The 112,854-nt window shown below is 33.3% G+C and overlaps 1 protein-coding gene across 5 annotated transcripts; it reads left to right on the top strand.

Moving 5' to 3' along the window:
* Positions 1-2,889: 2,889 nt before the first annotated feature.
* Positions 2,890-98,706, top strand: FSD1L (fibronectin type III and SPRY domain containing 1 like). 5 transcript variants are annotated; one of them, XM_074282973.1, is made up of 14 exons: positions 2,900-3,090; positions 18,490-18,585; positions 18,930-19,061; positions 30,594-30,695; positions 47,559-47,581; positions 59,365-59,486; positions 66,492-66,701; positions 69,996-70,094; positions 74,616-74,745; positions 75,505-75,537; positions 85,657-85,757; positions 86,320-86,571; positions 90,288-90,376; positions 95,562-98,706. In XM_074282973.1, the coding sequence occupies exons 1-14, from the start codon at positions 3,076-3,078 to the stop codon at positions 95,682-95,684; spliced, it is 1,527 nt and encodes a 508-aa protein (XP_074139074.1). In that variant the 5' UTR covers positions 2,900-3,075; the 3' UTR covers positions 95,685-98,706. The 5 variants fall into 5 exon arrangements, with proteins under 5 accessions (XP_074139076.1, XP_074139074.1, XP_074139075.1 ...); XM_074282974.1 differs by having other exon boundaries at positions 85,660-85,757; XM_074282977.1 differs by lacking the exon at positions 2,900-3,090 and adding an exon at positions 3,194-3,647.
* The last annotated feature ends 14,148 nt before the right edge of the window (positions 98,707-112,854 follow it).

Consider the following 112,854-nt stretch of genomic DNA (forward strand, 5'->3'; position numbering starts at 1 on the left):
ATTGCTGAATCATGTTAAATTTGCAGTTTATTAAAACCAACAAAATTTTTTTTTTCAGATGAACTGCTATCTAGCCTTGTTTCACCTGTTTTGTACTCATGAAGTTTTTAAAAATTCAAATATTTAAGACTTTATATTTATCATTTTTGCATTTCATCATATTACACTGGGCTCAAAATTGCCTGCAAAGACCTTTTTGCATCCTGACTGTCACCTAATATGTTAACACTCTTTCCCACTTTTGTGCAGATTTGATAAGCATACCATCTAGGTCTAATCACAAAAACCTGGTTCATTTCTTTTCATGTTGATCAGTCATGATTACTCTTAGAATATGGTCATTCAACTTGGTTACATGATTACTCTTAGAACTTGGTCATTCCAAAATCATTTAATTTTAATATCTAGATTTAGAGCGAAAAGGAACTTCAGGTTTCTCCTTCTTGTCCCTGGGGATAATGTGAGAAACTATGAAATGTATTGCTGAAATCTAGGTAAACTATAATCATGCATGCTACTGATTTATCAGTCTAGTAATGTTGTTAAAAAAAAAAATGAGGAGAAAATAGGATGACCTGTCACTGTTTGTACTTGATAAAATTGTGCTACCTCTGTTTTCATAGTTTTATTTTAATAACCATCCTTTTAATAATATTTTCTACAATTTGCCAAGAACTGAAGACTATGCTATGTTTGCCAACTCCATTCTCTTTAATTAAATTCCAATACTTTTTTTATTAAGTATTGTAATGTTATTCTTGGTTCAGTTTCTCTGGGGTCTCGGGGGAGCAGCCTTAGTTACAGTTTAGTAATCACCATATGAGTAGCCAGGGGTTAAAGTCCAAATCCTTTATTGTCTCCTTCAAAGTCTTATCTCCTTCACTTGGGGCTTGGCTAGTTTTCTGGCGGCCTTCCGGAGTCTTGGTTTCAATGGAGAAATGAAGGAGGAGAGCCTGCCACCAAGGTGGTATGAGATGGGATGAATCTGTCTGTGTCCAAGGGTTTGTGCTCCAGCCTTCAGCCTAAGGCCTTCTGTCCGCTTGTCTCTTTTTTGGCCCTGAGAGCTTCTTCCTTATGTGCTCTACACTGAGTATAAATCAATCACTATATGACTAGGAAACTATTATTTGTTGTAGGGTTAAATCAATGCAAAACTAGATTTAACCATTGTTTCCTCAATTCCACTTGTTTCAAGTTCTGGCCCATAGCAAAGTATCACTATCTGTAAAAGCCCCAAGAATAAAAAAATGACAGAACCTCCTGATATCAAAGAACTTACATCCTATGGGAACAAAGGGATATAACATGCATCTTGGGCCCTTTTGATGGGCTGCATGCTAGAACTCAACTGTCTGTTCAGGATACTGGTACTTTTTTTGGAAAATGATTGACAAATGAGCTAGAAAGAACTGCTCTCGCAGGCTCTATATAAAGGATCAAATTCCTCTCTAGAAGAAAAACTCCTCTCCCTTTTGAGCATATACCTTGGGGCTCTGTCAACATCTACTTTAGACATTCTGAATAGGGGTTCTCAAACTATGGCCATTGGGCCAGACGTTTATGCGGCTGCCAGGTTATGGCAAATGGGCTGAGGGGCAGAGACAGAGTGTGAGGGTTTGTTTTTTACTATAGTCCAGCCCTCCAACTGTCCCCCTATTTAAAAAGTTTGAGGACCACTGAGGCAGAAATCTGAACCATTGCCTTACTGCCTATTAAAAAACATTGCAACAAGTGTAGATAGGCTTGAGACTAGATTTCAAGTTTCTTTCCCTAAAGCACAAATGACCAAACAGCAATTCAGAGAGGTGGAGATTTCCAGGCTTTATGAGTAGGAAATAAATATCTGACATCTACTTTGCATATTGAATATCTTTTCCAGAAGTTAATTCCTAACTTCTGACCTCATCATTCAACTGAAATTTTGTTTCCAAAGATACCGATGATGTTTTGATTGAATCCTTGTCTATTTAAGCCCAGAGCCAGAATGACCTTTCTGGAAGTTAGGTCGTTTGTCCTTCTTTCTCAATTTCTCTAAATGTGCTATTTATACATTTAAAATCTTGAGTATAACTTTCAGTTTGTCCCATCTTTGCTTGTTGGCACTTCAATTATTCAGGCAAAAACCACTTTGTGCAAAACACCCAGACAGATGAGACAACCCCTGCTCTGTAAGAAATTACATTTAATAATTGTGCAGTTTTACAATTTTGAGCTTATGTCAACATCATCCTTTGCATTCCTCTCTTCCTCCTTTTGTTTCTTTTTCTTTCTTTTCCTTCCTTCCCTTCTCTTTCCTTTCTTTCTCCTATAAGTTTCTGAAGAACTGGCCTAATGAGGATGTCTCCTATTGCTTATTACACTGGAGTTTCAGTCATGCCATTTGAAGGTTGAGCTTGTGACATAAACTTTAATGAAGCCGGCTGACACTGGCATAGAGAAGAGAGTTCCAAGCGGCTCTGGACTTTGACACAACAATCTTGCGGAGACTCGGACACCTTGCTTGGATTTCCCGCACTTCTCACGAGCTACAGTAGTCCCTCTTGGCTTTGTTTTGTTTTGAATGTACATTTTGAACTCCAACAATTTCCTAGATAAGGTCCGCAGAACATCTATTTCCAGCGGGACACAAGGAGTCCCCGGGAGACTTCTTATCCTAAACCTTATCCCAATTTCTCTTCATTCCCCTCCTCTCTCTTCCCCTCCCCCTTTCTTGTCTATTTCAATTTTTCCTCAGTCACAGTCCGCTTTCCTCAATCTGCGACCCTCCTCCCCAGTCTACCCCCCCACCCCCTCCGCGTCTGTCTGGAGGCAGCGCGCAGGCGCCGAGGCCGCGCCCTCCCCCGCCCCTCCATCTTGAGGGAGGGGGACCTCCACACCCTGCTGCGAGGGGTGTGTGCGCAGGCGGGTTGGGGACCGGAGTTTTGGGTTACAGCGGGCGGAGACTGGCCAGGCAGCGGCTAAGACCCGCGGAGCATCAGTCTCCCGGGAGACGGCGGCGGCGGTGGCGGCGGCTAGGGAGCTGCAACCTCGTTCTCTCTCCAGTGGTCGCAGAGCTCGGCGGCACGAGGCCTCCCCATGGATTCCCAGAAAGTGAGTGATGGGAGCTGGGGGCGGGCGAGAGTCGCCCCATCCTCGCGCGCGGGGCTGGGCGGGGCGCGTGTCTGCGACCCGGAGTGGATGCGGGTGTGGGGTGGAGAGAGGAGAACCCCACCGCCTGGTCTCCCCACCTCTCCTTCGGGGGTGGGGCGAGCGGCTGCCTTCTCCTCCCCTCCCCATCCCGGGCCCCAGGCTCTGTAAGGGGCGCGGGGCCAAGGAAGGATGCGCCGGACGAGCGGGAGGAGGCGGCCCTGGCTCCTTCATCCTCCTCCCCCGACGATGGCGCTTTCCCCTCCCCCGACGAGCGAGAGCTCCGTTAGGACCGCGGCATCCCGGGGCCGGGGCTCGCCCAGCCCACGCCCTCCTCGCTCCCGCGGAACGGCGGGTCCTGTGCCGGGCACGGAGAGAGGCCGGACCCCGCAGCTGCCCCCCGGCGTGCGCTGAGGAGGGTTTGGTCTGAGAGGGAGGGGGTGCTGCTTGGTCTCGAGCTCGGGTTTACTCGGCGAGGAGCGTCCAGGCCTGTGAAGTGACGAGAAAGTCCCCGTTCTGAGGTAAAACTTGTGTAGGGCACGGCGGGGGCCGAGGCCCGAGGCCTGGGAATGGGCCCACCCGACCCCACCCCCGAACCTCCAGCGTTGTGAAAGACTCCACGTTTGCGGTAATCGGTGACATTTCACTGTTGACCTCCGCACTCGTAAGGTAGTCGGTGCTCCCTAGGAGGGCTGAACGAGTGATCCATATAGTGATGAGCATCCCTAAACCTCCCAACCCCCTCCCCCAATCGTGATAACGACGACGATTATGCTGACTGTGAAACCGTGCTGGGGTAGGTGCTCTACAGTTATCTCATTCCATCCTCCCTACAAACCTGGGAGGTGAATGTAATAACAACAAACTCGCATTTACACGCACTTGGCTTTGTGCCAGGCATTGTGCTCAGCATTTTACCCTTACTATATTTTAGGAGCCTCCTTACGAGCCTGGGAGGGAGGTGCATAAAAATAATTGTAATAATGATGATAGCTGACATTTATATAGAACTTCGACAGAGAAGGAAACGGGCCCGGGGGACCCCGTGACGTGCTGACAAAGTACTGGGAGCTGGACTGGCATGGTGGTCTTTTTGGTGATAGCTGCCTCTTGCATATATTTCTTGTTAACTTGTGGCTATAAGGAAAATCTAGAGTTTGAAGGGGTTTTCTAGAGTGTTTAACACCCTTAAATTTTTGATTTGAGGTCCAGAGAAGAAATAGGTCTTCTGGCTCCAAATTATGCACTTTTCCCTCTACAAGATATTGCCTCTCTTAGAATCTTGCATTTCTTGCATAGCTAACATTTTATTAAGCACCTGCTGAGTTCTGTAACAAACAAAGTAAGGCAAGGGAAAGTTGTTTAGAGCTTTGAGTTTAACCAGTTTAAGTTGTTATTCATGTTTCTATAAAAGCAAAGCAGCTTCTTAGGGGTAATAAATATACCAAATCCTAGAGCTAAGATTATAACCCTGGACTACAGTCTCTCTGCTCTTCCCTCTGCACTATTGTGTCTTTCTTTAAATAGAATTAAAAGGGCCCTAATTCATACTGGATCAGGAAATCTAAGTTCCCTGTTGTATTTTTTTCTGTCCCTAATTCTTTGCACTTGCTGTGCAATCATGGGAAATAAGCACTATTGATAAATGATTTTGACATTTGATAATTAGGTGATTTGTTTTTGCCTGAAATCTAGCTTATTCTAAAGTAAAAGTGTTTAGGGTCTTGTATTCTAAAAACGTATCTGAGGCCATTCTGTTGGAAGCTATGCATTGATGGAAAGACATGTTTAAATAATTTTTTTAATTTCAAATTTTTAAATTTAAAGAATAAATCAGGCATGTGAGAACGTAAACATGTTTAACTTCCACATTTACAACGTAGAATTAATGTATGCTTGCATTTAAAGTAAGAAAATAAGGGCACATTTCTGAGTTCTGATTTTTATGACTGACTGACATCCAAGTAGGTTTCTAAATATTCTAATTTTTGTGCTTTGTATGATTTTTATGTCTTTAATTTTTAATCAGTAGTTTTGTTTTTAAACATAACTTTATAGTGTTAAGTTACTGTAACTTTTTAGATAAGAAATGTTGTGACTTTAAATGATTGATTATTTTATGCCCGTTTTATGTCATTTTACCAATTTGGATTTAAACAAAGAGAGGTATATTTATAATAGTACTGGACTTAAACGTTAAAAAGACCTGGATTTGAATCCTGCCTCAGACAGCTATAGCTAGGTAACCCTGAGCAAGTCATTTAATCTTTGTAGACCTTATTTTCCTACTCTCTGAAAGAAGGAGTTTAGATTCAACCTCCAAGATCCCTTCCAACTCTAAATCTATGATTTTATAAACAGTAAAATGTTAGTAATTTTCATTTCAGCACTTTAATTGTGATTAGCCACAAGCACCAGTTTATCATCATATTTTAGTAAAGGAGGATTGAATTAAACTTTATGCATTAACAAATAAACTGTACTATTTAAAAGAATATTTTATATTGTGGCATTAAAATATTTAATATTACTGGAACCTTTTTTCATAGAAATTGTTATAAAATTATATTACATTCTAGAGTTGTTAGATACATTTTTCTCTTTATGATCAAACAGGAATGTTAACCTTTTCATGACAGATGCATGATAGAATGGCTATGAAGATATCTCTTCTACTCTAGAAAAGTGAGGATTGTCAATAGTCAAGCAATTCTTTTCAGTTAAATATTTATTTGGGAAGAAAAAGAATGGAAAGGCTGATATGCATTATAACAAGGATTTGATGTTAATATTCCTTTGGATTCTGCTTTCCTTTGGTGTGTGGCACAGTGTAGATAGACTGTTAGAGAGAAACTTTGCAATGGGGAGTTTTGTTCTTTTCTACAACCACTCCCCAAATGAAACCATGCCAAGTTCACCTTTGCTCTTAGGTTACAGAGCCTCCCTTATGTTTTTAACAATTGGTTTCCTCCTAATAGAGGCAAATGAGGACCATTAAATCCAAATTGAAAGAGGATTGGAAGCTCTGACTCATGTAACTCCACTGCTCTAGTTATAGGATCTGAGGCTTAACTAAAGACAGTCTTATAGTAACAGGATGGCTGCTGGTCAGCAAATAGATAAGTCTGACCAGCTGCTTTTCTATCCGAGGAAATAATTTGGACTATGGTGTTATGTTACAACAGATACTATTTGAACAGAGTGGGGGGGGAACTATCATTTTGGATATATATAGCATCATGGATACAGACAACTTCAGCCTTAGCTTCTATACATAGTAGGATTTTGTTGAGTTTCTGGAACACATTTTTCCAGAAGATATGTTAAATGTAGGTTGGTTTTGATATAAAAAAAAGTATTTTGAATATATCTTTAAGTAAATTTGAGAAATTCACAAAGGTTTATTTTCTTATGAAGATAGAATCAGAGAATATTGTGATACTTGAATGCATTTGAGGAATTACAGGGTTTAAAATTTGGGAACTAGGAAATATTATACTTTAATTTTATTCAGGAGACCCTCCACATGGGAAAATACAGTGCTCTACCTTAGTAAAGCTGTAGAAGCCTAAATTAGGGATCACTTGGAGGAAGGCCACTGAAAGTATTATATGTATCCCTATTTTTTTTTTCTCTTCTTTTCCCTTCTCATTTTAGAAGATATAGTAGTATAAATTGTAGCCTAAAAGAGAGAATGACTAATATAATAGTGTTTTTGAATGTTTTACTCAGTACATTTTTTACTTGAATCTCACAACAATCTTTTGAGGTAATAGCATTATTGTACAGCTTGAGGAAATTGAGGTTACAAAGGTATTGAAGGCAAGATTTCTGCAGAATTGCTCTAACCATGTATTCTCCTTCACTAAACTCCTTTTATTCTCTGTTGCCTCCAGAATCAAATACAAAAACCCTATTTGGTATTCAAAGTACTTAATAATCTAGCCCCCTCTCCTACATTTCTAGTCTTTTTTATAGTTATTCCTGCCATATACAGTCAAGTTGACTTTCTTCTGTTCCATAGATAAGACATTCCATTTCTTTGTTCTTGGCATTTTCTTACCTGTCCTCCAATCCGAGAATGATCTCCCTCCTTAATTTTGGTTTATTGAATTCCTTGACTACTACTTCTTCTTTTTTTTTAAATAGCCTTTTATTTACAAGATATATGCATGGGTAATTTTTCAGCATTGACAATTGCAAAACCTTTTGTTCCAATTTTTCCCTTCCCTCCTCCCCCCCATGGCAGGTTAACCAATACATGCTAAATATGTTAAAGTATAAGTTAAATATAATATATGTATACATTTGACTTCCTTTTAAGTTCTGGCTAAAATCCCATCTTCTATAGGAAATTTTTCTTTAATTCTAGTGCCTTCCTTCTGTTAATTATTTTCTATTTATAGCTTGTTTGTACATATTGGTTTGCTTATTGCCTCCCCTGTTTAGATAGTAGGCTCCTTGAGGGAAGGGGGTATCTATTTCCTCTTTTCTTTTTTAAAAAATTTAATTTAATAATAATTAATTAGTAATTTAATTTTAATATGCATAGTGCTTGGTATATAAAAGGATGCTTAATAAATGTCTGTTGATTGGCTTACTGACAGAATCTGAATCCAAATCTCTTGTCCAGATCTAGTGTGATAACACATTGGCTTTTTACCGAGGAGACTGAGATTTTTTGAATAAGCTTGAAGTTTACAGTTTTTTAGCTTTGTCTTGATATTTTTTCTTTAAGTTACTCATCTCTTGCAGATGTTTGAGAAGCAGCAGAGATTATGATTTGTCTGGCACTCATTCTGCCTTGAGAGCCATAAGCAAAATTGGGAATGGATAGGCAAAGTTTATTTTTGATCTATTGCAATTTGTTGTAACTTTCCTCATTTTTTCTTCTCCCTAAATCTTTTTTTTTTTTCTTATCTAGATGTTCAAGTAGCTTTTTGATGTTCAAGCTTATATAAGCATACCTATGGAAAGCTTATCTCTATCTTAAGCAGAATTCCTGTTCTTTGAATACTGATAATCTCTGCTGTGTATAACTGGTTACAGTTAATTCTTAGGAAGGTATGAATACTTGGTCTTACCAACTTAAAGTTAGTCCATTTTCCACAAAAATGAGAATAAGATTTGTTGGCCTCCAGGTATTATTTAATATTAATCCTTCATATCATGCTTTTTTTATCTTTCAAAATTTTCCATTATGTGAGTGGATACTTAGCAAAAAACTGTCGTATTTGGGAGTATTGGTGAAAAGCTTTATCCAAAGAAATGAAGTAAAACATTAGTTAGTTTAAAAAAAAAAAACACAAACCCACAAAAAATTTCCTAGTTAATGACAAATAAAGCTGCCTTCCCGAGATGATGAGTTATGATGATAGTAACTGATAGTTTTATAATCATTTATGGTTACAAAACTCCACATAAATACTCATTTGAGCCTCATCACAATCCTGTGAGGCAGGTGCTACAGATACTGTTAGCTCCATATACAAATGAAGAAACAGACCAAGAAATTGTGTCTTACCCATGATCAGAAAGTATTTGTCATAGGTGGGATTTGGATCTTAGTCTTCTTGTTCTTCAGTGTAGCAGTTTACTATACTAATTGATAATGAACAGTGTTATCTACAAAATTTTTTACCTTTTTCTTCTTCCCTTTTCACTTCTTAATAGTGACCTTTCTCAACTATTTCAACAACTTTAATTTTTTAAATATCCCCCCAATAAAATTGATAAAGATCTGATATCAGTTATTTATGTTTGTTGAGGATCTTGGATTACACTTTGAGGAAAACAGTTATATGAGTGATATTTTTAAAGCTTCAGTTTAATCATGTCCCTCTGCTCAGTAAATTCCATTGGTTCCCTATAGCCTCAAAAATATAATATAAATATAATATTCTCTTATCATTTAAAATCTCTCTGAATTTGTCTTCCTTATTTAAAATACACTATGACTTATGGGCCAATCTTATGTTACTCCCCTTCATATACTCTAGCCAGACCCCTTCCTTGCTGCTGTTCACATGACTTTTTTTTTTGTCTGTGCTTTTTCACAGGTTATTCTCACTGTCTGGACTGTATTTCCTTACCTTTGCCTCTTAGACCCTTAGTCTCCTTCAAAGCTCATTCAAGGACCACCTTCTATGTAAGGTCTCCCTGATCTCTTTGGTTGCTAGTGTTTTTCCAAGCATATTATATTACTTAGTTTTTACTTGGGGGTAGAGAGCTGGTCATGGAGTTAGGAAATCCTCTGTTTGTCTTACACCTAACATATACTATTTTATTTTATTTTTGCTATCCTGGACAAGTCATTTAACTTGTTAATGTTTTAGGCCAATTATATCAAACTTAAATTGAAATGGGAACCAAACCACCATATTTAAGGTTCTCTGTGGGTCACATATTGACTTAGTATACCACATATTTTTATAGATAGTGCATACATATATTATATATATATATTATTAGTACGTCAACACATTAAAATTAGAGAAGAATTACTTTTTAGTGTGGTTGAGGTTATACTCGAGAGTGTGTATGTATGTGTGTCTGGGGGAAATACATGTGGCAATGTTTTACACCTGTTCTAGGAAACTATAAGATTAAAAAATACTGAGAAAGAGGGTTTTCTTTATTTGGAAACTCTATCTATCAATGAAATCATAAGTTTGGTCTTAATTCCTATATTTTGTATCTACTTATCTGAATGTGTTGTGTTCCCTGCTACAATGTAAACTTATTGAATGCAAGGACTATATAATTTTTTTGTTTGTCTTCTGGATATATAAAATATCTTTAAATGTTTTCTGATTGGATTGCAATACCACTTTGTTAAAGTAGACAAAAAGAATGGTAAGCATATGTGGAGGGCAGCAAAGTAGTGATGAAAGAATATTGGATTAGCATGAAGAGATCTTTGTTCTAGTCCCAAATTTGTAACTAATTAATTGTATGACCTTCAAACTACCAATTAAATTGTTATAAAGGAATTCTTTTATAACTGGATTAGATGACTCTTAAGGTATTTTCCAACTCTTGAGATTGTAATTTAGAGAATTTATGATCTCATTGATGTAAGAATTTCTTCCAAAATGCAAAACATTACTCTGATAACACCTACATAGCCTTGAAATTCTCTTGAAATCTCAAGGACCAAAGAATGTCTTTGTCTTATTGATTCTTGCTGCTTGTCTAATCCATGTTGTTGTTGCCCTTTTTTTTTTAATCACAAGTTACAAATGACTGATGATATTCCTTATAGTTCGTATTTATAATGCAATGAGATTTGCTTACACCTGCCATATATTAGATATTGACTAGTGCTAACACATAAGTGGGAGAATGTTGGGAATAAAGAAAAACAGGTCTTTGAAGGAGAATCTTAGGGTCATTTTTAAAAAATGTGTTTCTTATAAAAAATCATAGAACTAGACCTAGAAGGGAATTCAGACTCTATCTAGTCCAGCTCCATAATTATACGGATGAAAAATAAAAGTATCTTGGAAATTCAATGATTTTCCCAGGGCCATAGAAGTAGTGTCAAAAGCAGAATTTGAATCTAGGTCCTGACTCCAAAATTAATGTCCTTTCCACTGTATCATACCTCCCAGGAGATCTTTGCAGGTATCTTCTATCTTTTGGATACTTCTGAGATTCTTTTCAGTTTTTTGCTTAGTTTGAAGGCTCTTAAGGACATACATTGAGAGTTAGAACCTAAGAAGTCATCTAATAAAACATCTTCATTTTAGAGAGTAGCAAATTTAGGATCCAGGAGGTGAAGTGAGTGGCCCAAAGTCACATGAGTAGTAAGTGACTCATCTGGGATTCAAACCATGACCTCTGACTCCAAAGTATGAATTCCTTCTGCTGCACCACCTGCCAATCAAGCATTCTTTATGCCAAATTTCCCTTACTCTGCTGCTTTTTATTATATAAATCTTCCACACTATTCTCTGTGAGTTTACAAATTCATATTCTAAACCAGTGTTGTCATTGGTTGTCATATCCTGTTTTTTGTCAATGAAGTCAAGCATTTATATGCTTTCTATGGTGGTTTAAGTTCTTTTGTTTTCATTGTTACAGCAATTAGTCTGCATCATTAAACTTTTATGTGAAATGCATAATTAGTGTTGGTGGTGGTGTTAATAAGGATTCACATCCTTCAGTAGTATGTTCACTGGATCATCTAACACTTAGAGTACCAGTAACTAATTTAAAATTAATAAATTAACAAAAATTTGATTCTTAGCACTCTTTCCCTCTTTTCTGGGAAAACTATCCCTGAAGAAGTGGAAAGGATATACACAAGACTAAGGGCTATTTTACATTTTTCTTTGTTCATGGGTTGCCATGGCCAAAAAATTCATTACCAAGGAGCCAGACTGCTGCTGATGAACTTCTCCTTATTTAATTCAGCCGTTTTTTTGGAAAGCACAGGCTGTCTGTTGCTTGGACTGTATTTGAAATCTTTCCAGCCTGATAAAATCTGCCAGAACTTGACCTCCTTTGGCAGAATCTTCAAGTCTCCAGAATCACCTCAGGGCATCAATAGGACTATGTACATGGCTCCAAGATTATGTGCTTCTAAATTGCTTAATTTACTAACTTTCCATTTTCCTAATTTGTAAAGTAAAGAGGGAAGCATTAAATTATCATCAGAATTCAGTTTTTAAAATGTTAATATATTTTTTAAATTCATTTTTCCAAATTATCCCCTCCCTCCCTCCACTCCCTCCCCCCATGGCAGGTAATCCCATACATTTTACATGTCTTACAATATAACCTAGATACAATATATGTGTGTAAATACCATTTTCTTGTTGCACATTAATTATTAGCTTCCGAAGGTATAAGTAACCTGGGTAGATAGACAGTAGTGCTAACAATTTACATTCGCTTCCCAGTGTTCCTTCTCTGGGTGTAGTTATTTCTGTCCATCATTGATCAACTGGAAGTGAAGATTTCCACTTCCATCAGAATACATCCTCATACAGTATTGTTGTTGAAGTGTATAGTGATCTTCTGGTTCTGCTCATTTCACTCAGCAACAGTTGATTTAAGTCTCTCCAAGCCTCTCTGTATTCCTCCTGCTGGTCATTTCTTACAGAGCAATAATATTCCATAACCTTCATATACCACAATTTACCCATCCATTCTCCAATTGATGGACATCCATTCAACTTCCAGTTTCTAGCTACAACAAAAAGAGCTGCCACAAACATTTTGGCACATACAGGTCCCTTTCCACTCTTTAGTATAAAATGTTAATATTTATGGGGCAAAGTAGATTTTTCGGAATAATAACTTGAATTTATATGCTACCTTAATGGTTACAAAACAATTGTGTTTACTCACAATACTGTGAATTCATGTATATTGGATTATTACTTGTCTTTTTTTTTTTTTTTTTTTTTTATCTTAGGCGATATGACTTGTCACTAGTCACATAGCTAATACAACTTTGATCCAGGATTTCAACCTAGGACTCTTCATTGCAAGTTCAGTGCTATGTCTGTTATGCTACATTAGAGGTATTTCTTCTTGTACCACTTTGGAGGAGAGCTGGGGATTGGCCCTGCAGAAACTATTGGAGTCCTTGTTTAAGGACTGAGGTGGTAGGAGAGGAATCCTGTGTGCCATTGTTTGCTTTTCCTAGGATTTTTCTTTGCTCTATCACAGATCTTGTGATAAGCTATAGACTTTCATTCCTTTGTTGAGCCTGCATCTTTCTTTCACTATATTTGGATCCCTGACACTCAACCCCCCCCCCCCAATACTTTCAAGTACATGTTTTGTGTTTGGCACATTTATTAAAAATTATCTTTTGATGTATTGTGCCCTTTTTATCTGGTGTCTTAGAAGTAGTTGCTCTCTTTGCCTCTAATGCTATTTCATCCTGTGATAATGAAATTTTTGTGCATTTCTCCTTAGAATTTCTCTTGCTCTGATAGAACCACTCTATATGTATTTGAAATGGAGAATGTATGCCTAGAAGGGCTCTCCTAAATAGGCATGGAAATGTCTAATTTTAAGACCTATTCTTAAATGCATAAGTATTTTTCTTCTCTGTAGCATATGTAGAAATCAAATAGAAGGATTTTCTGAAGAATCATTAGAGTGATTTCTATTTTTAATATGTGTTCTTTTTGTAGTCATTTATTGAAGTGTTAGCTGAAGGGAGGATATTTTGTATGGACATAGTTATATTTGTTAGGATTATTTGTAGTATTTATTTTTCCCCTGATAATATATTGTAAGCTTTCTAAATTTATTTAATTTTGACTCCTATTTATAAGTTTCTTGAGAGTAAATGACAGTTTTTGCTTTTTAGCTTTGTGCTTTGCGTCTTAATACAAGAACTCAATAAATAAATTTTGGTTGAATTATTTCTCAAATTTCTGGTACCCAAAAGATCCAGTAATTTGAAATCCCATTCTAAATGACAGTATGATTTAATTCCTTTTGGAAGAAGCTGAGTAAACTGTTAAAGAGACATGGCTAAAGATGTGACTAAACTTTCCTCCATATTAATTTTTTCTACTAAATTAAATCAGTGAAGAAAAAATGTCTTATTTTTTTCTTTGTTCAACAGAAGTTGAAGTGAAAATAGAGAATCTAAATACAGCAATATTTTAAAAATCATTGGTTTCACATAAATCTCAGAACAAAATAAATATTTCATTGATATTAGATTTAACATTTAAATATTTTTACAAGTCCTCTGATCTGATTTAATGTTCATTTTGGAATACCTAAAATAACTAGAGAAAGGATGATGTTGAATATTGTACATTGATGTCAAACCTAGATAGAAAAATATTCCACCAAACTGTATAGAAATATGGATCCCTGTAGGCTATATATGAGTGAGAAAACCACATTTTTAAAAAAATTAATACAACAGAACTGTAATCAGAAAGAAGCTATGATTTAGTTTGATTCAGGCTGCACTCAGAAATTTTGTGGACTTGTATTTAATCTGATATAGTGGATAGAGAGCTAGACTTGAAGCCAGGAAGATTAGGGTTCCACTTTAGCTTCTGACACATACTATACTTCTGACTCTGGATAAGTTGCCTAAAAGTGCTCAAGTCAATTCTTTTTATCCCTAAGTTGCTGGGAAGGTACTAGCCTACTTTGGTACTGAAAATCCCTGTAGTATTCCAGTGAAATCAAAGGTCCAAGTCTTCTTATTCTAAAAACAAACAAAAACTAGTAAGAACTAGAATACACTTCATAGCTTAAATTTTATATGTTTTACTTTGCCTTGTATTGCTTTTCCTAATTTTAAAGTGCATAGTATGTAAAGTTGTATTTGTACAGTTACTCTGGCAGTAGTTACCAACTATTTTAAGCTTCTTCCCAAAGTTAAGAAAGAAAGTCTCAAAATTGAAATGGACTTTGTGTTCACTTTCATTCATCTACAAATCTGTATTGCCCTAAAGTTAAAACAATTTGGCAGTTGTTTCAAAACCTCAGAGGTAACTTATCTGTGTAATAAAAGAGCAAGGTAAATTGAAAAGGAGTTTTTAAGATATAATAGGAAGGAATGTATGATTTACTAGATAATTATAGAAATGATCTAGAGATTACTGCCTATATGGTTTTTTTTTTTTGTATGATGCTCATATTAAAAAGGGATGTTTTCTGGTTTTCATATTAGTATTAGCTGTAATAAAATTTGTTGTACAAGTTATCCAGCTTGCTTTCTCTTCCAGCTTGGCAAAACTCTCCTGTAATTAGAAAAGCTCTTTTTGGCAAGAAGACAAAATCACCTGGATGGTTTAAATCTTCCAAGTGCTACTCTCTGTGCATTTGAATTCAGTTACTTAATTGTGGGTAGAATTAAGCTGGGTAGTTTCCTTTAGATTTTGTAGCTCTGAAATTAATTAAAATGTTTGTTGTTCAATTGTTTCAATCCTCTTGGATAGGGGTTTTCTTGGCAAACATAATGGAGTGGTTTGACATTTCTTTTTTCCAGCTCATCTTACTGATGAGGAACTGACACAAATAGGGTTAAGTGCCCAGGGTCACACAAGAAGTAAGTGTCTGACATCATATTTGAACTCAGGTCTTTCTACATCCAGAGGAAGTGTTCTCTACCCACTGTATCACCAAAATATTTACATATTTTTTCCTAGCGTCTGTTAATATTTAAAGGTGGTGTGTAAATTGTAGAAAATTTGAAGATTTGGAGTGGAGGAAATCTGAAAAAGAAAACTTTTTTTTTTTTTTACTAAGAGGTTCCATATATCAGTGAAATATATTAATTCTAGATCAGGGATGAAAAAAATCAGTTTGTGCTTTTCAAAACACATCCACATATTGTTTATTGTTCCATTTGATAGTTACCAATCCTGTGAGGCTTGTAGGGAAGATATTATAGTTCATTGGGTTCTTCTCCCAGCCCCCACTCACACTGGCAAGTCTGGTCCCCAGTGAGCAGCTGTTGATTCTGTTTGTCCCCTGAGAGTTTTAAGAGGAGTGAGGAGGTCTTAGATTTGCTGCTCACTAGTCTCTACTGCTTTCCCTTTTTTGATACCAGTTAGTCAGCAAGACTTTATTAAGTTTCAGAACAGGGCATTTGCTAAGGTCATAAAGTAAGAACAAGTAATATAAACATATTTCCTCGTTCTATTCCTCTTCCTCTCCCATTATCTGGAACTTATTGGAATTTTTAAAATTTTAGTTATGTAAAAGAAGGAGCCTTGGGAAAATTTATTTCCCTTCAAAATGAGAAAATACAATAAGAATTATGGTAAAATGAGAATCAAAAAGTGAAGTTGTTTGGATTTGATTTTGACTTTCCACAATGAATGTTATACAATAGTCCCAAATAAGTAATTTTCATTTTTGATACTGCTATTCATGGATATTTATTAAATCTTTTCCCCTTGGTGCTATCATTTTTATTGGATCATAGCTTTAGATCTGGAAGGAAGCATGCATTTGTTGGCTATTCTGAAGCCTAGGAAACTTTTAAAAAAGAAAAATAATTTTCTGGATTTCACTTTTATTTTGGCACTAGCAAATGCTCACTTTTTTTTTTTCTTGGAAAAGAAAATTGCAATTTTAAAAAAAATAGTTTTTTATCTTCAAAATACATGCAAAAATAACTTTCAAAAAATTGCTCCAAATTTTTCTCCCTTCCCCTTACCCCTTTCCCCTAGACAGTAATACAATATAGGTTAAACATGTGTAGTTCTTCTATACCTGTTTCCACATTTATCAGGTTGCATAAGAAAACAAAAAGGAAAAAGGGTGAGAAAGAAAAAACAAGCAAACAACAACAATAAAGTTGAAAATACTAGGTTGTGATCCATATTCACTCTCCATAGTCCTCTTTCTGGATGCAGATAGCTCTCTCCATCACAAGTCTATTGAAATTAGCCTGAATCACCTCATGGTTGAAAAGAGTCAAGTCCATCACAGTTAATCATCACGTAATCTTCTTATTGCTGTGTTAAATGTTCTCTTGGTTCTCATTTCACTTAGCATCAGTCTCTCCAAGTCTTTCTGAAATCATCCTGCTCATCATTTCTTATAGAAGAATAATATTCCATTACATTCATATATCATAACTTATTTTTCCATTCTCCAACTAGTGGACATCCACTTATTTTCCAGGTCCTTGCCACTACCAAAAGAGCTGCTACAAACATTTTTGCACATTTGGGTCTTTTTCTCTTTTTTATGATCTCTTTGGGCTGTAGACCCTGTAGACACTGCTGGATCAAAGGATGCATAGTTTGATAGCTCTTTGGGCATAGTTCCAAATTGTTCTTCAGAATACTTGACTCAGTTCACAATTCCACCAACAAAATATAAGTGTCCCAGTTTTCCCACATCCCCTCCAACATTTATCTTCACCTTTTCCTATCATCTTAGCTAATCTGAGATAAATGTAGTGGTACCTTAAAGTTGCCTTAATTTGCATTTCTCTGATCTATATTTATTTTTTGCTGAGGCAGTTAGGGTTAAGAGAGTTGTCCAGTCATACAGCTAGGAAGTGTTAAGTGTCTGAAGCCATATTTGAATTCAGGTCCTCCTGACTTCAGGGCTGGTGCTCTATCTAGCCATCTAACTGCCTCATCAATAGTGATTTAGAGCATTTTTTCCTATGATTAGAAATGGCTTTAATTTCTTCATCTGAAAATTATCTTCATATGCCTTGACCATTTATCAGTTGGAGAATGGTTGCATTCTTATAAATTTGAGTCATTCTCTCTATATGATAGAAATGAGGCCTTTAGCAGAACCCTTGGAAACATAAAAATTTTCCCAGTTTACTGCTTCCCCTTTAATATCAGCTATATTGGTTTTGTTTGTACAAGAAATTTTAAATTTAATATAATCAAAATTATCCATTTTGCATTTAATAATATTTTCTAGTACTTCTTTGGCCATAAATTCCTTCTTTTTCCACAGATCTGAGAGGTATACTATCTCTTGTTTTCCTAATTTGTTTATAATTTCACCCTTTATGTCTAAATCATTAACTTCATTTTGATCTTAGAGTTGTATGGGGTATTAGGTGTTGATCACTTTCTAGTTTCTGCTATACTGTTTTCCAATTTTCCCATAAAATTTTGCCAAATAATGAATTCTTATCTTAGTAGTTAGAATCTTTAGGTTTATCAAATACTAGATTGACTATAGTGTCTTGTGAACCTAATCTATTCTACTAATCAACTACTCTATTTCTTCGTCAGTAATGATTTTGATGATCCTGTTTTAGGCCCTATACAGCTAGGCAACCTTTATTAAAATTTTTTTTCCATTAATTCCCTTGAAATTCTGAAAACTGCAATCTTATCCTCAAATTTGTCTTTTCTCAAATGTTTTACACATATGTGTGTGTGTTTATATATTATACTTGATAATTTTCAGGATCCTACCACCTTCATTTTCATTTCCTCTTTGTTCCTTAATAGATTTGTCCTGATAGAGTGAGCATGGGGGGGTGGAGGTTTCCCAGTTGGGTTAATTGGGTATGTTTAATCCCATTAAGTATAAAATTAACTTCTAGTGGCTAAATCTGTGACATTTTTATTTAGTTTTAGTTGACTGTTAAAACTATACATGTTTGTTTTTAAAGATAAAAAGAGAATAAAACTGTGAATCTCTTTTGAAATTTAAGGATTTGGGTAGATTTCAAGCAACCACATATCTCAAGCAATGTTGCCACAGGAACTGAATGTTGGCTATATTTCAGTTTTGTTAGTTATATAGTTTACATAGAGGGTTCGTCTTCAGAAGATAGTTTTAAGGGTTTGATAACTTTTTTTAGTTAAAATATTATAAGGGTTACTTATGGTGACTGTCATTTTTATTCAGGGTATGTTTTTATTTTTGTTCTAGGAAGCTCTACAAAGAATTATCACAACTCTGGCAAGCAAAAATGATGAAATTCAGAATTTTATTGATACTCTAAATCATACACTAAAAGGAGTTCAGGTATGAATCTGTTAAAAACCACAAGTATGGCACAGAACGAATGATATTCAGATCAGATTTATAAACATGGTCAACTCTAGGTTTTATTTTTAAGACTATTGTTATATTTCTTATATTGTGTACTTCAGGTATGTGAAGAATACTGAGGATTATCTATATATATTATGAGATACACTATATCATAGTTTAAAATACATAGGATATTCATGCGATATATATTTCTTCATGGGATATACATTTTGTTTATTGATATAATATCTTTGTTCTTTGATAACTGTATTGTGACTGTATCGTTATTTTTACTTGTTTGTTTCCATCTAGTAAAGTTTATTACTTTTAAACAGGCCAATTCTTCTAGCATACTTTTAGAATTAGATGAGGAATTTGACGGTCTTTATTCTATATTGGATGAGATGAAAGAAAGTATGACAAATTCTATCAAGCAAGAACAAGCTCGTAAATCACAAGAACTACAGGTAAGTTCATATAATATTTGAAAGATATAAGAATATTTCATTCAGATAATTTTATAATCTATTTAATACTTTGAAAGCAAATGTGAATAAACTTAGGTAAAAGTATATAAGTATATGAAAAGTTTATTTTAAAATTTTCAAATTGCTTGGTATAATGTATAAATACTAATATGAAGATATGTGCTAATAAATTATTTTATTTCTGGTATAGTTACTAAAATCTGTATATCCCTTAATCTGCCAACTGGAAATTTGCATCAACCAAGCATTTTGGTATCTGTATAGATTCAGATTTTGGAAATCAGACCATAGGCTTTGTCTTTGTGTGAGCCTTAATGAAAATGGGAAGTTGAATCATCTCTGGGTTCAGTCAAACATAATAAATTCAGAGGAGAAACTAGAATATTTCTTTGTATAGTTAGTTACACAGTATAAAGAAGTACATGAGAAATGCAGTGTTTAAAAAGTCATGGTTGTTTAGATATGTGAGCTATCAGCCATTTATTGTATTATATCATCAGTACTATGTATTTCCTTTAGACAATAGTCCTGATCTGTGTCTAGTCACTGAACCCAGATGGGTGTGGAGGAGAAAGTGAGGCAGGTGACTTTGCATAGTCCACTCTCACTTAAATCCAACTTGCTTGTCATGGCATCACTTCCTTGATGTCAAGATTTTCTTTGAGAACAAAAGACAAACATCAACAACAGTTTAGTTCTATTAAGGAAAGAAGTCTTTGCTATACAGAGTATATAGCTCATTGGAAAATGAAAGGAAGAGTCAATTGACCTTGTTAAAGTAAGAAGCAAAAAGATTTAGTTTTTTTTTTCTCCGTAGAGTGAAATATAAAATATTAAAAATAATAATATAACATTAAATAAGAAATTTATTTCATTTCCTTTTTAAGTCCATTTAAAAATGAAAGAGAAGTCCAAAGGCAAGAGAAAGGAGATAAGAGAGAAAAAAGGCAACATTGCCTGCTTACACATGCATCCTATTTCTTTGGTTGTCCTCAGTGTGAGCATGGGTATTGGATGAGATAATCTCTGATATCCCTTTCAGCTCAAATATTTTATGATCTGCAAAAATTATCACCCCTTAGTCCTTTACCAGCTTAAATGCTCCAATCACCTCAGGTTTTGCCCTACCAAAACAGATTTATATACTCCCGTGTTCATTTGCATGTCCTCTCTGTTCTCCAAAATTCCTGTGTCTTGCTTATTGCAAAGACTTTTCCTCTCTGTACTCCCAGGGGACAAAAATTCCTTTCTAAAGCAGGTTATCCTTAGTAGTCATTAGGTCTAGCTTCTCTGTTAATCCCCAATAGCCTTACCTCACCTATCAAGCAGTCTAGTCCTCACTGTTGCTATTGCCAGTTCCTTCTCCTTTCTACTTCTAGTCCAAATTACCTATTGTCTGCTCCTTTGTCTGAGAAAGTAAGTTGCTTGAGGTGAAGTCACCTTTGAAAGAGGGTACAAACTGCTGGAACAGTTAGACAGAAAATTAAATTTAGTAATCTTATTTGCAGTAGTGTCTAGGGGTAAGCTAAAAGGCATTTAGTTTCAGCAAACCTGCCACGGGCCAGATGAAATAAAACTAATGACCTTGAGTCTGATTGAGAATCAATGGTCAATTGATTCTTCCTTCCATTCTCCAAATACCTCTAAATACCTGTTTAGAAAAATATTTTCCAGTTATCCTAGGGTAAATTATGTAACATTGTAATATGCCATTATTATGGCTGATTTTCAAGTGATTAATTTTTAACTATCTAGTACTCCTTAGTCCTTTGACATGTTTTTTTTTTTTTTTAATTGTTACCAGCTAAGTTTAGGTTGGTTTAGAATGAACTACACATTGTTTTCTGAAATACATACTGAAGATAGTTGAATCAGAAAGGGGAAGAAATTTGCTTCAAATTCAAATGTTATAGTCTCCATAAAGTCAGAGTCAGTGAGTGTAATGTTCTGATCGTCTCTCAGTTGTAATCCTTTTCTGGGAGGAGGTTTCTTTTCTGTATAATCTTTTCCTCTATGAGCAGGTTTCTTGGGAGGTTTCTGGAGCCTCCAGCCAGCCTCTTCTTCTTCCTGAATCCTGGCTCTGAATCTCCTCCAGCTCTTGTCCTTCCCCAGTCCAGACTGCTCTCCAGGCTCAATGTTGCCTCTTTTTATCCTCCCAGAGAATGGTCGTGGGATAATGCAAGGGCTTCTGGAAGAAGTACTCCAACCAATGAGCTTGCTCCTCCTAGAATTCCTAAGGTGTAAACTCCCTTTAAAGGCCCGAACCAAAGGTCTGAGCCAGAGAACTGTCAAGTCAACCTGAATTCTCATTTTGTCACTGTCCAAGACAATCTGAGTTCTCACCTTGTCATTCATTGTCCAGACAACCTGAGTTCTCACTTGGTAATCCTAACATCTCCCCCTTTCTTTTGATTTAGAACATAGGATAGTCATGACCTTGAAACATAAATCCATGGGAGGTATTACACATAATTACATAAATTACATAAGCACATAGGAACATAGTAACATAATACATGCTAGAAGTATATAACAAATAACATGATCAAATAATCATAAATTGAAAATTTATAAATGCCCATAAGTCCATTGTCCATTAGTCTCATCTTGTGTTAGAAAGTCCAATGATTCCTGCTGGTTTTAAAGTTCTTTAACAGTCTTTTTATTAGCCATGCTCTTTCAGTGTGAGATGTTTCTTAGATCTTCTCCTTTGTTTTGAGGTTTTTCTCTTTTTCTGTCTCTCTCTAGGTGCTTGTTGCCACCCATCTATTTCCTTCTTCATCTGTTTTCTTCTGTCTGTTAAAATACAAGCAAACCCTCTCTCCCAGGCAGTTAACCTATCTAATTTTTTTCTATTTACCACTTTCTAAATCTCTTCTCATCATCTGGCAATTACATTGGAGTTGTTTGCACTGGACACAGCCCTGTTGGTTTAAAAGGCCTGTATTCTCCCCAAGTATAATCCATTTTTGCAATCTGATTGCCTTTTGGCTGACTTATCAGGTAATCCCTTTCTGCCATGTGATTACTTTTCTGCTGGTTTATCAAATCAGAGTCCTGACCTTCTAAAGGCTCTTTGGGTGTAACATCAGCTGCCATCATTCCCCAAGTCTTTTTTGCCTGGGGCCCTGGACCTGGGCCCCTCATCCCGTTTCCCTGAATTATTCTACACTCTGATGCCCAATGGAGTCCTTTGTTGCATTTTGGACATGGGGTTTTAGGTCTTCTCTCACCCTGTCTTCTCACTGTATCTCCACACCTACACTGAGCTCTTAGATGTCCAATTTTTCCACACTGAAAACATTGCCTAGTTTCTCTAGAAGTCCCTTGCCAGGAGGGACCCTGTCTTTCCACGTTCATCATAGTCTGGGTGTAAAAAGCATTTGTTCCCACTGTGGAACATCGTCTTATGATCTCCTCTAAAGGAGCATCTTTGTCTAATCCCCATATAATTCTTTTGCAAATCTCATTGGCATTTTCCTTAGCCAGATGTCTGGTCATTATTTCTGTAGCTGCATTTTCTCCAATAGTTCTTTTGACAGCAGTTTGCAAACGTCCCACAAAATCTGCAAAAGGTTCATTGGGACCTTGCTGTATTTTAGTGAAAGCCTCTCTGCGATCTTTCTGTCCAGGGAGGACACCCCAACTTTTTATTGCAGCCTTAGCAATTTGTTCATATATTGTCATGGTATAATTAATCTGTTCTGAATTCTCTCCATACCGACCTTCACCAGCTAAGTGCTCAAAAGTGAATTGTGTGTTAATTCCTATTTTCAAATTGCATCTGACTTGAATTTTACATAATTCATGAAACTCCACAAGCCATAGCAAATTTTCTCCAGGTTCCAGGCATGTCCTTGCTATGGATTTCCAATCATTCGGGGTTAGGACTTCATAAGACAAACCATCTAGTAACATTTTAACATAAGTTGATGTAGCCCCATAAAGGGTACAACCTTTTTTCAAATCCTTAATTTTATTCAAATCTAAAGGTGCATATTTTCTCCTTTTATGACCTACAGAATCAATCTCTTCAATCACAGGATATGCATGTATAAAATCACTTATATCCTGTCCTTCTCTCTTAGCTTTAACCCAATGCTTTTTCTAATCTTGTCATAGGCTTAGGCTGCTTCACAGGCAATTCTGTTTGTGTTTCTGGCTCTTCCCCTCCTCCTTCTTGCTCCACCTCTGAAGGGTTAATTGAGGGAGGAGATGGGAGGTGCTCCTGTTGCTCAGAATTGTACTTAACTTCATTGTTATCTGATTCATCCTTTTCACCTAGTTTAGTTGACACCTCCCCATTTTGCTCCTTCATCTCTTCCTTTAGAATAACATTTTTTAAAGCCATTTGGATTAAATTGTAGGTATGAATTTTATCTTTGGAAACTGAGTTTGGTCTGGAACCAAAGGGTAAAATGTCACAAAGGCAATTGTAGTGTTCACCTAATTGCTTTCCTATTAATTCCCATTCATCTGGATCCAATTCTTTTTCCAGAGAAAAACAAGGACATATGACCTTCACAGTTTTTAAAAGTTCAGTAATCTCCAAAATTATAATCAATCCTTGGTTTTTCATAACCTTGATGATGCTCTATAAACATTTTCCTTGAACAGAAGGTGTTTGCCCCATTTCATTATAAGAGACTGCTGGTTTAGCCCTTAACAAGTTAAGTTCCTTATTTATCTATTAGCACGCACACTTAATCTTTAACAAGTTTCCTTGTTACTCACGGTTCTGGGTCAGAGAGACTGAGATCTGGATGGGAGGCCTTGTCACTGTCCAGACAACCTGAGTTCTCACCTGGTAATCCTAACAAGTGAGGACCAGGGTTAAAGTTCTACTTTTGACATTAACTGTGAGACTCAGGGCAAGTCACTTAATTTCTGATTGACCCTAAGCAATAGAAGATCCTAAGACCTGTTTTAAAACCTTAAATTATAAACTTGTGTCAGTCTGCATTGATAAAGGAAATATTCAATTATCTTTAGGTAGATGCTTCTCAGATCTGTTTTTCCTACATTAACCTTTCTTCTGATCTCTCCTCTCATCTTTAGCTATGTACTAAATATCTTTTAACTACATGTCTCACAGAAATCTTTAACTCAATATATCCCGAATTTAATTTTCTCTATATATATTTAATTTGTAGCCAAGATCTACAGCTTTTACTTTCACACCATCTCTTGAATATGCCTTCTCTCTTCTTACTGCCTCTGCTATGGAACATTCCCATTTTCTTACCTCTTGCAGTATCCTTCTGGTTGGTTTTCCTGCCTCAAGTCTCTTCCCACTCTACGCCATCTTCCACAAAGTTATCAAAGTAATCTTCCTAACATGCAGATTTGACCAAACTTTATAATCAGGCCTTCCCAACTTTTCCAGTTTTCTTACACCTTATTCTGGCCTTCTATTCCCTCACTTATACTCTGCTGTCCAGTGACACTAATCTTCTTTCTGTTCTTCATATAAGAGATTCCATCTAATACTTCTATGAATTTTCACATGCTTAGAATTTTCTCCCTTATATGTGCTTTCTGGCTTCCCTGTCTTTCTTCCCGTTATCCTTTTTAATTCTAGTGCCTTCTCTATTAGATTATTTTCAGTTTATCTTGTATTTATCTTGTTTATATATAGTTATTTACATGCTGTCTCCCTAAAAGATTGTGAGATCCTTGGGTGCAGAGAGTGTTTTTGCCTTTTTTTATGCAAATATTTATTTAACCAATATTTTTTGACAGGACTACACCAAACAAATCATAGATTTGGACTTCTCTCATTCCCCAAAATAAATGAGAAAATCTCTACTTGTTAGTTAATTCATTGGGATATCGGAAAATTACTGAATGACAGTTATGCATAAGGTATTACATTAGATATTGTGTAATTGATTGTTAGCTATGATAAAGATTTGTGTTTAAAAGGAAAAAAAATAAATTATTATTCCCATCATTAGCAGTTGTAGTCTCTGAATTTAGGAAAAAAGTAAAAAATACAATTCCTGCCATTAAAGAATTGAAATTTTGAAGATTACACTATATGTAGACACGAAAAATGCATATCTGTAAATAATTGCAGCTTAAAATAGTTATTCTGCATAGTGAAAAGTGATTCTGGGTTGGTAGGTTTATTTAGAGAAGACTTCCCAAAGAAAGTGATTTTTGAGAAGGCCTAAAAAAGGGAAGAACTTTGTTTGAAAGAGTAAAGAGAAAGGACATTCCAGGTGAAAGACAATTCAATATTGAAAATAAACAGGGACCAAATAAATTAGAATTTTATGAATCATCCTTGAAGCAAAATAGTAAGATAATGTTAATTCATTCTAACTCTAATGTAGTCTGTCATGATCTTGCCTTTGAGAATAATCCTTTTTAAAATATATCTATAAAGATTTATTTTTACAGAAGATCAGGGGTTAGTAAATTATATTAACTTGTGTTAGTGAGGTAATATGGTATAGTGGATAGAGTGTCAGAAAGTTCTGGGTTCAAGTTTTGCTTCTGACACATATTAGCTATATGGCCGCTGGGCAAGTTACAGATTTAGTACTTGAAGGGATCTTAATAAAACCATGGAGTCCAATTCCTTCATTTTGTAGTTGAGGAAATTGAGGCTAATTGAAATTAAGTGACTTGTCTAGAGTTGCACAACTATAAGTGCTTGGGGTAGAACTTCCTAAGTCTCAAGTTCAGTCCTTTGTCTGCTATGCACCATAACCTCTTAGTGCTCTGGGAAGTTCTCTAAGATTTGTAGAAAAGGTGTCAACCTGCATTAGTACAGGAAGGTTATTTATAAGGAATGCCCAGTAAAATAACAGATATAGTCTCAGTCCCTATATATAACATGGATATAAATAGATAATTTTAGATTTTTAACTGCTCTTTTAAGTGTTCTTGTGATTGAATATTAAGGTATTGAAACCTTCATAAATAGAAATCTTGAGTCCTTGCTTCATGTATTGAGTGTTATACATGTATCATCAGTCACATATAATTAAATTATCCAAAGTCTTGTGTTTTGGTTAGATTTTTGGTTGAATTTTGTTCAGGTTGATCTTATTTCTTTGAGAGTAAATTATAATGAGGAAATATGACTACTTCTTATATTAGTTAGTAAACATTAAGTGCCTACTATGTACCAGGCACTGTGCTAAATGATGATATAAAAATGAAGCAAAAGATACTCCTTGGACATAAGTTGCTTACAATCTAATAGGGGAGACAGTGTAAAAAAAAAAAAAAAAGCAAACTATACATGATAAATAGGAGATAAATACAGAAAGTATGACCTGATTTTTTCCTTTTTTTTTTTTTTTTTTTTGGTGAGGTATTTGGGGTTGTTACTTGCCCTGAGTCACACAAGTAAGAAGTGCTAAGTGTCTGAGGCTGGATTTGAACTCAGGTCCTTTTGACTCCAGAGCGCTGTCCCTATCATTGCAATTAAGAAGGGCTAGGGAAAGCTTTCTATAGAAATTTGACTTTAGTTGGGACTTAAAGGAAGCCAGGGAGGTCAGTAGCATGCCAGCAGGGGCCAGAGACAATGCTCAGAACTGAGAGATGGGTGTCTTATGGAACAACCAGGAAGCCAGTGTCACTGGATCAGAGAATATCGAGAAGTAATATGTAAGAAGAGTAAAAATGTAGGAGGGAACTAGGTTATAAAAGTCTTTGAATGTCCAACAGAGGATTTTGTTTTTAATCTTGGAGGCCATAGGAAGTCATTGGAGTCTATTGAATTAGGGGGTAGCATGATTGGACCTGTGGTTTAGGAAAATCATTTTAATGATTGAATGGAGAATGTATTGGAGTGGGATGAGACATGAGGCAGATAGAACCACCAGCAGACTGTTATTTCAATAGTGTGTATATACTAGGTGTATATAACAGGTAAGGTAATGAGAACTTGTACTAGAGTAGGGGCAGTGTCAGAGGTGAGGAGTTGTGTTCAAGAGATGTTATAAAGGTGAAATTGACAGGTATTGGCAACAAGTTACTAAAGGTAAAGCATAGTGAGGGATTCCATGATGGTATGTTGTATGTATCTTATGTTGCAGGCCCGAGAGACTGGGAGGATAATGCTCTTCTTTACAGTAAATGGGAAAGTTGAAGTTGAGGGAGGGTTTAGGGGAAAAGAAAATGAATTCTGTTTTGGACATACTGAGTTTAAGATGTCTGTCTATTGGATATCCAGTTCTAAATATCTAAAAAGGTAGCTGAAAATTTGAGATTGAAGGTCAGTAGAGAGATTGGGTCAGGAAAGGTAGATTTGAGAATCATCAATATAGACATGGTAATTAAATCTCTGGGAATTGATGAAGTCACTAAGTAAATTATATAAAGGAAGAAAAAAGAAGACATAATTTTGTGGGACAACTGTGGTTAGAGGCTATGATCTGAGGAAGGATCTAGCAAAGAATATAGAAATAGTGGTCACATAGGTAGAAGAAAAACCAGGAGAATATCTTGAAAATCTAGAGAGAAGAGAGAATCACGATAATTAACAATGTCAAAAGCTGCAGAGATAGAAGAGAAAAAGAATTGAGAAGTGACCATTGGATTTGACACTACTAAGAAATATTAGTAATTGGAGAGAGCCGTTTTGATGGAATGGTAAGGTGGAAAACTGGATTGTAAAGGGCTAAAGAGAGAGTGAAAGGAAAGAAAGTGGTATCACTTATTTGAGACAATCATTTCAAGGAGTTTATCTACAAAGGACAAAAGAGATATAGGACGTTAGTGGAAATGAAAGGATTAAATGAAGATTTTTTTTTTTCAGAATAAAAGAGACATAGACATGTTTATAGACAGTAAGAATTGGCCAGGTATGCATCAGGAAGAACAAGATCACTCATAATAGAGAGATCATGAGGAAAAACTTTATAATATGATCTGGACCCTGAAGCAAGGGAAAGATTTCAACAGGTGGAAACTTATAGATAGGGGGATAAAATTTGTAGATGCTTAGGGGTGGAAGAGATTAGGATGAAATTAGAAAATATTTAGTCATTTATTTTGGCCACTTTTTAGTAAAAAAAAAAACTGTACTCAAAAATTTTATTCCTTATACATTCTGAGTCTGCTATTTCTTTTACCAGGTAGTAGGTAGCATGTTTTATCTTAGTATCTGGAATCATGGTCATTGCATTGATTAGAATTCTTAAGGCTTTCAAGTTGTTTTATAATATTGTTATTGTATTAATTGTTCTTCTAATTCTTATCACTTTTCCTAAATAATTTTATATAAATCATACTGGGTTTCATTGAATAATTTTCTTTCAATAATTTTATGACACAATAGTGCCATTGAAATTTTATGGTGTGATTTGTTTAGCTCTTCCCCAATTCATGGATATCCTCTTAGTTTTCAATAATAAAAAGAGATGCTATAAATATTTTTATACATTTGGGTCTTTTCTGCTTTACTTGATCTCTCCTGGGATATAGGCCTTGTAGAGGTATCAGTGAGCCAAATAGTATACACAATTAAGTGGCTTTTTGCAACCTCCTTAATTTATAGATGAGGAAATTGATTCCCAAAGAAATGACTTGCCCAGTATAATAGAAGGGGTAGCCAGATTGTAGATCCTGAGTAAGTTGAGGATTTTTATACTTTAATTGAACATGGTGTAAAGATTTAAACCACAACAGGACGTAACCTAGTCAAGCCATTCCTTTCACTTCATTTGTTGTTCAGTCATTTTTTCAGTATTGTCTCATTCTTTGTGATCTCATTTGGGTATTTCTTAGCAGAGATACTGAAATGGTTGTGCCATTTCCTTATCCAGCTCATTTTATAGATGAAGAATTGAGGCAAACAAGGTTGGCTTTCTCAGGATCACATAGTAACTCTCTGAGGCTAGATTTGGACTCAGGAAGATGAGTCTTCTTGACTCCAGGCTGAACATTCTATCCACTATGTCACCCAGTTCTTTATTTTGTAGATGAGGAAATTGAGACCTAGAAAATGATTTACCCAACAATCACATAGGTAGCCTCAAAGTTGCAGGGAACTACTTTACTTTCTTAGCAGAGTGTAACCTGATCAAATCCCCTCTGTAATTAGTAGATTGCTTTGGTGTCAGTGTGAAAGATGAATTAGGAGGGAAGGACTGAAGATAGGGTGATCATTTAGATCATTACAGCAGTCAAAAGTTGTAATCAGGGTTTGAACTAGAGTGCTGATAGTGAGAATGGAAAGAGAAGATATATAAATCTTTTGGGGGTAGAATTTGCAGTATTTGGCAACTGATTGGATTTTAAAGGAATGAGAAGAAGAAAATGATTCTAAGACTTGAAGGGTAGTAGTAGGATTAATTTATTATAGGAGAAAAAGGGCAGGTTTTGGGTGAAAGCTGACAAATTCAGATACAAATATGTTGAGTTTTAACTTCTCATGAGATATCCAAGTAGAAAGGACTCTCAGGTAGTTGAAAATATGGGATTGGGCAAACAAGGGAGGGTAGAGCTGGAAATAAAGGTAATTGAATTCTTGTGAGTGGAGATTGACTAGGTAGATGTTATAGGGGAAAGAAAAGGCTCAAGAACAGAACCTCAAGGGATGTGAAGATTAGGAAATGGTAGGAAAAAGAGGAACAAAGTAACAGGAACTGAGAAGGAACCTTATATGAGAGGTAAAAGAATAACCAGAACAAAGCAGGGCTATAAAAACCATGAAAGGAGAGAATGTCAAAAAGGAAAGAGTATGTAAATAGTGTGAGATATTACAAAGGAGTCAGAGAAGATAAGAACTTTGAAAATGACCTTGAATTTGTCATTTAGTAGGTTATTAGTGGATAACCTTGAAAAAACAGTTTCAGAAGACTGATTGGAACTGAAACAAAATTTCAGAGGATTAGGAATCTTGAAGGCAGTGGAATTTTATAGGCTGCTGTTATGTGGACATCTGAAAGTTCTCATAATCCTTTATGGCTCCTAAATTGTTTTCATGTATGTTATTTAACTTAACCTTCACAGCATATTTATAGGGCAGGCAGGACCATTATTATTCAAGTTTTATAGATGCAAATAGACAAACTACTTCTCTGAGCCCTGTGTCATATAACTAGCAAATTTCAGAGCTGGTGCTCAAATTCAAGCTTTTGGTTTTGAGCCCAGAGTGTACACTCGCTCTCTCCCCTCTTCCTCCCCCCCCTCTCATTTTACTGTCTCAATAACTATCAACTGCATAATAATAACAATATTTTCTTTTGTAAGTATAATAAATGATGAAAAAAATTTGCATTTGTTTATATTGGGACAAAATGTTACTATACTCAGGTTGTAGACATTTTAGAGTTTAATTCTAAACAGTATCATAATTTCATTAAAACCTTCATTTTTTGTAATGATTAAGATGTTCCTGGATAATTTTTCTTGAATAAACCTCTAAAATGACAGAAAATGAACTATGTTGTTAACATTGGCTAGAGTTTTTTATTGCATGCAGTATGATGAATAATCACAATTCCATGTGATACTAGAAAAATTTCTTATTTTTCAATTTTTCCACAGAGTCAGCTTAGTCAATGTAATAATGCCCTGGAGAATTCTGAAGAGCTACTAGAATTTGCTTCCAGGTCACTAGACATAAAGGAACCAGAAGAATTCTCAAAAGTAAGAAAGAAAACAAAACCAAAACAACTTAAACCCTAATATAGAAAAATAATGTAGAAATTTGGTTCTTTCCCCACAAGTTTTGGACTGGACCCTTTATCACTAATATTTAAAAATAAATTAAAACCACTAACAAACTTGGGATTTCTTGATAAGTATAATGTTAATGTACTTTTCCCAAAGCAGAGTAAGTCTTTGGAACCATGGACAAATTATATAAAGTTTCATTTTACTTTGACTACTTAAAATTTCAGATGACTAATCAAATGTCTTTGTTAGTAGTTTATTTTAAGAGCACTTCTTGGGATAGCAGCACATTTTTTTTTTTTTGTGGTACATAAATAACATTACTACAAGTGGGAATAAAAATGAATGAAAGAAAATAGCTAAAAGCTTTGAAAATTTAATTTGGAATTCTTTGTAAGTTAAGAAAATGTTTGATATAATGTGCTTGATGTTTGTTAATGCTTTAGAACTATGAACTATTAGAATAATAATAATATAATTAAGTTTATATGCTTTATTAAAAATGTAGACCCTATTTAAAATGTTTTAATCAGTCTTTCAAATATAAAAAGATAATCATTCAGGTATATTTTGGTTCCTTAGTCTGATTTATAAATTTTTTTATTCCAAAATTCCAATTAGGATAATTTTAACATGATTAGTTTTTTTATATTATATTCAAAATTGAGTGATTAAAACAGTGAGCAATCTGTTAAATTGCTCAATTAGTAAAGTTCAGATCTGTAATTACATTATCTTGCTTATCAAGAACTCCCACATTCAACTTTGTTAATGTGTTCAGTAATTTTTCTTTGTATAGTAACATGTAGTGAGGAACATTAGATTAAAAAAATAACTTTTGAAATTGCACTAACATGACTATTCTTTAAAGTAAATTTTTGGTGACTTTTAGGGCTGATAAAACTTTCTGAGAAAGAGAAATATTTAAAATAGCCAATGTTTATTAATCCAGTGTGGCTACTCTAACAAAGAAGGAAAGCATGGAGAAGATCACAATTGCTTGAAACAAATGATCACTTGCTCTAACATGTATTGGCTTTACAATGCTGGAAAGAATTATGGGATATGAACATCATATTTAGAAGGATACATAATACCACATTTTATTATCTACTCCATTAATAAAATAACCTTTTAAAAATTATGACAGATTACTTCTGTTTTGAGCTTTCTTTTTCATCCTTTTGCTGTCCTTTAAAATTAAGATATGAAAAACAGATCCTATTTTTCAAGGCAGAGTAATAAAATATTTAATTTTTTTGTTGATTTAAGAGAATTATTTTTACTTATGCTATGCCATTAACTTCTTAAATAGGAGAAGAATTAGGCTCAAGTTTAGCTTTTTACTATTGTCAAATAAAGAACTTGTTAAACAAAGGCATTAAAAGAGGTTATTTAAAAAAAAAAAATCTGTGTAAAAAAAAACAAAAACAAACAAACAAACCCTTTTGTTTTGGAGGCACTTATCTGACTACCTCAATGAGTCCGGAAAGAAGTGTAAAAGGTCCCAGAGTAGCTAAAATAATTCAATTAAAACTCATATACTTTAATAGGAATTTTTAGTGCCTATTTACTATTCTTTGACACATAAAGTTAGTGATCTTGGTTGTTTGATTCCTAGACCTGACCAGATCAGAAACAACTAATTTAGGTGGAAGAAGGAAGAAAACTGAGTCTATTTACATTAGTAAAAAGTTATTGCAGATAGCTTGATGGGAAGGAGCAAACACTAGAAGTTATATTCAAAGCAGAGAAGAGAGCTTAAAAAAGTATAGGTTTCTATGACTTTTTGTATAGTGACAAGTATTGCTTCTGTAGCTTTGAGGGTCATAATTGTGTTGCATAAAAGTACAGTAATGTTCATGATGATATATCCTAGCCAAAGGAGATAAATATTTTTAAATATTCTAAAGTTAAGAGAACAAAGAAATATACAACATATTTTAGAAAAATTCTCTTCCATCTCTCATAGTTAAAAACTCTAACACCTTTAGTTTAAAATGAGTAGATTTCTCAGTAATCTTTTGAGTATTCTATGTAAATAAAGAAACCATCACTAAAATCTTATTGTGATGCTTTATCATGAGAAGTGTCTATAATCACATGAAACTTTGTATCTGTTTATGGTATAGACAAATAACAAAATCAGATAGAAATAACCAGACATTTAGTTTGTATTGTGATAGAATAAATATTATTTTCTTATATGTATTAAAACTAGATTGGACTTATTAGAAATAGTCAAAATTTTCTTTTTTATATATTTTACAATTTTGATTTGAATAATTCATACAAGCTTCTTCCCTTCCTTTTCTCCAAGTTGTTTTTAAGTTGGTCTTAATATAATTTAGTGTTTAGAATTAAAGTTAAAGTTTTGTTCTCTTGATTTTTCAAACTTATCCAAAGTATGAACAACTTATGTGACATAGAGTAGAACAAATTTCCATTTTATATTGAAGAAACAAATGAGATTTTTAATAGAGAGTTTCTAATTGCCCTTTGGCTCACACTATCAATAGGCCACTATATATAGGAATTGGACATAATTTGTTTGGATTGACCAAATTTTTTTTTCATTAGCTTTTCCTAAGATGACCAGTGTTATAATGCTCTAGTTAAGCTGGTAACATGGCATCAATCCTTTTTAGTTTTATTACAATTCCCAATTGCCTAAGTATGATTTTTATATACAATCTACATCTTTCAAGTTTTCACCCAGGAGAGAGTTTTTACCCAAGAATTTTGGAATTAGGAACTTGAGACTAGAATCTAGTAATAGTTCCTCCATAAACAAGAAGTGTAACTTGAACAAATAAAAACCACTTAAATTTGGGACCAAGATTTATCATATGTAAAATGAGGGCATTGGGCTATGTGTTTGAATTGCACCATCTTTTCTACTTGCCACATTTCACAACATTATTTTTTGCATTGTAGGAAAAAATTATTACAGTCATTTGGAATTTTCTTTTTCCTGCTAATATTCTTAAAAGAATAATATTGTACTCTGTAAAGTGGTCTTTAAGGTTCAGAACTCTACTGTCACTTGAATTATTCTTTTGTTTTTATCTGGGCAGACTTAGGACAGACTGGACTACATGAGACATCTCTAGTTTAAAATGAATAGATTTTTTCAGTAACCTTTTGAGTATTGTATGTAAATAAACAAACTATTACTAAAATATTACTGTGATGCTTCATCATGAGAGGTGACCAAAGGTTCTTGAAGTCTATAATCATATGCAGGCTCTAGCAGATTCTCTCAAGTGGGAAAGGCTTTAACACAATATTGGATTGTATGTTTGTATCCTGACCATATATAAGAAGAGGCTCATTAGCACATTGTTACATATGATGCATTTTTTTTTGAGTCTCAGTAACTTATAAATGTCAGTTATTGAACTAAAAAGGTTTTGAGTATGAATCTAATGACAGACTATTATGTTGACTGTCCAAAAACTAGCATAATTAAGAGCAGAGTATCATTATCAAAAGGTTGGTTACCACATAAAAATCTTGGGGATGGGAATAGCAAACAATGAAATAGATAAAAATATAAAATAGTTTTCATTTTTGTAAAGCTTCTCAGAAGCTTTGTCTGTAGTGATTATTGTAAAATGTGGGAAAAGATAGTAGAGAGTACTAAAAGATATATAAATTTTTTTTAAACTTTACTCATTTTAATTTAACTTTTGATAGTCTGCATTATACCTCTGTGCCAACAACAGAATTAAAACACTTTTGGAACAATTAACTCATTTTCATGTTAACATTCTTGCTGGAATAAGTGAAATAAAAAATAAAACCCAAAATAAATAGGAAATGAACACTGATGGATAAAGGAATTGTATGGATTTGTGGACATTGGTGGAAGGAATGTAGTTTAGGAATTTCCCTCTAGTAATGAAAGGTAGCATTTTTTCTGCATTTTTGAGTATTAGAAAATTACATAGGAGGCAGAGCAAAGATGATGAGTAAAGGCAGGAAGCCACTTGAGCTTTTTCAAATCCCCCTCTAAATAACTTTAAAATAATGCTTCAAAATGAATTTTAGAGTGGCAGAATCAACAAAAGGATGGAAAATGGAAAGAATTAGTCTTTTCCAGACTAAGATAATTTAGAAGATCAACAGGAAGTCAGTCTCTCTCTCTCCCTCTCTCTCTCTCTCTCTCTCTCTCTCTCTCTCTCTCTCTCTCTCTCTCTCTCTCTCTCTCTCTCTCTCTCTCTCTCTCCCCCTCCCTCCCTCCCTCCCTCCCTCCCTCCCTCTCCCTCTCTCTCTCTCCCTCTCTCTCCCTCTCTCTCTCTTTCCCTCTCTCTTTCCCTCTCCCTCCAATCTAGCACAGTCAGCATCTAGGTAAAACAGTGGTGAAACCCTGCTCCAGCAAGTCACTTCAGGCTTTGAAGATGACTGAATGAGCAACCATGATTTTAGGACTTTCAACCTACACATAGTAAGGAGACTAGACAGAGAAGTCTAGAAGGACTGGTCAGAAGGAGATTATAGGGGATACTTTGTTGGCATTGGGTATGGGACTTTTATTGCATTGTCCATATAAAGATTCAGGTGCCCTATGTCACACTTTCAAAGGGAGAAAGAGCCATTAGCACACTAGAATGTTTAGCTGAAGGGAGCAGGTATCCTGGTGACAATTTCGTTTATTCCTAAACTAGAGCACAGACCAGAACAGTAGTGACTAAACTGCTCCTTATATCATTCCATTTGAAATAATTGAAAGCTCTGTAAGATCTAGAAGCTTTCAATTGGAATATATCATTGGAAAAAAAAGAACTGACCTGGAAAATAGATTGAGGAGAGGAAATTTAAGAATTATTAGAGTAGGGATAGCTAGATAGTACATTGGATAGAGCATCATCCCTGGAGTCAAGAGGACCTGAGTTCAAATTTGGCCTGAGACACTGGCTTTGTGACCCTGGGCAAATTATTTAACCCCAATTTCCTCAAAAAGCTATTTAACTACCTCACAGCCATGGTCAAAAAAAGGAATCTAGACATCATATGTCAAAAAATTATCAAGGAAAACTAACCTTGATATCCTAGAACCAGAGAGTAAAATAGAAGGAATCTACCAATCACATCCAGAGAGATCCACAAATGAAAACTTCTAGGAATATTATAGCCAAATTCCACAGTTCCCAGATCAAGGAGAAAAAAGTTCAAATGTCATGAAGCCACATGATTAAAATTGGAAGGTTTAGAACTTAATATTCCAGAGGGCAGAGAAGCTGGGATTATAACCAAGAATCATTTACCAGAAAAATTGAGTGTTATCTTTCAGGGAAAATATTTAGTGAAATAGAGGACTTTCTGGCATTTCTAATGAAAAGAGTAGAGCTGAAAAAGAATCCATTCAAACCCAGGATTCAAGAGAAGCAAAAATGAAAGCAAAAGAGAAATCTTAAACTGTGTACATTCCACTGTGTAAAGAAAATACTTTTAATTCTTGAATCTTTATCATTATTGGGGCAATAAAAATAATCTTTTTAAAAGGTATGAGTGTGAGCTGATTGTGTTGGGATGATTTTCAAAAAAATTGAAGGACTGAAAAAGAGGGATACATTGGGAGAAAGAGAAAAGAAATGTGAAAGAGCTTTTACAGTGGAGGGGAAGATGTGGGGTTAGGGAGTTGTAGGCAATTCTTGAATCTTTTCTTTTCCTGGAATTGAATGAAAGAGAGAATAACAAACACTCAACAGGGTATAAAATTTTCTTACACTTCAGGAATTTGGAAAGGGAATAATAGAAGGTGTGGGACTGATAGAATAGGGATGTATTGGGGGAGACACTGGTTAGAAGCAAAACAATTATGAGGAGGGATAGGATAAACCGAGAAAAGGATAAATGGAGTTGGGGTATACAATAATACAATGCTGAATGTGAGTGGGATGAGCTCAGCCATAAAGTGGAAGCAGATAACACATTGAATTAAAAACCAGAATCTTACAAATATGGTGTTTATAAGAAACAGATTTGAAGCAAAGAGACACACCCAGAGTAAAGATAAAGGACTGGAGCAGGATCTGCTATACTTCTGCTGAATTAAAAAAAAAGAAAAAAAAAAAGTCAAGGATAGAGATAATGATTTCAGACAAAGCAAAAGCAAAAAATAAATCTAATCAGAAGATCTAATGGAAGGAAACTACACCTTAGTAAAAGTTACTGTATACTCAAGTTCCTTAAACTGTGCGTTGTTATCCATATGGAGTTACATAAATGAATGTTCTGGTCTTGAAATTATGACTTATCATCAGTAAATATTTGATTTGTATACCTATTTAATATAACTATATACCCAGGATAATATAAAAATTTCTTGGGTGAAAATGTAGTTGACAAGTAGAAAAAGTTCATTGCCACAGACAGTGAAGTAATAGTAATGCTAAATATATATGCATAAAATGATATAACATCCAAAATTTTAAAGAAGTTAAGTGAGTCACAGGAGGATATAGAGTAAAACTATTCTAATGGGAGATCTCATCTCTCTCCTAAAAGAACTAGATAAATGTAATTAAAAAAAATAAATTGGAAAGAATTTAAGGAGGTAAATCAAATTTTAGGAAAGTTGGATATTATAGATTTTGGGAGAAAACTGAATGGGAATAGAAAAGAAATAACTTTTTCTCAGCTGTATATGGATTCTACACAAAAAGTAACCATGTTTTAGGGCATAAAATCTCACAACCAGATGCAAGTGAGCAGGAATATTAAATACATTCTTTTAGGCCATAATGCCATAAAGGCTGTGAAAGCCTAATTAAAAATTAATTGGAAACTAAATAAACTAATAATAAACAAGGAGTGGGTCAAATAGCAAATTACTGAAGCAATCAATGACTTCATTAAAGAGAATGACAACAATGTGAGAACATACTAGAATTTATGAGATGAATCCAAAGCAGTACTTAGGGAGAAATTTATGTCTCTAAACACTTAAAACAATAAATAGAACATCAATGAATGGGAATGAAACAACAATAAAAATAAAACTTAAAAAAAAAGAACAAATTAAAAATCTCCAGTTAAATACCAAATTAGAAATCCTGAAAATCAAAGGAAAGATTAGTAGAGTTGAAAGCTAGGAAAAAACCATTGAACTCATAAATAAAACTAGAAGCTGATTTTATGAAAAAATAGTAAAATTAACATTTAACTTTTTTAAAATAGAAAGCTAAATTACCACTCTCAAAAATGAAAAGGGTAAATTTACCATCAATGAAGTTGCAATTAAAACAATTATTAGATGTTATTTTGCCCAATTATATGTTAATGAAATTGATCAATCTAAGTGAAATGAATGAATAATTACAAAAACAAAAATATCTCAGATTAATAGAAAGGGAAAATAGTATTCTTAAATTAATCTTATCTTAGAAAAAAATTGATAAGACATCGGTGAGCTCTATTAAGATTTACAAGTGGATGTATTATTGTATTATTAAATATTTACTATAGTATTATTACTTACATTGTTATATATTATACATTATAATAATTATATATTTATTATTATATATTATAATAATTTTATTATTATTATAAATATTATTAAATATTTAAAGAACAATTAATTCTAGTACAATATAAACTTTTTGCAGTAAAAAAAAAAAAATAAGCAAAAGAGTCCTTCCATATTCCTTTTACGGAACAAATTTAGAATTAATACCTAAACCAGAAAGAAAATTTTTGACCAATTTCTTTAATAAATATTAATGTAAACTTTTTTCCCCCTGAGGCAATTGGGATTAAATGACTTGCCCAGGGTCACACAACCAGGAAATATTAAATGTCTAAGGGCAGATTTGAACTCAGGTCCTCCTGACTTCAGGGCTGGTGCTCTATCCAACTACACCAACTAGCTGTCTCTTGATGTAAACTTTTAAAATGAAATACTAGTAAAGCGATTATAGCAATATATGCTAAAAAATACATACTGTGACCGGATGGAATTTATACAAGAAAGATAGCACTGATTCAGTACTAGGAAAACTTTATCAGCAAGATTGACAAATTGATATCAAAACCAACAGAAATCAACATTATCTTAATAGTTGTAGAAAAGTTTTTGACAAAGTACAATACCTATTCCTATTCCATGCTAGAGAGCATATGAATAAATGAAGCTTTCATTAAAATGAAAACAGTAATATCTGTTTAAAATAATCAGTAAGCATATGTAATGGAGATAGTGAGGAGGCTTCCCAATAAGTTCAGGGGTAAAGCAAAGATGCCCATTATCACCACTATTTTTATTCAGCATTGTTCTAGATATGCTCATTAGTTACTGTAGTGGGCAAAGAAAAAGAAATTGGAGGAATTAGAATAGGCAATGAGGAAACAAAAGAATCATTCTTTTGCAGATAATACAATACAATATTATACTTAGTGATGAATCCACTTAGAAACTATTTAAGAGTTAACAAAAGAGTTATCTTGATAGGATAAAAAATAGGGGTGCAAGCCCCCTTGTTTCTAGGATAATAGGACTCAAACCTATATTAAAGAACTCAAAACCCTTTGTGCTCCCATTACACATCTTAGTAAGGTCAGCTAAATAAGCTATTGGGCCCAAATAATTCAGAACTTTAGCAGAGTTGCAAGATATAAAATTAGTCCATGTAAAACATTGGGATTTCTATATATTACCAGCAGAGTCCAGTGGCAAAAGATAGAAAGAGAAATTCCACTTAAAATAATTGTAGACAATATAAAACACTCGGAACTCCTTGCTAAGACAAAGCCAGGAATTATATGAATACAATTACAAAATATTTTTCATATAAAGTCACATCTAAACAATTGGAAAAACATTAATTGTTCATGAGTAGACTCTGCTAATATAATAAAAATGACATTCTACCTAAATTTATTCAGTGCCATACCAAAGTATCAAGAAATTATTTTGTAGAGTTAGAAAAACTAAAAGAACAAAAGGTCAAAAATTAAAGAGAATTAATGACAAAATTGTGAAAGAAGGTGCATTAATTGTACCAGGTCTCAAACTGTATTACAAAGTAGTAATCATCAAAACAATCTGGAATTCACTAAGAAATAGAGTGATGGATCAGTGGAATAGATTATGCACACATCACAAAATAGTTAATGATCATAGTAATCTAGTGTTTGAAGAACTGAAAGATTTGATCTTTTAGAAAGAGAATGCAGTGCTCAAAAAATTTGCTGGGAAAACTAGCTAATTGTTTGGCAGAAATGAATTATAGACCAACATCTCACTTTGCATGCCAAGAAAAAATCAAAATGGGTACATGATTTAGACATAAAGGGTTATACCATAAACAAATTAGGAGAGCAAGGAATGCTTTATCTGTCATATTTGTGGGTATGGAAAGAATTTAGTACCAAATGAGATAAAGGGCTTTATGAAATGTGAATAATTTTGATTATGTCAAATTAAAAAGGTTTTGCATAAATAAAACCAATGCAATCAAAATTATGAGGAAAGCAGAAAACTAGGGAAATTTTTTTTCTTTTTACAATAAGCGTTTCATATAATAAAGGCCTCATTTCTCAAATATATAGAGAACTGAGTTAAATTTATAAGAATACAAGTCATATCCCAATTGACTTGTCAGTTGTCAAAGGATAAGAAATCAAAGAAATCAAAACTATTAATATTCACATGAAAAAGTGTTTTAACTCACTATTGATTAGAGAAATGCAAATTAAAACAATTCTGCAGTTCCACCTCACACCTATCAGATTGTCTGTTATGACAGAAAAGGAAAATGATAAGTGTTGGAGTGGATGTAGGAAAACTAGGAAATTACTGCACTATTGGTGAAATTGTGACTGTATCCAACCCATTCTGGAGAGCAACTTTGAATTATACCCAAAGGGCTTTAAACTTATACATACTGTTTGACCCATCGATTGCACTACTAGGCCTGTTTCCTATTATGGGCAAGAACTTAAAACAAGGTGCTAATGCTTATATACTTAGTTCACACCTTTAAAGGAGTTCACACTTTAGAGAGCATATATATAAGGAGGAGTTCACAAGCCCACTAAAGGACAAGCCCACTCTTGGACTTCCAGGAGATTCACAAGTCAGGAGTCCACAATCCCACTCTTGAAGGCGGAGAAGATTCATTCCAACTTCCACTTTTGTGCTGGCTGGAGACATTCAGAGAGAGCTCTCGGAACCAAGGAGAGAGATAGGCCTCTAAGAAAGCTAACCGGGCCCCAGGAAAAGATTCAAAACTTTGAAGGAGAAAATAAAGGATCTGGACTTCAACTCCTGGCTGCATTTGGGATTATTGAACTGAACTGAAACTAAGGCTGCCTTCAGAAGCCCTCTAAGAAACTTGCTCCCAGAGAATGATTATAATTTAGAGAAGAGAACATTACAGTTTCCCAAAGAGATTTTAAAAATGGGAGGATGAAGGACTTATTTGTATAACATATTTATAGTAGCTCTTTTTGTAATGGAAAAAAAATTCAAAATCCTCATCATTTGGGGAGTAGCAATCAAATTGTGTATGATTATAATGGAATAGTACTATGTTAAAGTAATGAAGAGCAGGATACTTTTTAAAAAAGCTATATGGGGGCAGCTAGGTGGCGCAGTGGATAGAGCACCAGCATTGAATTCAGGAGGACCCAAGTTCAAATCTGGTCTCAGACACTTAACACTTCCTAGCTGTGTGACCCTGGGCAAGTCACTTAACCCTAGCCTCAGTGGGGGAAAAAAAAAAAAAAAAGCTTTATGAAGCAGAATCAGGATAACATCTTACACAAAACAGCAGTATTGTATAATGATCAACTGTGATTGACTTAGCTGAGAACACAACAATACATTAATCTTAAGATAATTCCAAGGGACTTGTGATGAAAATGCTATCCCTCTCCAGAGAAGGAACTGATGGAGTTTGAAAACAGATTCCATACTGTTTTTCACTTTCTTTTTATTTTTTTGGGTGGAGCAGCCTGTGTTTTCTTTCACAACATGACTAATATGGAAATATATTTTATGTAATTGCACATGTATAAAATATATCAAATTGTTTATTATCTCAATGAAGGGAAAGAGAAGCTAGGTAGCTAGAATATTGGATACTCAAATTATTAAGAAAATCCAAGCATTAAAATTGTTTTTACATGAAAATTGGGCAAAATAAGTTATTTTAAAAAGTTAAATAAAAATAAAAATTAAAAATTGCTTAAATCATTGAAAAGTTAAATGATTCACTAAGTCACATAACAATTATGTTTCAGAAGTGAAACCTGAACTCAGATCTTCCTGAATGAGGACAGCTCTCTATCTGCAGGGTTGCTGTTCCCTGTAATGTCTAACTGTTAAAGCATTTTTTTTTCTCGGTCCGTCTGTCTGACTCTGTCTCTTTCTCTGACTTTCTGTCTCTCTCTGTCTCCCGCTGTCTCTCTCTGGCAAGCTAAATACAGTACTTACAGACTCTTATCTTGGGGGATGAATAAACAAAGTGGTTGAGTTGGTTTCATACTGGGTCCAATGGTAATAAGAAACATAATTTAATGACATACTTAGTTATCTAAATTTCAATTGTTTGTTGTGACCATCAGTAAACAGATGGCACAAAAGCTTTATCTTTATAGGTCAATATAAGTAACAGTAGAAAAATAGGGAGGTTATGTGAAGAATCTTTATGGCCCATCTCAGTTCTAAATTCTGTGATTTTATGAAAATGTGCATAAGGGAAGATGGTATACTTGGAAAATATGGATCAAATCAAAAAATGAAAGAGCCTCAAAACTGTGCAGATGAATAACTAAAATCTTGTTTTTCCATCATCTCCATTTCCTGTAATATTCCTCCCCAATACCTTTCAGATATCCATCCCTTAAAATACTTTAAAAGGGAAGAAAAAAGCTCAATAAAACTAGCATATTTAAAAAAAAAAAAAAAACAACTGACATTCATTATATGTAATGTTTCATAGATCGGTATATATTAAATACATTAAAAGAGAGCCAGATGACACTGAAGGTGCTGCATAATTTCTTAACATAGGAATTAATTGGTTATAGATGTAGCAATCATGATTCAGAAAAGTTTTATTCTATGAAATTATTGGTGCCTTTTGAAAAATAAATGCTTTGAATTTGTTTGCTCCTTGGGGTTCCAAGGCTTATTTTACTGCTCTGCTTTCAAGATCTTAATACAATAACTGGTACTTGATGAGTTTAAGATGTATTAAAAAGATGTTTAAAAAAATTCTTTACTCTAAAAACTGGGCCTCAGAATTTTGGTGATTTATTTTAGCTTTTCTTTTAAGAACTTAGCTATCAAGCCATTTAGGGATGTATATGTGTATGCGCGTGCACACACACACACACATATATTAATAGTAATTTTGTTTCATTAGCTAGAGACCTTCAGGCATATTGTAGTTTCTTTAAGCTTCTTGACATTGCATAGGTTTGTTTTTTTTTTTGGGGGGGCGCTTTTTCTGAAATCATGATTGTAATGCTCCTTTTAAGAAGAAATATTTGAGATATAGTATTTTTTCCCCAGCTCCTTGTCTTAGTTTTGTATAGTCTTTATTTTTAAAATTTGAATTTCGGATATGCAACAAATTATAGGGTTTTGTTTTCTTATCCATTGTATATTTTTTCTCATTTTTTTATTGAGAAGTTGAATCCATTCATATTCAAGGGTAAAATTGTTACATTTATGTTTTTCTTCATTTAATTTAAGTAATGCACACTAATATTAAAATTAGTAAGATCTTGTTTCAGTCATGTCACTGAAACATAGGTAGTTGTGTGACCATGGACAATTCACAGAGTTGTCAGTATGTGTCCTTGTGGAATGGGTTTTTACACTTCCTACACCAATGAAATTTGAGATCCAGACTGTCCTTTTAAAAACAAAGACAACAACAACAACATTATTTCATGTTGATTTTCCCCTCTTTGCTTGATTTCTAATGTTTTTGCTTATACTTACTTAATCATAGCTTTCTCACAGGTTCTTTCATACTTCCCATTTTCCCCTTTCCCTTCTCCCTATTTTCCTTTTCTTATCCACATTTCTTAAGTTTATTTAAATTATTATTCTTTCACTCTTCCTTATTAGACATTTTTTCTCTTTTTTCATACCAGATAGGAATATGATTTAGAATTCTCTTTATATATGTTACCTCTCCCTCCAATCCATTTTGTTAACTTTGAGTAATATTCATTTATGATGTCCTTTTCTTTTTTTTAATTATATATATATATATATATATATATTTATTTATAATTTTTTCACAGTATATGCATGAGTAATTTCTTTTTTATAATATTATCCCTTGTATTCATTTTTCTAAATTATCCCCTCCCTCTCTCTACTCCCTCCCCTTGATGACAGGCAATCCCATACATTTTACATATGCTACAATATAACCTAGATATAATATATGTGTGTAAATACCATTTTCTTGTTGCACATTAAGTATTAGATTCCAAAGGTATAAGTAACCTGGGTAGATAGACAGTAGTGCTAACAATTTACATTCACTTCCCAGTGTTCCTTCTCTGGGTGTAGTTGTTTCTGTCCATCATTGATCAACTGGAAGTGAGTTGGATCTTCTTTATGTTGAAGATATCCACTTCCATATGATGTCCTTTTCTAAAAAGTATCAGTTTACTACTTCTTTATTTTATTCTCCTCCCAATCTTTTCTGGAATTTTGTCTCCTGTTCATGGTTTCTAAGTTTTAGAGCTAGAAGGAACTTGTGCTAAGCAGATTTTAAAATTTTTTTTCTCCATATACTTCACACAAGATAAAAGTCTTTCCTCTGTCCTATTGATCTATTAGCATAGTGGCAAATTGTGTCTCATCTCACTTCATTTTTGTTATTAAGTTTTTTTGATACGTTTTGAAGATTATTTTTTCTTCTGATGAATTATAATGATATATTATCCACTGGAAATTCTACAGGGGAATGACTACAGCTCATTTGATTATTTCTACTCTCCTGCCTCTCCATTGGTCTGCATGGAAGAGTAGTTTTTTCACTGCTGGGTCTTCTCTACTCCCATAGTTGCTCATACCCTAGTTACATTCTCTCTTTTTTTTTTTTCCCCTATAGTTTTAATTAATATAACCCATATGTGGCTTATTACTTATTGGTTAAGTGGAGTAAAGTTTGGGAGTTATTCTCCTAAAACATCTTACTCTACTATCTTGAAATTTTGGGTCTCAGTTTTCTCATTATAAAATAGGGGAAGATGGATAACTTCTAAGATTTTTGCAGCTCTTAATCTAAGACCTTGTGATCTTTCCCTTTAAAGTCATATAATATCAAATTCCTTAGAATAGAATTAACAATAAATATGTATGTATGTAGTAGAGAACATAGAGTATGAGTTAAAATTTATGTTTCATGATATGTTTGGAATACTGGAGTAATTTTTAATTTATTTTTCAGTTTTATTAAATGAAATAAAATTAATAAAAATAAAATTGTCCACTGACATAAATCTTGTGCTTTACCTATGTTGATTAGGTGGATGGATGTGCTTATTTCTTCTGTGATTTTTGGATCCGAAAACACTTAAAAATTAATTTTCTACATATTTTGGGGGATTTTTTCAGCTTGAGGCAAGGTATTCTACAGATATTATTTGATGAACCTGTTCTTTGTAGTAATTAATTTAAAAAGGTATTAATTGTCACATGTGTTAAATAAAAATAGTGAGCTATAGAGAAATTTAATATTTTGCTTGGTTTACATACTAAATTGTATTCTTTAGTATAATTTAAAATGAAAATTTTCTTTTTACTAGAAATACAATTTTAAAATTTATCGATTGAGTTTTAGGGTAGCTGAAGTATGTTTTTGAGATTGAAAAACAATAGGTGACAGAAAAGCACATCATAGAGGGAATGAGCTTTTAGGGATAATCCCTAAACCCTCATTTTACAAATGAGAAAATGGAGCTATAAAGAGATGACATGATTTGCCATAGGTGCACAGTATGTTTAATAGCAAAGCTATGTCTAGACTAGGATTCCACTTCCTGGCTAGTGTTTCTTCTACTACATCATACTTTATCATTACTTTAGTTAAACAAAATATTTGATAATTTAATAAAGCATGGTGTTTTGATCTATTGTTAACTGAATCATCTCTAAGAATAAACTTCCACCTCTTATTCAGTCACTTGAAAATATATATACAGTTGAATTTTAGCTCATAATCTGTGAACCTGCAAAATGATTTGAAGAGGGTATTCATTTTAATTGAAATATTTTAAGCTGATGCTCTAACAAAGAGAGAACATTTATATTAGTCTTGCTACATTTCCAGTAATATCATTTTCCTACATCTTCAAATGGCTTGTTTGCTTAAGTGGTACTGCAAAATGGGAGTTCAGAATCGACTAATGAACAAACATTTATTAATTTAGGAATAAATTTGTATTAATATCCTTTGCATTTATAGAATATAAATTTCCTCCTTTAGCATAATGCCCCCAATACTTATTACAGTGCCTGGCAAATAGAAGGCACTTAATAAATGTTATGGAATAAATGAATGAATCCCACATAATTATTTTTAAAGCAAAGAGTAGGGGGAAAAATTAGTATGCACAAGCATTTATTAAATTCTATATGCCAGGCACTGTGCTAGATACTGAGAATATAAAGACAAAAATAAGATAGGTCTTATCTTCAAAAATCTTATGTTTTATGGGGTAAATAACATGGACATAAATATGCATATAAAACTATAAATAAAATAAATACAAAATGATTTTTAGTGGGGAGATCAGGAAATGCTCCACATAAGCATCAGATAAACAAAGATTTAAAGGAAACAAGTGATCCTAAGAGGCAAAAGTGATGTGGAAGTAACTTCTGGTCATTGAGGAACAACAAAGATATAAAAACAGGAGATGCAGTGCACTGTGTGAAAGATAGCAAGAACACCAATTTTGCCAGATTATAGAGTACAAGAAGGGAAGTAATGTTTTATAAGGTGGGTGTGTGAGAGAGATTAAGAAAGAGTAGTATAAAATGGAGAGTAAATAAATGCTTCAATAGGCAATAGTTTTGTCTGGCAACAAGCAAAACCATCAGATTACAGAAGTTCAGTTCAGATTATGAGTCATGATAAGTCAGTTTTCTATAGAAATCCAATCTCTTCTCCTTTACTAATACAGGACACATGGGTCCTTTTCTTCCAGCATTGTACTTTTTAAAAAATCTCTTTATATTTTTTGGTTTGTTGATCATTTTGTTTTGATCTGCTGAAAGGTTACAAAACATTTTGTTCTTTCTTTTACCTTTTAAAGTATTGCTAATGATTTACTGATAAATATTTTGGATGACTCCCAGTTTCAGAGAGAGGAGAAATAAATAATTCTAGCCCTTGTTTGAGATAATTTATAGAAACCACACTAAGATACAAAGGAATAAATTTGGCAGCAGTTGAATAGGTAACAATTTTGGAGCACCAAAATTATAAGTGGTTTTGTGCATTTCTCCATTCAGCTTTTATATAAAGTCCACCTAGTTAAATTATCCAAAAGTATAAATAAAATGTGCTCAGAGTCTCTTGAAGTTGGTCTAAATTGCTATGCTGACCTTCATTTGAACTGATTTATCTGAGTCCTAATCTATTACTACAGATCTAACATTAAACTAACAAAAATTTGTGAGTTTATAAGAATATTGTCTCATAAAATTTATTGATAACTTGGGTTTTAGTTAATGTTAACTAAGCTGCTGCAGAGTTTGTATTCTAACTTTTCTTGCATGTTACTGCATTTGAAAGTTGCATGAAAGTACTAACTGCCTTCTTTCTCTTCCCCCTGACTTGCTCCAAGGCTGCCAGACAGATCAAAGATAGGTATGGTACATACTCTACATTACATTTTTTTAAAGTATTGATTCAAAGTCAGAAATGAAATTCAGGTTTTTTTTTTTTTTGTTTTTTTTTTTTTGTTTTGTTTTGTTTTTGCTATATATTGTAACTTTAGTGGTTGAAATAAAAAATATTAAGCTGTAAAATGGGGGAGGATGGGTACCATCTTCAGATCTTCTTGGAATATCTATGTGTTTTTCTTCATCTTTAAAACATTTGAGGAAAAAATGTGTTTCATTTCTGACATATTTCCCATTTATGTTGCCTGACATATTTTATATAATAGGTTTGATACAATCAATTCTTGATTCTCTTTTCTAATGAAGGGAAGAAGTACTGTGAATTATTTTTAAAATATAGCATTTGTCTTCAAGATGGATTTTTGTGCTTACATCTCATATTCTGACAGTATATAGAATTTTGAACTTGAGCGAAGTACTGGTTTTCCAACATCCACTACCTCTCTAGGCCATCCCTTATCAAATTCTTTGGGCCTTTTCACTCTATGCTGGGTGCTGTTAATTTTGAAAGAAATTCATTGACTTATAAACTAGTGCCTTCTCTTTCCTCATGTGCATTTCTACTTAGTTGTAATTCATCTAAAAGAAAAAGAGATAATAGAGATATTTAAATAGTTTGGACATTTTGTGGTAGTAGAACCACAATTTGATTAAAAAAAAAACCTTAGTATTCTGGCTAATAAGACTAAAGTTTTCTAGAAATTTTAGGAGGCAACATTTAAATAATATTAGTGGGAAGTAGAAAAAAATCAGTGGACCTTCTAGAAAATGATCAAGAATTGACTGTGTTATTATTGTAAGCCTAAAATGTGTGCCTCCCTACTTGTCCTTTTCCCTCTTTGCTTTGAATTGTGGAATTCTTTAAAAAATATTGCTGTTCTAAGACATGTCTACCAATCTGTGATATATATAGGATATTTTTCTCCATTGAAAGGGGCTAAATTTTGCTAATCATGGACTATGTAAAAGAATTTTCAAAATCATAAGTATATTAATTTTGATTTGAGGAATTTTGTTTTCAATCCATATTCTTTTACATTGCTAACAACAGATTAGTTTTTCTCATGGTTGTAAATATTTACAACTTTATATTCATTCCAATTTTTGTATTCACATTATTGATTGTCCTTATAAATCTTGACAGAACAAAAAAGAAAAAGTAGAGATTTATGTGTGAAGGATATCAGTAATCTTTATCAGTGTTACCTTTCTCATACTGCTGAACTTACTATCCTTAATGCAGTTACCTCATAGCTGAAGATTATCTGGAACTCTAGGCTGACAGTTGGCTACAAGATATAGATCAACATTGATATTTTCCTTTATACATATGATCTTGTTACTATATAGCATCTTAAGGACTTATATTTTGTTGACTACTAGCCACTGAATGCAGAACCCAGCCAACAGTAACAACATTTAGACACTTACGGTCATTCCATGACAGCAAATGCTGAACTGGGAAAGAGGAGGAAAAGGTGTTTGACTCCAGTTCTTTGAAATCTTTATAGATATCCATATGGAAACTGTTATGGAGCTTATTCTGAAGGTGTCAAGTGTTTTAACTTATATGATGCTGTGTGGGAACCATAATCAGGGATGGGTTTTAGCCAGTAATAATTTAGAATTGAAGCTATATATGAGAGGGCTTTAGCCAAAATATTCAAGAACAGAAGAATAAAGGGCACTTGTTCTATTTCTTGGTTGTTAACAGTGGCCAAGATCTAGCAATCGTGTTCACAGTTAAAGACTTTGGACTTGGATAACAGTTGTTATTATTAGTTATTATATTGTTAGTACTTTTCATTTGGAGGGGACCAGCATCTTTGAACTTATATTCTTAATAATGTTACAGTATTTTTGAGGGTTGTATATGTGAATACAGTATATATGAAGGTGAAAAGGGAGATACTGAAGATATACAAGTTCTTTTTGACATGAACTGAAAAAGTTGTCAAAAGGCTATTTGGATACCTGACATCTTTATGCTCTTAAAAGTTGTTATCCATGATGGTCAAATTGACAAAAATATAAGTTATAGATTTAAGAGTTTACCTAATCCAATTACCATATTTTATTTTAAATTTTTATTGATAATGTCACTTTTACATCTCAATGTGTCCCTACTTTGCTTTTCTTCCTGGTGACTCAGTTTCTTTGAACAAAGAATATAAAAGAGGAGAAAAAAAACAGTTTTTCCTTCCTTCCCTTTCTCCCTCCTTCCCTTTTCTCCTCCTTTCTCTCCCTCTTCTCCCTTACTCTCCCTCCCTTTTCATCTTTTTCCCTTTCCCTCCTTCTCTTCCTCCCTCCCTTCCTCTTTCTTTTCCTCCTCTTTCCTTCCCTCCCTCCTCCTTCCTTTCTTCCTTCCTTCTCTCCCTCTTTTTTTCTCCTCTCCCTTTGTTCACATAGGGAATCATACCCTTACCCTGGATGCTCTGCCCAAAGAAATGTAAATTTTGACTGCTGATACCTCACATGAGATCTTGGAGTTTATGGGCAGTTTTCTTTTTTACTTTTTCCTGCTTAATTATTCTATCATTAAAAAAAAACCTTGGGATAATTAGATCTTTTGCCCCATGTAGTTTTATTTATGATTTCTTAAAACACAGCCTTGGAAACCCAGGCTTTGATCAAGTCCATTGGGATTCAAATGGAGGCTTTGATCAAGTCCATTGGGATTCAAATGAAGCTACTTGACCTTGTCTTAAATCCAGATCACTCTAGCTTTCACTGATTGACCAATAATAGATCCCAGTCCAAGTCTCACTTAGTTTTTGTTTGGATTTTGTTGGTTCAGAGTGTAAATAACTGTTTTGGTAGGGAATCATGAATGTTTTCTCTTTTCAGATTGATTTTTCTCAACTAAGTGAAAGAGGCCATTTTTTGTCTCATTTCTTACCTATTCATAATCAGTGAATGGGCATTGCCTCAGACAAACTGATACCTGGGAAAGACCTTACTTAGCTTAAAAAGGCCAAGGTTTCCCACTACATCAGGGGCTATCTCTAGTCATCTTCATATATGTCTTTCCACTAGACCCAGATGGCTCCAGAGGAGAGTATGAGAATTTGCATAGCTCATCCCCAACAAATCCAATTCGTTTGCAAGTAAAGACATCACTTTCCTGATGTCTTAGGTCCTTTTTGAGTAGGAAGGACAAAGAACTTTCTCTGGCAAAAAAAAAAAAAAAAAAAAAAAAAAAGCCTGATTTGCTTTTTTTTCTTATTTGAAAGAGGACTGCCCATGAACTTCCTGTTTTGTTTCTGCCTGATAGGCTTATTTTTGGATTTCATTTCATTTGCACAGCAGGGATGATTGTTAGATTCTGAGTTGATTAAATTTCTGGTCATTAGGTCCTACTGTTATTCTTCAGTTTCTTTGTTTTATTTTGAAGACTTTTTTTTTTTTTCAGAAAATATATGAATGGGTTTTCTAGATGCCTATTGTTAACATGTTTGCAATACCCAAATATCTTAAACACACATGAGACATTATTTTCACCAAGGAAAGAGTTGTGAGTCATGATCTCACACTTATATGATGGCAGAGATAGATTTTTCTGGAAGAATGTTTGACGCGTTGGGACAGAGAACTGAATAAAGATAAAGGAGATGTGAGGTAATAGATGAGTCAATATTCCAATGTTTATATTGACATAGGATATATGATAAGGGGAAGGTGTGAGTATATATAGTTACTTTTACTGAATCTACTAAAAATTGTGTATGTTTTTCAAAGAAGACACTTTTATTTAAGGGTTATTGTCATGCATTTCTGTCTTAGCTAAGACCCTGGGTAGGCAAAAAAGACAGCAACTTAAGGTACAAGATATATTTCTTACCATTAATAAAGATAAATTCAATTCAGTTCAGTAATTGTTTGTTAAATGCATACTATTTGTGTGTACTATGTGCTATGGTCTATGCTAAGAGGATATAAATAAGGATATAAGTAAGAAAAACAAAGTTCACTGCATTCAAGTAGCTTACAGTATTAAAAGACAGAAGCCAAAAAAAAGCTGGAAATGAGGAGATAGGCTACCTGGCATGAGGACAGGATGTTTTGTGGAGTTAAACCGAGCTAATGGAAAGTGGAGAGTTAGATGAAAGAATCAGATCCCAGTTATCTTTAAAGGAAAGCTTAGAGAAAAATTATTCCCTACTCTCCAATCAAAGGGGAGAAAGAAGGATGGAGTTAAGAAGGTGTTTAGTATCCAAAACATAGAATGATGGTGAGAATTCAAGTGATCACATTATCCTCACTGGGGCATGATGTTCCAGGAGTGTTAACCAACCACATTGTTGATTGTAGATGAAAAGTTCCAACTGTTTTTAGTGCCAGAAGATTCTTTTCTTTTACTTTCTTGTCCTTTATAGCAAAGATTCCAAGTTGCTATTGGACAGTCAGGCAAGGGATGGAAGTGCAATGTTCAGGCTTCAGAGCATAGGAATATTTGTCTTAATCCTGAGTTGAATAATGGAGTTTGAGGGTTGGAGGTGAAGGTAAATTTGATAGAGAAATGTTACTAATTGGTGAAAGGTAATTTGGCAAATTTCAAGCAGTATTTATATTTGCAATTCTATTTTTGGGATATGGAAAGCTATTTGGTGAAAAAAAGTAGCCATTGTGGTATATTAGAAAGAAAGTTACTTTTTAAATCTATCAATCTATATTTATCTCTTTATAAAATGTGTATATTTTTAAAAATATGTATAGATATAGATTGAGTCAGAGAGGCTTTGGTTCAGGGTTTAATTCTTTTTTTTTTTTTTTTTGGTGAGGCAGTTGGGGTTAAGTGACTTGACCAGTGTCACACAGCTAATATGTATTAAGTATCTGAGGTCATATTTGAACTCAGGTCCTCCTGACGTCAGGGATGGTGCTATATCCACTGTATCACCTAGCTGACTTATCTAGTTCAAGCTTTTAATCAAGTAATCTTTCTCTCCTTCAATTTCCTCAACTATAAAGTGAATTTGGAGTAGTAGGTATCTGTGGTCCTTTGACTAGATCTTTGATCATCCATTAAAAGATATCTCTTCCGGCGGAGCCAAGATGGCGGAGAAGAAACACACGTCTCTGTGAACGTCCTCACTCCCTCACAACCAATTAGATAAATTAAGTCTCAGAATTAGCTCAGGACGGATAGATACCATAAGGACTGGAAGCACGACTTACCAGCTGAAGAGAATCTGGAGTTTCAACAGGAAAGGTCAGTTCTCAGGGGAGGAATAAGAGAGACCAGCACAGATGGTGGGGTAGTGGCACACTGCGCCCATTGCGCTGGGAAGGGCTCTGGGATCAGAGAAGCCACTGAGGTAAAGGAATCTGGCACAGGCTGTTAGCTCTTCTCTGCTAATTATTTAGCAGTTCAGAAGAGAAAGCCAAGGTGTTTTAAAACTCAGATTAGATTTTCCCCAGACCCTGGTGGTGACTCAGCAGATCTCGGCACCAGGGGGTGTGGCCTCAGCTACCTCCTGAGAATAGTTAAGAGACTGACAAGTGGGTGGATACGGCCCAAGGCAACACACACTGCCTAGCTTAGCTGGAGGGAGTGGAACTCAGCTCCAGGAAGTCCCAGAGAAGCAGAACCTTTGAACTAGGGACCGCGGTTTCTGGCAGACACTTCCAGTTTGAGCACAGGGGCTTTCCACGTCACCTGCTGCAGACATCCACGCCCCACCCGGACACATAGGCTGGGCTTTGTGCTGTCTTTACTATTCAATGCCCTCGAAGCACAGCAGTGCTAATCACCTCTGAGGCACTTCCAGGGAGGGGGTGGGAAACTCTCTCCCAGAGCTCTATCTTAGCTCAGGCGCAGGAGCCGCTGCATCCATCCAGTCTGGGAGGAAGCTGGTAAAGAAGTAAATAAATAATTTCCTACCCCAGGGACAGACCCCAAAAGATTTTTTTAAATATGAGCAAAAAAGCTAGAAAAACTATAGATTCCTTCTATACAGAGAAAGAGCGGGTATCCAACCCCGAGGAAGTTAACAGCAGAGAGTCAGCAGATAACAACCCAAAGGGGAACGATCCCTGCCCCCCATCACATAACTCTCTCCTAGAAGAAACTCTTAAAAAATTGAGGGAGATTGAAGAAAAATGGGGAAAGGAAAGGGAAGCTATGATAGAGAATAACAACGTCCTGAAATTGGAGTTGGAAAAAATAAAGAATTCACAGGAGATGCAGGGAAACAAAATTTATGAATTAGAAAAGGTTAAAAAAACACAGGAAAGTAGGATTTCTGAATTGGAAAAGATAAAAAAGTCTCAAGGAAATAGAATTTCTGAATTGGAAAAAGAAAATAATTCTCAAAAAAAAATTAGGGAAATGGAAAAAAATTCAATAGAGCAAAATAATTCATTTAAAAACGAAATTGGGCATTTACAAAAAGAACTAAAAACTGTGAAAGAAGAAAATAACTCCTTAAAAGTCAGGATGGAACAAATAGAAATGAATGATTCACAGAGAACCCAAGAATCAGTCAAACAAAACAAAAAAAATGAGAAGCTGGAGAACAACGTCAAATACTTACTGGGAAAATCTATAGACCTGGAAAATAGATCTAGGAGAGATAATCTGCGGATTATTGGACTTCCAGAAAACTATGACCAAAAAAAGAGCCTAGATTCTATTTTACAGGAAATTATCAAAGAGAACTGTCCAGAGATAATAGAAACAGAAGGGAAAGTAGATGTTGAAAGAATTCATCAAACTCCTTATGAAATAGACCCTAAAAAAAGAACACCACGGAATATTGTGGCTAAGCTGCAGAATTACCACACAAAGGAGAAAATCCTGCAAGCAGCTAGAAAAAAACAATTTAAATACCAAGGTGCCACAATAAGGGTCACCCAAGATCTGGCTGCCTCCACATTAAAAGATAGAAGGGCCTGGAACCTGATATTCCGTAAGGCAAAAGATCAAGGACTGCAACCAAGAATGAACTACCCAGCTAAGTTTAGCATCTTTTTCCATGGAAGAAGATGGTCATTCAATGAAACAGAGGAATTCTATATGTTTCTAAGAAAAAAACCAGACTTAAACAAAAAATTTGATCTACATCCACAAGACTGAAGAGAAACAGAAAAAGGTACACAGAACCCTTGAGAACTGTAACTCTGTTGTGGGTATATAAAAAGTACTCAAGGATAATTTGATTTTACTGATATAAAAGAAAAAAAGGGGGGGTGTAGTAAAGGGAAGGAGGTCGGTTCAGAAAAAGGGGAAGGAATGATAATAAGAGGGAAACTACATACCAGGAAGAGGCATAGAAAATACACCATATCTGAGGGAACTTAGTGAGGGGGAGAATCATTGTATGAATCTTACTCTCATCAGGAGAGGCTCAAAGAGTAAATAATTAACATATTTGTTTTTTAGAGAATTTTCTCTCACCTCATTAAAAGGAGGGAGAGGAAAAGGGAAAAGGAAAAGGAGAATAAGTGAAGGGACGTGGAGGGAGGGGGGAGGGATCCTAAAAAAAAAAAAAAAAAAAAGAGGGAGGGTTGCGCGTCACAAGGGGGGGTCTGTAAATTAAATATAGGGGAGGGGGATCAGGGGGGTCAAGGGAAAAAGCATAATCTGGGGAATAATACGATGGCAGGAAATACAGAATCAGTAATTTTAACTGTAAATGTAAATGGGATGAACGATCCCATCAAACGGAGACGGATAGCAGATTGGATCAAAAAGCAGAACCCTACAATATGTTGTCTACAGGAAACACACTTAAAGCAGGGAGATACATACAGAGTAAAGGTAAAAGGTTGGAACAGAGCCTATTATGCTTCAGGTAAAGCCAAAAAAGCAGGGGTAGCTATCCTTATCTCAGATCAAGCAAAAGCAGAAGTAGATCTCGTTAAAAAAGATAAGGAAGGCAACTATATCCTGCTGAAAGGTAGCATAAATAATGAAGCCATATCAATACTAAACATATATGCACCAAGTGGTATAGCATCTAACTTTCTAAAGGAAAAGTTAAGAGAACTGCAAGAAGAAATAGACAGTAAAACTATAATAGTGGGAGATCTCAACCTTGCACTCTCAGATTTAGACAAATCAAACCACAAAACAAACAAGAAAGAAATTAAAAAAGTAAATAGAACATTAGAAAAACTAGGTATGATAGACCTTTGGAGAAAACTGAATGGCAATAGAAAGGAATGTACTTTCTTCTCAGCAGTTCATGGATCCTATACAAAAATAGACCATATATTAGGACATAAAGATCTCAAAATTAAATGTAGGAAGGCAGAAATAATAAATGCCTTCTTCTCAGATCACAATGCAATAAAAGCTACATTCAGTAAAAAGTTAGAGGTAAATAGACCAAAAAGTAATTGGAAACTGAATAATCTCATCTTAAAGAATGACTGGGTGAAAGAGCAAATTATAGAAACAATTAACAATTTCACCCAAGATAATGACAATGATGAGACATCATATCAAAATCTTTGGGATGCAGCTAAAGCAAAAGATATCTCTTCCTATAAATCACTTACTTCTTGTGTAACGGTAGGCAAGTTCATTTAATCTCTCTGGGCATTAATTTAAATGGGGAATATATTCTTATTAAAAATGGGGAGTTGGACTAAATGATCTCTGATGTTCTTTTCAATTCTAACTCTTATCCAGTGATCTTCACGTTCATTTTAAGGCATTACAAATAAACCGAGAGGCATATTAGTAGACATTTAAATATTAGAAGCAAAGTACTTTATATATATTCTTTTTTAAGCCTCATCATAGCTAAAACAGGTAAATATGATGAATGTTATCTCCTTACACATAAGGAAATGGAGACTCTGAGAAGTCAAGTGGCTTGCATTCATAGTTACATATGAAAGTGTCTTGGATGGGATTCCAGATGCCAGCACTCTTTTCATTATATCAAGCTGCCTTTTTTTTTTTTTTTTTTTTTTTTACAATGAATCAAGCCATAATTAAAATATGAGATTTAAATATAAAATTGTTATTAAATTAAGCCATAATTGAAATATATAAGATAAAACAATACAGTATGGTATTAATGCATGATATAGATAGTAAGGCTTATTTTTAAAAATGTATTCAACTTGTTCAGTATAGTCAAGAAGTTCAAGTTTTGAAAATATATGTACTTTTTATATAATTTATATAAAATGTTACACATATATTTTACATGTGTGTATATATGTATTTTATAGTCTTGTATAAAGTTTTTGATTTTTCACAAGGTATATATGTTGAATGATACAGTTTTATTTTTTTACAATTTTGATAATTCTTTCCAATGTGACTTTTAAAAAATGATTTCTAAAAACACTAAGATTAGCTACTTCTTATGTGTCACAGATTGGTAGATGTGAATTTATATGCAAGGTTTAATGCCTTTTAGAACATTTTATTGTACCTCATCATTTTGAACTAAAATTTCTAGATAGTGTTAGGTTTGATGGGAACCAATGATAATAAATTATTTAATAGTCTTCATTTATTTATCCAGGCTTACTTTGATTGCTTTACACATAGCATTTTAAGATGTCAAAACTACTTAAAAATACAGAAATTGTCTACCTATGACTTGATCCACTATGAGAGCTGTATACTAGAATTTCAGTTTATTGAAATGGTGCTTATCAGGAACCTGAGACTGAATTTGAATTCTAGATCCTCTTCTTGATGATTGTGCCTTGGTCTGTTAAAGCACCTTTTCCCTAGACTTGAAATTACATAATATAAAGACTATCTGGTTTAAGTATCTCTTGATTTCAAGGTTTGATTCTGATCTGATTAAGTGGATACTTACATTTAACACTTTTTTTGGTATTTTGGGTGCATCTTTTATTCATGCTTGGTTAAGTTAGCTTTCTCTGAGTTCAGCCTGAAAACTAGTTTTTCATGCTTGTGGCAATTTATTATGTTTGAAAAAATGAGCATTTTAGGGAAAAATGTAACATTTAGAAAATATTCTGGGTTTTTAAAGCAAAACACCAATTACAAATCCAAGTAAGGAGCACATTATTTTTCTTTCTTTCTTTCTTTTTTTGTCCAGATTTTGCTTTCATTCTTTTTTATTTTTAAAAATTTTTAGCTTTTTATTTTCAAAATTCATGCATAAAATTTTCAACATTCACTCCTGCAAAACCTTGTGTTTCAAATTTTTTCCCACCTTCTCCCATCTCCTTCTCCCACCTCCATCCTTAGACAACAAGCAATCTATGCCAAACATGTGTAATTCTTCTATACATATCTTCACAGTTATTATGATTTCATTCTTTTAGAATTGGGTAAGCTAATTCCTGCTACCAATTCACATTGTGACTGTTTTATAATTTATAGTTTTACAAAGTTGCCTGGGGCACTGAGAATTTAAGAGATTTGCTCAGGTTCACAGAACCAGTATGTGTCAGAGATGGGACTACTTTATTATAACCTATTAATTAAAAAAATCCAAAGAAATTAGATAAATTCCTATCTGAATCCCATTTTTATATTGGATTGATAAGTAAACCTTTTAAATGAAGTTATGCAAGTATTTTGTATATTTAATTTGCTCCACCATACTCAGATCACATCTAGAATATAGTGTTTAGTTCTGGGCACCACACTTTTAAGAACAACATAGATAAATTGGACAGTGTCCAGAAGAGGGCAGCTAGGATTGTGAAGGGCTAACTATTCATGTCATATTCGTTGAAGTCACTAAGGATGTTCAACTTGGAAAAGAGAAGACTGGAAAGGGAGAAAGGAGATATGATAGTGAATTTCAAGTATCTGAAGGACTTATTCAAGTATTTGAATTAGGCTTGTTCAGTTTGACCCTGTAAGGCAGAGCTATTAGCAACTGGGTGGATATTGCAAAAATGGAAATGTTGTTTTGTCAGGAAAAACTTCCTAACCATTAAACTTGTTCAGAAGTGGACTATATTGGTATGTTCTCCCTCCTTGGAAGTCATCAAGCCAGAGGCAGAATGACCACCTGTTGGATCTGTTATAGTGTGGATTCTTTAGATGTGAGTTTAATTATATGGCCACTAAAGTCTCTTCTAACTTAAATTCTGTGATTTTGTGAAAGTCTTAAGTTTACTAATTCTTGCTTCTTCTTATTTTTTTTAACAATATAACAGTATTTTTAATATCTTTAAATTTAAAAACAACCTTAAAATAAGATATTTTTACCTTAATTACAAAACAGTACAATGCTATTCTACTTGTTGGTCACTTAACTCTCTCACATAGACCTTTTTACTCCTATTTGCCAAGCTACATTTTCTTTTGAGGGTATATTTTCATGTAAATTGATATTAAAAGGCAGACTATAAATGGAAGGAACTATTTGGTTATAATTTTTGACAATTGGGAAAAGAACTTAGATTAGTATTATAAGATTTTGGTATGATTTAATGTGTAACTAGTAGATAGTGATTAGTTATAAGAATATGAATTTTTATAAGTTTATACAATTATATATTAATTTTGGTTAAATACATATATATTATATATAATTTAAAATATTGATAAGATCACAAAATTCATTAATAAATTTTAATTTTTTTCATATTAAAATATTTTATAATTTTCAGTGTAATTTTAGAAAGAATTCCAAAGCATATTATAATTGGACATTGACAGATTTGTTTTTGGAATCAGCTTCTGAAATTATTAGCCATTTCTACACTTAATTCATTTTGCTAATTAATTTGGTAATCTTCCATGCTTTCTCCTCCATTTTTAACCATGCTACTTTTGTGTTTGATATATAGAGTCACAATGGCTTCAGCTTTTCGCCTTTCTTTGAAACCAAAGGTCAGTGATAACATGACTCACCTAATGGTGGATTTTTCTCAGGAAAGACAGATGCTCCAGACTTTGAAGTTTCTCCCAGGTAAATGCAAAATTAATTTGATGTTCTTATATTAAATAAATTTGTGTGTGTATATCTATCTATCTATCTATCTATCTATCTATCTATCTATCTATATATATATATATACACATATAGTATAATATAGTGAACAGCAATTTGTATGTTAGTTTGACTATTTTCACTTAGTTGGAAGAGTATGGGCAAAATCAACAATATGATCTTTTTGTTGTTGTTCATTTATTTCAGTTGTGTCCAACTCTTTGTGACCCCATTTGGGATTTTCTTGGCAAAGATACTGGAGTGGTTTGTCATTTCTTTCTCCAGATTCATTTGATAGATGAAGAAATGAGGCAATCAAGGTTCAGTAACATGGGTCACACAGCTAGGTCCGGCACTTTATTCACTACTCCACTTTTAATGTAGTGTTAATTTTTAAAATTTAATATTTTATTTTCCACACAATTATTTATAAAAACCAATTTTAAAATTTCATATCTTTAAACTTTTGAGTACCAAGTTCTCTCGATCTCTCCTTTCTCTTCCCACTCACTGAGAAGAGAAGCAATTTCTTATAGGTTATATGTGTGCAGTCATGTAAAACACATTTCTATGTTAGTTGTATTGTGAAAGAAAACATTGACAAAAAAATAAAGAAAAAGAAGGCTTCAATCTGCATTCAGACTCTTATCAGTTCTTAGCATTTTTAATCATAAATCCTTCAGAATTGTCTTAGATCATTGTATTGTGGAGATTAGCTAATAAGTCATTCACAGTTGATGATCATGTTGTATTACTATTAGTATATACAATGTTCTCCTGGTTTTGCTTTTTTCACTTTGCATCAGTGCATATAAGTTTTTTCAGATTTTTTCTGAGTCCTATTCTGAGATTTGCAAAAGAATTATATGGGGATTAGACAAAGATGCTCCTTTAGAGGAGATCATAAGACGCTGTGCTACAGTGGGAACAAATGCTTTTTACACCCGGACAATGATGAATGAGGAAAAGCAGGGTCCCTCCTGGCAAGGGCCTTCTAGAGAAACTCGGCGATGTTTTCAATGTGGAAAAACTGGGCATCTGCTGCTCACACAATGCTGTCCAAGTTCAAAGTTCTTTGTGACTCTAATATCTACTAAAAGTTATAATACACAATCAATCATCCAATGGTGTAGCGAGCTGTCGTCTCCAGAAGCTGCCGGATCGCTCTCTGGGAAGAGATCTGCTGTGTCTACTCAAATCTTTCAGACAGATTCTTCTTCCTGTAGTGAACCGTTGTCTCCAGGCAGTTGCTGTTAACTCTTGTCCTTAGAAGTGACTTCCCTTCCTGCAGAGAGCCCCGTCAAGCCTGATGCAATGCAGAGTCCTCTTCTTGAACCCTGGCTCTGAATCTCCTCCAGCTCTTGTCCTTCTCCAGGCCGATCTGCTCTCCAGGCCCAATATTGTGTCTTTTATCCTCCCAGAGAATGGGCGTGGGATAATGCAAGGGCTTCTGGGAAGAACCACCCCAGCCAATGAGCTTGCCCCCTCTATCAAGTCAACCTGAGTTCTCACCTTGTAATTGTCCAGAAAACCTGAATTCTCACCTTGTCACTGTCCAGACAACCTGAGTTCTCACTTAGTAATCCTAACACTATTCATCATTTCTTATAGCAAAGTAGTATTCTGTCACAGTCATATATGACTTCTACAACCATTCAGTGGAATGTTAATTTTAAAATGGCAATAGTAAAATTTTTTCCATTAAATAATTTATGCTGTTGTTGTGTGCATTATTATTATTTTTACCAAGTGACCAATTAAAATAATGTTTTGTGCTCAGTCATGTAGTCAGAGTCACTAAAAAAGTTGGGACAAAATGGATATTAATGTTACAGTTTAAAAAAATGTTTAATGGATGATGGTTCAGGAAATATGTATATTTTAGAGTTAAATAATCTATCTTTGGTTATTTTTGTTTGCTATTAGTAAGGCAATGTGTATTAGCTTGAAAAAAAGTTTTCAAATCTAGTTAGAGAAGTTAATTAAATAAAGTTACTTCTATAGATCTGCCTTACTTGCTGAGCCTGATTCTGAATAATTGGTTTTGTTTTAAAGCATTTAGACAGATTGTTTCTTTGAATAGTATTAGAGACTATGTGGTATAGTGAAAAGACATGTAGATTAGTGTCAAATCTCATTTTGCAATTTGACTCTAAATGTAGTAGGGCCAGATATAAATTGCTGAACTTTCTGAGCCTCACTTTCCTCACTTATAAAATAAGAAAGATAGAATAAATCTATTTAAGTTCCATGAGCTGTAAAATGGAAGCAGTAATATTATTACTACTTACTTAAATTAGAATTAAAAGATTAAATGAGATTACTATTTTATTAGTGTTTAAGGGCTATTTAGACATTCATAGCAATATAAGTGATAGTAGTAGTAACAGAAAATTAATTATTATTATGATAGTATCAATAAGTAAGCATTTATTAAGGATTTAGTGTGTGTCAAACACCAGTTTAGGTGCTGGAGATATAAAGACAAAAAAAGACTTAGTTCTTTCTCTCAAGGAGCTTTTATTCTATGTGGGGTGACAAAATGTACATATACAGGGTTTTCCAGAAGTCCTAGTGTATTTTTAAACTTTAATAGCTGATAATCATGGGTAATAGATAGCTGGCTTGATTGTATTGAAGCAGCTAGATGACTCAGTGAATAGTGTCAGACCAGGCATTAGGAAGACTCATCTTTCTGAGTTCAAATTTGACCTTAGACACTTATTAGGTGTGCTACCCTGGGTACTTAACTCTTTTTGCATGAGTTGGAAATAGCAGTCCACTCCAGTATTTTTGCCAAGAAAATGCCAACTGGTGTCACGAAGAGCCAGACATAACTGAAACTGAACTTGTTGATTTATGACCTCTAAGAGTTACCTGGCTCTGTAAGTTTTAATCATTTAAAATTGCATTAAGACTTTAGGGATATTCTATATAAGAATATACAGTATAAATAAAATACAGAAAGATTAAATAAATAAAGGAAGGTGGGCACTGACATTTTGATATGATGAGGAAAGGCTTTATAGAGAAGCTGGTACATGATCTGAGTATTGAAGTAAGTGAGAGATGTTTTGAAACAGAAGTGAGGATGGGCTTAAAGTAAAATGTATAATAAATGTTAATTGAAATTTACCCATTTTTATAAGTGTTTTTCAAAAAAATCATTAAACAAAAATTCTTTAAGTCCTGAAAAATTTGAATTGGTTATATATTCTTTTAATTATAAAGCTGGATTTGGTCCACTAATAAAAAACTGCTATGTGTAAAGTTCTTGCTTGACACATTTTTAGTAAGCAAATGGGCAGATTTTAACAACTTCAGTTTTTAGAAACTTGTATCCGAATTCTTTATTTTGCAAATGATTCAGTAATTTCACTAATTTATATCAGTGCCTACAATGTACTTGTCCCAAGGGATGATATATAAGAATATAAGACAGAGCCTCTGCTCAAATAGTTAAGGAGCTTGTAGTATGTGGGAAAAGACAAAGGTAATATACATGAAGTTGTTGTATATCATGGTAGATTTATATACCTTGTAATATTTATGTACCACATAATCCAAATGTATGCATATATGTAGATATGTAATATGTAATACATATTTGTAAATTGCTGAAGATCACATCTTTTGTACTTTGGCTAGAATTAATCTTTTCCTAGCATTCCTAGTATCCAATCAAACATCTAATTTATACTGTTGAATATATGAAGCATATGGAAGAAATAGAAAAATAATCTGTATCTTCACTCCATTTCAGCCATAGGGATGGTTACAACTATATCTTGACACTGTAAATGTTTGATTTTGCTGATTAAAAATCGATATTCCTCTATTGACTCCTCCTAAAACACCACTTCTCTATATGCTTCATCCCTTCCACACTTGTTTCTTAAACCTTATGAAGATTTCCATTCCCTTTGACTCTCAGGCTGTTGTCTCTGCCCTGACTTCACTTTTTTCCTTCTCCAACCTCAAATAAATAGGTAGCCATTTCAACTCTACACTCTCCTCTGCTCTGGAGTCTCATGTCACCACTTTTCTTACTTTTTAAACTTTTCATTACTTCTGAATTGCTCCTACCTATCATCTACCTCCTCTTCCTGCTGCTTGAACAAAAACTGAAGAAAGTCTTGAGAAAGTGTTGGGAGTATTATGAATTTATGTAGCCAGGCCCCAAGTAGACCCTCATTGCAACAAGTGAGTTCTTTTATTCCTCTCTAATTGATTTTTTCGAGCAAGAGAGAGAGGAAGGCAGTTGAGATTAAGTTACTTTTCTAGGATCATACAGCTAGTATTTGAGGCCAGATTTCAATTTAAATCCTCCTGACTTCAGGTCTACTGCTCTCTCTACTTGCACCACCTCGATACCCCCATAAGTAATCTTTGATCTCATATATCATAGAAGCTGTTTCAAAATTCATCCCTCCTCAGGCTTTTCACAGTTATCCATCTTAGCTAAGAACCTTACTTTAATACTTTACTGAAAAAATTGAGGTCATTCAACCTGAGCTCCCTCCTTTCCCCAAGTTTCTGGTATAGAAGTGGCATAGAATCTCTAGCAGATTTTACATCTTTAATAATTTTCTCCCATACTTAAATTTTCTTTTTTTACATATTTCTTTAATTTGTTTATTATATTATCCATTATGCCTAGGTAATATATCCATTTAGCGTTTACCTTAATATAAAGGTGTGAGATGTTGCTCTATACCCAATTTTCTCCAGGCTGCTTTTTTTTTTTAATTAAAGCTTTTTATTCACAAAACATATGCATGGGCAATTTTTCAATATTGACCCTTGCAAAACTTTCTATTCCAAATTTTCCCCTTCTTCTTCTCCCCTCTTACATTTAACATGTAGTACAATACATGTTAATTATGTTAGAATATATGTTAAATCCAATATATGTATACATATTTATACAGTTATATTGCTGCATGAGAAAAATCGGATCAAGAAGGGGAAAAAAAAACCTAAGAAAGAAAACAAAATGCAAGCAAACAACAACAGAAAGAGTGAAAATGCTATGTTGTGGTCCACACTCAGTTCCCACAGTCCTTTCTCTGGGCCACACTTAAATTTTCAACTGCTCCCTTTATTACTCCCTTCAAATGTACCTGTCTCCTTCATTCTATTGTCCTCATCTCTCCACCCTTTCTGAGGCAAAGTTCTTTAAAAAATTCTCTACCTTGTCTACTTCTCCTTTCACTTACTATTTAACCTTTTGCACTTTGGTGTGTGATCTCAAACCATTCTCTCCAAAGTTACCAGTGAATTCCTAATTTACAAAATTGAATCTTCTCAGTCCTAATCTTTTTCTACTTATCTGTTGTGTTTGACATTGTTGAACTACCCTCTTCTGGAGACTTGCTCTTCTCTTGGCCTTCATGATGCTACTTTCACTCTCTCCTAGTTCTCCTTTTACCTGGCTTTTTGTTCAAGTATCCAATAAGTGTGGTTGTTAGTTACTGTCTTGTAACCTATTAGCTTTCATGATTTTAATTCTACTTTTTATGCAAATGACTTTCAGATAAGTGCATTCAGTTCCAATCTTTTCCCTGAGCTTTAGTCCTATATCACAATATGCCTTAGAACATTGAAAAATGAATGTTTCAGAGTCACCTTAAACTCAGCAAGTTATAACTGAACTCATTGTCTTTTCCATTAACCCCCCCCCCCCATCCATACTTAACTATTTTTTGTTAAATGAACTATTCCCAGTGTCCCTGGTAAGTTTCATAATTTTAACATATCTGTACTTTGTTCTCCCTCACAACATACCTCATTAGTTCCCCAAACTTGCTCTTTCTTCCTTTATGACATCTTTTGTTTCTGACCGTTTTCTTTACTCACACAATTACCATCCAAATTCAAGTCCTAATCTTGAAGATTATTGAAATGAGTTGCTGAATGGATAATCAGCCTCAAGTCTCTTCTTCTTTCAGCCTGTCTTTAACAGTTCTGCTGAATTGTTTTTCTTTAAGCACACATTCAAACAACTCCAGTGACTTCTTGTTATCTTTAAGATAAAATATACACTTTATCTTTAGCTTTTAAAGCTATATGGGCTCTTGGCCCCTAGTCTCATTGACTTTTACTTCCCTTCCCAACTGTATATATCTTATGATTTCTATAATCTATGTTCACATGCTTTTGGGTGACCTTCTAACCCATTCACTGCTTTCTCTATGATATTTGAAGGGATGGTGATATAATTCATATGTTAAGGTTTCATCTTACTGCAAGGTAAGATTTTCATTTTTCCTGTTGAAGGTGTAATCTCTATATTTTTCCACTAAAAATTACAAATCTGTATTGAAGGAGTTAAGAAATGAAAATTAATTTCATTTTAAGAAATTAAATAAGGAGACCATTTTGCAATATTTGATTTTTTTGGTAGGGGATTTGTGATATAGGTCATAACCTCTGCTAGAATGAACCATAGTTGCAAAAAAAAATTATGACTTGTTACTGCAAATGTTTACAGAATACTTAGAAACACAAAATAGATAAATTTTGGAAACTTTGTAACTTTACTTTTTAAAATATAATGGAGTAATATCGAAACCTGAGCCAAATGCTCTCCTCCTCCTTCTCCTCCTCCTCCTCCTTCTCCTCCTCCTCCTCCTCCTCTTCCTCCTCCTCCTCCTCTTCTTCTTCTTCCACTTAAAATTTATGTATAAATGTGACATTTATTATGAGGAAGTGCTTAAAATGCAGTATATGACTCTTGAAAGTAAAAGATTAGTAATGGTCCTTAATGTTAACATTGGATTATTTCTCTCTATATAAAACATTTTGTATTAATATCTTAATTCAAAAAAGTATCTTTTAAAAAACAATGTTAAGGAATTGGGATACTTATCTTAACTGAAGTTGCTCATGCAGTTTAAAAGCAGAATGAAAATATACATGTTTGAATGACAAACATAAATATTTGATTAGGATTTTAATAGCTGTTTCTCTCTTTTCTTGCAGTTCCCAAAGCTCCAGAAATAGATCCAGCAGAATGTTTGGTAGCTGACAATTGTGTAACAGTTGCTTGGAAGATGCCAGAAGAAGATAATAAAATTGATCATTTTATACTAGAATACAGAAAAACAAATTTTGATGGACTTCCACGTATAAAGGATGAGAGATGCTGGGAATTAATAGATTACATTAAGGGCACTGAATATACATTATCTGGTAAAGACTATACATTTTCATTTTTAGAAATCAGTTCATGGTAATCTCCAATTTATAATAATATAATAACTTTCTCTAAAGGAAAGACTTAAAATTTAAGAATGCTATATAAAGCTTAGTTTCAAAATATTATTAATGTATTTTTTCTGAGTGTTTCTGAAGTTTTTAATTTATTTTTTATCTTCCTCTTTTATTGTACGTAGTCTTATAATAAAAGGTACATTTTCTTTTTATTGATTTCATGGATTTATAATTGTTATTCTTTCTTGAAGTATATTCCCCATAGTAGTAGGATTATAGATAAAAAATATGATTACCTTCATGATTCTTTTGGCTTCTTGGCAGATTGCTTTCCAGAAGGATTTTACTAATTTTCATAGATACCGTATAATGGTGCTTTAAATATTTTTTCTAACATCCCACATAGTGTTATTATGTTTGATTAATTTTTACTCAACTGCTTTAATTTGCATTTCTTTAGTTGTTATTGAGATTGAACAAATTTTCAGATGTCTGTATGATATCTGTATTACCTAAGAATACAAATTATCTATGTATTTATACTCAGACTATTTATCCCATACATATTAGATATTGTCTATAGAGGTTTGTCTTAGTTTTTGTGTGTGTGTGCGTGCGAATTTTGGGTGTCCATTCAAGTCACCCAGCATTGATTAGGCATCCACTATGTACTAGGAACTATACTAAACACCAAATATACAAAGAAAGGCAACAGAAAGAATAGTTCCAGATTGCATGGAACAAAATCTAATGGTGGGAGGAAGGGACAATATGCAAGCATCCATGTACAGTATAAACATGAAAAACTGAAGATAATCAATGGAGAGAAGAAACTTGCAATCAAGGGGGATCAAGAAAGGTTTTTTTGTAGAGGGATAGGATTTTATCTGGGACTTCAGGGAAGCCTGGAGGTGGAAATCAGAAAGGAGAGAACTTTAGATAGAAGAAATAGCTTGGGAAAATATATATATTTGGGAGTGTCTTGTTTGAGGAAGTTAGTGTCCCTGGGTCACAGTGAAGGATAGTAAGGTGTAAAAAGACTGGAAAGATAGGAAGGGACTAGATTTTATAGAGTTTTAAATGCCAAGGAAAATTTTATATTTTATCTTAGAAATAATAGGAAAACCATGAAATTTATTGACTACAAGGGTGACATTAGGAAGTTCAGTTTAGTGGTTGAGTTGAGGATGACTGGAATGGGGAGAAACTTGAGGCAGGAAGACCAACCAGTAGAGTATGTCAGTAGTTCAGACATGAGGTGGTGAGGGTCTACATCAGGGTTGTGATAGTGCCAAAGGAAAGAAGGGGATGTATACCAGAGTTGTGAAGATAGACTTCACAACAGGACTTGGCAATAGATTACTTTGTCTTAGGGGGAGGAGGGAGAAGTGAGTAGTGGATAAATACACTTAGGTTGAAAACTTGGGTGACCAGTAGGATGGTGATGTCCTCAACAGCAATAGGGAAGTTAGGAACATAAAAGGATTTGGGGAAAGATAATGAGCTCAGTTTTGGCCATGTTGAGTTTAAGTTGATCTGAAGTATTCAGTTTGAAATGTCTGGTGAACATTTGGAGATGAGAGAGATTAGAATCAATAAGTAGGACCTAAGAATACACAATGGTAATGGAAGTTGATGAGATCACTAAACAAGAGAAGAAGGCTAAGAGTAGAGCCTTGAAGAGCACTGACAGTTTGTGTGCATGATCTGAATGGAGATCCAACAATGACTGGAGTGATTTGATGTGTAGGAGGCAAACTAGAAGAGAACAGCATCAAAAAATCTAGAGAAGAGAGTATCCAGAAGAAAAGGGTGATTGATAACATATAGAGAAATCAAGGATGATGAGGATTGTGAAAAGACTTAGATTTGTCATTTAAGAAATCTTAGGTGACTTTGGAGAGAACAGTTTCAGTTGAATGATGGGATTGGAAGCTAGACTACAGAGAATTAAGAGTGAAGGAAAAGCGAATAGCTTTCTTGAAAAGGAAAAAAAAAAGTAGCCAGTGATATGGATCTTTTTTTTAAATTCTAGTTTCCTCTCTTTGTTGATATTATCTCCAACTGAGGACTTTTTTTTATAGGAGAAAGGAGACGTGGAAATATTTGTAAGCATTTGAGAAGTAGCCAGTAGATAGGAAGAGATTAAAAAGGTGAGAGAATAGAGATAGCAGAGGAGATAACCTGCTGGAGAAGATGGAGTGGGATAGAAACCCTGAATAAGATGATTTTTGTTTTTTTGTTTTTTTACAAGGCCAAAAAAGAAGTTTATTGTTACTATATTTTATGTTTTTATTTTCCTTTATGAATGGAGACCATTCATGTTCTTTCAGGCTTAAAGTTTGATTAAAAATATATGAACTTTTGAGTTTGAGCTTGCAACAACACTATGTCAGCAAGTAAACTCCTCAACTCTAAAATGAGAACTATATATTTAACCTCTCAGACTTGTTGTGAGGATCAGATGAGATGATATTTGTGTGAAGCATTCATGATGGCTGGCACATAGTTGTCACTTAAATACATATTTCCTTCTTTCCTATTTCATTGATTGTTAAAAATAGCTAATATGATGTAATTTAAAGATTAACTTGATTTTATCTCTGGTTAGTTTACTACTGTATTGTAGTACTTTATTCTTTGTATCTAAAAATACTAATTTAAGTGGCTTTCATGTGAAAATCTTAATGATAATATCATTGTTGAGAAGTATCTAGTTATTCCTTTGCTCAGCATTAATGATCACTGAGTGGAAAGCACATGTTGACTGAAAAGTTCAGTGACTTAATTCCTGTAGTCAGAGAGCTTTAGTGGTATGCAGGGAAAATGGGAATACATATAATTATAATGCAAAGTATAGCATGTAAGCACAGTGAAATAAATAAAAAGATAGAACAAAATAATTCTAACTTCAATGAATTATGGAAAACTATATAAAACTGCCAGATTTATCATGATGTTATTTGCTTTTTTATATTAGATAATAATACTACTACACAAATATAAAACAATTTATTTTCTTCTCATTTCTTAATAAGAGAATAAGTTAATAAATAATGAAATGTTTAGTACTGTACCTGACTCAGTCTCCAGACTGAGAGGAAGTAGAATGCTTTTGACTTTTTTTTTATGAGATGAAACTTTCTCACTGTCTAAAAGGCAAAAGGATTGTATTTGTTGATAAAAAATTCTGTTTGTTAACTGAAATATTGCACAAATAACTTACCCTAAATTTTTTTAAGAAAAAAAATCTAATTGTTTATGTTCTTTCAGGCTTAAAGTTTGATTCAAAGTATATGAATTTCCGAGTTCGAGCTTGTAACAAGGCTGTAGCAGGAGAATATTCTGATCCAATAACATTGGAAACCAAAGGTAAAATGAATAGCTACATATGAAACAAAATTTCTGTGAATGTCTATAGTAATTTTAAGGTTTTATGCCAAAAAGTTAAGACTTTACTCCATTTTATCTGTCCTATAATATGCTCTTAGTAATAGAGGGACTTCCTTTTTTCTTTTTTTCTTTTTTTAAAAATTTCATTGAGATGTATGAATGATGCAGAAATGACATTGAGTAATACTCAGTGGGTACCTTAGTCTCATTTCACTGCAGAATGAATCTCATTAAATTATGAAAGGGCCTATTATATAAATTGGTTTGAATGCCATGAATGCCATTCTATGTAGCTTCCTTCTAAATTTTAGAATGTTTTTCAGTTTCCAAGCATTTTATGTAATGATTATGCAATGTCTTCTAGTTTTGAAATTGTCATTTTTTAAAAATTTGAGATTTTTTTGTCTTGTAATTTTTCTATTTCCTTTCATTCACCCTATATAATTTGCTGACCAACAGAGAACCAAATCTGACAATTTTAGCTATATTTTGTTTTCTATACCTGAGGCTATTTACACTGTCCTTTCCAAATAATTTAGAATCATGTCAGTCAGTGGTTTATAGGTCTTCTCTCAGTTGAGGCACTTTCTATTGGTGTTGATCCTGAATTAGTCATAAAAATTCTCCTTCAAGTCCTAAAGTTTTTTGAGAGATTTTGTTCTGTTCCCACTTGAGGTTTCATTCACTAATCTGTCAGAAATTTTTTACTGATACTTTTTTATTTTACTAATCCTGCCTAAAATTATATCTTTGACCCCACTGAACAGAACTAACTTCATCTCTTATAGATCTTAGTATCACAAATATCATAGTCAGCCCACATCTTTAGAATTACTAGTGACTGAATTAGCCAAGTAATAAATCCAAATCTGAACTAGACCAAAAACCCACCCATTTATAAACATCTTATGTATATGTGGTTTGCTGTAGGACTTATTAATTGATTCTCAATATAAATATTCAATGGAAAGTATATAGAACTAACATAAAAAGAGATGGACGTGAGAAATTTCCTGTATTCTTACTGTCATCTATGGTTAATGTATTAGGCCTGGCCCAGGGAAAGATTTAGGGGATGAGGAGAAGCAGTTTAGTTCTAATAATAGGGAAGATATGGTGGCAGAAGACTTTGGATCCCTTCTCAGTTTTTCCATTTACTGACTACCTGTTGGACTTTGAATAAATCTAGTTCTCTGATAGTTCAGTCTGTGAAATTTGAGAGTTAGATTAGATGACTTCTAAAGGCTCTTCTACCTTTCATTCTACAGTCTTGTGAATACATCAAGGTAATTACCAATAATTTTGTTTTTACCTCACATCTATGCCTTGACTTTTTTTGTTTTGTTTTGCGTTGTTTTTAAGGCCAGTGATTTCCCACTTTTTTTTGGTAATCTTACCAGAATATTAGCAAGTTTTACAGTTGATCCTAAAATGTTAAAGGAAATAAAAGTAATATCTAGTTTTTAAATATTGCTTAAGTTAATATATAAACATAATTATCACAATGATAAACCTTTAAGCTTTAGTTTGTATACACAGGTACTCATTGCCTTTTGTTACAACTTCTTGTGGTAATAACAGCAGTGTTCCTTTCAGGAATGAGGATCTGCTAGTATATTTAAATGTTGTCTATTCCTTTACTTCACCTCCAGCTTCTTGTTTTGTCTTTTTTTAATTCAATAGTTTAAAAATTCTATTTATTTAATTATAATGCTATTACTAATTTCTTTTCACTTTCAAGATTTCTCAAGATACTTAATTAGTATTTAAAATTTGTGGATGTCTAGGTTTTTTTAGTTGTATACCTCATTTGTCAAGATATTATCTTTCTCTTGTTGGTAAAAGTAATTATACAATACACACATACATACACATAAACACACATATATGTAAATCCCTCCCTCCCCAAAAAAACTATTGTGCTTGCATTCTACACTATTTGGATTTTGCCTCATTGTTGTCGCTTCCTGTACTGAAATTATTAATAGTTTCCAAAATTTGTTCTTTGACCCACCAATTCTTTTAGAATCAGTTATTTAGTTGTACATTGATTTTTAATGCTTTATTCAACAGCCCTTTGTTGAATATAAATTTTTATTATATTGTAAGTATTTAATTAAAGGATATATCTTAATATTTCTATTTTTCTCCATTTGTTTGAAAGGTTTTTATGCCCTAATACATGGCCAGTTTTTGTAAAGGTACTATGTATAGCTAATCTTCTTTTCTATTTCCATTCAGTATTTGCCAGGCATTTGTCATAGTTAATATTTCTAAAATTTTATTTAGGTCCTTCCTCTGTGTGTGTGTGTGTGTGTGTGTGTGTGTGTGTGTGTGTGTGTGTGTGTGAGAGAGAGAGAGAGAGAGAGAGAGAGAGAGAGAGAGAGAGAGAGAGAGAGAGAGATTGTGTATGTTGTATGTGTATATGTGCTGTGGCTAAGTTTTTCTAGCTCTTCAGTTAGTTCATTGAGGTCTTCCACTACTGGCTTAACTATGTATTTCCCCCCATCATTATTTTAAAATTTAAAACTTAAAATATCTTCCTTTTAAGTATTTAGATTTTGTGTCATTTGGCGCACATATACCAAATTTAAAATTAATTTATTATCTATTTTAGCAAAGTATAGCACCTTATATTTATTTATTTTAAGTCTATTTTTGCTTTTGTGTTGTCTGAAACTATTATTGCTATCCTTGATTGCTGCTACCCTTTGATTCAGCTGAAGCATCATAGATTTTGTTCCAGTTGCTTATTTTTACTCTGTGTGAATCTTTGTTTCAACTGTGTTTCTTACAAACAACATAGTCTTTTATTATGTTTTCTAATGCATTTGCTATCCTTTTCCATTTTATGGGTCAGTTCAACCCATTCACATTCAGAGTTAGGATGGTAATTGTATTGTATTTCCATTCATTATGATAATTGTATTTCTACCCATCCTATTTATACTTTTTCCACCTTTTGCTTATACCAAATCTTTACAAAGAAGAGAGGTCTCGGAATAAGATTAAAAAAACCAGCCATTATTTATATAGTGTGACTGTGCCAGACATTGTACTAAGCATTTCATAGTTAAACCATCTCATTTGATTCTAACAAAAACCCTGGGAAGTAGATGCAAATATTATCCCTTTATATTTTGAGGAAATCGAGGCAGTTAGCAGTTAAATGACTTGCTAAAGGTCACACAACTAGTGTTTACATCCAGATTTGAACTCAGATTTTACTCTGCACCAAATTGCCAATCCTTTATACCATCTAACTGCTCCAATAATGTTTGATAGCTCTTTCTAAAAATAGTTCTTCAGTGTATGATTCAGAATTTCTTTAAGTATTCTAGTCTACATTACTTTATCTGGGACTATAATATTCTTTAACATGAGATGTTACAACCAGTACAAGGGAATAGTTTTTATAACTGCTCAATAGATAAGGTTGCCAAGGATCTCTGCTGTATGGTAGGAGTATAAGGTTAGAGATGGAATGAACTTGCAGTGATTCAGTATCACTCTTTTCTCACCCTACTTTTATAGATAAAACTGAGAGAAACTTTTAAAATCTTAGGTAGATATGCACTAATTGTCCTAAAATAGAATTCAAAGAGCATTTGCCCACAGGTTGCAATTCTGAAACCCATTATCTTCATATTTCTTCTAGTATATTGTTGTTCAGTTTTTTTTTCAGTTGTCTCTTACCCTCATTTGGGGTTTTCTTGGAAGAGATACTAGAGTGTTTTGCCAGTTACAGATGAAGAAACTGAGGCAAAAAGAGTTATGATTTGCCTACGGTCATATAGTTAGGAAATGTTTGAAGCCAGATTAGAATTCAGGAAGATGAGTTTTCCTGACTCCAGACCTGGCATTCTACTGTACCACCTTGCTCCCCCTGTATTTGTATGCTCAGAGCTTAAATAACAAAATTTGACACAAAGTGAATGCTTGATACCTATCTCTCTATGAAATGAGGGAGTGGAAACTAAATTATTTCTGATGTCTTTCCTTTGGTTCTATGTTCTTAAATATGTTGGACAAGGTGCTGTTTCATACTTGTTTTAGCACATTTTTCTACTCTCCCCAATCAAATCTACATATACTAGCTCTACCCCATAAGTATGGAAGGAGATGTGTTTTTTAAAGTATTGGCATAAGAACCCTCAAAATGTATTATTTTCCCCAAAAGATTATCTGATAGTTCATATTTTTATTACACTTAAAACTGTTTACAGAAGTTTCTTCTCACAGTGACTCCATGAGACAATTAACATAAGCACCATTACCTCAGTTTCTGGATCCTTTTTTGTCATAATAAGACCAATAGTGAATTTCAGCACTCTAGATTTTTTTTTTTTTATATTTGAAATTACAAACTCCTGAAACTCTGAGTGTGTGTGTGTGTGTGTGTGCGTGTGCGCGCGTGTATGTCTGTGTGTGTGCTCCTTTATTGTTTGTTTGGTTTTTTTTTTTTTTTTTTTTAACAGTTTAACATGTTGTCTTAAATAGCACTTAACTTCAGTTTGGATAGCTCATCATCCCATATGAACTTAAAAGTTGAAGATAACTGTGTAGAATGGGATCCAACTGGAGGAAAAAGTCAAGAAAATAAAGTGAAAGGAAAGGAAAATAAAGGCAGGTAAGGAACACTTATTTTTAGTTTGATTTTTAAAAATTGAGGTTTTATTGATGTGAATCTATTTTACTTTAATATTTCATGAACTAGGTCTCCTTTTTATATATGTAAATTAAATATGCATTTAGTTATTTTTTACATTAATTTGTAGTGACATTAAGTCTTTATACTAATGAAGTAAATCAACAACACTGCATGCCCACTGTGTGACAAGTACTGTACTAGGTAAGTATGATACTATTTTGCTAGGTATTTGAGTTTTTTGGTTCATGTCTCTTCATCACCCTTCATAACTTTCCTTCTGCTTATCTTTGTTGTTTATTTCCTTTTAAGATCTTTAAGTATTTTGCTTTTTAAGATTATTTTACAGTTCAAACTGTTTAGAGGAAAGATACTTGTATCATTCTCCCATTTTTGGAATTTGCAGTTATTAACCTGAAAGCTGTGCAGTGAATAAGACACTATAACACATATTAATCTGATTCTTATTCTTAGGCCAACTGTACAAGCAGGCTACATATCATTGTATTGTTACAAGTTGCCTGAATGTTTTACAGATAGAGGTTCCTTATGCTCTGTTATGAAAATAAATGTTGTTTAAATTGAGACAACCTTCTATAAATGCAGATTTGAGTTTTATCAATAAAACAGTGAAAATACTTCCCTGGAAGGTGGCCATCAATTTTATTTTTTTGTAAATTATACATTTTTTTAAAAGTAGTGATATCAGTCTCTTAATAATTGCCTGTTTCTGTCTGACAGTGTCCATGTTACTGCACTGAAGAACAATAAAAGGTGATGACATGTATCTTTATGGTTCTAGGATTTAGTATGTCTAGCTTGGCTGAAAATGTTGCAGTAATTTTCTTTTTAACACTTAGCACTGTCTAGATTAATAAGCAAAAGCCAATCCTAGCAGCCTTTATCAGCCAAAATAATGATCTAATGGATGTGTTGATAGATTGTTTTATAACTGCAGCTTTTGGTTTTGTAGTACAAACTACATAACTAATTACTTTAAAATCTTATAATAATTTCTTTTTCCTAAACCTCCTGATTTCTTGCATTCATTCATTCATGTCTGGATTTTGATCATTGTTACTTCTGGAATGTTTTCTGTCTCATCAGTCAATGTATATAATATTATAGCTTTTCCTAGTATGTTAAATTTTTGAAAAATTAAAAAATTAAAATTTGAAAGATGAAAAATATTTTTAAAAGTGTTATTTGGATAATATTGGCTCAGACACAAATTTTCAGAATATAACATTTTTTTAAAAGTAAAGGGACAATAGCCTAGATTTCTAAAGAATAATTAAAAAATAAATCTAAAGAATGATTTGCAAGCAAATTGCAACATAACTCTGTGGTAAAACAGATTGTTATGTTTTGATGTTAATCTGGCCAGTTGATTTAATTTGTTTATTTTTGGTAGAAGATATTTTTCATTTTACAAATTTTCTATTTATAAATTATTATAAACTGTTAAAGGCTGTTAGAGTTCCTGGAAGATATCTAGTCTGAATTGGTCACAGATTTTTGGATAGCCAGAAATTAGCATTTCAAGCTCTGTATGATTTGTTCTTTTTCTTAAAAAAAAATATTTTTTAAATACAAATAGTTTTCCAAAATCTTTCTCTTCTGTTTTGTCTGCCAAATCTTGCTTAACATAGTTGTCTATTGTATGAAGTTAGTCTTCTTTAAAGAAGAAAACAAATCTGCTTTTTTTGTGTCAGAAAGCAGAATCTGGAAACCTCCAGCATAGGTACACTGTGGGCAGAAGGATGAAATGCTGTGGGAATATTCTCTTTCCTTTATTTTCACTGAGATTAAGTCCTAATTCTGAGTTACATTTATTTTTCATGCTTTCCCTAATTTTGTTTTCTGATGGTAAGTATACTGTTTTCTTGTGATTATCAAACACTATAAGCTTGTTTTTTATCTAATGCTAAATGAAAATTTACATTTGATTTGTATGATGTTCTCTCACTGTTACATACTCGTAGTCTTTGAAGCTGAAAGTTTCTTAGAATTGTCATTTTCAATCTAGTGACTGTAAATAGAAGTTGTGATATCTGATTTATTAACATCTAACCGGTACACATCTTGCATGTATAAGCTTCTCATTGTATTTTGCCTTATTTCTCCTTCCCCTTTCCTCAGCTGTTTTCCTTAGGCACTTTGACCCATTCTACTTCTCAACAGCAACAAACTGTTTAAACTAGTGTCACAAAGTGGGCTTCAGGGATTCTTTTCCTCTTTTCTTCTTCTTTCCTAGAAAATATGTACATACTCTTTTCCTTTGTCTTTTACTGTTCATAGTTTAGTTAATTTTATCTTATCTTGATACATATACAACTTTTAAAATTCTCTTCCAATTCTTTATCACTTACCTTACTCAGCCATCAGTCAATTATTTATGAAGTATTAACCAGGGAAACAAAGAAAGGTAAAATATAGCCCCTACTCTCAGGGAACTCTCAGTATAATGGGGAAGTATGTGCAAGCAACTATTTACAAGCAAGCTATACAATATAAATTGGAAATATTTGACAAAGGGAAGACATTAAAATTGAGGGGGATCAAGAAAATCCTTTAAAAGGTGAGATTTTAGCTGGGACTCGAAGAAAGCCAGGGAAACCAGAAGGCAGAGATGAGGAAGGAGAAATTTCCAGAAATGAGAAACATCTAATGAAAATACCTGGGGTTGAGAGAAGGGAATGTTTTGTTGAAAGAATAGTATGGAGCTCAATGTCATTAGATTGGTGCTTATATATAGCAAATTATGTAGTAAAAAGCAATCTTTAAAACAAATGAATAAATTTATCTTCATATTACTAGCCCTAATTTATATGAGGCATCAGACTTAGAAAAATTTAGCCGATTTTCCTAGACATGAATGTCAGAGGCAAAACTAAGAATTTTTCTCTTTAAGTGCAGTGCTAAAATGCTTTAATTTAATTTTGTTTAATTGCCTTGTCTGTCAGTAATATAATTGTATTCCATAATGTTTTCTGTTATGTTTCTTTGTAATGATATATTACAGACTAAATAAATAGTCTTTATGTATTATGTCCTGGAAGCCTATCAACCATTTTTTTCCATATAGAATAAGAGACTGGAGTGAAACTTATTTTGCCTCAGATCTAGTAAAAATGGATTTAAAAATTTTTATTTTATTTTTAAGTGTATATTAACTTTTTTAGTACATATGAATCATGTTAGGAAAGAAAAAATCAGAACAAAATAGAAAAACTACCACAGAAGCAAAAAACAGGAAAAAAAAGTGAGCATAGCATTTGTAATATTCTTCTCTAAAGAATGTAATATTCATGTAATATTCTTCTCTAAAATATTCATGTAATATTCTTCTCTAAAATGTAATCTTCTCTTGTTGGGGTTTCCTTGGGGGTCTCTGGAGGCAGCCTTCATTTCAGTTCAATAATCACCACAAGTGCAGCCAGGAATTAAAGTCTAAATCCTTTATTATTTCTTTCCAAGTCTTGTCTCCTTTCTTGGGACCCAGTTAGCTTTCTTATAGTCCAGATCCTTTATTATTTCCTTTTTTGGGGCTGGGCAGCTTTCTGGAGAGCCTTTCAGTCTGGCCTTGGTTCCGAGAGCTTGAGCTCTCGCCTGCCTTCTTTGGGTTCTGAATTTCCCTGACTCCCAAAGGTTTGTGCTTGAGCCTCCAGCCTTCCAAAGGTGGAAGATAGAATGAAGCTGTCTCAGCCTTAGAGAGATTCTGACCCTGAGAGCTTCTTGCTTATATGCTCCACACTGAGTATACATCAATCATTATATCACTAGGAAACCATTATTTGTTGTAGGATTAAATCAATGCTAAACTAGATTTAATCATTGTCTCCTCAATTCCACTTAGTACCTTGTTTCAAGTTCTGGCCCATAACATCTCCTTATAGGATTAAATCAATCATACTGAACCATGCTAAATTAGATAACTATTGTCTCTTATCAATTCCATTTAGTACCTTGTAAGAATCCTTTGTTTCAAGTTCAGAGTTCTGGCCCATAGCATTCAGTCTCCATAGTTCTCTTTCCAGATGCAGATTATCAATCATTTATAACAGTATTTTTTAGGAAAAACTCCCTCATACTTGGAAGTCACTCTGCTGCTTCCTTTTAGAATCCTTTGCTTCCTGTAGGACTCTGCTTAGATTTCGCCTTATTGAAATCTTTATGGATCCAATAGATTGTTAGTGTTCTTTCTCTCCCTCTTTAAATTATCTTTAAATTTAAATTTAAATTTAATTATTTGTGTTATATTCTTGAGGTCAGGGATTGCTTCATTTATTGCTTTTGTATTATCTCTGTAGGTTGACATAATGACTTGTAGATGGTAGACTTTAATCACTTTTTGTCAAATTGAATTAAATTCTTACAACAAGACAGCTAATGCTTATTAAGCACTTACCATGGACTATGTATTACACATCTACAATACTGTGAAGAAGAATTATAAGGATTATCCCACTGTTACCAGCAGTATGCAGCTAGTTCTTACTTAATATAAACTGATCCTTTCCACATCCCTCCTGATCAAAGTTTTGCCTAATCTCCCCCTCTACTTTTGGCTGTTTGACCTTTTTAGCCAGTGTTGAGCAGAGGCTCTGGCACAGAGCTGCCTTAACAATCCCACCTGCAGCCTACTAGGAAATCAGATTTGCCCTAATGCAATTGTCTACTCATATCAGGAAAAGAGAAGCTGAAAAGCTTTGATTGGTTTTTTTTAAACATTTGGATTGAGATCAGAGAAACCTGTTACTAAACTGTAGAATAGAAATCAAGGTAATGCTGGAGTTCCAGAAGAAGAATACAGAGTTCACAACCAAGTAGTGATTCCATGTAGTTTATATTTAAATTGTCCAGGGACCCTTTTCCAACAATTTCTTCCCTCTAATACCCTGGAGTGTCTATTCCCTTCTCCATTTCCTACCCCTAGAATCCCCTGCTGTCGCCTCCTAGAATCTCTGTCTCAGGCTCTAGAGTAAGCATTATTAAAATTGATCGCAGAATTAGTATATATTTTACAGGGACACCATGAACTTGGATGAAAAAAACCTTTATTTCAGTATTACTGGTTTTCTTGGTAACCTTATGTGTTTTATTTGTCAATTTAAAAACATTCTGAGAAGTCCATAAAACTCACTAGACTGCCAAAGGGATTTATGATATATATTTATGATGTGATATGATATATTTCTTGTGAAAGAACTACTATGCTAAAACCCTGGAGTTATTATTTTATCATTAGGACAGGAAGTTGGGTCAAATATATTTTGGCACCCCAAGTTAAAACTTCAAACACATTTTCCCATTGTTAATTGTAGTGAATTGGTTTTGTTATACTTTTAATATAGTAGGATATATAAAATCTACAAGTGTTTATTAATACTATGCTAGTCATTGAGAATACAAAGGTAAAAATTGGATAAATCCTTCTAAGAGTGTAAGTTCTGTCCCAAACTATATGGACATATATTCAACTATATAATGATGTAATTAAAACTTTTGTTAGATGACATGACCCAAAACATTTTTACCCAGAAGTCAAATCTCTAAAAATATCTTTTTAGAATTAGCTAGGCTGGTGGAAGGAAGAGCCAGAAGATGGAGTAAAGATAGCAACCGAGACAAACTCCTCTTGAAACAATTTTGTAATAATGCCTAAAATCAAATTCTGGAGCACAGAATCAATAAATGGTCAGGGTGAGACATTTTTCCATCCTAAGAAAACTTAAGAGGGTTAGTAAGAAAGGTCTATGACACTTGAAAGGGGAGCTAGCCCAGAATACATGTAATAGCAACAGCAGCAATGGATGTTTTTGGAGTAAATTGAGGAAACAGCAGCAGCAGCAACATCTTAGGAAACTCTCAACCTAGAAATGGTAAAGGGATTGACCAAATGGTCAAAAACAGCTTATAGGGGATCCTTTGCTGACATTTGGTACAACTGCTGCTGGTTGACTAGTCTATTGCCCAGATACAGTTCCATGTTGAGAGTAGTGCTTATGTTTGGACGTGAGGGAACGGGGTCCTAGTTGGAGTTCCAAGGCAGAGAGGACATTAGCATTTAGAGCTGCCAGAGAGCAGAGGACATAGTCACATGTGGTTCCAGAGCCCAGAGGAGCTCTAGCACTTGTGGCTACAGAGAAACAGGAGCCATTCCAATGTAAAAAGCAGAGAATATACCACAAAAGTAGTGACCACATCTTTCCTCAGATCACCTTTGAAGCATCAAAAAATTACAGACTCTTCCACCTATCTTAAATTAGCTCTGAAAAGAACACGAAAAAAAGGTAAAACTTGATATGGTGGTTTCCTACTCCAAGTTGAACAGAGCTCAAATTTAATGTAAAGTTCAAAGTCAGGAAATAGGATGGGAACATGAGCAAACACCAAAAAAGGAATTTGATTATAAAAAGCTACTATAGTGTCAGGGAAGACCAATACACACACACACACACACACACACACACACACACACACACACGCACGCACACACACTTGAAAAAAAAAAAAGACAACAATGTGAAAACAGCTATAACAAAAACTCAAAGAAAATAAATGATAATTGGCCCTACCTAATTCCAAGAAGAATTTCTGGAAAAATTAAAGAAAGAACTTAGAGTCACAGAGGAAAAAATAAGAAAAGAAATGAGATTGATGCAAGAAAATTACGAAAAGAGAATTAATAGTGTGGTAAAAGGCATAAAAAATACTGAAGAAAATAATACTTTTTAAGCTTAATAGACTTGGCCTAATGGTAAAGAAAAACTCCATGAAAAGCAAAACAGGCCAAATGGAAAAAGAGTACAAAAGCTTATTGAAGAAAATAACACTTTAAGAGCAGAGTTAGCTAAATGGAAAAAAAGATACAAAATAGTTACTTGCAAATTAGAATTGGGCAAGTGGAAGCTATAGACATCATGAGGCTTCAAGAAACAATAAAACAAAGTTAAACTAATGAAAAAAAAAAGAAAATGTGAAACATCTCATTGAAACAAATAACTGACCTTTAAGATCTAGAAGAAATCATTTAAGAATTATTGGACTCTCGGAAAGCCATGACAAAAAAAAAGAGCCTAGACATGATATGTCAAGAAACTATCCAGGAAAACAACTCTCATGTTCTTTTTAAAAAAACAATTTTATTATAACTTTTTATTGACAGAACATATGCATGGGTAAATATTTACATTATCATCCCTTGCACTCACGGCTGTTCTGACTTTTCCCTTCCTTCCACCCCCTCCCTTAGATGGCAGGCTGTCCTATACATGTTAAATATATTATAGTGTATCCTTGATACAATATATTTGTGCAGAACTGTATAGTTCTCTTGAACAACTCTCATATTCTACAACCAGAGGATAAAATGGAAATGGAAAGAATCCTGCCAATCAAGAATTACTTATAAAACAAAACTGATTATAATCTTTCTGGGGAGGGGGTAGAAGGAGGGAGAGAAATGAATATTTAATTATATAGAGGATTTTCAAATATTCCTGAATAGAAAATATGACATTTATATATAAGACTCAACAGAAGCATGAAAAGATACTCATGAAAGAGATAAGGGACTCAATAAAGTTAAATTATGTACATTCCTATATGGGAAGACAATACATGCAATTCTCTGGTCCAGAAAGATTAATTGACTTAAACATTTTTTTTTTTTTTTAAGTTTTGACTTCTAAATTTCCTCCCTTCTTCCCCTCCCTCTTCCCTAAGATGGTAAGCAATTTGATGTTGATTATATATGTACAGTTAAATATATGTAATTCTAAAAACTTTTATCATTATTAGGCAGTTAGAAATAATCTACATAGATAGAGGATATGTATGCGAATCAGTTATGTTGAAATAATCAAGGGATAGAAAGAGGATTCACTGAGAGAAAGGAGAAGGAAGAGGTAGAATGGGGGAAATTATCTTACATAAAAGAATCACAAAAAAGTTTTTTACAGTGGAGAGAAATGATTGAACCTCCTCCCTCTCATCAGGAATGGTTCAAAAAACACAGACTACACTAATTTGTACATAAAAATCTATTTTTCTTAGCAAGGAAATAGAAAAGGAAGAGGATAAGAGAAAGATGAAAGGGAGGCTAGATTAAAAGAGGCAGTGGTACAAAAGGGAACTTTGAAGAGGAACAGAATAAAGAAAGAATAAAACATGTGAAAGGGAAATAGTAATAATAACTGTGAACATGAATAGGATGAACTTACCCATAAAATGAAGGTGAATGGCAGAATGCATTTGAAACAAAATCCAACAATACTTGTTTATAAGAGACCCACTGACACAGAAAGATGCAGATTTAAAATAATGAAATGGAACAGATTCTATTATGCTTCAGCTGAAGTAAAAAAAAAAAAGGCAGGGTAGCAGTCATGATCTTAGATGATGCCAAAGCAAAAATAGATTTAATTAAAAGAAATAAGAAATAATATAGGAAAACTATATTTTGCCAAAAAGTAATGTTAAAAGATTTTATAGAGAGTTTCCATGATAAAGGGAAATTAATCAAATTTACAAAAATAATAACCATTCCCCAGTTGATAAATGGTCAAAGGATATGAATAGGTAGTTTTCAGAAGAAAAAATGAAAGTTTTCTATAATCACATGAAAAAATGCTCTAAATCATTATTGATTAGGGAATTATAAATTAAGACAGTTCTGAAGTACTACATCGTGACTGTCAGAAATCACAAATTCTAGAAGTGATATGGGAAAATAGGTACATTAATTAACTTTTGATAGAATTGTGAACTGATCCAACCATTCTGGAGAGCAATTTGGAACTATGCTTGAATGATTATAAAATTTGACCCAGCAATACCACTATTAAATCTGTGCACCAAAGAGATAAAAGAAAAAGAGAAAAGACCTACATGTACAAAAATTTATAGTAACGTTTTTTGTGGTAGCAAAAAACTGGAAATTGAGGGATTGCCCAGGGAATGGCTGAACAAGTTGCAATGTACAATTGTTATGGAGCGCTGTTGTACTATAAGAAACGATGAATGGGATGGGAATACCTATAAGAATTTAAACAAAGGAAAGTGAGCAGAACCAGGACATCATTGTACACAGTGACAGCAATGTTGTAATGATGATCAGCTAAAAATCTTAGCTACTTTGATCAATATAATGATGCAGGACAATTCTAAAGGACTCGTGATGAAAATATTCACCTCCAGAGAAAGAACCAATGAGTTCAGGCCACATTAAATTTTCTCATTTTATTTTTCTTGCTTTTTTATGATTTACATAATGTGGGAATATGTTTTGCTTGATTTCATGTGAATAATTGATGCCAAGCCTTCTCAGTGGTTGGGGAAGTAGACTAGGAAGAAGAGAATCTGGAACTCAAAATTAAAGAAAAAATAAAATGGGAATAATCATGAATAGTACACTAGAAATGGGGAAAAGGTAATGAGGAGAAAAAATAAGTTCTTAATAGTTTTTAAAATGTTCATCAAGAAAAATAACAAAAAAAGAATTTGTTAAGCTGCTTCTTGGATTGTCAGATCCATCTTCAGGACTTGTCTTGTTTGGTAAAATAGTAAGATTTGCTTTATCTAATATAATTGTTGAAAATCCAATGTTACTTATATACCATTGAAGCTTTGAGGTAGGAATCTAGTGGAGAATTTTTTTTTTCTAAGAATGGAGGGAAGATTTAGATATCTTTCAGAAAGAGTAGACATTTCCTTATTTGGAAACTTTCCACTAATGCAGGTCAGCAACTCATCCATTTATAGTCTTTCTTAGTGGATGATATTATTGAAATGTTTTTACTTTAATTTTTCTTTGACACAACAATTGAAAAAACCCTCTCAATAATGTTTGTAAAGAAAAATCCTATCACTTTAAGTTAAGCATCAAGAATATAGAATTTGAAAGTGACGTAGTATAATCTAAGGTGATCATGATAATAATAAAATTTGAAATTGTTTGGAAACATTAACAAATTTACTTTCTTTTTTAATATTGTAGACTTATATTTTTTTGGATAATATCAGAATTTTTGGAAAATAAGTAAAAGGGTAAATAGTAAATTACATTGCTCCCAGAACTTTGGGAGATATTAAATCACCAGCAAACCAACTGTTATAGAATAAAATTTAAGATGCTTTGCATCTCATTAGCTATCTGATTCTTAGGTAGAACATTTTCATCTTTCTGGGTCCCAGTCTTTTCATTTGTAAATATTTTCTAAGGTTTACTTAAGCTCTACATTTTATGAGTATTTTTTACACTCTTATTTTACATGTCACGTGCTTCTGCAATATGCTGGGAGAGCAGCTGTTTGTGTATGTTTTTTTTTTTTTTTTTAAACACCTTAAAGTTAATTTGACTAAGAATTGCTTATATATAAGCATAATGATAAAGAACCTGGTACCTTCTTACTTTGATGGCTCTGTTATCTCATCTATTTGTGCACTTCCTCTAATTGTATAGGCAGCCATCATAATGTCTTGATACATACCCAGTTTCATATTATTTATTTAAAATTCAATCGCCAAGGAAGGGTCATTAGTTATTTTTATTCAATTTGAAAGTAGAATTGCTTTTTTTTTTTTTAGTTTTGTTTTTCTCTTTTCTCATCTTGTTTCTTCCTCTTTCTGATACAAATCTAATCTTTGTTTACTCTGCATGATAAGTTACTTTTACCTGCTCTTTTTTTTTTTTTTTTGAATGATTTTTATTTGGATGGTTATCATTGTTATATTAACAATTCTGACCAACTAAAATGATGCTATGATGTTTTGGTATAACTGAGAACCTTTCATGAACAAAGTTTTATTCCTGCTCCTGACATTTTGACATTTTATGCTTTATCAAGCATCCTTATCCTGGAATTTTTTTCCTGTTCTGTTTTGTAGAAGTGGTACACCATCACCTAAACGGACTTCAGTGGGTTCCAGACCATCATCTATAAGAGGGAGCAGAGATCGTTTTACTGGTGAATCATATACAGTATTGGGTAGGATAAAATTTCAGATTTCATCATTGTTTTAGATAGGTTGGAAGTAATGTAGACTAACTAATGAGCTTTTCCCCCAAGTAAAGAACTAAATACTTGGATGTTGAATGTATAGCTTTTTAGAAATGTTCCATTAAAAATTCTCAGATTATTTCACCTTTAAATTTTATTCTCTCAAACTGACTTATTGTGTCTTCTTTAAAATGTCACTTCTGGAAATTATGCAGTCTTCTATATGTTTACAAACTAATGTTCAGGTGTTACTTAATTGAGTGTGATTTTGCATTTGTTGATAGTAGAAGAGTTCTTTTGCAGTTATTTATAGGAAAATATAGTAACAGAAGTCAAATTGTTGTTTCAAAGAGGTGCTCTTTGATAGATATGTATCTATGTATATATCTATGTATTGCCATGTTCTTGCCCTGTAATCAAGATTATGCAACTAGAATATTTAAGTTCTATTTAAGGAAAACAAGTACTAGAAAGTCTTCTTCTAGAAGATTTTTTTTTTTTTTTAACTGTAAAAAGACAGATTCAAATTCACCTTCTTAATGTTTTGCAGGAGACACTGCCATTGAAAGTGGACAACACTATTGGGAAGTCAGAGCCCAGAAAGACTGTAAATCCTACAGCGTGGGACTAGCATATAAAACCCTGGGGAAATTTGACCAGTTGGGAAAGACAAATACTAGTTGGTGTATCCATGTTAACAATTGGCTACAAAGCACCTTTGCAGCAAAGCATAACAATAAAGCCAAAGCTTTAGATGTTATTGTTCCTGAAAGGATAGGAGTATTTTGTGATTTTGATGGAGGTAATTACAACTTCATTGTCATTTTTTTTTTTCAAAGAAACTGTCTTAAATTACCTGTAGCTATATTTACATTACTACTATGACAAGAAAATCTGCATCCTAGTACAAACTCCAAAGTAATGTGTTGGAAGAGTCACTTCTAGAGATGACAGGAAAAGTGGTGAATTTCCCAGAGCTTGATTGAAGTGCAGTATTCTATACTTATTCAAAAAATGTCTGACCAAACAAGTCTTTTCAATTCAGAGATGCTGCATGGCACGGGTAGAAAAAAAAAAAAACATTGATCTTGGAATCAAAAAGGATAAAAGTTTGAATTTCTGTGTTAAAATTTATTTTTTGTGTGACCCTGAACTTCTTTGGGACTTAAGCCACAAAATGGAAATAACCAGACATTCTTCCCTGATAGAAGTCTTATACAAAAAATGTTTTGTAAAGTATCAACTGTTCTAATAGCAAGCTATAAATTTTTAAGAGTTAAAAGATATTTAAGGGTTTATCTAGGATAATCACTTATCCTGTGAAAGCATTAGTTCTGTAGACTCTCTGATAGACAATACTTTTTCTGAACCTACACTGATAAAACACTTTCTGCTATATAAAACAAACAAAATATAATAAGGGCTTAAAAACATAACTATAAGGATCAAAAGAGCCAGAAATATTTAGGCTGATAATGAGTTATTTTCTACCTGCTTCATACTGAATGTTTTTGATCTGAATGCTTATATTGTCTTGTTACTAATTCAGGCCAACTACTATGGTGCTTATGCCTTAGTGTATTTTAAAGTACATCTATAGAATTTTTTTATTTTCATGTTTTAATATTTTATTATTTACTAAGTATCATTGAGCAGGGTCAGGGATTATAGCATGCATTGCCTATATTTCATCTACTACATTAATTTCTTATCTACTCCCCTTTATTTCCCCCCTAGAGGGCCCATCTAAAATATACTGGGTAGGGCTTAGCTTGAGTTCAGAATCACCTCTTTACATTCTCTCATTTCACCCTTCTTATAAGTATCTTTGCAGTTGTGTATACATCCAACTACCTCTCACACACACACACACACCCCCATACATACACTAAAGGAAGTTTTCAAGTTGGATTTATAATTCCAGTATAAGAATTGGCTGTAAAGTGTGGATGGACACATACTAGGCACATTCTTTGCCGAAGGTACCAGCCTATCTCTTTTTGGAGGGGGAAGCACAATCTTTTGGGGGAGGGCTAGTGCCTACAATAATGACACGGTTTGAGAGATGGTAAATATATATATGTAATTTTCATCCAACAATTGTTTTAAGATGTGCTCTTTTATATACAGGAAATAAAGTTATGTGAGGAGGAGAAGTACTGACACCTAGAGGGAAATCCGAAAAAGGTCTCTTAAAGTAGCTGAACCTTAAGGGAGTGAAGAATTCTAAGAGTAAGAGATGAGGAGTAGGGAGAGTATTCTGTCCAAGGAGTCACTCTGTGGAGACAGATGATGGGATGTCTTGTTTTAGGTAGCGTGGCAGTTCTTTGGGATAGTTAGAAATATGATTCATGGGTAAGAAATGGGGTTCAAAATGTAGATTTGGAATTTGTTAGTTTGAAGTCATGAGATATATGGAGTCATTCTGATATGTATTCTGAAATGTAGGGAGATGAGAAAATAGAGGACAACTTTTGAGGGGGCAGGAAGGATAGACAATCTCAGAGGCCAAGAGAAAATATAAGAAAAACAAAGGAAATAGAAGTAATAGCTTTCAAATTAGGAGAAATGGAAAAATACAGTGTTTGAAGCCAAGGAATAGAGACTTTCAAAAGACTAGGGAGTGGGTAATTAGTATCATATGTTCCAGAGGGGTTGAATATGCATGCCAGCTAGAATCATAATAAATAAGACTTTCCATCTTGTTTCCTTTCAAATGAAAGAAAAAAAAACTTTTTTGAATACCTATTCTGTGTCCATTATTGTCCTAAGTGCTTTAGGGGATACGATAATTAGTCAGAAAAATAGAAGACTTAATTAAAAAAAAATATTGTAAGGTCAAAAAATGCTGAAAACATTAAAATAAGTATGGTAATTTGTCAGGCATTGTCCATGAAAAAGGCATTGAAAAGGCTGGATTTCAGTCCTAGCTCTGCCACAGATTAGCTATGTGACTCTAGGAAACCTCTCTTTTTAGGTATCATTTTCTTTATTTGAATAAATAGAAGCAGTGGATTGGATGATCTTGTCAAACCCCTTTCAGCTTTGTTTTTGTGTGTGAATCCTTTGTTGTTGAATCGTTTCAGTTATATTCAACTCTCCACGAATCTTTGAGTTTTTGAGGCAGAGATACTAGAATGGTTTGCCATTTCCTTCTCCATCTCATTTTATAGATGAAAAAATTGAAGGAAACAGATTAAGTGACTTGCTCTGGCTCACACAGCTAGTGTAAGGGTTTAAGGCTGGATCTGAATTCAGGAAAACAAATCCTCCTTATTTCAAGCCCACTGCTCTATCCACTGTATCTACCTAGCTAACCCATGAATTCTTATTATCATTGTTGTATTTATGAAATGATCATTCCAAGTCTAAGGATAATGAAAGGGAAAGTTTCATTGAAGAGATGTTTTGGGTTTTGTTTTGTTTGGTTTTAAGCAAAGATTTTAAATACAAGATTTAGATTGTTTGAGAATAAGGGGAAGGTAATTTCAGTTCAAAATAAGATGAAAAGAAATGTATTGGGAATAAGAATGTAGAGGGGAGGGTTGTGAACCTAAGTGATATATAGATCATGAGAATTGGGTTTGAGTAGATGGTATCACTCTGTAAAGAAAATGATAATAGTCATACATGGCAACAAGAAGACTATATACAATGATCAATTCTGATGGACATAGCTCTCTTCAACAGTGAGATGATTCAAACTAATTCCAATAGTTCAGTGATGAAGAGAACCATCTTCACCCAGAGAGAGAACTGTGGGAACGGAGTGTGGTTCACAATGTAGCATTATCACTTTCTGTTTGCTTGCATTTTATTTTCCTTCTCTTTTTTTTCTTGTGCAGCATGATAATTGTATAAATATATATGTATATATTGAATTTAACATATTTCTGCCATGTTTAACATATATTGGACAACTTGCCATCTAGGGAAAGGCATGGGGGAAAGGAAGGATATTGGAACACAGGGCTTTGCAAGGGCTAATGTTGAAGAATTATCCATGCATATATTTTGAAGAAAAAAAAAAGATAATTGCATGGCTAAAACCAGGAGATAATGATAGAGGTCATTTGAGCTAGATTGAGAAGTATATTGAAGAAACAAAACAAATTATGTCATTTTTTTTCAGTTTCATTGCTTTAATTTATCTTCTTGCTTTGTTTATAAACACTTGTACTTGAATGTGAGCTTAGAGTTTAAGTCTAAGTGTTTAATTAGTGAATTTTAACAGCCAAATCATATCAGATTCTTAGAGATTTCAGATGCAAAAATTTACTCACATATTTTACTATTGGTATTTGCAACAGAAAGGTTGTTGTTAATGTTCAAAATCTAAGCCATTAAAATTTTTAGAGAAACAATTTTATTGTTATTATGTATTTAATTTCCAGTGTTGGGCTATTAAATTTTGAGATTTCCCCCCCCCCCCCCCACTGATTCTTTGGGAATTGGGGTTGGGATTGGGTTTTCTTTTCTTTAACTGATTTTTCTTTCTTCCTTTTTTTAAAATTTCAGGTCAACTCTCCTTCTACAATGCAGCCTCAAAGCAATTATTGTATTCTTTTAAAACAAAATTTACACAGCCAGTGCTCCCTGGTTTCATGGTTAGTATTTCTATTTTTCTTTGGTAACTTTAAGAAAATAACGTGTTTTATTATTCAGTGTGTAATTAATCCATTCTCTCGGTGAATGGGTCTGTGAATGTGGATGCCTATATCTATGCTTAGTAGTAGTTTTTCTAATTTTAGATTATGTAGAATAGAATGTGTCCCATAACTAACATTTATATGCTTTTTTATCAGATCATACTGATTTTCAGCTTCCAGTTTTGGATGCTTCCAAAAATTCCTGAAAATCCTATTACAGCCTACCTGTTGCCGTTTTCCTTTCTTCTTATTTTCTTCTCGGAAATTTTAGGATGTTAAGTCATCTTGGGCCTAGAATCAAACACAGTACCTTCAGTTCTGTCAAAAACTGTTCTCATTGGAATAACTCATAATATACTTATTAACTTTGTTCTTGGCAAACTATTCTCTGAACTTTTCACCTGTGTAAACATAGCTAGTCCTAGTTCTTGAGGCCTTAACCTTCTAATTGCATTTCTTCACAGTGTTTTTTTTTTTGGGGGGGGGGTATTACTATGTTCTTTAAAGAATTTTTAAATCAAGTTTTTGCACAAACAAAACCAATGTAGTCAAGATTAAATGGAAGCATACTGAAATCAGCATGAACTGATAAAGAAACATACAAGTGTTACTTATAGTATATATTCTATTCTACATAGCTTAAAATTAAAAAAACTAATACTCTCAGCATAGACAAAGGCATATATCACAGAAAGAATGGATCAATTCCACTGAAAGTTGGGAAACAGTTTTTACAGCCAGTGTTTCTGATAAAAGCCTCATTTCTAAGATATATAGAGATCTGAGTCAAACTTATGAGAATATGTTATTTCCCAAGTGATAAATGGTCAAATGAAGAAATTAAAGCCATCTATAGTCATATGAAAAAAATGCTCTAAATCCTTATTGATTAGAGAAATGCAAATTAAAATAACTCTGAAGTATTACCTTATGACTATCAGATTAGCTAACATGACAGGAAAGAAAAATGACAAACGTGGGAAAATGGTAATCTATTGTTGGTGGAATTGTCAACTGATCCAGCCATTCTGAAGAGCAATTTGGAACTATGCCCAAAGGGCTATCAAACTGTGCATCTTATGATCCAGCAGTGCCTTTACTGCATTTATATCCCAAAGAGATCATAAAAGAGGGAAAAGGACTTACATGTGCAAAAATGTTTGTGGCAGTCCTTTTTGTAGTGGCAAGGAACTGGAAACTGAGTGGTTGCCTATCAGTTGGAGAGTGGCTGAATAAGTTTTGGAATATGAATGTAATAGAATAGTATTATTCTGTAAGAAATGATGAACAGACTGATTTCAGAAAAGCCTGGAAAGACTTATATAAACTGATGTTGAGTGAAGTGAACAGAACCAGGAGAATATTATACAGAGTTAACAGCAAGATTGTGTATTGATCAACTGTGCGGGATTTAGCTCTTTTCAACAATGAGGTGATTCAAGAAAATCCAGAAAAAGAACTATGAAGATGGAAAGTATATCAAAGCATACTATTCTTATCTTTTTTTGTTGTTGTTATTACTTTGTGGTTCTTGTGGTTTTTCCTTTTGTTCTGATTTTTTTTCTCAATATGACTCATAGAAATATGTTAAAAATTGATTGTACATGAGTTTGCTGTTTTGGGGTAAAAGATAGAGGGAGAAAAAGTAAATTGGAACTCAAAATCTTTTTTTGAAATAATAATTGCTTTTTATTTTTCAAAATACATGCAAAGATAGTTTTCAGCATCAACCCTTGCAAAACTTTGTGTTACAAATTTTTCTCTGTCCTTTCCCCCCTCTTCTCTGCCCTCGACATCAAATAATCCAATATAGGTTAAACATGTACAATTCTTCTATACATATTTCTACATTTGTCATATTGCACAAGAAAAATCACCTCAAAAGGAGAAAAAATGAGAAAAAAAACAAAGCAAACAGCAGCAGTAACAAAAGTGAAAATAATGTTTGTGTTCTATATTCAGTCTCCATATTTTTTCTCTGCATGTGAATGAAATTTTCCATCAAGATATATTGAAATTGCCTTGAATCACCTCATTATAGAAAAGAGTCAAGTGTATCACAATTGACTATCACATAATCTTCTTGTTGCTGTATACAATGTTCTCTTGGTTCTACTCACCTCACTTAGAATCAGTCAAGGCCTTGTCAGGTGTTTCTGAAATCATCCTGCTGATTGTTTCTTATAAAACAATACTATTCCATAACATTCCTATACCATAACTTATTAAGCCATTTTCCAGTTGATGGGCAGACATTCAGTTTCCAGTTGCTTGCTACTACAAAAAGGATTGCTACAAACATATTTGCACATGTAAGTCCTTTCTCCTTTTTTATGATCTCTTTGGGATTCAGTGGTGGTAGATCAAAGGGTGTGCACAGTTTGATAGCCCTTTGGGTATAGTTTCAAATTTGCTCTCCAGAATGGTTGGCTCAGGAACTCAAAATCTTTAAAAATAAATTTTAAATCTTAATTGACTTTTTAAATAGAACTTTCATTTCTGAATATATTTTCTCTGTTCATTGAACCATCTCTTGTCACAAAAAAAGAAAACAGTTCAGCAAAAATGTGACATTCCCTCCCCATTCCAGATTAAAAAAAATCTGGCAGTATCTGTAAAAAGTGAAGTTTGTATATTAGAGGCAATTTTGATCATTATAATTTCATAATATTTCATTTTACAAATTCTTTCAATTTATATTGGTGATATTGTGTTTATTGTTTTCTTGGTATCTGCTAACTTCATTCTACATAAGCAGTCATGTAAAACTTCCCATGCTTCTTTAAATTCTTTACATTGATTGTTTCTTATAGTTCAATAATATTCCATTACACTTAGGTTTCAGAATTTCTTCAGCTATTCTTCATACTATAGATGTTTATTTTATTTCTCTTTGCTCCCACAAGAATGAATATTTTGAATATTATGCTATGAATATTTTGGTATATATGAAATTTCTTTAGAGCATATATCTATCTAATAGTGCAATCTATGTTTTGGTTACTTTAGAGGCTATCACAGAATCTATGAAAAAAATAAATAGTTTTGTTTCTTAGAAGCAAACCCCAGAATAGTAAATCCAGTGTTCAAGCTGTCTTAATGGAGATAGTTATGTAGAGTATCTTGGCCATTGTGAACCAGATCAAGCCAAAAGTTTTTGGTAGCTCCTATTTTTGTTTTCATGTGTTATCATTTTTTTCAGTGTTTTCTCAAGTATGTTGTTGCCTAATGTTCCATAAAACCCCAAATAATGATATTGAGGCAAAGCAGTACATTATATTAATAAAGGCTTGGTTTTTGGTAGGGGGAATAGGGAGAAGAGCTTTCATGCATAAAATTCTATCACATGTTAAACTCCCTATCTATCCCTATCCTCACATCATAATCATTAAGATTAGTTCTAAACTTTTCTAGAAATTTGGTTGATTTTTGAATTCTTATTCTGTCATCTAACTTGTTAGCTATATATTGTATAATTTGCAAATATGAGCAGATATAAAGTAAGGTTTATGATTTCATTTGTCATTCATTAAGATGTTGGTTGACATACAGCAAAAGTATCACTAAACTACAGTGTTCATGTATTTTTGTGAGTTTTTTGATTGTTGCTACTGTTGTTTATTTTGCATGAATTTGATGTCAGAAAAGTCCATTTAGATCATTAATAACCTCAACTGTGCTTTCTTGATTTCTTGATATTTCCTCTTTCATACAAGTTAAAACTTCAACTAGGTTTAGGTATCTAGGAATACATATACATATACATATACATATACATATACATATACATATACATATACATATACATATACATATACATATACATATACATATATATATATATACATATATATATATACACATAGCTTTCTTTTGTCAAATATAGACAAGACTTGTAAATTCTATGAAAATAATTTTTTTTAAAGCATGAACATAGATTTATCTGAAATTAAAATTTGTAAAATTGTGGGAATAATTTGAAACAATCTCAGTTTGTTTGCCATTAAAAAGTTTCTCATCAGCATAGGTAATAAGTCCTGTTTGTTCCTATCAGTTGGATGAAGATAGCTTGCTAGATGGCTTATAAAGCATAAGCTGGATGATAGTGTTTTAAGAGATTTTTTTTTTTTTTTTTTTGGAGGCTGGGGTTGTCACATAGGTAGGAAGTGTTGAGTGTCTGAGATCAGATTTGAACTCGGGTCCTCCTGAATTCAAGGCTGGTTCTCTATCCACTGCACCACCTAGCTGCCCCTGTTTTAGAGATTTTGATTCACAAATGGATTGTCTTAGGTGAACTCTGAGGATGATTCTTTATGTCTAGAGTATTTTTTTCCTTTTTTGTGAACAGCTGTCTGCTAAAAAGAATTTGCAGTATATGTGATTTTTAAATAAAACCTTTTGGTTTAAGTGAAGAAAGGTAATTTCACAGTTGTGGATTTTACAAGTTAGAGGGTTAGTAAAACATTTGTTAAAATGTCTTCAGTAAATATTAAACTAGCTAGTGACATAATTTATGTTGCCGGTACTTAGTATTTTTTTAGAACAAAGGTTTTTAACTTTAAAAATAACATGTTTCCCTTCAGTTAGATGTTAAAAAACCATTTTTAGTATTTTTTTTAAAGTTTTGAGCTCTAAATTCTATTCCTCTTCTATCTCTTCTTTCCTTTTCTTTTTCTCAGAGATGGTAAGCAATCAGTATGGGTTATATATGTGTAATCAAATAAAGCATTTTTGCATTATTCAGTATGTACCATTTCTTAACTTTGTGTGTGTGTGTGTGTGTGTGTGTGTGTGTGTGTGTGTGTGTGTGTGTGTGTGTGTGTGTGTGATGGACTCCTTTGGCAGTCTGGCAAAGCATGGACCTACTCAGAGTAATATTTTTAAATGTATAAAGTATATAGAATTACCAAAGAAAGGAATTAATATTGAAATGCAGTTATCAAAATATTTCTTTAAAACAAGTCCACATATCCTAGGTTAAGAACCCCTTTTGCAATATTTTTCACCATTTAAAGCTGATGTCTTACTTTTAACTTTCTATGTAGTTTCATTTTTAAATTCTTTTGTCTTTGCTCTAAGCCTATTTACATTTACTAACTTGAAACACAAACTGATTGCACCTATATTTTATAATCTTTTCTAGGTCTGGTGTGGTAGACTTTCTTTGAGTACTGGATTGCAGGTTCCAAGTGCTGTGAAAACACTACAGAAACATGAAAATGGAATGAGTGGTTCAACTAGCAGTCTGAACAATGTTATGCAGTAATATTACATCAAAAAATGTTTACTTCTCTTTTTATTTGGTGTTTTTTTCTGTGCACAGATGCTTACGAACAATGGATTAACCATTTGGGTTTGCTGCCCTCTGCTGCTTTTAAGGCCTCGATACTGTTAACATTAAGCTTCTGGAATGAAGTATTAGCAGGAACCTACTGTGAAATTCAATAGAAGTAGTTATAAAACTAGGGATTGGCTTTCTGAACAATAGATAAAGATAAAAATGACTGTTTTTAATTTTAATTTTAGAAGAAAATTAATTTATCAGTTTTCTAGATAATTTGTTGGTTCTTCTGTTTGTTTTTACATAGGACTCCAAAGGTCAGGAATAGCCTTAGTTAGGAAGGTTTACCACTTAATTGACTAGAGTAATTTTTCAACTGCTTTTCTTTCCTTAATTTTGTGATCTTCAGAAAAGAAAGACTTTTAGTTCCTAGACTGAAGCTTTAAACATTTTTAGCCCTTAGAAGTTTTATAATATTTGAGACTGTTGGGAATGCCAAAAAGATTCTCCTACAGTAACTTTAACATTTTCTCCCTTTGAAAATGAATAGAGTTTTGATTTTCCCCCTTGCTTTAAGATGTGTTGAATAAATAAGGCTGCTCTTCTTCCCCCCATTTCTCTTCTTTGTGAGTCTATTCAAACTGACAGTTGTGAGAGAAATTTTACGTTATTTTTGTGGCTTTACACAGATTGGACTAATGAATTTATAAACATTCTAGTTTAAGAGATTTCATTTTGTACTAGTTCCTATAATCTAGAAATTTTGTAACATTAGTGGGATGATATAGGGTTTTTCCTCATCATGCTGTTATGTTCAACTAAACTTCCTTTTGTAGGAGAGTTTGGACAATGGATGGATTTTAAGAGTTTTTACAGTGTTCTCTGGTATTATTTCCTACCTAAGTTAAATCTGTAGTAAATTTACAATTGGATTTTGTTGTATTTTATTGATTTAAGGTTTTGTAGTAAGGTTAAAATGCATTTAAACTTTGCAACTCATCAAACAAAATTATTTGTAAAGGTGGGAAAATAAGCCACTCTAATTCAACCTTGTAGTTAAAGGAGGAAAGAAAAAGAAATACAGAAAGTACTTGCCATTCATGCCTTTTTTAGGAATGCTGTATTTATCATTGTTCTTTATTAAAATTATATTTATCTGAGTTCACTAATAAAATCTAAGTGACCTGAAATAGTTTAGAAAAAGAATCCACACACTTCTGAAACAATTTATACCTATAATTATTTCAAATATGACAGAGACAACTTTGTGCAAGTTCTTTTGTTACATTTACTTTTAGTCTAAAGTAGATACAACTCTTCAAGAGTTGATGTATATTTAATTGAAAGCATGTTAAACACTGAATAAAAACTCTATAAGGCAAAGTAAACCTGAGATAAAAATATCTGGAAACTCGAATCTCAGTAATTGAAAAAGTATATGAACTTTTTTTTAACTACTTAAAAACCTGAATATGTATTTTCCCTGTTTTTGAAAAGTTTTTTTTGGATTTTAAAAAACTTTTATTTCTCACTTCAAATACCTTAGGGTAGAAGAGTTTTTCCTCAAGGAAGCTACCTTCTCTTCTTTAAACTCCTCTGTGTTGATCACTAGAAAAAGCATCATGATGCTTTAAATATAGTATTCTCTCAATAAAAACATAGTACTTACATGCAGGTGTTCTGTTTTAGTCTATACAATGATTGTAAATGAAGAATATTATTCTATCTAGTGAAGTATAGTAGTAGTAGCAAAATATAATATTTGTACTACTCACCTGATGTCAGATAGTTTTAAGGTTATTTAATAGTAGAGCATGAGAAAAAGGATATTTTAAAATGTGAACATAGATAATCCTAGTTCTCAAAGCACTTTTCTTCTGGTTTCCTTCCATTTCTTTTGGCAAAATTTGACAAGAATGTACTATGCTTAACCTAATTTTGAGGGACTACCAGAGAACCTTGAACCAACAAAGAATTCAGTTTCATTTGCCAAAAGCAAACCCTAAAACAAAAATCCATTAGTCAGTCTCTTGTTTTTGGAAATGGATAAGTGAGAGTATCTTAGTAGTTATTACACAGAAAAAAGCCAAAAATTATTTTCTAATTTTTTTTTTGTAAGAATGTCTCGTTATGGTGATATCATCTGGTAAATTCAGTGCCTTCTAAATTTTCCAGTGCCCCACACAGTTTTAATTGATGGTACTCAAGCCAGGGAACATTTTGTTGTATTGCTAATAAAGATTTTTTAAAGGCTGGGGATGGTGAGAAAGGTTGGAGTATTTAAGGTTTTTATGTGTGTTTCATCTTGACACTCCTCATATCAAAATTATTAAGAAGAGAATCTTATAAATTTCCCTGGAAAAAGTTTTACTATTGATAAAAACTTGTGTGATCTCTAATTTCTCAGAGGATTTTGTAGTAAGAAAATGAATTTAGTAAATCCAAGATCCTATGTCTCCCCTCACTTACTATTATTACCTCTAGTATTACCATAAAATGTACAGTTAGGATTTTGCTATGCTTTTTTAAAAATTAAAGTTAAAAGTCCAGAATGTGTCTGTATGGATCTTTTATGAGTTCTTTTTTAGAGCTCCTTTTTAAAGTATATGATCATTCTGGTCTTTATTTTGAAAACTGAAACAAGATTGATTTCTATATTGGAAATGTATGGGAGATGAAATGAAATTAATACACGAGGCATTACTAAATTATGTTATTTTAGGATCCCTTAGCTCACTGAACCTTTAAATACCATTTCTGTTTTTAATAAATCAGAGAAAGAAATGTAAGGAGTTGCCTTAAGCACTTTAGATAAGAATCTTTTTAGATTGAAATTTGACACTCTGATCTATGTTATATGATTTCTAATACTGTGTGCAAGTATATTCCTGTGCAGTATTTCATAATTATTTGTGTTACTTGCACTTTGTGAGTTAATGTAAATTGTTAAAGGATGCTTTAGAAGTTCCAGATGCTAGAGAATGAATAAAGGCATTATTGAGGCATATATTTCTGGAGTTGGGATTTATTGGAAATACTTATATTGTTTAGTTAAATAAACTGACTGTAGCACTATTTGAGTAAAGTTAGGCTTGGTCAACTTGAATACAAATATGTAATAAGCCCCAGTATTTTTCAAAGTGTGATTATCAAAAGTGACAAATGAATTTCCTTTTATTTACCCATTTACAAAATTGAAGCATGCATAATATCTTGTGACTTACTTATTTTGAGTAATCTTAGGTTTTTTTTTTAAAACGAGGACAAATGATTATTTTTAATGTAATGATTTAGCCAAGGTTGATGTTTTATATCATTTTTGTTCACTTTTTTCCTGTAAAATGAATTATCAGTTAATTTCTCTCTTAAAACAATATGAAATATCTAAATCTCTAGTACTTCTGAAAATGGAAAGAGTAGAATTAGATTCTATTATTATTATATTATAGTATTATAACATTGTTATAAATCATATGATACCAGGCTAAAAAGAAATTCAATTTGTTGGTTCATATTTTAGTGCTTTTTCTTTTTCTTTTTCTTTTTTTTTTTTGCTAAGGCAGTTGGGGTTGTGACTTGCCCAGGGCCACACAATTAAGAAGTGTTAAGTGTCTGAGGTCAAATTTGAACTCAAGACCTCCTGACTTCAGAGCTGGTGCTCTATTCACTGTGCCATCTATCTGCCCCTAATACATTTTTAAAATATACATAAGTTGCATTTTTTACAAAGATTCCTTATAGGAAAGTATTTTCTGCATAGAGTCTTTGGCTGATAATTGTTTTACATTAGAAAAATTTAAAAATTATTGTAAAGCTGCTGCTTAGATGAAAAGATCCTTCTAAAATAGTAAGACAAATTTGTTTCATGTTTGAACAAAATTTATGAAAGTTTTAAAATAATTCATATGAAACCTTTTATATACATCTTCCCACCATCTGCTGTCATCTGATTATTTTATGCAAATGCAAATGTTTATCCAGAATTTAGATACCAGAATGTTTTATAGTAAAGTTCAATGGTAATGATGCCCCTAAGATCCTGCCCAAGGATGAAAACTTTCTCAAGTCATAAGTGAAAGATTACATTATGTTCATATGTATGTCAGTATATTAAAATTCTTTGAAAATCAGTTATCAATTTACATTATCATCTCCTAACTCTAATACCCACAGAATGTTGGAAAAGTTAGTTTTTTCCATAGTTAGTTTTCATAAAATGAAGGTATTTAATCCTTTTTAGAGCTGAGAACAATTGTAGCAATCAAACTTCACTCCTCATTTTATAAATAGGATACTCAGTCCCAAAGGGATCAAGTAATTTAGCCAAGATCACATAGGAACAAATGCCAAGGCCTATCTACATACTTTAGTTCATTGAAAACAAATTCAGCATTCTTTTCTTTGCATTGTATCACATGCTACAAGATTATTTCTAAGATCTCCTAAACATCTAAATCAGTGGTCTACTATTGTTATCTAAAAGATTCATTTAATCAAATCACTTTTTCCCAAATACTATTTGATTTTCCTGTATAGTTTACAATTATATTTTAGATATAATGCCCAGCATATACAAAACCTCAAGCATATATAAATGTATATTTGAGAATAAATTCATTATTACATCATTTGAATACATTTGTAAAATGTTATGAACAAATTTTGATATTTGGCCTTGGCTTTGCTATAACATCTTAGATATTTAGCAAATATTGCTTATTAACTTAAGTTATTAAGATTATTAGTAATCATATGTGGGACAAAGTGAAACAATAGCTGACTGTATTATAGTCATAACTTGGGTCTTGCTTCCCAAAATTTGTGCAGTATGGAAAGAGTACCGGGCTTGGAGTTCATGGTACCTGTGTTTGAATCCTGACACTATTTATACAATAATACCAACATGTATTCAACACTGGGTAGTGAAAATACATTGAATGTGACATCAGAAAAATCTAGATTTGTGTCAAGGCTGTATCTGGACAAGGAAATGTTAATATTTTATACTTGCATTAGTAATCTAACTTTTCCAAAGATGAAGGACTACTTTCAAGCAGACTTTGAAAGTGTATTCTCTTGTAGCATTATTTTCTTTTTTTAATTGGAGCTTTTTATTTTCAAACTATATGCATGGATAATTTTCAAAATTGACCCTTGCAAATCCTTATGTTCTGATTTTTTTCCCTTCCTTTCCCTCAACTCTTTCCCTAGATGGCAAGTAATCCAATATATGTTAAACATATATAATTCTTCTATACATATTTCCACATTTATCATGCTGCACAAGAAAAATCATATCAAAAAGAAAAAATTAGAAAGAAAACAAGATGCAAACAAATAACAAAAAAGAGTGAAAAGACTATGTTGTGATCCAAACTCAGTTCCCACAGTACTCTCTGAGTGTAGATAGCTGTCTTCATCACAAGATCATTGGAACTGGCCGGAATTATCTCACTATTGAAAAGAGCCACGTCCATCAGAATTAATCATTCTATAATCTTTTTGTTGCTGTGTACAATGTTATTTTCTCTCTCAATTCACTATACTCACTTCACTTAGCATCGGTTCATGTAAGTCTCTCCAGGCATCTCTGAAACCATCCTGCTGATCATTGTTATAAAACAATAATGGTCTGTGACATTCATATACCATAGTTTATTAAGCCATTCTCCACTCACATCCACTCAGCTTCTAGTTCCTTGTCTTAGCATTATTTTCTAAGGTGATGGAGAAATGGAAAACAAGTTGTAGGTGTAGTTGAAATACAAGAAAGATTTTTTTAATATTTCATTTTGATTTTGCCTTGTGTGTTGCTTTATGCCTTTGTAAATCATTTATTACCTAAATCAATATTTTTCCCATAAAATATCATCTATATCCATAGTTAACGAATCACAGAATTAGAAGGGACTTCAGCAACCATCTAATCTAATGCATCCTTGAAAATAATCTTTTAAAAAAAACATTGGACAAGGGAACATTGAATCCTTTTCTTGAAAACCTGTGAGGGGTAATCCAGTATCTCAGGGTAGCACATTGTTTTTGGATAACTTCGATTGCTAGTAAGTTTTTTTCCTAAGAGTGATCCTAAATTCTACTTCTAATTATGTTCTTTGGAACCAAATAAAGGAAATCTAATTCTTCTTCCAAAATGACAATACTTCATACTTCAATAACTCTTTCTAATTCTTCTTTAAGCTAAATATGCCTTTTCCTTCAAATACTCTTGATGACATCAGAGTTCCTTACCATCCTGATTCCCTTCTGTCCCACTCTAAAAAAATAAAACCACTAAAATTTTTTGTTGTCTTAAAACTTACTGCTCCAAAAGTGGAAGAAGATGACTGAGGATTGTGTGGTGGAGCTACTTCTGAAAGCCATACCTCTTAAAGCAACCTGATACTGCATCAACGTTTTGTTTTGTTTTTTTTTTTTAGATTAATTTTATAATTATAAATTTTTTGACAGTATATATGCATGATTAATTTTTAAAATAACATTATCCCTTGTATTCATTTTTCCAAATTTTCCCCTCCCTCAATCCCTCTATTCCCTCCCCCAGATAACAGGCAATCCCATACATGTTACATGTGTTACAGTACAACCTAGATACAATATATTTGTGTGTAAATCCAACTTTCTTGTTGCATGTCAAGTATTGGATTCCGAAGGTACATGCAACCTGGGCAGACAGATATTAGTGCTAACAGTTTACATTCAATTCCCAGTGTTCCTTCTCTGGGTGTAGTTGTTTCTGTCCATCATTGATCAACTGGAAGTGAGTTGGATCTTCTTTATGTTGAAGATATCCTCTTCCATCAGAATATATCTTCATACAGTATTGTTGAAGTGTACAGCAATCTTCTGGTTCTGCTCATTTCACTCAGCATCAGTTCATGTAAGTCTCTCCAAACCTTTCTGAATTCATCCTGCTGTTCATTTCTTAGAACAATAATATTCCATAACCTTCATATACCATAATTTACCCAGCCATTCTCCAATTGATGGACATCCATTCATCTTCCAGTTTCTAGCCACTACAAAAAGAGCTGCCACAAACATTTTGGCACATACAGGTCCCTTTCCCCTCTTTAGTATTTCTTTGGGATATAAGCCCAGTAGTAGCACTGCTGGATCAAAGGGTATGCATAGTTTGATAACTTTTTGGGCATAGTTCCAAATTGCTCTTCAGAATAGCCAGATTCTTTCACAACTCCACCAGCAATGTATTAGTGTCCCAGTTTTCCCACATCCCCTCCAACATTCATTGTTATTTGTTCCTGTCATCTTAGCCAATCTGACAGGTGTGTAGTGGTATCTCAGAGTTGTCTTAATTTGCATTTATTTGATCAGTAGTGATTTGGAACAATTTCATATGAGTGGATATAGTTTCAATTTCATTATCTGAGAATTGTCTGTTCATATCCTTTGACCATTTATCAATTGGAGAATGGTTTGATTTCTTATAAATTAGGGTCAGTTCTCTATATATTTTGGAAATGAGACCTTTGTCAGTAAAAATATTTTCCCAATTTGTTACTTCCCTTCTAATCTTGTTTGCATTAGTATTGTTTGTACAGAAACTTTTTAGTTTGATGTAATCAAAATCTTCTATTTTGTGATCAATAATGATCTCTAGTTCTCCTTTGGTCATAAATTCCTTCCTTCTCCACAGGTCTGAGAGGTAGACTATCCTCTGTTCCTCTAATCTATTTATGATCTCATTCCTTATGCCTAAATCATGGACCCATTTTGATCTTATCTTGGTATATGGTGTTATTTGTGGATCCATAATTTCTGCCATACTAATTTCCAGTTTTCCCAACAGTTTTTTTTTTCAAATAATTATGGTATCTTTGGGTTTGTCAAAGACTAGATTGCTATAGATGTAATGTACCCTTTTTTGTCCTTTGTACCTAATCTGTCCCACTGATCGACTGGTCTATTTCTTAGCCAATACCAAATGGTTTTGGTGACTGCTGCTATATAATATAGCTTTAGATCAGGTACACCTAGACCACCTTCATCTGACTTTTTTTTCATTAATTCCCTTGCAATTCTCGACCTTTTATTCTTCCATATGAATTTTGTTGTTATTTTTTCTAGGTCATTAAAATAGTTTCTTGGGAGTCTGATTGGTATAGCACTAAATAAATAGATTAGTTTGGGGAGTATTGTCATCTTTATTATATTCGCTTGGCCTGTCCACGAGCACTGAACTGCATCAACTCTTTTGGCTGTCATAACATAACTTACTCATTAATCTTTCAGTTTACTAAAAGTCTCAGCCTATTTCAAACACATTTCACCATGCTTCCTCTAATTTGTACATGGATAGTTTATGTTTTTTACCCAACTGTAAAATTTAGTAAAAAGTATTCTAGTTTTTCAGCATCTTTCTGGATGCTGATATTCACTATGTCAACTATCTTTCATAGCTTGCTTATCTTTATATTAATAAGAATAGCATATATACCTTTAATATTCTTACCAATTTCTCCATAAACAACAAATGGCAAAGCATAAATTCTTGGGTACCTTAATCTGAATAATAACATGGGGGAATGATCGGCTTGCCACTCTTCTACATTGCAGCAGCATAATTATTGTTGCAGTGTACAACAGGAATAGGACTTTTACTATCCATATTCAAGGTCTTGTTCTTTGTTTCTGTCAGAGTTTTTCTGAGATGAGGCCATAACTAAGCAACAGTTCACTTTCAGTTGATCTCTTAGCAAGGAGACATATTGAATATAAGTTTATTCCACCTTCTGGGACTCTTAAATCATTGAAAACTCCATACGCTGACTCCACTGACCCTTTTGTTTAAGCCTCAAAATCTCCAACATATTCAGTATTATGAGATTAAAACAAATTGTGGGTTTCCCTGAGGATGGCAGGGTATGGTACTAGAATCAGATTCCTGCCAAAGCCAATATTTTTTAAAAAATGAAATTTTGTGTTCTGAATTATTTCATTCCAATCTCTCACCCTCCATTAAGAAAGTACATGTGCATGCACACATACACACTATCACACTCAAACATGTATAGTCAAGGAAAAAAAAATCTCATTAATCATATTTATATTAGTATAATTATATGTATGCTTTAATATTTGTATTAATTATATTAATTAGATGTATGCTTGCCTCAGTTGGTACTTAATGAATGCATCACTTCTCTACTGGAAAGTAGATAGTATGTTTCAGTAAGAATCCTCTGTCGTTATGGTTGATCATTGTGTTGGCCAGGATCCCTAAGTCTTAAAGTTGCTTCTCTATATGATATTGTTATTATACAAATTGTTCTTTTGATTCTGATTACTTCACTTTGTGTCAGTTCACATAAGACTGCTCATTTTTTTCTGAAATCATTTTCACTATCATTTCTTACAACATAATAGTATTTCATCACATGTATATTTTGTAAGTTGTTCAGCTATTTCCCAAGTGATGGAAAACCCCTTACTTTTCAGTTCTTTGCCCCCATGAAAAGAGCTGTTATAAATATTTTTATACATATGGATCCTTTTTCCTTTTCTTTGATCTCTCTCTCTCTCTCTCTCTCTCTCTCTCTCTCTCTCTCTCTCTCTCTCTCTCTCTCTCTCTCTCTCTCTTTAATAATAATAGTTTTTATTTACCAGATATTTGCATGGGTAATTTTACAACGTTGACAATTGCCAAAATTTTTTTTTCCAATTTTTCCCCTCCTTCCCACCCCACTCCCCGAGATGGCAGGTGGGCCAATACATGTTAAATGTTAGAGTATAAATTAAATACAACATATTTATACATGACCAAACAGTTGTTCTTTGATCTCTTTAAGTAATGCCATCTCTTGGTCAAGGGGTGTTAATGATTTACTAGGTTTTGAAGGATAATTTCAAATTGCTTTTCATAGTTCCATCAACAGTGAATTGATGTACTGTTTTCTCACAATCCTTTCATGCAACATGTGCCATGTTCCTTATTTGTCAACTTTGCTAATATGATGGATGTGAGGTCATGCTTCAAATTTGTAATCTGCAAAGTTGTAATTCAAAAAGTTATAATTTGTATTTCTCTGATAGTGATTTAAAGCATCACTATTGATTGTTTAGATGTTTTTCTCTAAATTTGCCATTCATATCCTTTGACAATTTTCAGGTGGGTAATAACTCTTAAAAATTTGTTTAAGTTCCCTATATATCTTAAGACTTTAATAGAGAAATTTTTCACAAAGATTTTTTTCTTTTAATTTCCCAATTATTTTCCAATTCCAGCTGCATTAGTTTTATTTATATAGCCATACTTCTTAGGTTGTTTGCTTCAAAATTTCTACCTTTGTTAGAATGGATCCTGTCAGGGAAGCCATATATAAACAAACATTTGCCCCCTACCATAGTTAGTTAGCCTTTTGGTCCCTGATTGACGATATTTGTACTTACAAGTGATTTCTGGTATATTGTTTAGTGTATTTTTTATTTTCAAAAGTAAAAAGTCTATACACAAAGCTCCAATGTTTTGTTGATATTTATAATCTCCTAAGTATGCAATCCAAGTGAGTAGGATTTTCTTTAATGTAGAAGTCCAGGAGGTAAGACTCCATTCCAGGTTTTGAGTCTTACAGTAACTTGGCTCAACTCCCTTATTGAAATAGCAGAGACTGCTTGTCAATATAATAAATCAGTAGTCTAATGACTGAAGCAAAATACAAACACTACTCTTTGGATTAAAAGCTAAACCTTTGAATTTAGACTAGGAAAGAATGTCCACAAGGAGATTAAAAGTATTTGGGAGAAACATACCTGAGACAATGGTATAATAAACTACTCTAATGCATATCTCAACTATTTACATCTCTAAGTAACCAAGATCCGAGGGACTTAAGGATTTATTTAATAATTTACATCATATTAGATTTTGTTAGGCTATAGGAATTTTAACAGTGTACTTTGCATCAAACCTATGAGCATTTGATATATGTATATTTGTGTCTCTGATCAATAAACTTCAAAGAGTCCATAAACAGGACTTCTCCACCTGGCCCCCGTATGTTGTCACATCCTTCATCTCACTACAGGAGCTGCACTTCAACACTTTAACACATGGGGCACAAGTCTTTCACTTCTTAGGGATATTTATTGCTATTTTGGGCCAGTGAAATGTATCGGAGATCATAACTCTTTTCTTGATGACATAGATTTTCAGTTATCATTTGAATTTTCATAGCCAAAATGCAAAATGCCTTTTATAATACCAACTGTTTCCTGATAATTATGTGGAATCAATTACAAGCCAATATAGCATTCCATTGCAGAATTCTAAATTCTGTTATCTCAACAGTAGTGTGCTCTCTAAGGACTGAAGCTCAAGTTGCTGAGTTTCATTCGACTTCATAGCTTATAATGCTTTTCATAGTTATTCATCATACACTTTCTTCTCAAGAAATTCAAGTACAAATAAGTTAAAGTTGATTGGTTTAATACAATTAAATTAACACACTGGTTCATCTGACCCTAGTCTAGCTCTAGACATTACAAATAATCTCTATCCATTCTAGGTTCTTTACCATTGCTTTGGACAACTTGGATTCTGAGGCAGCTAAACAGTGAATAGGCTACTGGACTTGAGAGTCAAGAAAACTGAGTTCAAATCCTTCCTTACTTAAACACTTTCTAGTTATATGGCAAGGTCACTTTTTCAGCCTCAATTTCCTCATCTGTAAAATGGGGATAGTAGCACTTCTCTCTTAAGGATGTTTTGAGGATTATATATATTAACAGATAGAAAGCACTTTGTAAATCTTAAAGCCCTCTTAATACACACTAGCTATTTGCTGAAATCATAGCTAGTGTTCCTACCTGTCTCTGATGGGCAGCATTTAACATGATACTTATCAAACTATTACATAAGTAGAATGTTCTGTGTCCATATGTGGAAACTTCATACACAATCTTGAAACTTTTAATGATAGTCTACTTGAAAATCAATAACCCTAGTTTGTATATGGGTAATGAGTCTTATTGTTTTGATGATTCATTGGCATCTCAAATTTAACATCACAGACCTCTTTTCAACTCAGAGTCAACTGCATTAATTTAAATACTCAACCCTTCTATTAAAATATTAGCTTCCTAATTCTTCTGGTTTCCCTCCTTTCTAATCATTTGGCAAAAGAATCTCCCTAAGGCACAGATCTATTTTCCTCTTCAAGAACCTGTGACTATTCAAATCTCCAAGATAAAATATGAACTCCTTAGCCTAGCTATTAAGGTCCTCCACAGTCTGGCTTCAAACTACCTTTCTTGCCTTATTTTCATATTACTTCCCTTCACCTATTCTATATTCCAGTGAAAGTGGAGAACTGTTGTTGAAAATTGATCTTCCATTTTCTGTTACTTGCATCCACTACTATGTAGTAGATACATATTTCAGAGCTGGAGTTGGGAAGATCAGCTTACAAATACTGGTTTGATGCTTAGATCTAAGATTTAGATCATTTAACTTCTTTTATATAGGTATCATTTTCTCATCATCAGCTTCCTATGACAGCTAAATTATATTTGTATATATTATATATTCACATATACATATACACAATATATAAATTATATTAATGGTAATAGCACTTACTGATGGAGTTGTTTTTTAGACCCAGTGAAATAATGGATGTGGCTACTAAGTAAACTTAAATTTTCACATGTTATTTCTATGATTCACCTAGAATGTAAGCATCTTGAGGGCAGGAGAGATTTCATTTTTCCCCTTATAACTGGCAGTGTTGTTATATAACCTTATTGGGTAAGTTCTATTATTCTCTTTTTATAGATGAGGAAACTGAAATTGAGAGGATTCCAGAGTTCCAAAACTTATAACTGAGATAGGATTTGAACCCAGTTCAGTTCCACTGAACAGTCTTCTTATATGCTCACTGCTTTAACTACAGTAGTTTCAACATCTTGTATTATTTGTAAGGAATGCTTCTAGGGAAAATTACATTATTATTAAAATGATATGATTTTCATATTAATCTAGCAGAGTAAAAGCATTTTCACATACGTTAGGGATTAGGCAGAAGAACTGGCATTATTTTTAGGTGAGGAGTCCAGAACCTATAGAGTTTGTGACTTATTCAAGAAAAGACTACAAGTAATTCATAAAACTGAGATTAGAATTGAGGTCTTCTGATTCCCAGCCCATTAGAATCTAACATAACGATTGCTTTTTAAAATGAACAACTTTTAAGTTTAAACATTTTTTTTGGTCCAGTTGTGCACAATTACCAAGAAACTTAATAAATTTTAGCAAATCACCTCTACAGTCCTAAAAATTCTCCCCTTTCCATCCTCTTTTTCTATTATTTGATTCAATTAATAGATATTTATTATCAAATGCTCTGATGGGATAAAGCCTAGTTTTTATCCCACAGGGAGTCTATGGTATAGATAATGTGAACAAATAACAGTATAAGGCAAAAATTCAATTTCTGTATTTCTATGTTTGATTATTTGATATAAAATTGTTAAGATAATTTTAAATTGGCAATAATTCTTGGATTTCCATTTTGAAGGTTTAGAAAATAATTGATGACAAGAAAAAATGGGTATAAAAGTTAGAAGATGAGGCTATTTTAACTTTTAAAAAAGAATGACAATTTCACAAGAGAGCCTCAGGTAACATTTTTTCATTTTTACTTAAGGACATGTTTTTTCCTAAGTAAATGTACTCTACAGTAGATAATATATTTTCCACAATTTCTTGTGCAGTTCTTATGTTTTCCCATAAATACTCCTATGATTGGAGGAGTGAGGCTTATGACTGCGCAGCTGTCCTTAGAAAAAGCTTCCTATAAAGAGCTCTAAAAGATATGCATTTACAAGAAAGGAATATGAATAATGTCCTTTTAAGAACTCAAGAACAGGCTAGAAAATTTATTTTACATTCAACAATTATTTAGCATTTACACTGGGTCAAGTATATGCTAGGTATTGTTGATACCTAGGATATTTAAGGACATTTAAGTGTAACGAGCTGTCGTCTCTAGAAGCTGCCGGATTACTCTCTGGGAAGAGATCTGCTGTGTCTACTCAAATCTCTCAGACAGATTCTTCTTCCTGTAATGAAGTTCTCACTTAGTAATCCTAACATTTAAGAAATAGGCAATCTTGTCTAGAATGAATTGTGGACTAAGTGATCTCTATAGGTCACTTCCATAACTCTTAAACTCATTGCTAATTTGTGTCACTAGCTTTATTTAATTTCATTAGTTTCAATAAATATCTTCACCTTTGGCACAATATTTTCTAACACATTTAACATGATGGGTAATATTTATGTGTGTCAACTTGGCAACATTCAAGAAGTTGAAAACTTTCAGGAATATTTTTATGGGACATTAAATTAAAGCCTTAATCTTTAATAATATTTGTAATTTCTACTCCATAATGAAGTAGTTCAAAGGAAATTTCATAAAATATTGTATAATGTCCTGAAACAATATTGTTAGCTTTGCTATAACTCTAATAATTGTTTGTACCTCAGTTTCTGAAATAAACATTCTTGATACTGAAAATTTTCTGGACATGTGCTTTTTTCCTAAGTAAAAGTATTCTTCACAATATAAATATATTTTCCATATCTTCTTTAACTGTTTAAAACTGCAATAAGACTTTTGATACACTGTTACCTTTAGTAGTAAAAGGGATCCTGAGCCATCATAGGTCATCTTGACTTTTGCCTTGCCAATGAATGCCTAGAGGAAATGATGATTCTGCATCTGCCTAATTTCAATTCACATACAAAATATTATCCTTGTGATGTCATTGGTCTTCTTTGAGAATGAAAGGCACACAAAACATATCTCAAGAACATCCATTTATCTCTGGAATTTTATTTTTGTCATGCAACCCAACCACTTGCACATCACGAAAAGATATTTGTTGTTTGCCCTTTATTCTTTTTTTTTCTTTCCTTTTCTTTTTTATTATAACTTTTTATTGAGAGAACATATGCCTTGGTAATTTTTTACAACTTTGTCCCTTGCACTCACTTCTATTCCGACTTTTCCCTTCTCTCCCTTCACCCCCTCCCCTAGATGGCAAGCAGTCTATACATGTTAAATATGTTATAGTATATCTTAGATACAATATATATGTGTGCAGAACTGAATAGTTCTCTTGTTGCACAGGGAGAATTGAATTCAGAAAGTAAAAATAATCTGGGAAGAAAAACAAAAATGCAAACAGTTCACACTCATTTCCCAGTGTTCTTTCTCTGGGTGTAGCTGATTCTGTCCATCATTAATCAATTGGAACTGAACGATCTTCTCTTTGTCGACGATATCCACTTCCATTAGAATACATCCTCATACAGTATCATTGTTGAAGTATATAATGATCTCCTGGTTCTGCTAATTTCACTTAGCATCAGTTAATGTCTCTCCAAGCCTCTCTGCATTCATCCTGTTGGTCATTTCTTACAGAACAATAATATTCTATAACATTCATATATCACAATTTACCCAACCATTCTCCAATTGATGGGCATCCATTCATTTTCCAGTTTCCAGCCACAACAAAAAGGGCAGCCACAAACATTTTGGCACATACAGGTCCCTTTCCCTTTTTTAATATCTCTTTGGGATATTAGCCTAGTAGAAACACTGCTGGATCAAAGGGTATGCACAGTTTGGTTAATTTTTGGTTTGCCCTTTATTCTCAAAGGATCATGAAAAGTTCCAAATTTGGTCCTCCTGCTGTCTGAATCCTAGTGACTCAATGTTGCTACCCATCATGGCTAAAACTCTCCCTATTAATCTCTACTTGCAGTCTTATCTCCATCCAGTTCATTCCTACCATACTTTGGTCTCTGCCCCCTCCTCTTTCCTCCTTTTCTACTGTGCTCTCTGATTTTATCATCTTTATATCTTATCTCTTTTACATTTTTTTTTGTTTTCCTGCTAGATATAAATGTTCTGAAAACATCCTAATTATTATTGAGAATTTTACTATCTTAAATACCCAGATTCATAACTGTGGAACTCTTCTTTATCCATGCAATTAGTTGTAATGTCTTGATTTTCTTTACTACCATTGTATCTTTCTATTCTGTCAGATACCATCCTAGCTGATGTACTTATACTATTATAAAAGCTTTCTAATCATTTTTTAAAATATTTCTAGTTTCTCTTCCAATACATCCTTCATTCTGCCTTTCTCCTGCTCAAAAAACCTTTAGTGAATGCCAATTACTAGAGAAATGGTGTTAACTTTCAAGCCATAATAATATTTAGTGTCCGGCGTCCAGCTGAAAGTGTTATTTTTAAAAAAAATTTTGTTTCTTATAAATTTATTATTTCCTGAATTTACATCAAAAAGGTGTAGAATGCTTATTCAATCTTTTTAAAAAGTTTTTTAAAGTGTTATTTTTAAAACATATGCATAGATAATTTTCAACATTCACCCTTGCAAAACCTTATGTTCCAATTTTTTTTCCCTTCCTTCTCCCACCCCTCCCCTAGATGACAAATAATCCAATATATGTTTAACATGTGCAATTCTTCTATACATATTTCTATAATTACCATACTGCACAATAAAAATCAGATAAAAAATGAGAAAACAAAAAGGTGAAAATGTTATCTTATGATCCATACTCAATCCCCACAGTCTTCTCTCTGGCTACAGTTAGCTCTCTCCATCACATGACCATTGAAACTAGCCTGAATCACCTCACTGTTGAAAAGAATCACATTCATCAGAATTGATCATTGTATAATCTTCTTGTTGCTGAATATGATAATCTCCTGATTCTACTCACTTCACATCAGCTTTTCCCGAGGCTTTTCTGAAATCATCCTGCTGATTGTTTCTTATAGAACAGTAATATTCCATAACAATCATATACCATAATTTATTCAGCCATTCTCCAACTGACGGGTATCCACTTAATTTCCAGTTCCTTGCCACTACAAAAAGGGCTGCCACAAACATTTTTGCAAATGTGGGTCCTTTTCCCTTTTTTATGATGTCTTTATAGGAGAGACACTACTGTATCAAAGGGTATGCAAAATTTGTTTTGTTTAACTGTTTAACTTGTTACTAAAACTTGTGTTTTATGGAAGGTAGAGCAGAGAAGGCAGAATTGTTGAAAAATGATTTATGCAAAAAATGC

This window comes from Sminthopsis crassicaudata, chromosome 1 (assembly GCF_048593235.1).
Source record: "Sminthopsis crassicaudata isolate SCR6 chromosome 1, ASM4859323v1, whole genome shotgun sequence".
NCBI lineage: Eukaryota > Metazoa > Chordata > Mammalia > Dasyuromorphia > Dasyuridae > Sminthopsis > Sminthopsis crassicaudata.

What these genes read in the sequence shown, in the direction of transcription:
- FSD1L (XM_074282973.1), top strand. An exon ending in GCCAGACAGATCAAAGATAG is followed by an intron (nt 47,582 to 59,364) that starts GTATGGTACATA and finishes TTTGATATATAG; the next exon opens with AGTCACAATGGCTTCAGCTT. An exon ending in ATTTTGTGATTTTGATGGAG is followed by an intron (nt 86,572 to 90,287) that starts GTAATTACAACT and finishes TTAAAATTTCAG; the next exon opens with GTCAACTCTCCTTCTACAAT.